The sequence below is a fragment of the Caretta caretta genome, chromosome 13, assembly GCF_965140235.1.
Source record: "Caretta caretta isolate rCarCar2 chromosome 13, rCarCar1.hap1, whole genome shotgun sequence".
Classification (NCBI taxonomy): domain Eukaryota; kingdom Metazoa; phylum Chordata; order Testudines; family Cheloniidae; genus Caretta; species Caretta caretta.
In genome coordinates, this window is record NC_134218.1 from 8,224,106 (window position 1) to 8,359,653 (window position 135,548).

General features: G+C 44.1%; 3 protein-coding genes across 4 annotated transcripts; all 3 read left to right on the top strand.

Moving 5' to 3' along the window:
* Positions 1 to 25,792: 25,792 nt before the first annotated feature.
* RBBP8NL (RBBP8 N-terminal like) lies at positions 25,793 to 50,790 on the top strand. Its single transcript, XM_075118545.1, has 13 exons — positions 25,793 to 25,936; positions 28,493 to 28,535; positions 29,957 to 30,052; positions 32,194 to 32,306; positions 34,072 to 34,144; positions 36,214 to 36,380; positions 37,195 to 37,277; positions 38,640 to 38,803; positions 40,364 to 41,216; positions 41,820 to 41,940; positions 44,082 to 44,143; positions 46,708 to 46,834; positions 50,511 to 50,790. Exons 1-13 carry the CDS (start codon positions 25,870 to 25,872, stop codon positions 50,639 to 50,641), a joined length of 2,100 nt encoding a protein of 699 aa, XP_074974646.1. The 5' UTR covers positions 25,793 to 25,869; the 3' UTR covers positions 50,642 to 50,790.
* Positions 50,791 to 69,897: 19,107 nt separating this feature from the next.
* On the top strand, positions 69,898 to 111,589 carry CABLES2 (Cdk5 and Abl enzyme substrate 2). 2 transcript variants are annotated; one of them, XM_075118702.1, is made up of 10 exons: positions 69,898 to 70,368; positions 92,382 to 92,453; positions 92,621 to 92,713; positions 95,498 to 95,575; positions 100,119 to 100,227; positions 100,967 to 101,132; positions 103,797 to 103,900; positions 105,691 to 105,797; positions 107,467 to 107,671; positions 108,162 to 111,589. In XM_075118702.1, the coding sequence occupies exons 1-10, from the start codon at positions 69,935 to 69,937 to the stop codon at positions 108,300 to 108,302; spliced, it is 1,509 nt and encodes a 502-aa protein (XP_074974803.1). In that variant the 5' UTR covers positions 69,898 to 69,934; the 3' UTR covers positions 108,303 to 111,589. The 2 variants fall into 2 exon arrangements, with proteins under 2 accessions (XP_074974803.1, XP_074974804.1); XM_075118703.1 differs by lacking the exon at positions 92,382 to 92,453.
* A 5,127-nt stretch (positions 111,590 to 116,716) lies between these two features.
* RPS21 (ribosomal protein S21) lies at positions 116,717 to 121,632 on the top strand. Its single transcript, XM_075118704.1, has 6 exons — positions 116,717 to 116,835; positions 117,716 to 117,812; positions 119,027 to 119,090; positions 120,144 to 120,215; positions 121,320 to 121,375; positions 121,567 to 121,632. Exons 2-6 carry the CDS (start codon positions 117,763 to 117,765, stop codon positions 121,574 to 121,576), a joined length of 252 nt encoding a protein of 83 aa, XP_074974805.1. The 5' UTR covers positions 116,717 to 116,835; positions 117,716 to 117,762; the 3' UTR covers positions 121,577 to 121,632.
* The last annotated feature ends 13,916 nt before the right edge of the window (positions 121,633 to 135,548 follow it).

Consider the following 135,548-nt stretch of genomic DNA (forward strand, 5'->3'; position numbering starts at 1 on the left):
TGCCATGGGAGAGCGAACACGATTTGGAGAGGGGAGTAGTGCTTCCCTTTGAACTTGGGCATCTAAGGGATTCCCTTCCGACACTCCTGGGGCGCTATTAAGTGGGTTCTGAGGAGGGATTTGAAGGAGAAGAGATGGGGCTTGATCCATGGGACGTCTGAGGCTCCTGTTCCAATAGCTTTGATTTTAAAATATCTGTTGTGTTCAGGCCTTTCGACCAGGATAGGAGCCAGTGTCTCCGGATTGGTTTGGTTGAATTTAAACAGATTTAGGTGCAGCAGTTCCTTCCCCTTGAGGGTCCCAGTTTCCATAATGAGGTGCAGCATAGCCTAGTAAATTTGAAATGTGGGAATTTTTTTTTTTTAATTCCCACTGACATGATGGACATTAAGGGCCCCTTCATGGCCATTAGGTTTATGATGTCAATAAAACTCCTGGAGCCCAGGCTGACATGGTCTTTGATGATTGATGGCCTATAGAAATGTTTCTTAAACCTCCATCGATAAGCCTATTAACAAGAAAAAACAGAGCGCACTAACAAGAAATGCAACAGGAAGGCTGGGAGTCTGACTTCAAACCATGAAACAAAGACATTTGGAATTCTACTCCTTCATCCTTAATTCTACATTGTCCCTAATGAAGCAGTGCAAGTGTGAACTGATTTAGACCAAATCCATATTTGTCATGTATTATTATTTGTATTGTGGTAGTGGCTAGGGACCACAGTCATGGACCAGTACCCCATTGTGCTAGGCGTTTTACAAACACAGAAGAAAAAGATGCCCCCCCCCAGTCCAAAGAGCTGACAATCTAAGTGTAAGACAAGAGACAACAGGTGGACAGGGGAGCACAAGGAACTCATGCAATAATATTGCCTAATACTTAAACAGAACCCAGAGGGATAAGATGGGCTGGAAAACTTAGCTCTTCTGTCAGTAACGACACCGTAAATCCAAAGTGATTCTATGGGAAACAATTACACCAGTGTGACTATCAGCAGCATTTAGCCTTGGGTGTTAGTTTAGGGGTGGGGGAGTTTCTATTTCATTTGACAGGTTTCAGAGTAGCAGCTGTGTTAGTCTGTATCCACAAAAAGAAAAGGAGGACTTGTGGCACCTTAGAGACTAACAAATTTATTTGAGCATAAGCTCGATGAAGTGAGCTGTAGCTCACGGAAGCTTGTGCTCAAATAAATTTGTTAGTCTCTAAGGTGCGACAAGTACTCCTGTTTCATTTGAGTTAGTCTGGAAATACTACCGTCATCCTGGATGCTACAGTCCTCTGTGTGCTCAGTGCATGATTATTCTCCCGTGCATTGTCTTTGTTTCTCATACCTCCTCATCCCACACTCCCATACAGCAACATTCTCTGTATTTCCAACAGCAGTTTGAAAGTCACATCAGCTGCTCTGTAGCTTTCCTGTGTGGAGGAAAGAAGGTAGATCTTGCACCCTGGCCACTCACAGATTAGAGGCACACAGTGAGTGCCATTAACATCTCATTGTATTTACCTTTCTAGTGGCAGTGCAGTATTTCCAATACTTGGAATGGGAAACAAACACCTACAAGATCCCTACCAAGCATTCTTACAACTACAATACCCACCTGCTGAAGTGAAGAAACAGATTGACAGGGCCAGAAGAGTACCCAGAAGTTACCTACTACAGGACAGGCCCAACAAAGAAAATAACAGAATGCCACTAGCCATCACCTTCAGCCCCCAACTAAAACCTCTCCAACGCATCATCAAGAATCTACAACCTATCCTGAAGGAGGAACCATCACTCTCACAGATCTTGGGAGACAGGCGAGTCCTTGCTTACAGACAGCTCCCCAACCTGAAGCAAATACTCACCAGCAACTACATACCACACAACAGAACCACTAACCCAGGAACCTATCCTTGCAACAAAGCCCGTTGCCAACTGTGTCCACATATCTATTCAGGGGACACCATCATAGGGCCTAAACACATCAGCCACACTATCAGAGGCTCGTTCACCTGCATATCTACCAATGTGATATATGCCATCATGTGTCAGCAATGCCCCTCTGCCATGTACATTGGTCAAACTGGACAGTCTCTACGTAAAAGACTAAATGGACACAAATCAGACGTCAAGAATTATAACATTCAGAAACCAGTCGGAGAACACTTCAATCTCTTTCATCACTCGATTACAAACCTAAAAGTGGCAATTCTTCAACAAAAAAACTTCAAAAACAGACTCCAAGGAGAGACTGCTGAATTGGAATTAATTTGCAAACTGGATACAATTAACTTAGGCTTGAATAAAGACTGGGAGTGGATGTGTCATTACACAAAGTAAAACTATTTCCCCATGTTTATTTCCCCCCCTACTGTTCCTCACACGTTCTTGTCAACTGCTGGAAATGGCCCACATGGACTATCACTACAAAGGGTCCCGTCCCGTCCCCCCCACCCCGCTCTCCTGTTAGTAATAGTTCACATTACCTGATCACTCTAGTTACAGTATATATGGTAACACCCATTGTTTCATGTTCTCTGTGTATATAAATCTCCCCACTGTATTTTCCACTGCATGCATCCGATGAAGTGAGCTGTAACTCATGAAAGCTTATGCTCAAATAAATTTGTTAGGCTCTAAGGTGCCACAAGTCCTCCTTTTCTTTTTACAGATACCACAGTGACTGTCACTTCTGTAGGCAGAAGAAGTCAAGATTTTAATAATGCCCACTATAACTGCCATCATGCTGCCAAGCTTAAGAGACTCGACCTTTAGTTGGTGATGGCTGTCTTGCAAACCTGTGCTCCTAAAGGTTACCCCATAGCAGTTCCCACTAGAGTACTGCACCAGTCCAAGTAAAGATCTTTCTTCAGTGCAGTTGCCATTATTTACATTATTGGATTCACCAGCCCGGCATATTTCATTGTATCAGTCAGTCAACCCCTAATTGACATATCCCTCAGCAAAATAAACTATCTGTAGGGAATGAGCAATGATTAAAAGAGCCAAAGATGCTTTGTAGCTGTTTGCTCTTTCGGAATGCTCCTGCGGAGCCCTGGATCAATAGTAATGATCCCTGAGTCACCTTGTTACGTATCCCTCTTGCACAAAGAGCAAGCGAAGAGTTCCCTCCACGTGGTGCAACAAACAGTCCCGACAGGTCCCCGAAGGACCACGGCTGATCGGGTGGCTTGTTTCCCCAGCCTGCTACTTACATAATACAGGTGTGCAACCATTTGCTTTGGAACAGCAGCGCCCAGTACAGCCTGACATTACACCAGTGAAGTGCAAAGTCGAGATATTGCATAAGGAATCAGTGGAGGCTGCCTGTGTGATTGATAAAGTGCCTTTAGGAACACTGCCATGAATAGTTCGCTCCAAATTGGACACTCTGAGCTAGCCAGATCCTCAGCTGGTGTAAATCAGTGTAGCAACATTGACATCAATGGACCTATGCCAGTTTATACCAGCTGAGGATCCTGCCTATGAGCTAGAGACTGAGATCCTGTGTGTATCTACAGAATAGGTGTGATATGGGCAACAGCAGTGTAACCTTCCCCACCCTGCTCCACCAAAATACCGCTATCCTATTTAGAGGAACCTACTTCGGGGGCAAGAGGGGAGTTTAATCTCCATGTCCACTTAGTCCTGGGCTTCTCTGAGCATTTGCCAGTTTGTACCCATTGTGGTGATGGCTTTTGTGGATGTTTGGTTTACTTAGACAAATGCTTTCACGCGCCTTTAGCTCCAAGGGTGCCGCTGTGTAACTGAAAGGCGATCTTTGCCATGTACTTTTAGATGCAGAAGAGTCTGCCAGCCTGCTGCAGAGGCAGTTACCACGTTGTGTTTCAGTTCAGATGCAGAATGTTATAGGGCGAGTCCCTGTTTGCGCTCTCTGTCATTCTCTCGCTGTGTCTCGCAGAGACTTTATAGTCATCCTTTCTTTCTTGGCTGTTCTCCTTAATCTGAAGTCAAAATCCTTTAGACTGTAAATACACGTTTTGCACATTTGCACTGTCCTAATGAGCAACCCTCCAAAAGCAAATCAGTCCTCCTGCAATGGAGAAATCTACTGTGAAGTAAACAGGAAATGGATCTTGGTTTTATGCTTGTAAGCAAGAGGTTATTTGTTATTTTTTACAGTGAGCTACTTGTTTTCCATACAGAGACGAAGACGAGATTTCTGCCTCAAAAGCCTGGTCTACGCTATTATTTGTTACAGAGCAGCCCACTCTGACGCTACCTACAGTACTGTATCATTGCTGCTAGCAACGGTGGAAGTTCTCGTGCAGATAGGGCTCCCCGATGTTTTGACTGCCATGCCATCAAAACCTTCTCTGGGAAGGGATAGGTGGGTAGGGTGGTTAAAAATATGGTCCTGTCTGTCTTCACTAGCATTCCCACTCTTGGAGGTATACCAAAGGCGGTGCAACCACAAGTGATTAGGAGAACATGGTTTAGTGGATTGTGCACTTGCTGGGGAGTCAGGAGACCGGTGTTGTAATCCGAGCTCTGCCAATGGCCTTGGGTGGGTCCTTTGCTTCTCTGTGCCTCAGTTTCCCCCATGCCTTTTGTCTGTCTTTTCTGTGTAGATTGTAAGCTCTCTGGTACAATGACTGTCTCTCTTAGCACAGTGGGCCCCCCATCACAACTGGGGCTGCGTGGCTCTATTGTAACAATAATAATTTTCCCCCAAAAATCCCTAATGTGCATAGAACGGTGGAGTCAGTGGCCTTTTAAGCAGCTTGTACCAACTGAACGTGAGTAGAAGGATTAAACAGGATGCTGTTGTGCTTTCTCTCTGAAACAGCTACCGTATGTAAAAAGAAGAAAAAAATCCCACCTTAACGGCAGATGCATTATTTCAGTGGGCCAGTTTGTTAACACGACTGAGTTCAGCCAAGAACACAAGTTGAACTATAATTAGGGGAAAACAATCAAATCTCTATCTGAGTTCATAACAAACTGGTCTTGCCACTTTTTTGTATTATAGCAGAACCTGTTTGACAGCTTTGATTAAGCGGTGCCGCCTTTCTGCTGCTGGGTTAAAGAAACGTAAACCAGTAGAGCAAGTTGGACCGAAAAGAAAAAATTATGGCTTATTGTCTGTGCAAGTTCACCCACACTGCTCCCGTCTATCTCCCGTGTACCAAATGACTGGCGATTGTCCACGACTTAACACAAGCGACTGCCGGAGGAGTTGAGAGAGAGAGAGGAGCAGTAACACAGCGTGAGTAACATTGTGCATGGAGTGACCTTTATCTATCCATGACATCCCGTGCAATGTCACAGAGCAAGCAGGGAAAGAGCTGACTAGTTTTGTGCCCACAATGGAGGAAGAATTGCGGAGGGAAAGCACTTATGCGCTCAGGAGTACTCAGTACCTTGTATCAGGTCCTGTTCAATCTTTAACTGAATGGAGCTGTGGAGCTGTTCAGGGATTCAGGGCTATAATCCAGAAGGGTTTTTTCCCTCCTTCCAGTTTTGGTAGGAGATCTAGAGAAAGTTGGATTTCTACTGCATCAGCTGGATTCATTGCCTGCTGCAAAGGGAGAGGGAGACAGCTTGGAAAAGCACATGAGCTAACCAAGCCAGCAGAGATCCACATTGAGTCGTAATTCCATTTCTCTGGTTTTTGGTCTTGGTTGTCCATGTTGGTCCTTTTGCTAAATCGAGCTCCAGCTGGTCAAAAATTAGGGGCAAGGAGAGGGAGATTTTCACACACAAAACTATGTTTGAAATTTTGGTGTGAAATGTCACTGGAATTTCAAATTCAGAACATGTCAATCAAATCTAAATCAAACTGAAATAAATGATCAGATTTGCCACAGGGTTAGGGATCTGAACAGGCTGCTACAACCTACACTAACAGGCTTGTTCTGAGATGCCAGTGTTTGGAAAACATGGGTCGGGACCTTTGGAGAAGCCCATGGCACTGGAACAACTGGGACAGGATGGGAAAAGTGTAAAAAACAAAAAACAAAAAACAAAGGGCAGTTGTTGTCTACTGGATTCTATGTTAAACAGCTGCAGTGGGCACTGAGTCATTGTCCACTCCATCCACAACTCCCCTGCTGTACCGCAGAGGTCTTTGAGGGGTGGGTGGACTTTAATAGCATGGGTGCTGCAATCACAATGAGGTGGCTCTCTGTAGGGCCAAGGTGGCAGCTTTCTTGGAATACTTTTGCTTTTGTGGCTTGAAGGGTCCAAGAAAACAAAACTTGCTCTCTCACCTTTCTGTTTCCTTTCTGTATAGCGCTAACAGCTCACAACATTGCACAGCCAGGAATTGTTACGGAAGTGTTTTAACACAGCAGGCAGTGTGGGCTAGTGGATGGGGCAATGGGTTGGGACTCACAAGGCCTAAATTCTTTTCACAGTTCTGACTGAATTTGGGCAAGTCGCTTTCCATGCTGTGTGCCTCAGTTTCCCCATCTGCAAAATGGGGGACAATGTTGTTTCTTTCCTTTGTAAAGAGCTTTGAGATCTAAGGATGAAGTGCTCTATGGAAGAGATAGACATTATTAAATGCAACATTTCCATTGCTCCATTTGCACTGTTTTAAATCCAACAAGTTTTACAGAAAGTATTTAGCTGATTCAAGTATTGCGCCAAACCAAACCATGAATGCACTTGATAACAAATAACTTAAAGCTGGATCATTGGGGTTTTCTTACCTGTCTCTCTTCCCCACCCTAAATCAATCGTCTCTTTGTTCCTGGATAGAAAGGCGTTTGCTCTCCTTTCCCCTACAGAGAACTGGACATCAGATTGATGTGGTTTCTTTCCCATGCTCACAATGCTGTGAGATTCCCACACCCGCAGCACATCCCAGTGTGGTATCTCCCTGCTGCCAGGTCCAGCACCCTCTGTGTGTCTGCTGGACAATGCTCATTGGGGCAGTAAAAACACTGGGCAGTTATATAGCACTTTAGAGCTTATAATTGCTTTGCAAATGCTAGGGTCCAAAACCTGGACTCCTGTGCACAGGGCAGTCAATGGGCTTTATGCAAATGCTTCTGTGGGGGTGCATGGATGGGATCTTCCCTTTCCTCATCCCCCACCCTCCCAGCAGGAAGAAGGAAGCCACCAGTGAAATTGCTGCTCTAGTGGAGGTGGTGTCCACTGTGCAGTTTTGCCCAGGTGGGCTAGACTCTCCCATAGCCTTCTCCCCTCCATTCTGTGTACTGGCAGGATTGAAGAAACCCTGCCAGTATTGTGGTGATATGTGCCCTAGAAGTGCCTATAAATAAAATAACTGTAGGCCATTCTACATCTGCAGAGGAGGAGACAGGCTTTATGGTACCATAAAATTACTCTTCACAATCCACCCTGTGCGGCAGGGTAAGCATTATTATCCCTAATACTCATCTGGAGAAACTCAGGCAGGCAAGTTAATTGATTTGCCCAAAGAAGCCAGTGTCAGAGCTGGGAGTAGAGTTCAGGGGTTCCTGCTCCCAGTCCTGTGCTCAGATTAATTCACACCCCTCTGTGTGCCCCACAGGCAATGTGTATTGAGGCTCCGGACATGGAGAGGCACTATTCATAAAAGATGTCGTTTTAACATTAAAAGCATATGTTATATTGAGCATTCATGGCAGGCAGGGAAGCCACAGTGCATAACTATGTTCATGCACATCAAGCCCTGGCAGGGATCCCTCTCAGAATGGCACCCTGTCAGGGTTCCCTCCCCACTCTAAACTCTGGGGTACAGATGTGGGGACCTGCATGAAAGACCCCCTAAGCTTAATTCTACCAGCTTAGGTTAAAAACTTCCCCAAGGCACAAATTCTTCCTTGTCCTTGGACGGTATCGATGCCACCACCAAGTGAGTTAGACAAAGATTCAGGAAAAGGACCACTTGGAGTTCCTGTTTCCCCAAAATATCCCCCCAAGCCCCTTCACCCCCTTTCCTGGGGAGGCCTGAGAATAATATACCAACCAAGTAGGTAAACAAGGTGAGCACAGACAGACCAATCAGGTTCTTAAAAACAGAACTTTATTATAAAGAAAAAAGAAGCACCTCTGTAAAATCAGAATGGAAGGTAATTTTACAGGGTAATAGATTTAAAACACAGAGGATTCCCCTCTCGGCAAAACCTTAAAGTTACAAAAAAACAGGAATAAACCTCCCTCTTAGCATAGGGAAAATTCACAAGCTAAAACAAAAGATAAGCTAACGCATTTCCTTGCTATTACTTACAATTTTTGTAATCTTGGATGCTTATTTCAGGTAGGGTTGTAGGAGGTGATTTTTCCTGCCCTCGTCCCTCTCTGTCCCAGCGAGAACAACAAAAGAAAACACAAAACAAAACCTCCCCCCACAGATTTGAAAGGATCTTCTTCCCTTATTGGTCCTTTTGGTCAGGTGCCAACCAGGTTATTTGAGCTTCTTAACCCCTTACAGGTCAAGAAGGGATTTTATGCTACCCTTAGCTGTATGTTTATGACACACCCCTTAATGCATGAGCTGCGCTCACTTGCCATGGCCGCAGTAAATGGAAGCCCACATAGATGGGTGGGAAAATACCTTAAGCAAACTAACAGGGCTTTATTCTGCCCTCCCTATGCCAGTGTAAATATCAGCAGTAAATCCACTGACATCAATGGAGTTCCACTGGGGTAAAACAGGTGTAAGTGAAGGGAGAATCTGGCCTATTAGTTTTGAAAATCTTGGCATTACTGAGATGCCTTGTTAATGGGAGCCCTAGAAGGTATTAAAATTCGTAGGCTGAGGACACCAAGGATTGAACTTTGGGGGACATCATAGAAATTGATGACTGCCCGTTATCTTCTGTGCAGTTGGCTAGAAGGGCACAAGCAGAGGACTCCTTCAGTGACTACCTGACTCAATAGTAGTGGCTCTTGCAAAGCTTTTCTTTCACACTTTTCAGAAGTCACAAATCCTTACATAAACCATCAGTTGCCATCCTTCCTAGGAGAGGAAATCAAAGAGCTGTGCTGGAGAAAGAATGAATGTGTTGGAGTTGGGGAAATCACTTTTTAAATGAATGTTGTAATAGTCAGACAATCTTTGTCATTTTCTTTAGCATAGGGATGTCTTTTCATCATTGGTAGGATATTAGATTCCCGCTTCTCAGCATCGTCTGTATTGTATTATCCACTCTGCTATTGTTAGGCTGGGTAGAGGTGTGGTGAATTTTTCATCAGAAATGCTATTTAATGCCTAGAAAGAGAAACAACTCAATTTCCAGCTTGGATCGTGTACAGAGGAGCTCAAACTGCCAACTGCAGGCCTGGATTCCAAAGCCCTGAAACTCTGAGGATGTTTGGCTGTGGGGTTTGCACTGGGGCACGTCATTACAATGTCCCAAAAGGAAACTAGCTAGCAGAGATAATCTGTTCCCAGGACCCATTCAAATCTCACTGCCCCAGGAGGAGCACTGGAGGAATTGGACCTCAGAGTGGTACATGTACGGTAAGGGCTGGTTGACTGTGGTGGGTAGAAGGTTCTCCCACACCTTCCATGGTGTCAGACACACTTCTTTCTCCCAGTTTGAGTTGAGATATTCATAGAATCGTAGGCCTGGAAGGCACCTCGAGAGGTCATCTAGTCCAGTCCCCTGCACTCATGGCAGGACTGAGTATTACCTAGACCATCCCTGACAGGTGTTTGTCTAACCTGCTCTTAAAAATCTCCAGTGATGGAGATTCCACAACCTCCCTAGGCAATTTATTCCGGTGCCTAACCACCGTGACAGGAAGTTTTTCTTAATGTCCAATCTAAACCACCCTTGCTGCAATTTAAGCCCATTGCTTCTTGTCCTACCCTCAGAAGTTAAGGAGAACAATTTTTCTCCCTCCTCCTTGTAACAACCTTAACAGTTCTGAAAACTGTTATCATGTCCCCTCTCAGTCTTCTCTTCTCCAGACTAAACAAACCCAGTTTTTTCAATCTTTCCTCATAGGTCATGTTTTCTAGATCTTTAATAATTTTTGCTGCTTTTCTCTGGACTTTCTCCAATTTCTCCACATCTTTCCTGAAATGTGGCACTCAGAACTGGACACAATACTCCAGCTGAGACCTAATCAATGTGGAGTCGAAAGGAAGAATTACGTGTCATGTCTTCTTTAAAACTCTCCTGCTAATACATCCCAGAATGATGTTTGCTTTTTTTGCAACGGTGTTACACTGTTGACTCATATTTAGCTTGTGATCCACTATGACCCCCCAAATCCTATTCTTGTATAGCAGCTTGTTTCCAGTCTGCAGTATCATCTAGCCATAGGATTGCATGGCTGTTTTTACCACACTGTCAATGACACAGCTAAGGCACCTATTCAGCAAGATATTTAAGCACATGCTGAACTGTAAGCATGTGAATTGTCCCTGTGATGTCCATGGGCATGTGCTAAAGTATCTTGTTGAATAGGGAATTTAATTTGCCTGGCGGACTGGGTCAGAACATGGGGGAAGAGAAAATTTGGACTCCTAAAGCCTTATTCAAACATGGCCTAATACAAATGTCTTCGCCTCCTAAAATTTGGTGAGAAAGGGAATGGGATGAACATGTTCTAACCAGTCAGCAAATATGCAGTGCATTAAGACAACTTCAGTTTAACATCTGACTAGATTAGCTTTGTAGTAGTAACTTCGGTTTGCAGGCTGGCTTACTGCTCCAAGAAATGCAAAATCAAGCCTTTTGTTTTCTAAACCAGAGAAGTGAGCCATCTTACCCACAAGAAGTAGAATCTCCAACTTGTTTAACAGTAGCTGTATGTGCCCCTGCAATGGACAGACAGTAAGGATACTTACTGTGTTTCAATCAAGCACTTTCAGAAACAGTCACTCATTCTCACTACACCCTGCCAAAAAGTATTCTTCTTCCCATCCAATTGAGAGGGAAACTGAGGCGCAGAGAGGTTCAGTGGCTTGCGCAAGATCACACAGTGAGTAAATAGCAGAGGTGGAAATAGAACTCAGACATCTTTACTCCCAGCCCCGTGTTTGACCCACTAGACTGTAGGCCCATGACAGTTCTTAATACCTCGCAGGATCAGGCCCTAAATTCTGCCATCACTCCTCACGAATGACCCGAAAGCTGCATTTAGAACAAAAAGCATTAATCAGAACACTGACTCCATTGTTTGCATTCGAAGAATCCTGTGAACGTGATGGAAGCATGAAAATACAAGAGCTTGCCCAACACTGGAGACTCGAGCAAATCTTACTATGAGTAACTGCTTGAGTGCCCTGGTATGTGTATTGTGTAGGTGCGCTCGGTGACAAGGCCTCTTTATGACCCTGTGGACCTGTTCTGCACTTCATGCTATCACATTCCATTAACCTGAAGGAACATGCAGCTAATAAACAGTCCCAAGGAGGTCTGAGAAAGGGAAGGTTTTTTGATGCAGAGCATCTCGGGCAGATCACAGCAATATATTACACAACCACCTGAGCGAGCAGCCCTGAGAGGCAGGGAGGTGGCCAGAGCAGGGATGAGATGGGGATGGTATTGAAGGAAACAGTATACTTTACCCAGGATAGCATTGACCTAGCCCTGCCTGACAGCAATGTACTGTGCCAGGCAGCAAGGCAGAGTACATGTGTGTGTTCATAAAAGAGAGAACGCTTTCCTAGCTAGTTATTCTCTGGATTTTGCTGACCAGTATAAATGCCTAGCTAAAGGGTTGCAGGGTTTTTGTGCTGAGTTTATTTAAATAATGAATAAGCCAATAGGGTGCTTTAAGTCGTCAAAGCTCTTTCCAAATATTGACTAACCATTTGCACTTGCAAGACGTAGAGGAGGCTTCTGTCGCTCTGGGAATGCTAGCCTAGATGCCATGGTGATGGGCAGTTCTGGTAGCTGTACCAATAAGAAGAAACGGATCGATCCAAGCATGCGGGGGGTGAAGGGGAGTGAGGTGCATTGGGCTGTTGCTTACCCTTTCTTCTGTGAGCAAGAATGATGGGGTATTTTTCCAGATTCTAACCTCTATCCCCCTTATGCAGTAGGAATATTACTTACCAAAATGGTTCTGTTTTGGGGCTTGTTGAGTGAATATGAAGCTATACTGAAGTGAAAAGGACTAGTCACTGGAAATGACAGTCGGATTTTATGGGGGCAGAATGTAATGACCCAAGATGGCACTGGACCAGGACTCTGGGGTTTATCACCCCTGCCGTTGTGAAAAGGGAAATATTTCCTGACCATAAAGACTTCAGCTCTAGCCAGTGTGGTGGGCTCTTTGTGAGGTGGCACGAAGGGGTTATAATCCAGCTGCAAATGCCCTCCTCCACTGGTGCATCTGCACTGCAGCCAGATCTTGCTCCTCTGCCCTCCTGCTGCTGGTGTAGAGGAGGTGTCGGGGGCAGAAGAGGGCTTCCACTGGTTAGGCTTCATTCCAGTGGCAGGCGATAAAGCTGCCTGGCAGCAGCTTTAAAATTCATCAAGACCGGCCCAAGAATGAGGAAGCTGCAGCTGGCTCCCTGACACCCCACACAGCCTCTTATCTAAAGGATGATACCTCTAGCAGCACAGCGCCCGGAGCTCTGGCTCCGTACTCACTCAGAATGTCACACACCAGATTACCAACCCTGCTTCCAGCAGCACCAGGTTCGTGATGAGAGATTTCCCAAATCAAGGCTCCCCTGGCTTGACCCTACTTAGCTCAAGAGCCAACAAGATCACAGAAGAAGGAGGTGTGGGAATAAGGATGGTGCTAGTGCTCTTTGAGAGACAACTCACAAATAATCCATTCCAGGTTTAATATCTGCAGGGCTTGGGGAACTTCAGATCTTTTTAGGCAGACAGAATGAATGTGTTCAATCCAGCTAGTCTCTCTTTGCCTTAACACCAAGACTTGGCTTAATTCTTGGCCCTAAGAAATCTGAGGCCTGGCACAAAGGTTGTTAAGAGTCAAGAAGAAGCCGACAGGCAACCTGCAAAGAGGAGCAAAGTCTGACTAATATTAACCTGTTAGTAGATGCTTTCTATCAATTCCGAGAAAAGAGTCGTTTTGTTGAAAACCAGGACATCCTTCCATTCATTTCCACCTGCCTGACAATAACAATGCCAGCTGCTGCTGACTACCTTTAGTGTGACCCTCCCTGTTTTTAAAAGACGCTTTAATCTGGATCTTTTCAGTAGGGAAAGCTAGCCAGGCAGCGCAAGGGAGTACCAAATATTTAGTTCTGCTTTGTAAGTCTGAAACACTGGAGCACACGCCATTCTTATAAATAATGTTGCAGACAAAAGCCAGTTCAATTAAGGACTTCATTATCTGCGTCGTGCCCAATGGGCAGAAATTTTTTCTGTTTATTTGCATGTTCACTACCCAGACTCAAGATGCACAAACCTGGCATTACTCAGCAGCAACAGAAGTTGCTAGTTTATAACAGCACAGATACAATTCATTCTTGTGACAAAAAGCTTTATTCTTCCTTAATTGTACAAGCCCAGGCATCGTTTGTGGAATAAGACATGTGGGGAGCAGAGTAAGAGCTGGAATGAGGAGGGAATTGCATTTTTGAGCCCTATGGAGATCATTGTTCCTAGCTGTGCTTGCCAAATTTGCAAGACACATTTTTAATGCCTGCCATTCAACCACCCACCTATCAGCTCTAAAGTGCCAACCAAGAATTTCAAAGTGCAAGTAACTTGGCTATCCACAATTCAATTAGCCACAGTGCATAAATTTTGTGGGCTAAAAGAGAGCTAAGCAAAATGAGGGCTAGGGCCAAATTGTCAAAGTAACATGCAAAAGTTTCCTCTTCCAAAATGTTCATGCACTCCTCCCCCCACATAAGCCCTATTTGCATTCATAACCTGGAATGCATATGTGGGATCAGGAATGCAAGAGTATTCTTGGTCTTCTAATAGCCAGGCATGGAAATACGGAGTTTAACTGGTGCACAAGTACTTTTGCCTGTATCTGGTTATGAACATGTGGCCTTTAGAAATGATATTTTAAAAGAGGCTGAAACAAACTTGGAACAGGCAAACCCTTCAGCGAGTATCAAACTCCTCCCTAGACCATGACAGCCATCTTGTCCAAAAACACAGGCCACTGCCACTTGAGCTGAAGGAGAATCTCCATTAGTTGTTAGCAGTGCGGGGTCTATGGCACTGAGCTGAGCCGTTCTATCCAAGAGAGGGCAGTGGAATATTCTTCTGCACCAAAAATTTAAAATCTCTCACTGATGACTGAATAGGGTTACCTTGATAAGACAATAGTGTGTATATTGCCTGATACTGTAATGTGCATTGTTATCAAACTTATTAAAAGTCTTTCCAGGTTATTTTCAACCTGATTTCCAAAACAGAGAGAGTTGGTTAAGAGGAGGGACTGTAGCTAAGGGTTAGAATATAGGTGTGTGAGTCAGGTATTCTGAATTCTGTTCCTGGCTCTGCTCTTGCCTCTCTCTGTGGCCTTGGTCTTGTCCCTTAATTTTTGTGCTCCTCAGTTTACCCCCCTGTAAAATGTGGGTAACAACAGTTCCCTACCAACTTCACAAAGGATTGAGGCCTAATTAATTAATGTTTGGAGGGTAGGTTGTTATCCCCAGATATAGAAGAACAAAGCTTAATATATTAATATTAAGCAGAGTAAGGCTAAGGCAGGCTCCCTGCCTACCCCAGCCCCATACCACTCCCGGAAGGGGCCAACACTCTCCTGAGGCCCCTGGGGAGGGGCAGGGGGCACGTGGCTCCGCGTGCTGCCCTTCTCTGCAAGCACCACCCCCGCAGCTCCCCCAGCCAATGGGAGCTGCAGGGGTGGTGCTTGCAGGCAAAAGCAGTGCGCAGCGGGAGACCACTGCCTCCCCCAACCCCAGGGCTGCACTGACCGCTTCTGGGAGCAGCGTAGGGAGTCTGCCTTAGCGGCAGTCACGCTGTACCACCAGAGATCGCGATCGACTGTGAGATCCTATAGGATCGACCAGTCAGTTGCGATCGACCGGTTGGTGACCACTGCAGTAGAGGCTCATGTATTTAGCTCCAAAGGTCCCAGGTTCGATCCTGCCCCGCCGATGACCGGGGTCTGTCGGTGTTACAAATGCTTTGGCTGTGATTTGGCATAAAAAGTCCGATCCTACAGCTCCATGACTATTTACCTGTGTAAAGCTGCGGGATTAGGCCCAAAGTGGGGCCTGTGATGAGGATACATGAGAAACTGCCCTGCACTGCTATATTGGAGCAGGGATAAGGTGAACCTATTGAACAATAAAGGGTCTTATCCCCCTCAGTGGCTGATCATGCCCAGGATGGGGGGAAGGGCTAGCATAGCAAGGGAAATATAGACTTGGACATTTTCCACAGTGGTCAAAGCAAACCATAGCAATTGACATGGGCAATCCCGAACACCAGGGTGCCTTTTTTTTTTTTATAATGGTTTCCATTGATGTATTATGGCAAAACAGATGTCACAGGATTGAAGTAAATCAGTGGACGTGCAGGCTGGGACTTGAAACCTCGGCTTTCTCTAGCGGGATTTGCTTTCGGTTTTCGCTTGCACTAAAATACTGAATCTAAAGAAATAGGAGCAGCGACTCTGCCAAAGCCTGCTGTTCCGGGCAGCCCCGCTGTAAACTAACCGTCTTGCCATTCAAGTTTCGCTTGTTTTGAAGCAATCATGATGATACACAGCAACCTCATTTTTATGTATTGATGACCTGGATCCAGCCACCGAAGCAGCGGTTTGTCTGCACGGGGGCTTTTAGCACTGGTGTAACTGCACTACCAATGCAGAGTCCTAGCGAAGAGTTTGCAAATGGACGCAAGTCTCGTTTTACGTGGGAGAGGTGAATCTGCAGACGGGAGTTGTACGGATGGAGCACCAAGGTGATGCTACACGGGTGCAAACAAACCCAGGGCCTGTTCTACACTGCTCCGCCCGGCCCCACCCCTCAAGCACCCATTCCCACCAACCCTCCAACCCACCAAGTCGGATGACAGCCCTGCTATATTGTGCCTGGTAGCATTTTGCACCACAAAGAATCCTGCTCCCAGGGTAGGCATCGGCAAGCCATATGCCTCTTCATATCGCAGCTGCTGAGTTCCTCTTTGCAACTTCCCTGGACCTTTGCAACGTCCCTGGGCCTTTGCAACACCAGCGTAGGAAAATAGCTTGTGGAGTGCAAACCAGGAGCACCATTTGCGGGCACTCTGCCGCCTTAAGTCTGTTGCAACAATAAATAGATAAATAAAATAAAATAAATAAATAAAATAAACACCCAGCAAAGCTGCAGAGGGTGCAGTGCATCAGAAAAGCAAAACAGTCTCACTCTGGACTACAAAGTATCCTGCTGGCCCTGGCCCTCCGTGACTGATCCTCCAGCCTCTCTCAGTACAAATCCAATTTAGAGCTCTAAAATTAGAGGAAGATCAGGTAGGGGGAGCCAAGAAATGAAAGTCTGACTAGCGAGAGTAGTTCCTGTCTAGGAATCATATGTCAGAAGGGCTCTGCATGCGTATTATGTAAATCTGTTCTGACACCGGAGAACTGCTGATGGTAAAGCCGCTGCATCCCACAGTGCGAAAGCCTCCAAGCCCTGCAAACTTCAAGTTCATTTGTGTTTTAAATACTTCAGCGTACTCAGCTATGCGCTTCCTTTTGAAAGCAAACACTGCTCAGGGTGGAGTTCTTGCCACTGGCACAATCTGCAACCTGAGCTTCATGGAAGTCCTGCCCTCCTGCAGATTCCGATAGGGTCCGGCTGCTCCCTCTGAATGAGACTGACACTGCCATTAAAATTAATGACAGGCTGGGAAAATCACCAGGGAACTGAAAACCACTCAGTGTTATGGTGTCAAAGGCAGCTGTCCAGAGGACGTCCACAAATGTGGTAATTGTTCATGACAGTGGGTAGTTAAGAGCAGAATTACCTGATTTACTTGAGCATGTGTAAGGTTTGTAGCTGCAAGCACAGGTCGGGGGGTGGGGAGGGAGCAACAGTTGGGCCCCTGTCTTTCAAAATTTGGTAAAAGATTAAAAGGCAAAGTGTGCATCTGTGTCAGGACTTGTGGAACTTGGTGAATATGAATGCTTTGAAGAGGTGGCTGTGCCTTTAAGTGGAGTACTGGTTGTAAGCTAGAGTCTACGGAAAAGTCCTATAGAATTGAACAGAAAGGGGGAACTTTCCTATTGGTCTATTGACCCATCCTGTAGAATTTATTAGCGAATAATATGTCTGCTATAGAATTCTATAGGATGGGTCAAAAACCAATAGAAATTATCTCATTCTCTGTTAGATTCTTCTATTAGAGCAATGTCTACAGAAACATACCAGCTTTCCCATTAGGGATGTGCTTGGAGATAGGAAGAAGTTAAGACAAGCAAATAAACACTAGGGACTTGAAAGTGATTCTACCCACTTACATCAGGGTTGAATTTGGCTCCAGGAGTTCAGAGGAAGAAGATGAGAAAACCATGTGGCTTCAAGAAGATCCTAACTCCTCTCTCCAGCCAGGAGTATGGGTGTAACTTTGAAGTGTCCCCCACACAAAGAAATATGTGTGTGACACAGAGAGAGGCTACATGGTGGTAGATCCTAGGAAAGGCTAAGGCAACCCCTGGAAGTGAAATCCTCACTCCATTGAAGTCAGTGGCAAAACTCCCATTGAGCTCATTGGTGCTAAGATTTCTCCCAGGTCTTGGTTACTCATGCTGAGCAGTGCTTACTCCTTCAGGAGGTCCCACTGAAGTGAATGCGGCTCCTCCCACCAGGGCCGCACAATGGGAGGACTTGCATCTTTCTTTCCTAGGAGGTAAATAAGGACCCAAAGCCAGGTTCCAGAGAACATTATTAAGCGCATGGGAAGTGAAGGTGCAGAGAGCAGCAGGCATGGCAGTGAAACATTGTTCCATGGATGCCCCTAAGATGGTGTTTTGGTTGCACTGTCGGGAAAGGCCAGATGGAAAACTCACCTGGTGAGCCAGAAAATTCACACTCTCTGATCTATCTAACATCATTGCGCTCCCACACTGCTACCGCATCCAGCCAGGCGCCTCTGCCTCGAGAGATGCTCCCTCAAGCGGCTCTAGCTTTTCTCGGGCGTAGCTTTTCTGAACCTGGCTGCAGTTATGGAGACAGCCTAGAGGTGTAAGGGCAGGGTTCCATCTTCGAAACAATGAGCTCGCTTCCAACACTGAGGATGTGTTTAGCAAGTGCCCCTGTCATTGTGAAATATGACCGGTTCCGCTTCGACAGCGCTTCAAAAGGCTTCCACTCCAGCACTATGTTGAAGGGTGGACTGGTATATATTAAAGTGACAGTTCTAAAGAAGGCTCGGGGCTACAAATGAAATCACTGTTTGGAGGAGTGAACCTAATACTCAGGTCCTCTGTGGTCTGGTCTTCATCAATTTCATCTCCCTCAATAAATTCTCCCGAACTGCAAAGCCAATGCATGGAGAAAATGAAGGAGCTTATGCAGGTGTCAAAGGAATGGGGAGTCTGTGGGGGAGAGGGGTTCTGGGCATGACATCACAGTCAGTCTACGGAGAAGGGAAAAGAAAGCAAAGCGGATGAGCTGAACAAGTAGGGATGCCTGTGTTTTCCAGGAGAGCCTGAAGGTGCTTAAGGACTTGTTCTTCAGAGCCTGCAGGCCAAATCCAACCACGGTGCAACAGCATCAGCTCCAGGTGTGACCCAGAGTCTCAGGCAAACTATGCTAGTCATTACAAAAAGCAGGCACTGGCTTGGATTCTTTAGAAGAAGGGAGTGGGGTGTACATGTAGCAACTGTTATCTTGGTCATCACCAGGGACCTTTGAGTTAACAGGAGGAGCCTTTACAACTTGAGCTAAAGGTCCAGATCCTAAAATGTATTTAGGCCCCTAACTCCCATTACAATCAATAGGAGTTAGGCACCTTGCAGATAGGGGCCTGAATCCCCAGCTGGGAACTGTAGCAGACTGGTATAACACATACTGGCCAGTGATCTAAGTACACTGATGTCTTTTGGGAGTCATGCAACATCTTCAACAGGTTAAAGAATAAGTTAGATGCATTCAAGTCAGCAGGGCTTGATGAAATTCACCATAGGGTACTTAAGGACCTAACTGAAGAAATCTCAGAGCCATTAGCAATTAGCCTTGGGAACTCATGAAGGGCAGGTTGGGTCCCAGAAGACCCGAGAAGGGCAAACATAGTACATAACTTTAAAAGGGGGAACAAAGTGGACCCGGGGAATTATAGACTAGTCAGCCTAACATCGATACCTGGAACAATACTGGAACAAATGATTAAACAATCAATTTGTAAACACCTAGAGGCTAATAGTACGAGCCAACATGGATTTGCAATGCTTAATTTGTGCCAGGACTTCTGGCACCTGTAGGCTTGGCAGTTCATAGCCCCAGCACCTCTGGGCTTGCTGCCTCAGTTATGAAAGTAAAAAAATTGCTTGAGCCCCGGGATCTAATTACTTGAGCTCCGGCACCACTTTCATTACAAATTAAGCATTGTGGATTTGTCAAGAACAAACCATGCCAAACCAAACCAATTTCCTTCTTTGACAAGGTTACTGGCCCAGTAGGTAGGTGCAAGCAGTAGATGTGATATATCTTGATTTTAGTAAGGCTTTTGACATAGTCCCACATGTCATTCACATAAGAATACTGGAGAAATGTCATCTAGATAAAATAACTATAAAGTGGGTACACAACCAGTTGAAAGACCTTACTCAAGGGGCAGTTATCAATAGTTCACTGTCAAACTAGAGGGACATAGTTAAATCCTGCAGGAGTTTGTCCTGAGTCTAGTACTAGTGACACACTTTAAGAAAGATGTGGACATATTGGAAAGAATCCAGAAGAGACTAAAACAAATACTAAAAAATTTAGAAACCCTGACCCATGAGGAAAGGGTAAAAAAAAACTGGGCATGTTTAGTCTTGAGAAAAGAAAACTGAGGGCGGGACCCGATAACAGTCTTCAAATATGTTAAGGGCTGTTATAAAGAGGACAGTGATCAATTGTTCTCCGTGTCCACTAGGACAAGAAGCAATGGGCTTAAACTGCATCAAGGGATATTTAAGTTAGATATTAGGACAAACTTTCTAACTGTAAAGATAGTTAAGCTCTTTGGAATTCACATCACTGAAGGTTTTTAAGAACCGGTTGGACAAGCACCTCTCAAGGATAGTCTAGGTATACCTGGCCCACCCTCAGCATGGGGGGCTGGATTAGATGACTCCTTGAGATCCCTTTCAGCCCTATATTTCTATTATTCTGCATCTATCTTTCATTTCCTACTTTAGTCATCATGGTAGATTTCTATAAAAGGGAAAATCAAAGAGTCCCTCATTGGGTTTGTTTAACACGAGATTACCACATTCCCAAAACCAAAATGATTTAACTGGGATTTGGGATTTTAACTGGCTGGGATGATTTAACTGGGATTTGGTCCTGCTTCGAGCAGGGGGTTGGACTAGATGACCTTCAGGGGTCCCTTCCAACCCTTATATTCTATGATTCTATGAAAATGGACATAGAGCTCTGATTGTGTCATGCATCATAAAGGGGAGGGCTCTTGAAGTAGAAATGGGATCATGGGGTAACTCTTCACATCTGAAGGCCTGGAATCAAGTCCCCATTCAGGTTACAAGTGCAAATGAGTGTGATGGTATCATTCCAGTCCCTAGTTGGCATGGATGCAGTCCTAGGATGCAGCCCGGGCCTCAGCTACATTGGCAGAGCTGTGGGGGGGTTGAGGGCAGATGGGAGAGTGTCCATCCGGTGGGCTGTTGTCCACACGCCACACAAACATGTGAAAGTGCAGCACACAGACCCAGATCAGTAAGACACATTCCTCAGGTTCCTGAAAGCACTTAACCCAGCCCACACGGGCGTCAGGGATAGCTGAATACCTGGTTGTTCATTATCACTCACTTCATTCTTCCCACATCCAAAGCTGACTTTACCATTTTAACATGAGGCATTGCCAGGCCTAAAATACTCCAGATCCCTGACTCTGTGCTCCATAAAGTTATCAGTCTGGTTCTAGGAACTTGATCTGTTTACAACCATATGGCTGTTGCCACATTTTCTTCCCCTTCCAAAATAATGGATCAAAACATTGATAGGTGGACCCATTGAAAGCACACTCGGAGAGCGGCTGGGACAAACCATTATTTCTCTTGGCACCACTCTTGATGCAGGAGTCCCATGCAACTCCCATTGTTTGCACAAGCAGTGATGTGTAGCAAACAAGCTGTCTTGTTGTACTTATAACCTCATGCTTCAGATGCAGTGGAAGCCGTGATGCTGCACAGATCTGTCTGCCAGGACCTGAGGAATGGGAAGGAACTGGAATTCACCTGGTCTTTCCCTACTCTGTCCCCAACAGCAAACGCTTCCTCAGCAGGATATTCCAGGCCTTGCCTGCACTGCAGTTAATCATTTTATAAATGAAATAATAATAATAAATAGCACTTAGCCCTTTAGCTCTTCAAAGCATTTTACAACCGAGAATTCATTATTCCAGTCCCGAGGAAGCAGGTAGGGATTAGTCACATTATCCCAATGCGGGGAATATATGGAGAGACTTTCCAAGGCTATCCTGTGACTCAGAAGAAGGGTTGGGTGTAGTGCTCAGGATAGAGTTTGGCAAATAATGGATTTTTCAGTCTCTGGAAAGTCTAAAAAATTGGGGGAAATTGTTTGGGGTCAAACTGAAAAGGAAAATTTTCAGCAAATCGAAAAAGTAAAAAAAATCATTTTGATTTTGAGCAGTGAACATGTTTTACAGTTTAAATAAAATGAAAGGAATTTTTTTTAAAAAAGTTGTTTTGACTCAGTTGAACGTTGTGTTTTGAAAAAGTCAAAAGGAAACATTTTGATTTTTTTCCCAGATATTTTGGGGGTGAGGCTGGGAGGCAGGTTTTTCATAATGGAAAATTCAGCAAAATAGTCACAAATTCTCAAACCATTTCTTTGTCACTGAATCTGCATTGTTTGCTGAAAGAAACGTTTCAGTTGCAAAAATTCGCCCAGTTCTTCTCAGGTGTCTTTGGCTACCACCCCTGCTCTCAGAGCGGCAGCCGTGTTAGTCTGTATCAGCAAAAAAAACCGAGGAGGACTTGTGGCACCTTAGAGACTAACAAATTTATTTGGACATAAGCTTATAACTTTTTAAAAAAAAATTCCTTTCATTTTATTTAAACTGTAAAACATGGTCATTGCTCAAAATCAAAATGATTTTTTTAATGATTTTAGCCCACGAAAGCTTATGCCCAAATAAATTTGTTAGTCTCTAAGGTACCACAAGGACTCCTGGGTTTTTTTTTCCACCCCTGCTCTGTTTCCTAGCCCATGCTGCTTTTCCACACAGGCAGCTCAGGAAGTTTTGCTCACACTTTAAAATGAAGGATCCAGTTCTGCCCTTGGACACACGGCTGTAACTTCTGCTGATATCATTTAATAGAGGCTTTAATGAGGTAATTCATGTTACACGTGCTCATTATTAAAACACGTTATTGAGGTTTAACTAGCTTCTAACACATCTGTTCCTAATTCTGTTTTGTGGTTATTAATTCCAAATAAATATGTTAGCTATGTGAGCTGCAAAACGCAGCAAGGTGTGTGTTTAGGCTGGCTCCACACACACCTTGGGTGTGTTGCACCCGCGAAGAGGGGCAGGCACACCTGGATAACTGGGCTTCAAGTGGTGGGTTATTTATTGCCTTTGGGAAGTGGTTGCAAATGCAAATGATCATTTTAAAGCATTTTCCCCAAAAACAGTGTGTTCCCTGCTGCTTATAGAGAAAGTGAGACATTTGGAAACTAGCATTCAAAGAGCTTAGGTATGCAGTTTAGTGTCTAATCCAGTGGTGGGCAACCTGTGGCCCGTCAGGGTAATCCGCTGGTGGGCTGCGAGACCGTTTGTTTACATTGACCATCCGCAGGCACGGCCACCCACAGCTCCCGGTGGCTGCTGTTCGCCATTCCCTGCCAATGGGAGCTGCGGGCAGCTGTGCCTCCGGACAGTCAATGTAAACAAACCATCTTGGGGCCCGCCAGCAGATTACCCTGACTGGCCGCATGCAGTCTGTGGGCCCGCAGGTTGCCCACCTCTGGTCTAATCTGTGGATACAATTACTGTGACCAACTATACATCTGATTGGTCAGTTGCACGTGCAGGTTCCCATTTTGCATGTGTCAACATGGTAAATGCATGCAAATTAAACATGTCATTTGTGCTCACAACTGCAGTCCTCATTTCTTGAAAATCAGGCCCTTTACAGACACCTTTTCAAACTCTCACTCCTATTTTGCATGCCCATGTTTTGCATATGTAGCTGTTTAGGGGACACACCTGTTTTATGAATGCAGACAACTGTACGTGCAAAACAGGTAGCTCTAATGTGTAGTCACTGATGAGATCAATTCGATGTGCGTGAAAAAAGTGGGTACAAAATACTGAAGGCTGCTAAAGAAAAATTATCACTTATAGTCTATTTTAATGTCTTTCTTTTCAGAAATATTGATGGATCTGTATTCTCTTTCACTCTCTAATATTTAATTTACTTTACGCTCTGTTAATGGCTGCATTCCTACTTGCTGTGTTCATTTTATTCTGCATGGGAATTAACATAGGTGTATCAAGACTCCACTGAGATTTTCAGCAAAGAGAATATGAACCTTTGTGGTAATCTGAATGCTCACACAACAAAAGCCTGTGTCATCTTTCCTTTCATAATGTTCATTTTCTCAGTTTCACAAATCATGGAGGATACTGAATAAATCCTTGGCTGCCTGGGAATTCTATAGTTGTTTTTAGGCGGCACATCATGGTCAGCCAAAACATCCCAGCTACAGCAGGGCTAGAATGTGACTCCTGCTTCAGCTAAAGGGGAATCTCCATTAGCTGCTAGATACACAGGTCTTACAACAAACTTAACTGATCAGTACTGATCCCATCCAGCAGAGGGAAGTGGTGCACATAACTACTGTATTTCAGTGCTCTATATTTTATACGCACTTGTGGGTTGGGTAATGGGAGAGAGTTTATGCCAACATAAATATCTTCAGTGATTAAATATTTGTCAACTTTAAAATTATTCTTATCTTAAAAGTTTTAACCAAATATAGTTGCCTGTAACTTCCAACGATTATGACCGCTGAGGCTAGAGTAAATAACATTTTTCTTCTGGGTTATTTGTTTATGTTGTGACCCTGACAACATCCGGTGTCTAATGAGTTTTACTTGCCCCTGTATATCAAGTCATTTTCCCCTCTCCCCATGGGTCTGTGACAGAGTAGGACAGCCAGGAAAGAGCTGGGCTACCGGCCTGTCACGTGATTCAGCAGGGATTTAAAGAAAGGGTATGTGCATTTTCTGGGGAGTTGTGCAAAGGGCAAGGCCTCTGGGCCCTTGCTGCCTGTTTGGGTCAGGAGAATAGCTTTGGTTTGGGTTATGTGGTGAGTCTGAGTTATGAACAGTGCCCCGAGGGAGGGGCCAGAAGGGGCCTGTCTACACTGCAATGAAACACCTGTGGCTGGCTCGTGTGAGCTGACTCTAGCTCGCAGGGTTCGGACGGGGAGAGTGTTATAAAATTGTAGTGTAGACATTTGGGCTTGGAGCCCAGGCTCTGGGACCCCGTAAGGAGAGAGGGTCAGCTCGCAATCTGTAAGGTATTTATCCTCCTGACACCCTGTAAGGCAGGGAAGGATTATCCCCATTTTACAGACAGGGACCTGAAGCACGGAGGGGTTCAGAGGCTGTGGCGGAGCAGAGAAATGAATCTTTGTCTCCCAGTTGCCAGGTTAGTGCTCCAACCAATGGACCGTCCTCCTCTTTAATGTGGGTGTAAAACCACAATTACTGAGGGGCAGGTGAAGAGGAAACTGCTTTTTAATTCATGTTTTTTAATTAACTAGAACTCAAGCTGATGCTGTCTCTACCTTCCAGGCTTGCTATCTGACCTGGGGCAGTTCACTTAGTCTCTCTGTGCCTGTCTGTAAAATGGGCTGATAACTCTTCGCTCCCTATCTTATCGGGGTGTTCGGAGGCTGAATTCATTAACGTCTCTCAGGCAGTTCCAAGATCCCCGCATGGAAGATGACATAGTAAAGCAAAGCAGCAGTTGTATTGACTGTCCATGTCTGCTTCACCCCGCAGGCAGGAGACAAGTGAGCGGGCAGCGTTTCAGATCCCTGCTGTGGGGCAGGTGGTGAGATAGGCTGCTATCGTTACTTTCTTCGGATTCTGGTTCTTCAATCAGCAGCAATATCATGGGCACGCTAAACATGGTACCCACATAAATGCATGCAGGGCCCATCACTCCTTTCCACAGACAGCTGCCTACCCTCTCTCAGCCAACTCACTTAGAGGACAACACAAATTGATCAGCTCTACCTGTAGAAAAAGGACCTGATTTTTAGCTGAGCCTTAAGTAGGTCTCCCTTTCCAAGCCATAACTTAGCTGTTACAAATAATTCCCAGTCCAGTTTTATGGCAGCAACTAATTGCGGTGGTAGAAGTCATGTCATTTCAGTGCTGAAAGTCCCCAGTTTGCAGATGCAGTCAGGTACAGGGACATTTTAATGTCCTCTAGAGCATCTGCGAGTGCAAGTTGTGGTGCAAAATTTGTGCCTGCCATTATTTGTACCCCCGAACTAACTGTGGGCACAAAAAGGGAACCCAGGCTTTGAAAATCTGACTCTGAATGTACTTGCTATTTTTTTTAATGGTTGAGCAAACGAGTTTGCTTTCTCCATTTGGATAGCTTAGATGCTTGTCATGTTTTTAAACCTTGGCAAAAACATGAAACATAAGATATTGATGGGACGCTACTAATTATCTTATTGTGTGGTTTTTGTTTTGGGCTAAGAACTGAACAATAAGAAAACCAACAACTTTGAATGGGAAGCAGAAGATTCACATACCCCCAAGGCATGTGGGAAGACCCTGATCATGGCCACAGAAAGTTTTGCAGACTTCTTGAATAAGCTCAAGGAAATCCATGAGAAAGAGGTCCTAGGTAAGAAGAAACTCGGGATCGTTGCTGTAGAGAGGCAAAAGTCAATTTCTTTTTTAAAGCTAAGAGTGAAAACCCTGCTGTTTAGCTCCAATTAACCTGAGCTGGGGAGGTGTGTCTGCCAATTAGAGAGCCTGGGAAAGGAACCCGCAGCTCAGCTGAAGTGTCATTTCTCGGGGTCAGTGGGAGGCACAGAGGCAGGATCAGATCATGGGCCTCTAGAAAACGAAGAGGCTGGTGGTGTGGGTGCCATGCCACTTGGTCTTCAGGAAGCTCTAGGGTTTCGATGTTTCCGGATGCAAATCTGAGCACCTTGGGGGTTTGATGCCAATATCTAAGCACTACTAAAATAGCCTGGATGACAAGGGTACCAGATGGAGCCCTGGGAGCCTTACAGAACATAAGGTTTAGTGTGGAAATCAGCAACACTTCATACCACAAAAAGAAACTCATGGCAACTGTTATTTTTATGCTGTCTGATTTCCCTGTCCGCTGGAGTCCTTTCAACATGGTATGATGCAATTATACTTCCCTCACCAGCCATTTGGGAGGTGAGAGGGGGGTGCTCAAAGCAGTGCAGAATGAATCTTTCCTAAAATACTCCCACCCAAGCAAAACACAGCACTGAGGATCCTACTCCTATTCCCCTCCTGCTTTGTGGTCTGTGTTGTCTGAATGTCCTATGTTGGAAGCACTAGATGTTATCAGCTGGGCCACCAAACTGGTCTAGGATAACAATAATAATAAGGGTAATAAATAAGGAGTTGGCAGGCGAGTGTAAATGGGAAGTAATTTACCTATTAGGACACTGATATCTGACTTCAGGTGAGGCAGTCATTGGACACTCATTTGAATAGTAAATGATCAAAGAGGAAGAGGAAAGAAGCAAAAATCCATCCTGAATATAGCTCAGAATTAGCAGGGGTGAGAAGTCTTTGTTACAGTAAAATTTAGAGTGAGGATGGATAGTTTGTTTCTTTAAAGCATTAACAACTTGTACATTATTAGAAGCCAGGCCACTAAGGAAAGAAAATGCATACTACTACTTCCCATTCTCCTGGTATAAAGCATTTCCAGCATCAACTTTCTGGATAAAACTGTTATATCAGGGTTCTGCAATCTTCGGCACATGGCCCATCAGGGTAATCTGCTGGCGGGCCGCGAGACATTTTGTTTACTTTGACTGTCCGCAGGCACAGCCCCCCGGAGCTCCCAGTGGCCACAGTTGGCCATTCCTGGCCAATGGGAGCTGCGGAAAGCTGATGGGCCGCATGCCGAAGGTTGTCAACCTATGTGTTATATTTTACACTATCCTGGGTTATAAATACAGTCTCACCCTCTGTAATTCTACACCCTGTGATGTTTTAAACCTCTCAACCTCTCCAGACTACTGTTGCCCTTTCAGGAGTCTGATTTGTCTTGCATACCTCCAAGTTTCACCTCACTTAAAAACTCCTTGCTTACAAAATCAGACATAAAAATACAAAAGTTTCACAGCATGCTATTACTGAAAAATTGCTTACTTCTCATTTTTACCATATAATTATAAAATAAAGCAATTGGAATATAAATATTGTACTTACATTTCAGCGTACAGTATATGGAGCACTATAAACAAGTTGTCTGTACTAAATTTTCGTTTGTACTGACTTCGCTAGTGCTATTTATGTAGCCTGTTGTAAAAAACTAGGCAAATATCTATATAAGTTGATGTACATCTGAAAGACGTCTGCGTACCTCCAGGGGTACGTGTACCCTTGGTTGAGAACCACTGTTTTAAAGGATACTCTTAAGCAACTCAGACCCCAAATTTAGATATTGTATAATTGTCTGCAGATCAATTGAGGGAAAGAATACTAGTTGGGCTATAAATATTGCCAACATGGTTTGCAACCAAAGCGTGCAGAAATTGTTCTAGCATGAGAACTAGAGCTGAGTGAACCATTGATTTTTTGGTTCAGCAGCCAAACAAAAAAATCGGTTCAGAGTGAAAAGCATCCAAAATGAAACGGAAAAAAGGAAAAAAGAAAATGAAACAAAATGATTTTTTTCCGATTTTCATTTGGTTTCATTTTGGAGTGTTTATTGCCCTGTTTTGTTTTGGTTTAATACATAAATATAGCTCAATTTCTAAAGGAAACATCTAAATGTTTTGTTTTGTTCGTAAACAATTTTTTTGGCCAAAACTATTTGCCAAATTCAACCCAGAATTCAGTGACCTGAAAAATGCAATTTTTTTTTTTTTACTCTGCACTGAAAATATTTTGCCCAGCTCTAGTGAGAATTAGGTTTTGTAACTAACTAGAAATAAAAGTAAAACTTACTAGACTGTTTTCATCGTCCCAGCAGAGGGGAATGCAAAAATAGTAAATGGTGAAAAGGAAATAAACTAACAACATGGGCAGGGAACCTTGTTTTTCAGAAATGAGATTTTTAAACTAACAGTTTCCTTTTAAGTTGCCATGGTCTGCTAAAAGTTATGATAGTACATTCTGTTTCTGAACTGTCACGTAATTTGCAATAAATACCCATCTCCTGAGCCTTCATTAATTATTCCAGGACTGCAAACAAAGCTAACAGAGCTGACAACAGAGAAGTGTCGGTGAGTAAAGCAAGTTTGGTTCTCTACTCCAGGCTGTGGTGGTAAAATTCTGTTGGAGGGATGGGGAAGGGCTGCACTATTTACTCATAACATTGAAGGCATCTGCCCTAGGCTGTTGGCACCCTTAACATCTGTTAAAAACCCACAAACTGAAACAAGAAGGCAAGACCGAAAGCAAACTCACTATCTTCTTTTAATTTAATCCGTAAAGCAATCAGCAGTGTCCTTACCCTGGAAAGGTCTTGAATCACCCACCTAGCAGGGGCAGTTCAGACTTACCAAGCTGTCCACTCAGAATTGATCAAGACTTTGTGGATACTGTGGGGCACATAAAGGTCCTCTTCTGAGCCTCCTGCCCTGGTGTGGCATAAGAGTTTAAATACTCTTTGCAACACATTCAATCAGATTAAGCCAGAGATATTCTTCTCCCACCCTACCCCAAGTCTGACATTTCCTAACTTTTGAGTGTGTGACTTTGTAACCTTAAGGTGCACGTATAGGTTTGGGTTGAGGGTACGGGGTTGGTGGTGTTGTAATGCAATATATATAGGCTGGGCTGTATTCGATTTTTTTAAATAATTTTGATGGATAATATCAAGGTTTACTTTAAGCATTTCTTTTATTTTTATCAATTTAAATTTTAAAGTTGTGAAGAATTATGGTTTTAAGCATTTTTTTCTGATTTGTACCAATTTAAATTTTCACAGTTGCAGGAAATTATGAGGGGAGTGTCAGGCAATAATGATTTTATGACCGTAGACGATATTCAAAAAACACAAATTGTCAACATCACATGCCAAAATATACAACGTCAATAGTCTTAAATAAAATTATAATATATTCTCAAGAGGCATTTTTTTACCTTGCCTATCTGTAAATTTTGATTATTGTCAATGGAAATATTTTTTCATTGGTTTGTGTGTACAGTGAAATTGACATTTATCAGCATTCACCAATAAAAATCTATTCCTTCCAAGCCTAAATATATGGAAGTGACTGACAAAGCAGTGGTATCCAAGACCTCTATCCTATTGAAGTTTTCATCATGTATCCCTGGGCTTTAAGTCAGATGCCATCCCCTGTTGTTAAGAGTCTGTCATCAGTGTCCTTCTGGTTCATCCATTTTTGAGCTCAGAGGAGTCTGTACCCTTTTGTGTTCCATCCTGTTTATCTAATGGGAATTGTTAACCTTCCACCAAATTGCTCTGGTGCCAGCATTTAATATATTTATATCCCCATCCATCCAATGCACTTACTGCTACACAAAGCAATAGTAGTTTAGTAATAGAAATAGTGTGTGTGGCATGACTGGGCTAGTGTATAAATCCTGCCTGCTGACAGTACATTGAGAAGAAAGCAGCAGATACTTGGGGCAAATCCAATGACCTTCTTGTTTTGTCCCATGCTCTCTCCTGAATTAGAGATGCACAGAGAATTGAAGAGCTGTTTGCTAAAAACCACCAGCTAAGGGAACAGCAGAAGGTCCTTAAAGAAAATGTAAAAGTGTTAGAAAACAGGTAAGAGGTGTTTGATTGATTGATTGATTGATTGGGAGACCTAATGCTGTTTTATGCCCAATAGTACACATGCCTACACAGAGCTTGCTTTTCAGTGTCTTTGCAATGAGTGGAATATAGCACAGAAACCTTTTTTTCTCACTAACTAGTGTTAGCAAATTGAGAACCCATCGGGCCAGACTCTGCTCTCAGTTACACCAGTGTAAATGCAGTAAATCCATTGAAATTAAGGGAGTTGTTGCATTTGCAGTGATGTGATTAACAGGCGTGCCGTGTGTAGTACACAGGAGGTAATTGTCCCACTCTTCTTGACATTGGTGAGACCTCAGCTGGACTACGCTGTCCAGCTTTGGGTGTCACATCTGACAAATTGGAGAGAATCTAGAGGAAAGCAACAAAAATGATAAAAGGGTTTAGAAAACCTGACTTATAGGGAAAGGTTAAAAAAAGGGGGCATGTTTAGTCTTGACTGAAGGGGGGCTTCAAATATGCTAAGGGCTGTTATAAGGACAACAGTGATCAATTGTTCTCCATGTCTGCTGAAGGTAGGCCAAGAAGTAATAAGTCACCATGACCAGATGGTATTCACCGAAGAGTTCTGAAGGAACTCAAATATGAAATTGCAGAACTATGTGTGGTATGTAGCCTATTGGTTAAATCAGCCTCTGTACCAGATCACTGGAAGATAGCTAATAAATCTGCGGTATGCCCACACTTTGACTACTGCGTGCAGTTCTGGTTGCCTCTCTCAAAAAAAGATATATTAGAACTGGACAAAAGTACAGAGAAGAGGAACAAAAATGACTAGGGGTATAGAACAATTTCCATATGAGGAGAGATTAAAAAGACAGGGACTCTTCAGGTTAGACAAGAGATGACTAGGGATATGATACAGGGATATGATAGAGGCCTATGAAATCATGAATGGTGTAGGAAAAGTGAATAAGGAAGTGTTATTTACCCCTTCATATAAAACACAAACCAGGGTCATCTAATGAAATTAATAGGCAGCAGATTTAAAACAAACATAAGGAAATACTTCTTCACACAATGCGCAGTCAACCTGTGGAACTCATTGCCAGGGAATGTTGTGAAGGTCAAAAGTATAACTGGGTTCACAAAAGAATTAAATAAGTTCATGGAGGCTATTAGCCAAGATGGTCAGGGAAGCAACCCGATACTATCAGTGTCCCTAAACCTCTGACTGCCAGGAGGTGGGACTGAGTGACAGGGGATGGATCACTCGATAATTCCCTGTTCTGTTCCCTCTGAAGCATCTGGCACCAGCCACTGACAGAAGACAGGATACTGGGCTAGATGGACCATTGCTCTGACCCAGTATGGCTGTTCTTATGTTCCTAAGTAATGGGCTTACTCTACAGCAAGGAGAAAAGGAGTACTTGTGGCACCTTAGAGACTAACCAATTTATTTGAGCATGAGCTTTCGTGAGCTACAGCTGATGAAGTGAGCTGTAGCTCACGAAAGCTCATGCTCAAATAAATTGGTTAGTCTCTAAGGTGCCACAAGTACTCCTTTTCTTTTTGCGAATACAGACTAACACGGCTGTTCCTCTGAAACCTCTACAGCAAGGGAGATTTAGGATAGATATTAGGGAAAACTTTTTAACTATAAGGGTAGTTAAGTGCTGGAATAGGCTTCCAAGGGAGGTTGTGGAATCCCCCTCACTGGTGGTTTATAAGAACAGGTTGGACAAACGCCTGTCAGAGTTGGTCTAGGTTTACTTGTTCCTGACTCAGCACAGGGGGATGGACTAGATGATCTTTTGAGGTCCTTTCAGCCCTATATTTCTATGATCCTATGTAACCCTGAGCAGAATCTGGGCCATGGAGTTTATCGAAACTTCTTTCACTTGTGTTACTATCAGCTTTGAAAATTCATATCTCCACCTGATTGCCATAGGGAAGAATTGTGTATCTCTACACGCTGTGTCCAAAAGCTCACTAAAGTAGAAGTGGATTTTTGCCCAGCATGTCACTGTCATGGTGTAATGAAAGCCAGATTTCGACCTTGTCCTGATGCTGTAGATCTGCCTCCCAAGTGCAGGTGGGGTTTGGTTTCATTTGCTTGTATAGCCATGTATGGATAACTTAGCTTCTTGGCTCTGGGGTTTTTTGTTAAGGTTGAGAGCAGGTCTCTGTGACAGATGCATGGTTGCCCAGGAGCTCGCCAAGAAGAAGCAGAATGAGTATGAGAACTCCCATTTCCAGAGTCTCCAGCACATCTTCATCCTCAGTAAGTATAGCGGCCAAATAGACCTTCAGCTTTGCCCTGCTGGCATTTTGCACTTTTGCACCTTAAGTGTCTGCTGATCATTCGGGCACAATCATATGTGCAATCCGGGGGCACATGTCCAATGGGCACATGTCGGGGGGTGCAGATCTGAACATCTGGGCCTAGGAAAATCAACATTTCCTATAAACACTAGAGATTTTACCCAAGAGATTGCAACACAGGACTTTGCTACAGCATGTGCATATGGGCCGGGCAACATCAGCCACTTATAAAAAGATCCATTTGGCAAGGTAGAAGCAACACTCTGGACAATACACAGGAAATATACAGCAGCAGCTCTGCACTGGTAAAGGAAAATCAAGGAACACGTACGATTAATCTTCTCCTGAGTCTTTGGCAGCACCTGAGCACTGCACAAACCAAGGGTATTTTTCTCTCTGTCTTTGACTATCCCTGGGGATTTTGGTATTTTGTTTTGCTTTGCCTTTGGAAGAAAGAGAACAGTGTCAGCAACTGTGTGTTTATTTCTTCATTATGAGTTTGATCTTCCTCGCACCCTGTACCTCAAGTGTCACTTTCACACAGAGATGTAAAAGCCAGGCACTGGTTGGTCATATATCTCCTTTGCACTGTAGCTGTCTGTCCCCTCTACCCTTCATTGCCACTTGGCTTGTAGCAATCAGAAGAAGCACTTTTCACCCTAAAGATCCCAGAGTTCTTTGGGAGAGGGAAAGGGAGTTGAGACTCCTTTGGAAATCTGGCTCTTAATGTCCTGGTAGACAAAGCAGGTCTCTGTTTTAAGTTCTCATCCCAAAGACCCACCCAGAGTAAACTCCGAGGAATTCCTTATCATACTTCACATACTTTCATACCCACGTTATACAGCAAGCACATGCCTTAACTACCATTGCAAAGAGGCAGGTACCTGTAGTTTACAGCGAAGGGTGCCATCAGTATGAGGGTCAGCTCCTGGGGGGTATCAGGTGCTCTGATGGAGAGGAGATGCTGTTTACTAATAGGGTTCAACCTGCATTTCCTAGTTACTGCCCGTTCCTGGAAGGATCATCTCCTGAAGATGATGCTTGCAGGAGAGACATTATAGAGCCAGACTCGCTGACGGATGCTCTAAGGCCATTCTCAGAGGGCATGCTGCCTTCAAGAGTTATGACTCCCAGCTGTGACATCAATGTGGATAATAATGTGTACCCGAAGGCAGACACCAGCATTTTAGTTTGTGTCTCTTGTAATGCTCCAGTAGGGAGAGACGGAGGGCAATGAACAGCCAGGTCTAGTACAGCAGGGAAGTTCATGTTGCTCGGTATTTAAGGTAGAAATTCCCACCTTTGCCACAGGGTGCTGGAATGCTCGCTATGCACATTTCTAATGGGGAGGAAAAAATCTGCAAGCGCTTGACCTTAAACAGCGTTTTGAAGAGGCCTTGTTGGAGGGATGCTGAGAACTTGCGCACTGGCCCTTTGGAGCCACTTCAGCTGCAGAGAGCCTGGCATTTCATCTCTGGAGGGGTTAAAATTTCGATGGCGGGTGGCAGGAGCGATTTCACCAACTGCCCTGCAGTCATGGCCGATCTGTGCCTTGTTGTAAAGCTGGCACCTCTATTTGGAATCCGTTGGGGTTTTTTAAATGCTCATCATAATCCTGCCCATCCAAGGCTGTCTCCGCAGGGCAGCATTCATCTCCCAGCATCTTGCCCAGCTAAATCCATGTCTGATCCCTAACCTGCTGCACTCACTGTCTCTCTCTGCAGCTAATGAAATGAACAGGCTGAAGGAGGAAAATAAAAACCTGAAGGAAGAACTGAAGAGGCTACGAAGCCTGGAGTAAGCTCTGTTCTGGGTTTCATTCATTGGGTGGTGTAGGGCTGGCCAGGTGGTTCCCCGGGGACCCTGGCACTCCCCTGATCACAGTTGAACCAGCCCAGCATGAGAACCTCCTGGCCAAAGAAGTGGAGATGCCTGTACAGTCTTCATCACTGTTTTTATTCCAACTTCCTAGTATGAGCTTCTGGTTCCTTCCCTCACCCATCAGTCCACCTGCATATAATAGAGGCCCCTTCATCTTCAGCCTCATTGGAACCAGGCAGGATTGGTGCTTGGCACTGGTGATGTCATGGAGTGAAATGGGGAGGGAGATCATGGAAAGTTCAGGGAGTTTCCTGACCCTGGCTCCCCTTTAGTCTGGTTCTTTGACTAAATAGCGATTGCCCCACTAGTGAATGGGAGAGAGAACCCCTACTCTGACTGCAAGTGTATGCTGAACCCCTTGTCTCTGAGACGTGAGGACTAAATGGCACTCGTTACACAAAGTGCACTTCTGTAACATACTAATTATGTGGGGTGAAATCCTGGCCCCACTGATGTGAAATGGGAGTTTTGTCATTGAGTTCAATGGGGGCAGGATTTAACTCTTCGTTTTTATTATCACCAGCTTCATCACCGTTCACGCACTGAGTAAATCTGTAGAGATACCTATCTAGATCTAACACCTCTTGGCAAAGCCATTGGGACATTGGGCAAAGGCAGAATGCTGATCCATTAACGTGGATCTGCAGGGAATGGATCACATTTCACATGGGAAAATGAACTGTGAGAAAGAGAATCAAGAGGGATTAGGAGGGGAGAGGATGTTTGCTATAAGTAGTAACCTAGCAGAGCACTTTGGTGAAACCCAAGTAACATGTCAGGTTAGCCAACATATACAAATCAGCTCATTCCTTAGGGGTTTAAAGTCCATAGAAATTATCACAAAGAGATCAGTAGAGAAACATTCTTGCTTTGGAACCCAAACGTTTCCTCAGTTTAACACAAATTCTCGTATCTAGCATCTCTCAAATGACTGCAGAGGTTTCTAGACCTGGAACTAGCTTGACTTACTGAACTAGAGCTGTGCAAAAGTTTGTTGCAAAACCTCCCTGCATTGGGGCCTTATATGGCTAAACTGAAACCCCTGCCAGAGTTACCAAGTTTGTCACAGAACTTTGAGAGCATACGGGCCAGTCGTTAGTCTGCATTGAATTCACACCAATGTCATGGCTTCCTGTGAAATTTTGCACAGCAGACTAAGAGGAAACTCAGCTGCTTCGACTGAGTTCTGCTTTGAGAAGGTGTCAGGGCTGCACAGGGGTTTTGGGGTGCCTAGGGCAAAATCTGAAACTGAGACACACACCCCCCACACCCTTCCAAAAACATTGCCATTGATATGAAAGAGTTGAAGAAGAGGGGAGGGGATGGAAGGACAGAGAAAGCCCAGGTGTGTGGGGTCACTGCCTTCCCTGTGCGGATGGGGAGACTGCCCTGTGTTCAGGCGGTGGCCACTCCTGGTCCCACCTCTCCCTGAGCTCCAGCACTGTTGTGAGTGGTGTCCCCAACACTTGACCCTGCTCCTACCACCAGACTCTTGGCCTGGTAGGTCTCCTCAAGCCCAGCATGATGAGGCTAATGGCGGTGACAGAGGAATCTGGGACTGGCCGGGGAGGGCAAGTTGATGGCAGGTGCCAAACTCGAGTGGCACTGCAACCCCGTGTGCCAAGTCACAATGACTCTCACTCAAATTTGGCCTGGCCACTCCTCCATCACTTCGGGAGCTCTCTCAAACAGACGGCCTGGGGCAAACTGCCCATTTTGCCCTCCGCTCTGGGTGGCCCAGGATGGTGTATTGGTTCAGAGCAAACCTTGGCGTCCAATTCAGTTGTGATGAGCTGAAACGGAAGAAGATGTTTCCGTGAGCACTCAGGAAGCCCCATCACCTTGTTTCCCAGGGCTCCTGAGTTGTTGCACATTCCGTTAAGACGAAACACCGGCGCTCAGAGCTCACACCAGGGCAGCCTTTAAACTTGTGGTTCCCATCTCATTTCTTTTTCCATTCATTTGTTTCCTTTTCACTGCAACAGTGACAGAACAAAGCACCAAAGAGCCCTCCCCAGAGAAAGCAGCTCCATCCCGGACTCACCATTGGCTTTACTCTCCCCAGTAAGCCGGAAACTCAGCACAGACAAAGCAACTAGCAGAGAAGCAGAAGAAGGGTATCATGAACAGCCTGGCCAACAGCTGGGAGAAGGTATATACTGCTGGCTCCAGTATAGGGGGTGTAGGGACCAATTACTGGGCTGCAGCAGTGAGTTATTCTGGCAAAGGATTCTGATTACATCAAATGGGAGCAAGAGCCGAAGTCATCAAAACCCCAGGATGGACATCAATCTAGAGCATAATATCTGGATTGCATGGAAATAATACATGAGCTGCAGTGCTTTAGAGGAAAATATTCCCCTGAGGTGATCCAGTGTCATCCATCACAGATGATGTGTGGGAAGTGCGAGTCTTTTCCCTTTATTCCTGGCAGCCTCCTTGCAGAGAGCCCCTAGGGCTCCATCTGGAATCAAAAGAGAGACAAAAGGCTTCCCTTTTCAGCATTGGCCTCCCTATTCACATGCCCACTGTTACACATGCCGCTGATTGTACTCCCTGCCCCGTACCGGGCACACTCCCATTAATGTGGAGGCAGCCTTTTGCACAGCAAACCAGGCCACTGATTTACACACACAAAGCACCTGTTCCTGCATTTGGTTCCTTACCCCTCCCCTGCCCCCATTGTCAATTGCACATGCAAAAGAGCCTACACATTCAGAGGCTGGCTTGAGTCTGACAGAAAATTTGGCTCCAAAGAGATAGAAATCTTCCTTAGGAAGCACTTGGTGCCCTGCCAGCTTTTTGTAGCTGCGATCTGCTGATTGATATCCAGGTTATCAGACTGGTTGACCAGACTTTTTAGGCTGCTGCATTACAGCACCACGTGCAGATGGAAAAACCGTAGAGCAGCCGCAACAGAACTCTGCACAGCTTTCGCAATGACTGGCTATTGCCTTTGTTTTCAGAGAAGTCTGCAGGACAAAGACGTTCTCTGGGCAGTAGGATGTCTTCAAGTGCTGTTCTCCAAGAAGCACATGCTCTGGAAATGGTAAGAGTTCCCTGCGGATATTTAGCACTGTCAGGCTGTCCTCGTCAAGTCGGGCATCATTCCCGTGGGGACCTGATGCTGGATAAGCTGTGAAAGGGATGGGACAAGGAATGAAATGGAGGCACATGGGGTGAAGTGACTTGCCAAGGTCATCACTGGCAGAACTGGAAAGAGAACAAATCTCCTATTGTGTCTCCTGCTGATAAAGTCAACATCCCAGCTTTGCTTTCACATTTATATTCCCTAGGAGCCTCAGAACTTGCCTAGCAGCAGTTGATCATTATGCTGTGACAGCATTCATTCCTCTTCAAATCACACTGACTCCCTTTTTAAATAGGTAGTTGGAGAAATCTCTTAGGACTGAACCATAGGGGTATTGCGCAGGCCCACATTTGGACACAGCCTTATCCTGTGGGATATTTTCAGAGAGATGGGGAATCCCTGCTACTGTCTGTTTTGAGCTTGTACCTTTCCTAACTTTCCACCCCTTTGAAACTGAAAGTGCATTTCAGCTGAGGGATCCAGAGTGGGATGGAGTGCCAGACGTCATGCCCCCATAGCTCAGGGGCCATAGCACTGGGTCTCATGGTGGGAACTCAGACACACACGTGCTTAATACTGGCACTGGATCCAGTGATCTGAACTCCATATAAATATGAAACAGCAAGTGAAGGGGGTTTTGGTGAGGCTGCAGGTGGGCTGTAAGAGTAGTTAATGAAGATAAACAGTAGAGGCTGGTGTCATCGGAAAGTGGGTAGGCAAAAATGTTGAGTAAGGGCTTATTCAGAGCCTTTTTACAACAGCAGAAAGATTATTCTGTACTGGCCGCAGAATAGGAGCCTCCCCTGGAAATAAGCCAGTGAAGCAAATGGACTCTGTAAACTCGTGCAAATAGGGTCTAATAGTTTGACCAAAGGACTGGGAAACTGACCGATCTTGGCTAAGCCACTGACTCTTGGCTTAACCTTAGACAAGTTACATGACTCTGTAAATCAATGTAGCTGGAAAATAAGGAATAAATTAGGACTTGCTGAAAAATATGATGCTGCATTGGATTGGAGCCTTCTTGGGGAAATACATGGCTGATTATTATTTAAAATGCCAACACCGTATTGAAGAAGCATTCAGCTGTTCACTGGAAACTTAGCAACTCATTTTTATCGCCCCTTGAATGTAAATGGGTATAAGACAAAATGTAGCCTCACTAACAAAGACCACTACTAAGCAGGGTTTTCTGCTGTCATTGTTCTCTAGTCAGCTAGGCTTCTTTCACCTGGGGATCATTTCTGAGAGCCCTTTAGACCAAGCTGAGCTTTAAGCCCAATAGCCCTGGACATGCAAACTTTTCTCCTCTGCCTTTAGACTTCCCAGAGGATAGCTAACCAGCTGCATGGAACCATCGCTTTGGTGAGACCTGGCTCCAGACCATGCCTCCCTGAAAAAATCTCTGCCAGGAGAGCAACGTCACCACCAGCAAGAAAAACCTCACTGTTCCTGGAGCGTGAGCGCAGCCCCAGCCGTGAGGCGTGAGTAGCATAGTCTCAGTACTGATATATCTCCAACATCATAGTCTCCTTGGGCCTGATCCAGAGCCCACTGAAATCAATGGAAGAATACTCATTGACTTCCAGGGCTTTGTATCAAGCAGCTATTGTGTTACTGGTGGGTTTTCTTTTTGCTTCTCTCTCTCCATCACAAGTCAGTTCTTCCAGCCAGAACATAAGCCCCACCATGGTCTTTGAACCAGGAAGATCCAATCCTCACAAATTTTGGAGCTTAGACTTGGATAAGACCTCCAAACCTCATAACTCCAGCAAACCAGGCTGGAAATCTCACAAGAACAGACTTTTTCTTGAGATTCCCACTATTTTCTGCAACTATCCCAGGCAGAAAACACCAAAAACCTGGTTCTTATGCTATGTTGTTGTTCTTCCATCAACCTTAACGAGTTTACTCCTGATCTACAGCAGGGCAAATGAGAGGAGAATCAGGCCCCTAGAAAACAGTCTGTCAGAGTATCTCTGACCTTCTGCAATTGGCCAGCACTGAGAATTGCAGAGATCTCCACATAAAGAAAAAAATGTTTGATATGAACACTGGGCAGAGATTCCCACTGCTCCTTATCTAATCCAACTGGCTTTTCTGTGGTGCTCATCACAGTAGCATCTGAGCGCCTCACTTCCCATTAACTTTAGTGGCAATTAGGGTTGAGTGAGACCTACAGACTCATTCAGAGACTATAAGTTCCCCCCAGCAAACGCCTCGCTTGGATGCGTTCTCTGTGAAGCCAGGCACCGCCAAATGCCGAGGAATGGTCACAAGCAGGGACTCGATTTATATAGGCAGGGTTTTCTGAACACAGTTTGCACAGCTCACCCATTGCTCAGGTTTCTTTAAATGTGGCTTGTAAAACTCTACAAGTGAGTATGTTGAAGGAAGGAGGAAAGACTCTATCAGCAATGTGAAACTGTCAGGTTTTGGCAGCCTAGAGCTCTATCTTCAACTGGACTGCATTTTCAGGCTCCACTTGCTCGTGTCTGTGTAACCCCCTGGTGTTAGAGGTCCCCCTTTGTCCATAGAGGCTCTGAGCCAGCTAGAGAGACCTGGCTTTTTAGCTCAAGCTGGAGCCACTTGTTTCTGGAGGTCCCTATTTCAATCCTTGGTGTGGCAGACAAGATGGTGGTCATCACACAAGCTTTAGTGCACAACTGATTGGCCCATCTACAGCCAGTAGGCGCACACCCATTTTTGCAGACATGCAGACAGCGTAGTTGTGCACCCAGCTACTTGCTTTGCACACCCAAATGCAGATTTTGCACAGATGTAATCACTATGTGGGTGACCTATTGTATGTGTGCAAAAGTGGGCATGCAAACTTTGCTCCAACGTATCATTTTCTGCTAGTGTAAACTGCCAGAGCTCCATTGATTTCAACAGAGCTATGCAAGTTTACATCAGCAGCGTATTTGGCCAATCAGTGGCAGCACATGGAAACCAGGTGCTAAAAACAGACACTGTGATAGTGAGGTGACCCACCTGGAAACTTGCCTTTGATGTGTTTGATGATTTTTGTTTGTTTCATTTAGTTGCTTAAGAACAAACAAACCAGATTCCCACAAAGCCACTTCGTCCTATGGAACTCTACAGCTGACCACCAGGCAGGAGCAGCTCTGCCTCCTTAACAAACATTTCTCTCTGCACCAGTTTGGACTCAGGAGTAACAGCGCTTCTGCAGATAGGGACAATAGTTTGCCAAGCCACTTGCTACAGGCCAGAGAGGCTGAAGACAGAACGAGGCTGCAGGAGGAATGGGAAGATCAGGCCGCCATTTTAGAACTCCCTGGAGCTGTGGTGTACGTGCGGGACCAGCATTTGGAGGGGAGGCTTCCATTTCTTAAGCACAGAGAGAGGCTCCAGTATCTCCTGGCACAAGAGCATCAGCAGGGATTCAGGGCCAGGACAGAAGGCGACCAAAATGCAACTCCAGTTCCAGCTGTTCCTGAGGAAAGGCCCCTTTCCCCGCAGCTGAGTGCGACCATGGGGTGCAAAGAAGAGAGGTCGTACCTGGAGAAACCTGGAGAAGGGAAAGTTGTTTGGATAAACAGGGACAATGTGGAGCAAAGGGAGGAGGCAGAGGCAGCAAGAGAATGTCTCCTGGACACACCTCTGGACCTGTCAGATTATGGCAGAAGGAATGAAAACCTGAAACCTGCCAGCTGGCACAAATCCTCCAAACAGCGTGAGGCTGACAGTCCAAGTCCAATCTGTCCAGAAAGCCCCACGCTTCAGACAGGCCAGAGCTCCAGCACGCTGCCAAGAGTAGAGCGTGAGAGCTCCCACCTAGCCTGCAGCCAGCTCCCTGTGGCCAAACCGCTGCAAATCGGCAATGAGACTGAGCAGTTCAGTGCCAAAGAGCAAGAGGCCCTTGCGGCACCTTTGGTGAGTACATCTTGCATTGGCATCCGTTTTTCCTCTGCAAGGAGGCTGTGGTCAGCAGTCAGCTTGCTGGGCTGATCGCAGTTTAAAATGGGCATCAGCATCATTGCTGAAAGTTCTGACCTGATGGCTCTTACTGTGGCCCAGAGCGTGTGAAACAGGTTGGTGGTGCCAGTCCTGTCCCTAGTGGACAGATTTTCACCTTGCAAAACGACAACCACAATGAGCACTGATCAGCATCCTTGCTCTCAGGCTCAGAGGAAACCCAGGACTGAATGGACCATGGCAAGTAACTACCCTCTAAGCCTCAGGGTTTTATTCCTCCGGGTTAGGATTAAGGTGCATCGAGAGACGGCCACTATCCCTGCTGAATCTGTGCGTAGGGGACATCAGGTTCTGTGGCAATGTCCCACAAATACACAGAAACCCCTATCTGATGCTGTCCAGGGGGAGATGTGCATCTTTGCAGTTATACTCATTGCCAGGCTGGAGTGGGGCACCAGTTTTTTTCACCACCTTAGGAGAAGGCAACATGTCTAGCAATAAAGGCATTGGCAGTTCTTCCCATCGGTTTGTAACTAATACAGCTATTGCCATGTGTTACAGGTCCCTTCTCCACAAGGACAACCCGCTGGCAAGCTACCATCATATGATCCTGCAACAGATTCAGAGATTAGGGTGAGAGTGTCTCCTAGGGCACAGAAGCGAGAACCAGGTGCTCAAACAGGTAAAAATCCCCAAGGAAAAGCAACATTTGAGAAGGCAGGAGCAGACAGTGTTTTGAGTCTGGTGTGCTGATCTCCTTAGCACTGGAAAGTCTATGGACAGGGCTTCCTAGACATGCATGCAATATGAGGCAATTGTTTTAAATTTTTTATTGTAAATTCCAAGAGGAAGACTTTCAAAGGCACAAAGGTCACCTGGGCACCAAACTCCCATGGCAGTCAGCGGAGTTGGATGCTTAACTCCCATTTATGCCTTAGAAAACCGCTCCTCAAGTCTACAATTTTCAGACCTGCATGTCTCAACGTGAGACTCCTCAATTCATATCTAGGTGCCTAAATGGAAGTGGCCTGATTGTCAAAGGTGTCGAATATCGGCAGCTCCATGACATAAAACAGAGAAGCCTCAGGACTGCTGTACTTTGTGTCAGTCATCAACAGACCCCCAAAGGCTGTTCCTGCAGCCAGGAATCACACCCAGCATGCACAGATGCCCTGGCTATGCTCCCTTTCCAATAGGCATGTCTCTATACCAGGGGCCAGAAGGGTAAGAGGCATAGGAGCCATGCAGTGGCTCAAAGTCATTCAAGGATTCCCCCATGAAGTGTGTTAGAGCTTTCAATTTTCCAGCGTCTTTGTGCTACCAGAACTGGGTCTATGATCTGGACCAGCAATGAAGATAAATAGCTGCTTATCAAATGGGGGAATGAATGCTTTGGGGAACATTGGGAATGGAATACAGAGCCTTCAGCTACAACTATACTCATCACAAAAATGGTGTGGGGGGGAAATCCTGTTTATATGAAATACTTTAGTAGGCACTGGGGATGGACCAGGTGAACTGTTTTTTTATTATTAATTATTATGATTTATTATTTTTTATTTTATTATTATTTTATTTGGGGAATACATTTAGTTTGAGCCTCTATTATGGTGTTTTTAAATAGTTTCCAGGCAGCTTGCAGGCATTTCACTCTTTTGACCTTTTAATTAACAATGTAATTAACAATTAATTAAATTGTGGCCCTTTGTTGCCAGCAGCCACTCTCCCCTCCAAAGAGCAGTAAGATGTACCTTAGAAGTTAGGGGTTAGGCACCAAGGGCAGTTTAGGTGCCCAACTCCTACTGGATTTCAGTGAGTAACCTTTATACCTCCATAAATCTGCCATTGTGAGTGCCGATTGGGTAACTGTGCTCCCAAACAACTAGATTTGGTCATTTGCATGTCCTGGTTAGCTGCAATCCCAGTAATTGTATGCATACATTAGGTGTGCATTTGGTGTATGCAATTACATGCCTGAATTTTGTAACATATGGCCCAATATACAATGGAATCCTTTTGCAGTGAAGTCAGTTTTGTTTTTTTTCACAGAACAGACTCACTACAGTGGAGATTTCATTGCAACCAGTTTTGCAGTTTGTCCATTGCAGGAATTGTTTTGAAACCATTTGGAACATCTGCTCTGGTTCATTCTGGCTCTGATCCTGCAGTCCGTACACAAGCAAAATTCTCATTGGCCCTGTCTAGCCTAGGAAGATAGGTTGTATTTAAAAATCACACAACTTCTCTTCCCAATCTAGACATGGCCATTGACTTCAGTGAGGGATTGCTACATAGATACAGCAGGGTGCAACTGATGGAAGTTTACTGTAAATTGTGTTCCCCACAGTCATTTCTTTTATATTGGTATTCTGAAAATCAGTCCCCCTATGCCACCAAACCACACACACTTGGGACTTGGGCCTCCTGCTAAAAACTCAGCAGCATGTACACTGTGGTGACTTTGCTTTAGAACCCAGTTTATAACTGGGTCAGACTTTTGCTTAGCTCAGCTCTGGGCCAGACTCACCAGTACGCTCCAGTTACTTGGTTCTACTCCAGCAATGCAAGGCAGCCATAAATCCAGCTTTCCTGGCCAGTATTTACGGCTGCTGTGTGGCACTGGGCAGCCGGAGAGTACTGGTGAGCTTGGCCCCTGGTCTCTGAGTTGTGCCAGCATTTCTTGCCTTTTCATTTTGAAATGTCATTCGTTTTGATGTCTCAGTGACCGGAGCTGTGACTATGGTTCTGTGTGATGTCTGTGAGGGGGCTAGGAGTTGTTACTGCCAAAGCCGATCAGTTAACCTTCCCCTTCTGTTTCCCTAGAGGAAGACGATGCAGAGTCTGTGAAGCAGGATTCTGATGAGCCCGACACATCGGACAGCGAGGTTCGCTTCCTTTGACTGACACATGCACCAAGAATCATAGAATATCAGGATTGGAAGGGACCTCAGGAGGTCATCTAGTCCAACCCCCTGCTCAAAGCAGGACCAATCCCCAATTTTTGCCCCAAATCCCTAAATGGCCCCATCAAGGATTGAACTCACAACCCTGGGTTTAGCAGGCCAATGCTCAAACCACTGAACTATCCCTCCCCCCAAGAGCAGTCCAAGTCTGGTTCCTCTTTAAAGCTGTGAATTTCAGTGGTGAAAGTTTGTGGGAGCTGGGCCCCTTTGAAGAGCACAGGCTACTCCTGTAAGGCAGAGAGATGCTACGGTTTCCAATAGAAAATGAGATGAAAAAGGCAACACAAATACTATTTCCCCAGGCTGGAGTGGGCTCAGGTGCCGTCTTTGGGTTGCAGAAAAGTTCTGCTTTTGCTTTCTCATGCAGTTTTTGCTGCACGATTAAGATAAAAGGAAGTCACACTCCTGCCGAGATGGCAGCTTGTCCTCCATCAGATGCTCAGATATCTCTCTCCCGTCCCATCCCCCCCTCACTCCCTGGTTCCCAGCCCATCAATAACTGGTGGAGATTCCATACCTGATGTCATTTCCTGTGCCCGGTTTTGTCTGAGGAAATCCCAGACATGCGGCACGACTCTTTATAGAGACAAAAGGCTTTCTCGCACCATAGGGGTATCCCTTGCCTTTAGCCTAGTTCGGTAACACTGGTAACATATTGACCTCATGAAGAAATACGGCATGTCCAAAGATAAGAGGAAGATGCTGTACTTTTCCGGGAATATCACATTATCACAACCTGGTGTTTCCCTGGCAGAGAGGTGGGTCTGTTTAGCAGGACCCCTGAATCCTGCCGTGGGATGGTCGCACCAGCAGTTACAACTCATTGCACAGGCACAGAACATCCAGATGGGAAACTTGGCTGCCTGATGAAGGTGCCAATGGAGGTGGGGGGGTGCTGAAGGATGAGTCAGTTAGGCCAAGATAAATACTAAAATAATAATAATATTGTAGTGCCAAGTTGCCCTAGTCGCAGACCAGGACCCCACTGTGCTAGGCACTGTACAAACATAGAACAAAAAGATAGCGTCTGCCCCAAAGAGCATAACATCTAAGTATAAGAGAAGAGACAACAGATAGATAGAGATGGATGGGGAGCACAAGGAAACCATGAGACAGTATTGGTCAGCATGGCAGGCAATGGTCTCCACACACCAACAGCAGGGAGGTAGGGTGACCAGGTGTCCAGTTTGTGACCGGAACACCCGGACAAAAAGGGACCCTGGCAGCTCCGGTCAGCACCGCCGTCCGGGCCGTTAAAAGTCCGGTTGGCGGTGCTGTGGAGCTAAGGCAGGTAAGTCCCTGCCTGTCCTGGCTCTGCGCTGCACCCCAGAAACAGCTAGCAGGTCTGGCTCCTAGGTGGGGGGGGCATGGGGCTCCGCATGCTTCCCCCACCCCGAGCACTGGCTCCACACTTCTATCGGCCAGGAACCACGGCCAATGGGAGCTGCGGGGGCGGAGCTTGCGGGCAAGAGCAGTGCACAGAGCTGCCTGCGGTGCCTCCGCTTAGGAGCCGGACCTGCTGCTGGTTGCTTCCAGGGCACAGCATGGAGTCAGGAGAAGCAGGAAGCCTGCCTTAGCCCCCTGCTGTGCCACTGACCGGGAGCCACCAGCGGTAAGCCAGCACCCAAACCCCAATCCCCAACCTCCTGCCCCAGTCCTGAGCCCCCCCCAAACCCAGAGCCCCCTCCTGCATCCCAAACCCCTCATCCCTGGCCCCAACCCAGAGCCTGCACCCCCAGCCAGAGCCCTCACCCCTCTCCTGCCCCCCAACCCTCTGCCCCAGCCCAGAGCCCCCTCCCGCACCCTGAACCGCTCATCCCCAGTCCCACCCGAGAGCCCGAACCCCCAGCCCAGAGCCCATACCCCCCCACCCCACACCCCTGCCTCAACCTGCAGCCCCCTCCCACATTCCAAATCCATCTGCTCCATCCCCCAGACTGGACCCCAAACACCTCATCCCCGGACCCACCCCAGGGCCTGCACCCCCAGACGGAGCCCTCACCCCCCTGCACCCCAACCCCCTAACCCAGAGAAAGTGAGTGAGGGTGGGGGAGAGCGAGCCACTGAGGGAGGGGGAATGTAGTGAGCAGGGGGCAGGGCCTCGGGGAAGAGGCGGGGCTAGGGTGTTCGGTTTTGTGCAATTAGAAAGTTGGCAACCCTACAGGGAGGGCTCAACTTGGCAAACATTAAAGGGGGCTGTTTTTCAAGGGTGAGTGCTCAGTACTTGCTGAAAGTCAGGCCCCTTTCTGGCACATTACGCTGATCATCCACTTTGGCAATCTTGGGTTTAATATTTGCAAAGTGCTTTGAGCTCCTTGGGTGACACTAGAGAAGGGCAAAGTCCTGGGATCATTGTGAGCATCAAATTCACAAACAATTGCAAGTTAGCACTGTGCTGTAGGGGATGGCAATGAATCCAAGAGCGACAGGATGGGTCATCAGGAGTCCGGTGAGCCAAACACTGACCGGTTTTCTGATTTGTCTAGGTGGCTGCCACTTATGAACATGAAACCCACCAAGAAGAACATGCAGAAGGAGAACATTTGTGCACAGAGGACAAGGGTGAGGTCTTGCAAAAGAAAAGGAAAAGAGGGCAGGGTCCAGGGACAAAAGGTACGCAGAAAGAGGGCCTGCTCGGAAGGACCTGCTAATAGAGCCCAGCTTGCATTGTCTGAAGCTAACTGATATGAATCTCCCTGCTACCTGAATCGCAGCCATGTCCCTCAACATTAGCAAGGGTCATGACCCTGTTTTGGATACTGGTGTGGTGAGAGGAGAGGGCTTGAGTAATTGATCTTGGAGGAACTGGAAGGTCATGATCTGTGAAGTTCCTGCGAAGCTTACAAGATTTGGAGTCCTGCTGGGCTCCTGCGGTTCTGCACTCTAGAGGAGGTCCTTCCAAGCCAAGGCAGAGGTGTAGTGAGTTAAATCTTGCACTGCCGCGCCTGGTGCTGTGGATACAGAGAGGACTTCCCACACCAGATTCCATGGTGATGGGTGGGAAATAAGAGTATGGACAGGGTTTTAGAACCTGCAAATGGGCATGAGAAAATATTTTTTTGAAAAAACATTTAATTGGTGATAGTACAAGGGAGAAAATGGGCATCTGGGAATGGAAACATTTTATTTTTCTTCCTTTTCTGTATGATTTTTCCCTTGGAAAATTCTTGAATGTCATGAGCAGCAAACAAACTTGTGGCACAGACCTCTCCAGTCTCTGGAGGTCTGGAACTGTGAGCGATGGAAATGTTAGTGGGGTGAGATATTGTTTGCAAATGCTGAGTGTCAGTAAATACAATGGAGCCAGACAATCAGAAGTCCCCTGTTGTTTAGCTACAACTAGCCAGTATGGGCCTGCTCCATAGGAATATAGGAATTGCCAGACTGGATCAGAGCCGAGGTCTATCTAGTCCAATATCCTGTGTCCAACTGTGGCCAGCACCAGATGTTTCAGAGAAATGTGCAAAAACCCCACAACAGTCAGATGTGGTATAATCAGCACCCATGAAGGACTCATCCTGATCCCTAGTAGTTACAGATTGGCTTAGCCCCTGAAACACGACATTTTTATCCTTTCCAAAACTCGCTGTTTGCATTAACCGTTATAACGCTGGGTATTCTTCTTGTCCATATAAACAGCCAATCCCTCTTTGACTCTTATGAGATGTTGTCCTCAATGACATCCTGTGGCAATGAGTTCCACAGTCTAGTTATGCACTGATCAGTTTTGACTTTGCTACCTTTCAATTTCATTGAATGTCCCCTTGTTCTTGCGTTATGAGACAGGGAGAACAGAAGCTCCTGCTCCCCCTTCTTGGGCTGTCACCTAAGCTTGAAAGGGGGCTTGTTTAACAAACAACATCCGCCCCCCACCCCAGCCTTTTGCCTTCTAGACCATTCATTCCTGTATATACTTTTATCATGTCACCTCCTACTCGTCTCCCTTCTAAGGTAACAATCCCAACCTTTTCAGTCTTACTTCGGAGGTGTTTTTCCTGGCCTCTGATCCTTCTCATTGCCCTTCTCTGAACCCATGTCAGCACTGCACGCAGTATCCAGATGCAGGTGTTCTCCTGATTTGTAGAATGGCATGATAATATTGTCCATCCTGTTCCTTTGTTCTGTGCTTTAACTTCTATGAGATTTGGATCAGGCCCCCATACAACTATTCCAATGACCCACACTTGATTAATTAGCATTTTAAGAGAAATACATAAGGGGCATGCAACCCTATTCCTTGACCCACCATGGGCCCGTTTGCTTCCCACTAAGTGAATTTCACACTACACAAATGTTTGCCCAAGGTGATACAGTTGGTTCCTTAAGATAAGACACGCTACACTGTACATTGGTAACTAGTGTATCTACAAACAGGGAAGCCCTTGCTAATGGTTAGCCAAGCCAGCTTGGGATAGGAGTGGCTGAGAGAGCACGTCTTAACACCTAAGCTAATAGGTGTAAACTGTAGTGTTTGTTTAGCCAATTCTAAGAACTGCTGATTGACAGACTAGGCGAAATACTCCACAAAGCGTTATTGACATTCGGAGAAAGCTTTCACACAACCGCTGTTGATCTTTAAGCGTGGCCGTAGAGGTCTCACCTTGCTAACAATGGAATGTGTTGTACCGGTATTTCCTACAGGTGAGTAAGCAGAAAATTATTATCAATAAGGGGAGGTCTATAGCAGCAGGCCTGCCAAGCCGTAAATACTGCTCCATCATAAATGGCTTGCTAGTAGCCCTCTTTGTGCAGTCAAAAAAGAAAGGCCGGCGTTGACCGATTGAAAAATGCATAGACAGCTGTCACCCGAGCTTAAAAGGAGGCTTGTATAACAAGCAACAGCCACCTCTCACCTCACCCCCTGGCCTTCCTGAGATACCTACAGAGGCAGCAAATGAAAACTTGCTCAAACAATAAAGGAGCTCCTCTTAAAAACAAACACCGGAGCCGAGCTTTGGAAGCTTGTCAAACCAAGGGCGGATGTGGAAATGGCACTGCCAGAGCTGCTGAGAATCTTAAAAGGCCTGATCCTGCAGCGTGGGATTGGGCAAAGTTGTACAGAGTTTGGAGACAGACAAGATCTCTGAGGGCTATCGGTCAGGGATTATTGATACACAATCATCTTCGCTGTATTTGAGCATTTCCTGGCATACATCCAGACACCAGCTGGTGCTAGGCTGTTTGCAGTGCTTTGTCCAGCCTTGCTGTCAGGGGTTCAGATTGCACAGCCAGGTGATACAAACACATTGGCAAAATTTTTGTAAAATCCGGTGCCAGATTTTCATTTGAAGGGTGCAATGTGACTGGCTGTACACTCTGCTGCATCTGAATTGACCACTTGTGCATGCAGATAGCTGACTTTCACATGTCGTCATGATAACTCTGAACACAAGTTCGGAGCACATTTTGGACATTCAGATTGTGAAAATCCAGCCCCTAATTTTCTCTTCACTCGTTTACTGATTCCTTTTAGCATCTGACTCACCATGGAAAATAAGGGCCACATTTACCAAGAGCCAAGACCCATTTGTACCTATTCAAAATGAACACTTACACACCTGGCTACATTTGTGTGCACACATCCAAGGAAAGCTTTGCACGTGCAAATGCCTCTTTGCACACAATTGCCCAGTCTGTGCAAACAACAAGTAGGCTTTGCACACAAATGCAGGGGCAGGCATCTCGCAGCTTTCTGTACACATGCTCTATGTCAACAATTAAATATAATACACTGCTGAGACTTCCAGCCTCTGCCCCTCACTTTTGCATGTGCAATGAATTATCTGCCCCAAAATGGACACAACCCAGTTTTTCATACACCAAACAATTTCTCATACACCAAATAATTAATTGCAGATCTGCCAGTCTGAAGCCAATGGGGGCTTGGCACATACAAAAGAGACGTACACACTATCGGTGGCGCACTCAAAAAGTGGATGTGCAAGACTGGATTGAGGCTGCCTGAAAAATCCGTCCCTAAAACTCATTCGATTAGTTGCACTTCTGTTTCAGAGTCGAGTTCTCTTTCTTCTTCCCATCCACTCTTGCTGCTGTTTTTCAGGTTCGCAAGCCCATGAGGGATATTGAAATCTCATTAAAATACCTGCGTTTGTGGATGTTTAAAACAAAACTGAAAACGGTTTCTATTCCTCTGTAGTTTGCTAAGCCTCATTTTGGTTTAAACAAATGATAGTTTGGGCCTAGAAATTGTTGACCATATCCCATTAATAGTGGTCTGAACAGTCCATTGCCATGTGGTTAACGCCTGTGGTCCTCTTCCTATTAACAGCATATAAGAAGTCAGTGAGAGGAAGAAGGAAAATCAAAGCTCCCCAAGCATCGGCTGATGCAGCAGAAATTACAAAGGAAATGGAGCACAACAGCCCTGCTTGCGGCAACAACATCTTTGAGGAGAACTAACTGAAAAGTGCAACAAGCAGTAATATCCCAGACCGTGTGGACTGCAGGAAGAGGCTTGGACAGGGAGCCAGAGAACCCAGTGTTTGAACCCCAGCTCTGATAGTGACTCCCTCCTGAGGTCCCTTCCAACCCTGATATTCTATGGTTCTATGTTGGGGATTGGTCCTGCTTTGAGCAGGGGGTTGGACTAGATGACCTCCTGAGGTCCCTTCCAACCCTGATATTCTATGGTTCTCTGTTGGGGATTGGTCCTGCTTTGAGCAGAGGGTTGGACTAGATGACCTCCTGAGGTCCCTTCCAACCTTGATAGTCTATGATTCTATGATTCTATGAACTTGGGCAAGTCTCATAACCGCTCTCCTTTGGTCTCTCCACCCATGAAATGGGGATAAAGACATTTTGTTAGCTCGTGGGGGACTTCGGGGGGGACTAATTCCCAACAATGTGGAAACCACTTTGAAGATCCTTATGAAGTTCTAAGTATTATTAATGGGCACAGAGCTGAGGTCCATGTATCATGGCAAAGGTGAACTCCATGGGAGCCTGAGCAACACAGCTGAGCTTCCACTAGTTTTACACAAGGCCTGCAGAACAAACAGCTCGGTGTTTTTCACACTCTCAGATGAGAGCAGAACCTCACTGGAAAACAAGAGCTGGTGATGCCTGTCCTTGATGGCACAGGGCTGGCACAGCTGGTGTTGTTAGAAACAGTCTCGCTGCTGGTGCCTCTGGGTCTGATTCTCGTCTCCAGCACACCAATTCCATGCTGGTGTCACTCCCACACTGAGTCGCTACCGGTTTACGGCCTGATGCTGCGCCTTGCTGGATCAGGCCCTTGTGCTGCTGTCTGCGAGAGGAGAATTAAGGCCTTAAATGCAGCGCTGCTGTGGAGTGCTGGAGTCAGGACAAGGAGCAGAGACTTTAGAGGACGCAATGTCATGGCATTTCATACAAGGAGAAGCACTTCAAGGGGGTAATTACAAAGACAAGCTAATGGTAACAGGGATATACATGTTAAACATCCCATTTGTGAGTTTCTGGCTGTAGGATAAAAGAAAGTGACAAGCAGAACACGTGTTGCACAATTAAATGTGCTCAGGCTCCCTTCTCCCCACATGTACAGCCTGCATTGATTAAATCGCTGCACAGGTTGACTATAATAGGCGGTTCTGTTGTTTGCATTGTACAAAGCTAGTGTTTTCCCTTTTCCAGTTCAATGCATGTGGCAGGAAAGCTGGCTGTGGAAGGGAGCAGAGGGAGGAATGATGGGGTGGGATGCACGTCAAAAAGAGAAGGGGGAGAGATCAGGATGGAAAGGGGAGAAGCTGCACATATGCTCTCCTGCAAAATGTACTAGATCCCTGGAAAGGTCAGGTCTATAAGTCAAAGCTGCAGCTTGCATGAGCAGCACTTACTCAGCAGGTCACACTGACTTTGGCAGCATCACTGGGGTCTTATTTTCTCCTGGAGAAACTGTTCATGAACAAGTTTTCCAATGTGTGAGGCATAAAGAGGTTTTCCTTCAGTGTCAGGCAAGCAGGTTCCTCTTCCCACCTAGTCGATGCTGAACAAGCATATTCATTTTGGCCATTATTGCAAGGAGGGACTCTGCCGTGCATAAGGTTGGAATTTCCCTGAGTCCCTCCTGGAGTGTGCAAGGACAGCAGCACTGAGCAGGAGTTTGTGCCACACTCAGGTCTTTGACTGGCTTCCTTTTGAGACACTACAGGAGCAATTAGCAGAGTTAGTTGCTTTACTTTGAACAGCAATTCTCGGGGTGGGGAAATTGAGTTGCTTCACTCTGGACCGTGCCCCTTCTGTCTTTGAAGACTGTGCATTGGCTTGAAGGTGTGGAAGCATCCCAAGAAGTAGCCTCAGAGCCTGAGAAGTGACAGAGGTTGTTCCCCTGCTCTCGCAGTTCCCAGGTCCTGCCCTATAGGGTGTTGGCCCTTGGGTCCTAATGCTGTATAAAGCCCATGTGTCCCTTATATGTTTAAAGAAAATGGAGGTGGGGGGAATCTGATTTGGGATTGTCTATATGGTTTAATGAAAGACACCTGTACGTTATCCTATGGAAAACTAGCTTAAGCAGCAACAATGGGGCTCTTGTTTCAGAGGGAGAGCGGAGCTGCCTGGATCAAGGGCAGAGGCGATGCTCAGTCTCTGGGCTGGGAGGGTTTAGTTCATATCACTCTGTGCCATACCCTGAGCTCTCAGCATGGATCTGGGGCTCATACGGCTGCCTGCCTTCTCCATAGCAGCAGGGTATATCAGCTAATAAAGCGGTAGTGAGATAAATGGCAGCCAAAGCTGACAAGGAAGAACAAACGCCCTGAGATGGACAATAATACCGACGGCACTGGGGGAGGAGAAACAGCAAAACATCCCGGGTGGATGGGGTGTGCCCAAGTTCTAGCACTGCGGCCCCAGGACCACCACCCCTGCACCTGGGGGGAATGCCCCGTCACATCCGCCCCGCTGGAGCTCAGGGCCCTGGCAAGGGTCCTGGGTGTTCTCTGGGTGGTGGAAAAACGCAGTCACTGCAGGTGGCCCACGTGACCAGATCCAACAAGTATGTGTAGGAGAAGGAAATAAGCCCCTGTAGCATTGCCAACAGTCCCTTATTATCTGGAATGCCCCTATTTTTTCATCTCTGTACAACAAGATCAGGAGTTGCTGATTAGTGATGCAAAAATCAGCAAGAAATACCCCTGTCAAACGTAGGTGAGTACCTCTTATTATTATTACTGTTGTTGTTAATAACAGTAATAATAATGATGATGATGATAATATTGGGAGGAGGAGTGGGAGGGGGGTGCTAAGAAAACAGCCCCTTATTTTTGAAATAGGTCAGCAGCCCTAGAGGAGGCTTGTCTTTTAGTCTGGCACTGCCACCTGGTGGGGAAAACCTGCTAGCACCTTTCAGAGGAACAGCCGTGTTAGTCTGTATTCGCAAAAAGAAAAGGAGTACTTGTGGCACCTTAGAGACTAACCAATTTATTTGAGCATGAGCTTTCGTGAGCTACAGCTCACTTCATCAGATGTTTACCGTGGAAACTGCAGCAGACTTTATATACACACAGAAATCATGAAACAATACCTCCTCCCACCCCACTGTCCTGCTGGTAATAGCTTATCTAAAGTGATCAACAGGTGGGCCATTTCCAGCACAAATCCAGGTTTTCTCACCCTCCACCCCCCCCACACAAATTCACTCTCCTGCTGGTGCTAGCCCATCCAAAGTGACAACTCTTTACATAATCAAGTCGGGCTATTTCCTGCATAGATCAAGGTTTTCTCACATCCCCCCCACCCCCATACACACACAAACTCACTCTTCTGCTGGTAATAGCTCATCTAAACTGACCATTCTCCAGGTTTAAATCCAAGTTAAACCAGAACATCGGGGGGGGGGGGGTAGGAAAAAACAAGAGGAAACAGGCTACCTTGCATAATGACTTAGCCACTCCCAGTCTCTATTTAAGCCTAAATTAATAGTATCCAATTTGCAAATGAATTCCAATTCAGCAGTTTCTCGCTGGAGTCTGGATTTGAAGTTTTTTTGTTTTAAGATAGCGACCTTCATGTCAGTGATTGCGTGACCAGAGAGATTGAAGTGTTCTCCGACTGGTTTATGAATGTTATAATTCTTGACATCTGATTTGTGTCCATTTATTCTTTTACGTAGAGACTGTCCAGTTTGACCAATGTACATGGCAGAGGGGCATTGCTGGCACATGATGGCATATATCACATCCACCAATGTGATATATGCCATCATGTGCCAGCAATGCCCCTCTGCCATGTACATTGGTCAAACTGGACAGTCTCTACGTAAAAGAATAAATGGACACAAATCAGATGTCAAGAATTATAACATTCATAAACCAGTCGGAGAACACTTCAATCTCTCTGGTCACGCAATCACTGACATGAAGGTCGCTATCTTAAAACAAAAAAACTTCAAATCCAGACTCCAGCGAGAAACTGCTGAATTGGAATTCATTTGCAAATTGGATACTATTAATTTAGGCTTAAATAGAGACTGGGAGTGGCTAAGTCATTATGCAAGGTAGCCTGTTTCCTCTTGTTTTTTCCTACCCCCCCCCCCGATGTTCTGGTTTAACTTGGATTTAAACCTGGAGAATGGTCAGTTTAGATGAGCTATTACCAGCAGAAGAGTGAGTTTGTGTGTGTATGGGGGTGGGGGGGATGTGAGAAAACCTTGATCTATGCAGGAAATAGCCCGACTTGATTATGTAAAGAGTTGTCACTTTGGATGGGCTAGCACCAGCAGGAGAGTGAATTTGTGTGGGGGGGGTGGAGGGTGAGAAAACCTGGATTTGTGCTGGAAATGGCCCACCTGTTGATCACTTTAGATAAGCTATTACCAGCAGGACAGTGGGGTGGGAGGAGGTATTGTTTCATGATTTCTGTGTGTATATAAAGTCTGCTGCAGTTTCCACGGTAAACATCTGATGAAGTGAGCTGTAGCTCACGAAAGCTCATGCTCAAATAAATTGGTTAGTCTCTAAGGTGCCACAAGTACTCCTTTTCTTTCTGCTAGCACCTAGTTTCATTAATTCTGAATGGTAGAAGTCTATACTCAAAAGTTAGGTCAACTCTGCTACGTTGCTCAGTGGCGTGAAAAATCCACACCTCTGAGTGATGTAATTAAGCCAGCCTAACCCCCCGTGTAGACAGCGCAAGGTCGACAGAAGAATTCTTCCATCAACCTAGCTACTGCCTCTTAGGGGAGAGGTGGTTTAACTACAGAGACAGGAGATCCCCTCCAGTTGCTGCAGTGAGTGGCTACACCGAAGTACTAGAATGACACAGCTGCAGCGTTTCTAGTGAAGACATAGCCGTAGATTGAATCAAGAGTACATTTAAGCCTAAATTTTCTAAAACAGGAGCCTGAAACTAGGCTCCTAAATCAATGGCCTGATTCTCAAAAGAGCTGAATATCCAACATCTTCTACTAAAGTCAAAGGCTCTATGGGTACACAGCATTTTGAAAATCAAACCACTTATTTAGGACCCTAATTATGGATTTAGGCACCTAATGGCAATCCTTTTTTCTTTTCTTTTTTTTTAAATTGCAGCCTTATTGAAGGGGTTAATAGCTAGGTGCCTATAGTGCACAAATCTGTCTATAAACAGGATAACTCATCATTCCAATTTTACGTTGAGCACAAATCGTGAACCAGCCTAACATCTAAGACATCGTTATTGTCAAGCATCTGGAGAACCATCAGAGGTTTAAGTGGTGCACAGACTTTGTGCTGGCCCTCTGACCAGGGGTGAATTTCTGTTCTATGGGTGTGAAATCCTGGTTCCACTGATGTCCATGGAAAAACTCCCATTGACTTAAATGAGGCCAGAATTTCACCATATGGCCTTGTCTGCATTAAGAAAAGAGGTATGTTTTTGCCCTACCTGAACTGTGGTAATTAATACGTGGTAGAATCTAGGGCCCTCCCTTAGGGTTTACCTCCACCCGCTGTCAGGTGTTAAAACTGCTACAGCCTTGTCCACACTAGGATATTAGCACGTAGTAGTTACCATGTGCTTAAACCCCCACCTTTTTTCATAGTGTGGAGGCTCTCTTCGTGTGTGTTTGCTGGAAGAAGACTATCATTGAGTTAAGGAAATGGGAGCCGATGTCATGCAGACGCTAATTTAATGTTCTCAGATAACCCTGGCTAATCCTGAGATAGCATGGTAAGAACCAGGGTAGATTATTTGCAAATCTTCCTCTTAAAGTGTCATATGCCTGAGGTTATATCATGTAAGGAAAACCAAACACATGTCCTAAACGGAGGCTGGGAAGAGTCACAGGACACAAAGCTCAGTCCCATATGTCCTGTGTGATAATGTGCCTCTGATGGAAATTTGGAATATGTAGCTCAGTTTGCAAATCAAAAGGAACTTTGGAGCAGTCCAGTGCTTAGTGTGCGGAAAGGTGAGTGTGGCCTGATAGGTAGCACACCGGGCTGTGAATCAGGAGATGTGATGGCTATGCCTGGTTCCATTATGTGATTTGGGGGAGTCACCTCTCTATGAGTCACCAATGAAATGGAGCTAATGGCACATACGTATCTTTGTGCTTTGAGGTCAATGGATGCAAAGTGCTAAGTATTGTTATAGGAGCACACTGTTAATGAAGGGCCTAATCCTGTGAGGGGCTGAAGTCAATGGAGCCATGCTGATTCATGACCGCTCAGGAGCTGGCCTCTTCATTGGGTAGCTACCAGAGTAAGACATCTGGGTCAGGTCTCTGCATGGAGGAATCTCCAAGTGGCATAGCCACGTCTGCCTCACCTGCTCCTGGCAATCCGGCATGGAGAAGTGGGAGGGAGAAGACGGAACATGGCAGGCAGGGACTATGGTTATCCCAGGTTGTAGGATGGTCCCTAGGAACTGCTATAGCTGGAGTGATTTAGAGCAGCTAAACTGGCCCCCAGCCAGCCCCAGGACTGGCCAAGCAGAAAGGTGACTGAGAACTACCTCTTCTAACTCCCCATCCTTGGTTCTGCATCAAGCGCAGCTCAGTTCAATCCAAGGATCGGGCCCTACTTTTTGAGGCTGTTTTAGGAAAGACACTGAGCTCTATTTCACTAACAAAATGAAGTCCTGACACCACGGGAGCACAGTCGCTTTTAAAACCTTTGCTGAGAAGTGGGCAGGAACTGCTGACATTTCTGTCAGTGCAAATTATGCAGCGTGTGGATTAGTGAAGATTACCAAATTCCCACCTTACGGAAGTATCAACAAGAAGCCCAGATGCCATGTAATCTTTCAATTAGGGATCTCAGCCCAGTTCCTTGCTGGTGCTTTTCCACCGCGCATTCAGCGACAGCTCAGCACAGTTGGCAGCCTGTGCGTAGCAGAGGCCCAGAACTGAAATCACCGGGCTTTGGCTTAAAGGGTTGTCAAGCAGAATTACCACTGAGGAACTTGCACCCTGATCACCTGTGCTATGGTATATTCTAGCTACAGCTAGGTCATCGCAGAAACTCTTGAGAGGGTTTTCTGACTGGTCGCCCTGCGAAGCCAAAGAAGCGCCTTTGTTCGCAGCAGATCTCAATCCTTTCAATAGCTCTGCTCCGAGACCAGGAACTGAATCGCTGCTTGTCAGCTACAGCACCCCACTAGGAGTGGGCATTGTGGAAATCAATATGCTTAGCTCCTCTGTTCAAAAGTGCTTCAGACATTCAGGTCATTAAACAGCAATAGATCCAAATAAGAGAGTAGCTTCCTCTGTCATCGGCACTGAGTGTGCTGTCGATTTCTCATTACCAGATGAAATTATAAGGACCCTGCCTGGGGAGGGGGCTGATGGGCAGAGGGGTAGAGGATGCAGAGGCAGGAGAGAGGGGAGATGAAGGAGAAGATTCTCACCCAGATACTAGTTGAGGGCCAAGCCTACACACTCTCACAGCACATTTTCTCAAGGATCTAGCTAGCATCCCACGCTCTTCAAAGCCGATGATGGGGGTAGTGTCAGGCAGTTGATGTCTGAGAGCTGCATCCAAAGGAGAGATGGGATGAAGGCACAGAATTCAGAAGCAGGTCCAGAGTACAGGCACCCTATTGTTTGGGGTTGCGCCGATGCAAGGTTTGGGTTCGGGCTCCTCTCTGATTCAACGAGAGCAAGCAGGATTGTGGAAGGGTCGCAGCGGTGCTTGTCTCCCATGTATGAGGATTTGTATCTTCTCTATACGCCCAGCATGATGAGAACAGAAACTAGGCCCAGTTTGGGGCCCAAACCTGCTCTCAGCTGCACCCCCATCGCACTATGTGGGGTTTCCAGGGCTGCTCTGGAGTTTGTCATCTTTATTTTCTGCACGTCTGGTTGCTGGTAGCAAAGAATCACCCTTCACCCACAAACTGTATCTATAAACAAAAGTTTGCCTTCCCCCTAACCAGGAACATCGCCATGGGCGCAGGCCTGGTCTCACAGCCCTCACTCCTGGGAGTGGTGCCAGTCACGCTGATGTGAGGCAGGGGGGTGGGATCAGGCCCTGGTGTTGCGAAGGGAGAGCATCCTGAGCACCTGTGCTTCCAGGGCTCTGTCGAAGGGGAGCCCTGCTGCATGCCTGGGCAAGGGAGTATAAGCGGACCCTTTCCCCCTGCATGGGCTATCAGTGCTTCTGGATGCTGGAGCCTGTGTGGTAGGGATGTGAGAAGAGGGCTGCAAATCCCCTTCCTGCGCAGTGAGTGGGTCGGGACAGCACTGGGGAGAGCCTTGATGTAGCAGTGGGAAGCTGGCAGTTCTAGGCTGAGACTCAGAGTCCAATTCCAGTTCCGGCCTAGCACTTGTGGCGGTGAAGCTCTGTGCTGCCCCTTACTTGGGCAGGATTGTGGGGCTGTAATAAGCCCCAAAGGAGGGGTCTGGCTGTATTAGGCATGGCGCAAGCTGACCTCTTTCAAAAGACGCATTAGGGAAAAAATGTACTTATGCATTGCTGCAAAGAAAGCCCACCAAACAGGGCCAGATTAACTCTCCTATGGGCCTGGGGCTATTAGATTTTGTAGTGCCCCTGTATGCAAGTCTTTTTTCCTAATTTAAAACAAAATTATCACAATTGTGGCATCGAGGCTATTAATGCTATACTAAACTTGCCTTTTAATTAACATAAAGCGGTTCTGTGGTAACATTTCAGTCTTAAAACATATAGAATACAGTTAAGTTAATTCAAAATAGCCCACTTCTTACCTTAGAACAGCTGTTATATGAGTTTCTTTCTGGGAGGGAGTTTGAGTGCAGGAGGGGGCTCCAGGCTGGGGTAGAGTGTTGGGGTGCAAGAGAGGGGTGCGGGCTCTGGGAGGGAGTTTGGATGCAGGAGGGAATTCTGACTTGGAACAAGGGGTTGGGGTGCAGGAGGGAGTGCGAGGTGCAGGCTCCAGCCTGGAGACGCTTACCACAGGCAGCTCCCGGCCGGCAGCACAGCAGGGCTCAGGCAGGCTGCCTGCCTTCCTGCCATATCCCCATGCTTCTCCTGGAAGCAGCCAGCTGCTGGTACATCTCTGCACGCTCCTGGAGGGAGGGGGACAGCGTGTCTCCGTGCGCTGCCTGCACCCACAAGTGCTGCCCCTGCCGGCCAATGGGAGCTGTGGGGATGGTGCTGGGGGCGGAGGCCTCCTCCCTCCGCCAGGGGCCACAGAGATGTACCAGCAGCCGGCCACTTCCGGGAGCAGCGTAGGGCCACGGCATGCAGGCAGCCTGCCTGAGCCCGGTTGCGCAGGGGCTTCCCTTAGCCCGGGGCCCTGGGCTGCAGCCCGTAAAGCCCCTGATTTAATCCAGCCCTGCCACCAAACTGGATGGAGACACGCTGAGAGCCAAAAAATTTAATGAAAGATGGAATTCATTTCTTAATATAAAGTAGCTGCCCTGATACATGCCTACACTTCCTTGGCAAGGGAAGCATGTAAAAGTCCTGCCAATGATAACAAACTCCTAATTTTTTTTTCCACTGACAGCAGAATGTCATCACATAACGAACCTTTGTTTTACTGTATTCTTCTTTTACTGTCTTTTCTGTTGGCTTTTTGTCCAGAGTCTGACTTGTTTCAACAGGATTTTTCAGCTGATGTCCTGGTACCTCCATCCTTTTGGGAAGCCTGGCAGGGACACAGTATTTCAGAAAGCCCCAGTAACCCATAACCGTAAAACCAAAAGATAGATGTGCGAGGTTTGAGCAAACTGCTTCTCTGAGCACATTCCTCAAGTAAAATAAACCTTTATATGCTGCAATCCATCTAACTGCATAAAACTAGCTACAATCCTCAGAGATACGTGTTCCTGCCCTGCATTAGCTTTGAAAACATGAATAATTGTTGAAATCCATTAATTTTTGTAATTATGCCCCTCAGCCTCTCATTAACTTACTGGTAATTCTTGACAGCCAAACTATGCATACTGATTTGGCAGCATTAGTGATGCTGTAGACCTGATATTGGAAATGTTCTCCTATAAGAAGGCAATGTGAGACTACACCAGGAACTGGTGATGACAAAATGTCATCACGATGAGATTTTCCGCATAGGGACCCAATCCTGCTCATCTTGACTGAAGTTAATGAGACTATTTGAATGCGTAAAGAGAAAAAGATTTAGTCCTATGGGGCCAATCCAATTCCTGTTGGAGTCTATGGCAGTCTTTTGTTAACTTGAATGGGAGTTGTTTTACGACATGCACATATCTACAAGACCAAATAGTCTGCAAGTTAAATAAAACCATTTTTTCAGCTAAATTTATATTGAAGACAGGAAGGTCCTTTTTTTAAAAAAAAACAAAAAACATCCATTGAAATTGCACCTGCAGTTTTTTGTTTGTAAGCTTGGCCTATGCATATCAGGTATTGTGGCAGAGTATGTGTCGGTCGCTGGGAAGCTCTTGTTTTGCATAGCTATTTGGAACCAGACTCAGAATAAGCAGAGCTCTATCTTGCAGGTACTTTTAGCTCTGAGTGATCAAGGAATACCGCACCTTATAGGCTGGCTGCCCAATCCATATGTCCTGCCCTATTTTGCATGTGCAAATCTAAATTTTAGCATGCACAGAATGAGCAGGAAAAAAATCTGCACCCACAGTTTTGAGGGCCAGGTTCAGGGGTCTTTGAAAATTCTCCCCTAAAGATCCTACATACTGACAATGGAGCAGTGAAGTAATACAGAAGCTGTCCCGCTGAAGGACGAGGACTTCTAGCAGGTTGACAGCTCTTGTTTATTTAGCTTGGCTAAATTATAGCTCTGACACCATCAATAAGGAAATTCTAATATAATGGTTGGAATCATGAACTGGTTTTCCGAAAGGAACTGGTTCACGTCTTAACCAGTTGGTTTCTACTAGATAAGGATCTGGATCTGAAATTCCATAAACTGTAAGAGTGTTATAGATCTGTCCTTAGGGTCTCGTTATATTCCATTATAAATAGCAAGGACTGTCTCCTTTATTACCTGTTGTGAAAATCCAGATTCCAATAACAGACTGTTGCAATTTTTTGCTTGTTGATCCTCAAGCACTCATATATATTGGATCATACTTACAGTGTGCAACTCTGCTGTCAGCTTGCATGTCCTGGAAACACATATCAAACACCTTTATTCTATTACTGCCCATCAGCTTCTTGTCCAACTCGGCAGTAAAGGGACATTTTCAGGTTGTCTCTAGACCCAAAATGTAGGTGTTGTAGAATGCAAAGATTTTACAAATCTTGACAATTGATAGACATTTCTATCTTAAAACAACAACAAAATTAAACCCTACACAAAGGTTTCTCTGGAGTATATTTGTAATTCAAACATTCCAGTGCTACATTCAAGTGTGGAAACCAGGAAGTTAAGCTGACTAGAAGCAGAGTGAAACTAGCTCAAATGTTTTCCTTATTGTGTGAGCTGAATGAAATGCAGAAAGTAAAGAAGCATAAACAGTGAAAGGCAAATTAGATTCTTAATCTTTTTTTCAATATTCTAAGATGTCATTAGTTACCTGGCTACAGCATGTTGGGGATGTTTTGTTTAACCTCTTTAAAGATAAAATCTTTAAAAACATTAAACTTGAAGAAATTACTGCACACACAAAGAAATTTTCAGTAACACAGGATTTTCACAAATATCCATTCCCTTATCCTCTTCTTTTAACACATGCCTTTTTTCATCATGCTGATCACCGATTCCTCCATAAAGAGGAACTTTCTCATTTAAATTGGGTCTGATTCAGTCAGTAATGCCTGCAAATAATAAGAATGCAGCCTCATTCACTGGTTCACTGCAGGTGCAATTCATCCTGTGCAGAGGGCTGGCATGCAATCTATGCAATGTTTAAATGCCACTTAAGTATTAAGGATTTCAGTGGGATGTAAGTGATACCTAGGCCTTGTGCAGGAGCTCTGCTCAGGGTGAATTTCACCCTGTGCGCACAAAGTATGTACTTGCACATACAAACAAGTACCTGCAGAAAAAGTCAAATTTGCAGTATCCAATTGCTGGTTCTACGTGTGCAGCTGCACATTTGGCTGGGATGGTTTGCATGTGTGGGCACATATAGTATATTATTAGCAAAAATTTGGGGGCAAGATTTTCAGCAGTGACTAGTGATTTTGAATGCCTTGCTTTTGGGGTGCCCAATTGCAAAGGGGTTTGTACTCGAGAGGGCAGGTGCTCAGCACTTTTGGAAAATCAGCCCCCTTGAAGGTGTCTATTGAGTACCCAGATGTCAAGACACCCAGCCTCACTAGTCACTCTTGACAATCTCATCTTGGGTGTCTAGTTTTCAAAAATGTAGCCAGGTCCAAGTTTTCAAAAGGGCTCCTCCCCATCTTTAACTCTGTGGCTGCAGTTCTGTGTGCACAAATCGAGTGCGCCCCCCCCCCCCCCCCCGAAGACACAATTCATGTGTGCATGCAGATCAAGCAGTTGTCTGCCTCCCTGAGCTGCATGGCACAAAGGCTGCTTCCAGGCACAAGGCCTGTATTTTTCAGACACAGACGCATTATGTATACTAATCTACATGTGCAAATGTAGAGGCTGGTTTTGAAATTTTGGTTCATGAATTCAAAATGTTGATCATATTATGAGGCTTTTTTAGCTAACCCAAGAAGTGTAATGCGCAACTGTAATGAGCCATGAGAACAACTCACCCCTCACCAGACTTCCCAGTGCCCAGCTTTTGAGTGGAGAAGCAAACCTTCACCCTGCTCCTTAGCCAACACCCCCAGCATCTCCAGCTCTCCTAGCAGATCAACTAGCATTTTTAGTCTTCAGCTCCTGCCTGTCACTGGGATTTCTCAGCTGCTGGGTGAGCAGAAGACAGATCTGCCAGGCAGACTCCTTCCAGCCCTGTAAGAGGTTCTCTGTCTCCTGCCATTTCTTGCTCCCTGTCCATGTCACCCCACAGAGCTGTGGGGAGAAGATACGGGGATTGGAAGCAGAGAATCCCTGTGCTGCCAGAAGGGCAGCTCCATTGTCCCACACAGTGATGCACCTGGGAGGGAAGATGAGGCAGCCCCTGCTGTGAAGAGGAGGCTGGCACTGAGTGAGGATGGGAACAGCAGCCTGTCAAGATGCTGAAGGTGAACAAGGAGAATTGGTGGACTGAAAGGGGCTGGATCAGTGATCTGCTGGAGAGGAGGAAAGATGGGGCAGGGCTGGAAGTGAGATATATTATGATGTAATCGATGGATTGTGGGGGGATAATTGATGGTAGCATGGATTTGGGTAGATTTGGGAAGGTGATTAGTTAGTGAGTTACTCTGATGTGGTCCTTGACCTGGGGGGTCATCATATCAGGCTTCTTGAGGCAACCTACACTGGTCTTCCCCACGCACCCCTGGGCACCCTGATTTCTTCTCTCCCTCAGTGCTTTTCTGACTTCCCCATCCCTGCCCTGATTGTGTCCTGCTCTTTACCAAGCGGGCCAATGTCTATGCTGAACACTGAATATCTATTCTGAATGCTGATTTTTTTGCTACTTATTCAGAAGACAAATTTTACAAGATCGCCCCAAGAAAGTTACTGGTCTGTTAGTAACAATCCATATTGCAGTTCCTGTGCCATGCGGTTAAATAAAGGTTTTAATTCATTCAGTCACAAATCCTCACGTAAGTGCCACATACATTTTGCATGAAGTGAGCACATAACCCTCCCTGGTGGAGAGTTATATGATTAAATCAGTCAGCTCAGCCTTTTTTAAACACTTACTGTTGCAGTGAAAGCTTGAATCTTTTCCAAGGCATATCGCAACTGGCACTGTGGTCCACTCCGTAACATTTTCCCCTGAGGCTGGCCTGTCGTTATGCTTCTAACTGGAAACTAGCAGTGACCGAAAAGCATAAAAAAATACCTGCATTGATGAATGCATCTCAGTTAGGGTTCTGGGGGAAATGTCCGTTCTGCTCCGGTAGGTGTCAAGAGGGAACACAACTCCCAAGTGAAAGTGACTGTAGTCAGACAAGATAACGGGAACATCACTTCAGGTCATGTGATTAATGCACCAGTGAAAGCTGAAAGCTGCCAATCAGTCATGGCTGGCTCAAAGGTTTTGGATATAAGAGTAAGTGCCAGGGAGATGGATTAGTGGGCAAAGTGCAAAAGAGGCATTTTAAGATGCATTTTAAAAATGGCACTTTACATCTATGCTCTTGTAAATATAAATCAGCCAGCCCTAGTGTTCATCATAGAGACTCTGTGGCACTTAAGAGTCAAATGTGCCTGAAGTCAGAACTGGAGCATACTGCTCAACAACATAGTCTGTTGGGCTTTTTGCCATAACAGTATCTTGTACTTAAGTAATATTGTACTGATAGGTTAAATTGAAACTGGGGTGTCCCTTCCCAAGTCCACTGAAACTGGGGTGTCCCTTCCCCTTTCCAAGTCCACTGTGACTCCTTGTTTGGGGGATGGAAGTAGGGAGGCCAAGGAAGGGAAGACTGACATGGGGTGGATCCAGTTATCCTCATTTGTGTAAATGCCTTCACTGCTGATGGAATGCCCCTGTGTTCTAGTAACAACCTGAATGAAACATGAGGACATACATGCTCCATTCATCCACATTGAAGGAGCATACTTGTTGGATGGATCAGGAAAGCTCTCTGGCATTAAAGCATTAACAGCATTGGCATTCAAACTCTTTAATTGGGCTTTGAAGATAGCAACCCATCAAGGTAACTGTGGAAGTTCATTTCTCTCTGTGTTATTGTTTCAGTCTTTCGGTTGACTCCGTGGGACTGGTTACATTGTACAGCTGTTTTTGCCAACAGAAGACAAGAAAAATTATTTCCATTTTAATTCACATCTTAGGCTCTGGAGTACGGCAGAGAAAGGCTAGCTGAGTCTCTGTGCCCATTCATCCCTTGGCTTCATTGATGAGACTGACAACAAGGGAGCTTGAAATTATTTTTAACCCAAATTATGTTTTTGGTATCTTTCCTGATAAAGTGATGCTGCCAAATGATTTAGGCCAAAACCTGACCTACACTGACTGTCATAAATAATAGGGAGTTTTCTCTTGATTCTCTGATTTTTTTTATAACACCGTATTAGTGATTTTTTTTGCAATGGCTTTTTTTTAAAAATAGATGTTTTGTGCCTTGTGTTTCCTTTGTTATTATTAAATGCTATTAATTTTATAACACAAATGTTTTATTTAGGACAGTATGCAAAAAATAGAGTTTATGAAAGATCTACGATAATAATAATATTTAGTGTTTATATAGTGGTTTATGGGCCATATAAAAAAAATCTGCCTTTAATCTTGTGCCCATAGTTTAGCATCTACAAATCATGTAGTTAGACATCGATTTGATTGCAGGTGCACAGTTGCAGGCATGGTATTAAAAGTTGGTGTGAAGCCTCTTTAAAAATGTGGCCCTGTTTGGTATTATTGGAAAATGAAATTCAACATTCCAAGGCCTTGATCCTGTGAATACTTATGTACCTGCTTAATTTTAAGCATCTGAGTAATTCCACTGACCTTAATGGAACAACTGGCATGCTGCATTTGTGGTATTAGGGCCTAAGTCTTCACCCTTTTAAGTCTCCCAGTGAGTCTTCTCAACATGTAACCCATACTCCACTGCGTTACTCTTTGCTGCCCCCCAAGCGGCTGGAACACATAGAGGTTTATGAGTCTGCTACAGCTTTCATGCAAGCAGAGGTGAGTCTTTCAGCTAAAGCAGTAACACTGCGTGCTTTTAGATCCAGTGGTCCTAGGTTCAACTGCCGGACAAGTCCCCAAAATGTTATCCTTCTGCCAGGTGATATAGCAGTAAGAAGGGCCATGTTCAGTGCTGTCTAGGGGCTCTGATTAAAACAAAAAATGAGACCCTGCCTGAAACCTTATCCACTCCCAAGTTAAAGGAACTAATAACCTAACACACAAACACACCCCAGTCACCTTTACAGGTGTTTCTACCCCACTTACAAGCACTCAGAAATCCTTAGGAATGTGGACCCCAAATGTTGTTTATTTGGGGAAACACAAGAACCACATAAAGAAAAGGAGTACTTGTGACACCTTAGAGACTAACCAATTTATTTGAGCATGAGCTTTCGTGAGCTACAGCTCACTTCATCGGATGCATACCGTGGAAACTGCAGCAGACATTATATACACACAGAGATCATGAAACAATACCTCCTCCCACCCCACTGTCCTGCTGGTAATAGCTTATCTAAAGTGATCATCAAGTTGGGCCATTTCCAGCACAAATCCAGGTTTTCTCACCCTCCACTCCCCCACATACAAACTCACTCTCCTGCTGGTAATAGCCCATCCAAAGTGACAACTCTCTTCACAATGTGCATGATAATCAAGGTGGGCCATTTCCTGCACAAATCCAGGTTCTCTCACCCCCTCACCCCCCTCCAAAAACCACACACACAAACTCACTATCCTGCTGGTAATAGCTCATCCAAAGTGACCACTCTCCCTACAATGTGCATGATAATCAAGGTGGGCCATTTCCAGCACAAATCCAGGTTTTCTCACCCCCCACCCCCATACACACACAAACTCACTCTCCTGCTGGTAATAGCTCATCCAAAGTGACCACTCTCCCTACAATGTGCATGGTAATCAAGGTGGGCCATGTCCAGCACAAATCCAGGCTTTCTCACCCCCCCCCTTTTTTTTTTCCTGGGGACACACACACACACACACAAACTCACTCTCCTGCTGGCAATAGCTCATCCAAACTGACCACTCTCCAAGTTTAAATCCAAGTTTAACCAGAACGTCTGGGGGGGGGGGGTAGGAAAAAACAAGGGGAAACAGGCTACCTTGCATAATGACTTAGCCACTCCCAGTCTCTATTTAAGCCTAAATTAATAGTATCCAATTTGCAAATGAATTCCAATTCAGCAGTTTCTCGCTGGAGTCTGGATTTGAAGTTTTTTTGTTTTAAGATAGCGACCTTCATGTCTGTGATTGCGTGACCAGAGAGATTGAAGTGTTCTCCGACTGGTTTATGAATGTTATAATTCTTGACATCTGATTTGTGTCCATTTATTCTTTTACGTAGAGACTGTCCAGTTTGACCAATGTAAATGGCAGAGGGGTATTGCTGGCACATGATGGCATATATCACATTGGTGGATGTGCAGGTGAACGAGCCTCTGATAGTGTGGCTGATGTTATTAGGCCCTGTGATGGTGTCCCCTGAATAGATATGTGGGCACAGTTGGCAACGGGCTTTGTTGCAAGGATAAGTTCCTGGGTTAGTGGTTCTGTTGTGTGGTATGTGGTTGTTGGTGAGTATTTGCTTCAGGTTGCGGGGCTGTCTGTAGGCAAGGACTGGCCTGTCTCCCAAGATTTGTGAGAGTGTTGGGTCATCCTTTAGGATAGGTTGTAGATCCTTAATAATGCATTGGAGGGGTTTTAGTTGGGGGCTGAAGGTGACGGCTAGTGGCGTTCTGTTATTTTCTTTGTTAGGCCTGTCCTGTAGTAGGTGACTTCTGGGAACTCTTCTGGCTCTATCAATCTGTTTCTTCACTTCCGCAGGTGGGTATTGTAGTTGTAAGAAAGCTTGACAGAGATCTTGTAGGTGTTTGTCTCTGTCTGAGGGGTTGGAGCAAATGCGATTGTATCGCAGAGCTTGGCTGTAGACGATGGATCGTGTGGTGTGGTCAGGGTGAAAGCTGGAGGCATGTAGGTAGGAATAGCGGTCAGTAGGTTTCCGGTATAGGGTGGTGTTTATGTGACCATTGTTTATTAGCACTGTAGTGTCCAGGAAGTGGATCTCTTGTGTGGACTGGACCAGGCTGAGGTTGATGGTGGGATGGAAGTTGTTGAAATCATGGTGGAATTCCTCAAGGGCTTCTTTTCCATGGGTCCAGATGATGAAGATGTCATCAATATAGCGCAAGTAGAGTAGGGGCTTTAGGGGACGAGAGCTGAGGAAGCGTTGTTCTAAATCAGCCATAAAAATGTTGGCATACTGTGGGGCCATGCGGGTACCCATAGTTACAGATACACAGATTCCCAGGCCAGAAGGGACCATTGTGACTATCTAGTCTGACCTCCTGTATAACACCGGCAATATAACTCCCCAAAAATAATTCGTAGACATCTTGTAAAAACAAAAGCAGCCAACCTTCCTTGATTTTAAAATGTCCAGTGATGGAGAAAACATGTCAAACAAAATAACCAAACCCCCTTGAACGCAACTGGAGGCTGTAAAACCCTCTGAGCAGAGACTGCATTTGTTTCTGCATTTGTTTCTGTCACCTGCCCTCAGTGCTGAAAGTGTTCTGGAAAAAGTGTGTGTATAGTGTGGGGGGAGGTGGGCTATAATAGACTGGGAGCAGCAGCTTTGGTGAAACTGAGTTTAAAGTTCACTCCTTCGCAAACCAGCTTGATTTTTTTTATTTATTTTTATTTATTTTAAACCAGGTCTCTGACCCCTTGAAACCTCCCCCCCCCCCCCATTTAAGCACCACCTACAGTTCTGAGCACATCAAGGGATCTAGCTAATAAATAAATAAATAACATACGAAAAATACTGCTACTTTCAAAGCACAGCAGGCATGTTAATGCATTAGCCCTTCAACTCCCTGCTTGGGGGGCAGATTAGAATCACGGTTCCATGCGTGAGCGGGAGAAGCTCAGATACAGGGAGGGTAGGTGACTTGCAAAAGGACCCACAGCCAGCCCTAGTTACAGCCGGTCATAGAATATCAGGGTTGGAAGGGACCTCAGGAGGTCATCTAGTCCAACCCCCTGCTCAAAGCAGGACCAATCCCCGATTTTAGCCCCTGATCCCTAAATGGCCCCCTTAAGGATTGAGCTCACAACCCTGGGTTGAGCAGGCCAATGCTCAACACTGAGCTATCCCTCCCCAACATCTGCACGACACATCCCTCTGGCTCCTCATGGAGATGGTGCCCTTTGTGTGTCTGGCCCCAGGGGGCAGGTGCTTTCTGTGCTCCCCCCCAGGGGTGTGTCTCCTTGTAGCTCCATCCCCAGGGGGTGGGACCCCTTGGACCCCCCGGGGAGGGTCTCTTTGTCTCCCATACTTGGGGAGTGTTTCCTTGTGCCCCCGCCCCTAGGACCGCTGTCCCTTGTGACTCCCCTCGGCTCCCCCTTTATGCGCCCTGGCCTATCGCCGGCTTTAGGACCCAGTAGAGCCCGCAGGGCCAGTGGGGCGGGATCGACAATGGGAACTGGGGGACAGGCTGAGCCAATGAGCGCACGCCGCGGCCCGTTCCTCATTTGCATGCCGGCGCGAAGCGGCCAATGGGGGCGGCGGCTGGCTGAGGCGGCCGCGCAGCCAGCGGCGGAGGAAGAGGATGGCGGCGGCCGCGGCGTGCGGGTCCCCCGCCAGCCGCCCGTCCCGGGAGCAGCCCCCGCCGCGGAAGCGGGGCGACTCCCGGCGCAGGCAGGCCGCGCTCTACTTCCTCAACAACATCTCCCTCGACGGGCGGCCCCCCGGCCTGGCCCCGCACAAGCCGCCGCCGCCCCCCTCGGCCCCGGCCGGGGAGGAGGCGGCGGCGGAGCCGGCCGGAGCCCTCACCCGGCTCCTTCCCGCCCCGCTGCCTCCTAGCGGGGCCAAGGGCGAGGCGGAGCCGGCGGGGCTGCCCCCGTTCCTGCCCCAGCTGCTCCTGGGCGGCCAGCTCGGGCCCCTGCCCCCCACGCCGCCCGCTGGCCCCCCGGGGCTGCTCAGCCCCACGCAGCTCGTCCCAGGAGGCGGCGGCGGATTCACGCTGGAGGTGCAGCGGCAAAGGTGAGCGCCCGGCGGGGGGGGGGGGGGTCCCGGACTCCTGGGTCCCTCCCCCAGGGGGGGAGGTGGCCGTGTCCCCGCCGCGCTCGCCTGCCCTGGACGGAGGGTCGGAGCAGGCGGGACCCCACCCCGCCCCCCGGGTCTCTGGGCTGAGACCGCGCAGGGGACACTTCATCCCCCCGAAGGAGAATGTGGGGTGAGCCCCTAGCACCATCCCCCAGCCCGGCGCTCACCCCTGGCCAAGGCACGGGCCTGGGAGAGTCCCGTCCCGAAGGGGGGCTTAGCTGAGACCCTGTTCCCCGGACCCTCCCCACCCCGCGAACTAATCTCCAGCCTAAGAGCAAGCAGGAGGCATGTCAGTGCTATGGAAATCACGGGGTGAGAGGGGGCTGAGAGCCAGCCTGGGAAGGTTGGGAGCACCTCCCGGGGGTGGGGGGGAGAGATGGGAGAAGGGGGTGCGCCAAAGGTCTGGCGCCTTCCTATGTCGGTACCCGAATAGCTCCTAGATTGTATCCCTCTCTCTTTTGTTGAGGTTCGTTAGGAGAAAGCTCTTAGCTGAGTGGCTTGTCTTCATAAAAGCGACAGGAAGTGTGTTGGGGAGTTTGGTTCTGTTCAAGACTACTGATCCCTTTGTCCTCATGCTTATTGGTATGGGAGTGGGAGCCTGTTTCCCTTTTTCTCTCCCGCTCCATCAGAGCCAGCCAGTGAACTTTGGGGGGTTCCTCATCAGCCTGAGATCTAGGAGGTCCTTTTGACATCTGTCTTCCTTAAGGCTGGGCACAAACCAGCTGGTCTGTGTTTCTGTTTCTGTACTCTTAACTGACTTGATATGTTGATACTAGCAGGCATGCTCCTTGCAGAAAAGCTTTTTTCTTCCTTTGAGCCTTACAAAAGTCTGTAAGTGGCTAATGCTTAGTTATTTGATAGCACAGTGATACAGATGCAATGGGTGGTCAGGCTCTTAAAAAGCATTTTTGCGGGGTAAGGGGTTGTTTTGCAACATATTTCAATCAGAAAACAAGCAGTTAGAGTTTAAAGTAATGCAAATCCTGTATTATATGTTTTTAGTGATCATAGGTTTTCAACTGTTCAGAAACATGTTTTTTCCCCCTCAGATCATGCTGATACAATTAATTAGGCACAACTTTGTGCCAGTGAATGTGTCCTATATAGAGCTATAATTTGCTCCCCTTAATCTCAGTTCTTTGTACCTTGTTTTAATTGTCTATTTCTTGTTTACACTATTATTTAATGAGCAATATTAATCAATGGCTGGTATGCTATAGGTGCCCTTGGGTGAACTTCAGAGATGGGTACATTGTGTTTCAGTGAAGAAATATGACTGGACTGTGTTTAGGAGAACTCTTACTGTTCTGAAATTTGGATTATCTAATTATTGATGATCTAATTAATGATTATTCTAGTCATCTTGCTCACACAAATAGCCATACAGTGTTAACTGTCCCACTTAGTCTACAGAGTGGCGGAAACAATAGTACAAAGAGATATGAGCCCCTTAGTCATGGTCAGTGGTTTGCTAACTTCAGAAGTTGATTGCAGTGCTTAAATAGGAATGTTGTTACTCAAGCTGTAATGCCAGACAGCTTCTCTGATGCATCTGACCAATGTACTTGTTCAGTGCAGCTGAAAGTAATGGATAAGTCCTATGATCCATAGGACAGTGTTACCAGGACACATGAAGGCTCCAGCATCAATGAAGATGACTACACAAGTCCTTTTATGATGAGTGACCCATGTCAGTTGTCCTGTCCTGTCCTTTCTTTACTCCTCCACTCCCACTTTCCTATCTCCTCTGCCCCCAATAAAGTAGTGACAGGTCCTGTCTCAGTTCCCTTAGGAAGAGGGAGAGAAGGCCCAACTGTCATGTTTGGCTTTTTACACACTGCAGATTACTGTACAAAATATTGTTATTGCATAAGATCTAAAGAAACAATGTTCCTCCGCAACATCTTCCTGCACAACATACCTGTATACCATGTGTTGTCCACGAAGTCTTTATATGCAGGACCAGGCTGCCCTCTCCATGTTAGCTCTCTAGAAACAACAGTGTTGATCAACAGTATTTTTCTTGCAGGTGCACATTAATAACAAGCAGTTCTTCATTTTTCAAGGAAGATACAAGTAACAGGAGGTGTTCTGGTTGTGTGCACTTCCTTTTGACTTTTAAAATCATAATTAAATCTCTTGAGAGAAATTTCCACCTGGCTCTCTGCTTGTATAAGCACTAACGTGCCCCTGCACTTTGTAGGTATAGACACCTATGTACCTGTAGGTGTCTTGCATGCTACAGACCCAGAAGCAAAATTGTGTGCATGAAGTTTTGCATATGTACGCCAATGGAGGCAGAAGAAATACAACTGGATATGTAAATTAACTGTTCGGTGACTCCTCCCCTTCATGTGCCAAGTTAATTATAAGGAACTAACACAATGTGTATTACACAAACAGCCATGTGACCTTATAGTATGTAAACATTCCTGTCCTTATCACATCTCCCTCCTCTTGTCTGAGGTCATTTCTCCCTATTCAGTATCTAATTCAGATGGTAATCTTCTTAGTTCAGTGACTGGTCACGTTGTTTGTCTGTACGGCACCATGCACATCTACGGTGCTGTACTAAATAACTAGGTTTAGCCTTGGGTCTTGAGAAGTAGTCCGTGCGTCTGCAAAGAATGAAAATTTCTGCTGTATATTTTCAGTGGAACAGGTTTCTATTATCCACATAGAATGGGTTTTTTTATTCCATCATATGCACCAGCCACTGTATAATATGGAACAGAAATATTTCACAATAGTTGCATGTTTTTTCTAGCATCCCAATCTTCTGCAAAACAATGGGGAAAACAATTGTGGTCATTTTAGTGGGACTCTGGAATTTAAATAGTAGATATTCTGTGTAACACATTACATAATCAGTTTTTGCTATATGGTGGTGCTCACTCAAATGGATTAAACTATTTATGTCATGTAAATAAGCTCCAAATCGATGTATTCATAACACATCCAATGCCCCTGTAATATTGTGGCACAGCTGTTGATTCCATGGCACTGTCACCCATATAATTACAGAGAACATTCTAAATGTATTTGTACAGTGTTGCTAACTAGAATGTGGCTTCACTCAAGAACTTGTTAATGTTTGATGCTATTGGGAAGAGCCAAGGTAAGAACATATGAATGGCCATACTGGGTCAGACCAAAGGTCCATCTAGCCCAATATCCTGTCTTCCAACAGTGGCCAATGCCAGGTGCTTCAGAGGGAATTAACAGAATAGGTAATCCTCACGTGATCCATCCCCTGCTGCACATTCCCAGCTTCTGGCAAACAGAAGATAGCTGACATGTCTGATCAGTATAGACTGGGGCAAATCATGATTAAACTCTACTAGATGAAGGGTTTAATGAATATTGGCTAACATTATGCTGAACACAGTTTGCTCAGGTCCTAGCTGACTGGTCAGTGATATGATGCTCAGTTACTCACAGTTGCTGTACAGTGGTCTAGTAAAGACAAGCCGGTAGGGTGGAAAGTTCCAACACATACCCCTTATTAATATTTAGCCTGACAGAATATGCTAATAGAGCTTTCTTTCTTGAGCTGCTTTATAGATCTCAATACCCAATTTTAAAATGCTGCTGTCTATACATGGTACATTTAAAAGAAAGACTGAAGGTTGAAAGCCTTTGTCTTTTGTGCATGTGGTCTGGTAGAATATCTAAAATTACAAACACGCTTTTTCACCACCTTCCTTTTTCTGTTGGTCATCCCTCCTCCCTCTCTGTTTCTCCGTCTTACTCTGTTCTTTTGTTCTTTCAAAGAATAAGGCTAACGAGAGGGTGGAGGGAGGAGGTGAATAGAGCAGCATTTCCAGATCTTACTGAATTTCTGCAGCTGGGCCTCAAATTGACAGTTTGCCGTGGAAGCAAATAACTGAGGGCTCTGAAAATAGCCAAGTTATGAAAGCGTGAAGAATGGGAGCAAAAACTATACATGACATTATTTATTATGCACTTGTGAGGTTTTGGTATGGCACCAATGTAGGGAATAACAGTGAAATATATCTGCTGTGCATTTTGTTTAGCCTGCAAACAAATATCTGGCCAGATTAAAGCCTCAGCAGTCACAATTCCATTTCACATTCTGCATGCAGTCACTTTCTTTCCCAAATTAAGCTGTCTTTGTCTTAGCAATTGGGGGAACTGTTCAAAATGCTGATGTGCGGTGTGTGATTGCTGATAAATGAGAAATGTCTTGATAGAAATCAATTTATCTTTATAGGTGGGTGATATCAATATATGATTTATAGTTAAGGCTGACACGTTTTTCTAAATAGCTGCTATTAATTGTGTGTCATATTGATAGTCACCATAAAATTAATTCAGTATGTAAAACGGCAGAAATATCCCACCAAGCATCTGTATCTGTGACTGTTGATGTCGTGTTTTGCAGCACCATCATTCGTATTGAAGAAACGTTTTATCTTTAAGCCATTTCTGCAAACATACATGTTTGATCCATATGGATAGGGCAACATGTTGTTAAAATATCTTTTGAAAAATGTTTCAAATGAGGTCATTACTGAGACCCAAGCAGATATTAAAATCATAACATAGGCTGCTTTCTATGCCATTTAGTTTTAATTTTGTAAGACTTCAAATGTATTTTGATAGTGCACTGAGCACACACAGTACTTTACAAGAAGCAGAAGATTTAATAACTTTATTAAGATGTTAAAATTTAAAAAATGGTACAGAGTTTAAGCGTAGAAGTTTCTGGTTATGAGGGAATAAGGTACAGATTATCAAGGGGTGCAAAGTTTGGTTTAGGATCGGGTGGCGTAAGGAATACATAATCTGCAATATCCCCGATTGGGGGTAAAAGGTTAACGGGTCAAAGTACAGACATTGAGATATGGGGATATGTTGTTCATAGAATGGCTATGTTCAGGTGTGGAGTATAGTGAGTGGGTATGATGGTGAGGATGGGTTTACCCTCATTTGGTGCGATTTAATGTTCAGTGAGTTTATGGTTCCAAACAAAGGACAAAGTCCCCAGCTTTTGCAGAGCTTACCATCTGCCGGCACAAGTACAGTAGTGGCATGTGCGTTGTATAGCTGAAATGAATAAATTCACAATTTACACTTTGTTTGTCTAAATGTTAGCCAGGCATTAGCCCAGTCCCCGTTTAGCAAGTACCATTTTCACGCACATAACTTGTGCCTGCCTTCTTTGCAGCAGCAAACAAATTGCGGGTATAAAGATTAATGTTTGCATGGCTAGTGTCCGTTGTACCCACCAATCATCCTAATATTCATGTTCACAATTCGCCAAACAAAACAACAAAAACCCACTGTGTAACATATGTCTATAAAAGAGAAGCTAGCCTGCAGAAAAAAATATGCCTTGACGTGCTCTGCACTCTGGCCAAAGAGTCCTTCTGCAAAATTTCCATTGTGACTGACCTATGAGATCATTTGATATCTTCTAAAGGGGACCAACAGCTTTTAAAAATATATTTTAAGATCCCAATCACAGGAAATCTATGTGTAGACTTAATTATACTTGCAATTGTTCTTATCTGCATGCAGTTGCTGTAATTTTTCAAAGCAATTAATTGCTTGTGAAAATGTCATTGACAGGTGCATTAGAATCAAGTATATGCTAGTAAAGACACAGCCGTGCCTTTTATATCATTTTTACCCCACGTGCAAGTTACAGGCAGGGCATCACCCCTGTTCTGGAGAAACCACTGCTAGAAGTGAAACCAATAGAAGTGAAATCCTTGCCCTTTTCTGAGACAGTAAAAAATGAACCCTGCCAATTGATATGTACTCATGAGCAATATTAATCTAAACACTTTATAACTTACAACAAAAAATGGGGGTGTTTTCATCCCAATTTCTCCGCAAAAATATCCTAGCAAATTCTGTAGCAAGGTCTCATGTGACTAGGACTTCATTATTTTCACGGTAGTCTGCTATAAATATACTTGTTGAAATACCATAAATTATAATTGTCCAATATATATGTAGTGATGCAGTATTCGTGGGGAGGTTAACAACTTACTTGAGAACTTACAGCATTCAGTGATTTTCAGTGTTCTTCCCCCATCCCTACTCAGCAAACTAGTGAGGTTTTTACTGCATTGTGTTTTAAAATGTATCCTCTAGCTTTGAAATCTGTTTGGGATCTCAGTTTATTTTTTAAAACAAAATCTATTCAATTCACCTTTAAAAGAATATCTTTCCCCAAGAAACCTGAGGTAGTGAACTAGTGTCTTCCTGGTATGCAACAGTTGTACCGTTTCTGAGAACTGTGAGTGTGTGTGTGTGTGTGATGAGTCAATGTTTAGACTGTCAGATGCTTTTTACCAAAACAAGTTTTAGAGCAGGAGTCTCTCTTCTCAATAACTGCAGATAAGTGGACTGTTCAAACTTAAGACTGCTAAGCTGTTTGAACTGATGGCCATTCCAGCTTGTCTATATTTGAATTGCATGCCCCAGTGCTGCTGTATACTGTTGACATAGGATATGGGAAGTTATTGCGGGTGATCATAAAACCAGTCCATGTGAAGTGTTAGCTTAATAACACTGGGATGTGTATTTCCATTTGTTGCAAGCTATTCACTAATAGGGGGATGAGGCAGGTAGTGCAGGTTATTTACCACCAGTTCAGAGAGCTCCTTCAAATTACAAATATGAATTGGCTCTCTGACCTTTTTTGCAATAAGAGCATCAGCTAGCCAGTATCTTTTCTGTAGCTCTGTAAACTTCCCCTGAATAAATGGTTTTATTGTTTGGTTAGCTGGAATAAAACTTCAGCATCTACCCTGTATATCTTTCCCAAATAGTTAAAGCTGTGAAACTGTCAAGCTAAACATGCCTGGAGATGCCTGTGATCCTTCATAGAAATATTTTGGCTCTGTGGTTTATTCAGAGTTTAAAAATGCTTTGTCCTCAGTCACATAAGCAAACATAATGAAATTTAGATTGTGTAACAAACGTGGAGTATTTCTGATAAAGCAGGTAACTACGTACTGATTGCCTTGAGCTAAAAACATTCTGGCATTCTTCAAATGTAGAGCTCTTAAACTCCTACATAGCTAGTCTTTGGCTTCTAGCTATTGAGTTTATGGTCTATTGTAAACTGCTATTACAGTTTTACCGTCAGAAAGCAGATGTTAAATTGAAGGTCTTTAATTGTTATCTTGTAAACAAAGTAATTATATTAGAGGGACACTCATCCCCCAAATCCGTGCCCTTAAATTATAGGGTGCGCCCAGAAGTGGATTAAGATTTATTATGGCCCTAGGCACAAAAAAACACTCTGGGGGACCCGGGGGGCCAGAACCGGAGGGGTTAGGGGGGCCATGCCTCCCCACACTTTTTAAAAGGTAGGGGGTCATCCCCCCCCACTCTTTAACATGGGCGTAGTAGCATCGGGCAGAGCAGCAGCGACACGGGCGTAGTTTGTGGGGGGGGGGCCAAGGGGCGTTGCCCCCACAAACGGCAAGCCTTGGGCTAGAGGTGACAGGAGAAGCAGTACCACACATGGTTGTTGCCTCGGGTACAAAGCCCAGGTGGTAGCGGGGGTAGTCTTGGAGGTGGGTGCAAGCACTGAGTGAGCCTGGGGAGAGTGCAGTAGCCACTGAGGCTGGGCCAGGAGCAATAGGAGCTGCACTGGAGGAGCCCTCCCTGCCCGGCTCCTCGCAGCCAGTGAACCTCCCAGCTGGGGCAGGGCCTCCTCTACCCGCAGAGCGTGTCTGCAGGCCTGAAGGGCGGGGCAGGAAGCGGGACTGGATCCCTCGCCCTTTAGTCCCAACAGCATCAGCATGCCCCGGGGAGTGGGGACACAGGCTGGGGGCTGCTCTCGGGCACCCTGCCCCCCATCTAGGGCAGGCAGAGGATCTGGGGCTCTATACAGTGGGCTGGGCTCCCTCAGGCATCACTACCTGACTCCGGTTTCCAGCCTGGCCAGAGGCAGGGCTGCAGTTCTGGCACCGGTGCGCCCCCTTTCTTCCTCCCCCCTCCCCTTTTACCCAGGGTCCAGTGCTCCTGTGCGGGCTCCCAAATTGGCCAGGGCCCATGCGTTAGTGAGCCACTGGGGGCGCTGGTAACAATCCCTATATTTAGGTTGCCTAACTCTTTTCATTATAAAAGATTCTGGTAATCTTTTCCTGAGAAGTTTTAACACAGTCGTTGTTTTCAGCAGGCCTTCAAAATCCAGCAGGGGTTAGAGAAGTGCTTTTTCTTTGTCCTGTTAAATTCCATTCAGGTTTGGGTGAGAGGTAAATTTGTGTTTTAAAACAACACTTGAGTGGCGTGTGTTCCTCTAGAAAGCTTTAACAACAAGCCAAGGTGATAACTGAGCTTAACATTCTGAGGCCTGGCTCGCACTGCTGCCAAAGCAGTAGCGCACGTTTCATTGGAAGCTGCTGGCACAGTAGTGGGCGAAGAGTTGGGCTGGATGCACCCCTCCTCAGACCCAGCACATGATCACAGCAGCCCATTTCCACCTCTGAGAAAGCAACATTCTCCAGCTGCTAGTGGACATGGATAGTCCTGTGGCTTAAGTGGTAGAAGTCTCTGGACTTGTCTTCACTATTATGGGAGTAAGTCAACCTACGTTACCCTACTCTAGCTACGTGAATAAGGTAGTTGGAGTCGATGTAGCTTAGGTCGACTTAGTGCAGTGAAGACACCAGGGTGCGTCGACAGGAGATGCTCTCCAGTCGATTTCCCCTATTCCTCTTGGAGAGCTGGAGTACCAGGGTCGACCAGAGAGAGAGCTCTGCTGTCGATTTACTGGGTCTTCACTAGACCCACTAAATTGAGCCCTGCTGCAGCAGTGTCCATCTCCCCGTAGTGAAGATCAACCCTCAGTTGCAGGATTCAGAGTTCAAATGCTGCTTATGCTGTATGATGGGAAGATTGTTACAATTGTATATAACCTTGTTTTTAATCATTTTCCTTCATTTAAAAAAAAAAAAAAACTCTAGGAAATTGCATTCAGAACAAGCTAAAAAAATATTTAGGTTGAAAAGAAGGTCAAGTATTTGAAAGTTGGGGAAATGTCAGAAGTACAGTTGCCATGCAACCATAATCCTAAATAACATCCTTTTAACATAGTTTTTTAATGCGACACATACATCAAGCACTGTTCTCAACGTGTCCCACGCTGAGGCCATAAATTGTTTTTTGTTTTTTTTAAGTTTTATTTCTAAATGTAATCTGTATTTTGCATCTTGAGTGACCCAAATAATGTGACAATATGTGTCCTATGCTTTGTGTATGGACAGACCTACATAGATGCCAGTGTGGGGTGCAGTGGGGTTTGGAGAGAAGGTTCTAACATTGTCTTTCATCCAGTGCTGTTCAGAGGAATCAGTGCAATCTAAATAGCTTTGGAAATCTCATTTTTGCAATTGCACCGGTGCAAGAACAATTTTTGCAAGGGCACCAATACCCAGTGTTAGCCTGAGGAAATACTGGCTCCCAGCAATCTTTCTAGGTGCTAGCAGGTAAAAGGTGGCATCTGGACTTGAGTTTGAAAAGAAAGCGTTGGTGGTGAGGCTAGAACCTTGTGTTTGTGTGGGTCTAGAGCAGCATTTCTCAAACTGGAGTATGTGGAACCCTTGAGGTCCCCGAGGGGACTCCAGGGGGTCTGCAAGCCCCGCTGATCAACTCCTCCCCCTTCCTCTATCTCCTGGAGGCTACTGAAGCCAAACTGGGAGATTTTAGGCACTAAAAGTCTGGCAGTGCAGCGGGGCTAAGGCAGGCTTCCTGTCTGCCCTGGCTTCGTGCTGCTCTCGGAAGTGGCTGGCATGTCTTTGTGGCCCCTAGGGGTGGGCCAGAGCTTTTCCGTGCACTGCCCCTGCCCTGACTCCGCAGCTCCCATTGGCTAGGAACTGCGGCCAATGGGAGCTGTGGGGGCAGTTCTTATGCGCTGAGGCAGCACGCAGAGACTCCCTCCTCCTCCCCCCACCTAGGAGCCGCTGCCAGAGAGATGTGCCAGTCGCTTTTGGGAGCTGCCCGAGGTAGGTGCTGCCTGGCCAGAGCCTGCACCTGAGCCCAGAGCCCACACCCAAACTCCCTCCCAGAGCCCGCACTCCCTCCTGCAAACCTCTGCTCCAGCCTGGTGAAAGTGAGTGAGGGTGGGGGAGAGCAAGCAACTGAGGGAGGGGGAGATGGAATGAGCGGGGGGGGTAGGAAGAGGTGGGGTGGGTCGGGTCCTTGGCAGAAGAGGTAGAGTGGGGGTGGGGCTTGGGGGTTCACAAAAAATTTAAAATCAAAATGGGGGTCCTTGGGTTGTTAAAGTTTGAGAGCTGCTGGTCTAGAGCAGGGGTGGGTAAACTTTTTGGCCTGAGGGCCACATCGGGGTGCAAAACTGTATTGAGGGCCGGGTAGGGAGGGCTGTGCCTCCCCAAACAGCCTGGTCCCCGCCCCCTATCCACTCCCTCCCGCTTCCTGCCCCCTGACTGCCCCCCTCAGAACCCCTGACCCATCCAACCCCCCATGCTCCTTGTCCCCTACCGCCCCTCGGGACCCCACCCCCTATCCACACCCCTGACAGGCCCCCCAGGACTTCCACGACTATCCAACCTCCCCTGTCCCCTGACCCCCCCCCCCAGAACCTCTGCCCCATCCAACCTCCCCCTGCTCCCTATCCCCTCACTGCCCCAACCCCTATCCACACCCACGCCCCCTAGGACCCCACCCCCTATCCAACCCCCCCTGACAGGCCCCCCGGGACTCCCATGCCTATCCGAACCTCCTCTCAGGGGCCGGGTGGGATGGTCCTGCGGGCCGTAGTTTGCCCACCTCTGGTCTAGAGGGTAGGGGATATTGGTTTGATGGAAAGGTGGTGGGGTTGTGTATTAAACAACTAGAATGAAATCTCTTTACAAATGTGTTGCCTACAAGCGCCTTTCTCAGTCAAATGCTTGGAGATGCTGCAGTTCTACTGTATTGGGTGCTTTTGTTTTAATGAGATGTGAATGAGCAACCATTTATTCTACCAGCGGAGTGCAAGTTGGCTTTCACAGTAGTGTATTCATGTGAATTGTCTCTAGTAACCAAAACAAATATCCATTCTGGCAAATATGCATTTCACTAAAAAATGTTTTCTTTGTATTTCATTTACTGTCACTGCCACCTGACCACAAGGCTTTCCCCTTATAACTGACTTGCTGCTGCTTGTTTTGGCCTCATTCCTATGTCTTCAACACAGACTGAATGGATTGTACTGTAGAGGAAGAGTCAATCTGAGAATTTTCAGGTTTCAGAGTAGCAGCCTTGTTAGTCTGTATCCGCAAAAAGAAAAGGAGGACTTGTGGCACCTTAGAGATTAACAAATTCATTTGAGCATCCGATGAAGTGAGCTGGAGCCCACGAAAGCTTATGCTCAAATAAATTTGTTAGTCTCTAAGGTGCCACAAGTACTCCTTTTCTTTTTGAGAATTTTCAGTTATGCATATATATATATATAGAAATTGGCAGAAACGGGAAAGGAAAGGCAGAAAAAGCACACAGCATTCTAATGGAGTTTTAGTGATAAGTTATATCTCTCCCAGCATGTGATGGTGGCTCTCTGAGGAATAGTTGGAATTCTCAGAACACTAGGCATGCTTTAGAGGACTGTAGACAGCCATTTTGGTGGTTTTGTTACAACAGATGGCTTTCATAATACTTACTTGCAAAGCATTATTTAATCCTTGAATTGTCTACACACTCAGCACCAAAACTGCATGATATATGAAATGCAGTGAACTTTGAGCATGTTGTTATTTCTAAGCATTAGGCCTTATGTAGTTGTGAAATGTGGTCCTGGTGTTCGCTGTAACTTTTTTTCTTGTATTTGGAGCAAATGATTGTCTGAGCTTTAGGGCTGGTCTACACTACGGGGCGGGATCGATCTAAATTACGCAACTTCAGCTATGTGAATAATTGAAGGTAAGCAGAAAAGACATGTGGTGAAGAGAGAAGTTTGACTATTTAAATACATCGCTGTCTGTGTGAACCAATTTATATCATTCATACAATTTTAAAGGTTGCCTGTGAAGGCTGTTATCAGTCTCGTAATAATAGAGGTTGAGATACACATGGTTGGTCTAGTTCTCAGTGTTGTACATCCAATTTGAATGGCGTATGATGCAAATATTGAGCTGTAAACAGTTAGTGAAACTTGACTTAAAGTGAATGTCAATATGGTCACTAAAATTGATTTCTTCACTATGTTGTTGTGTGCAGAATTTAAAACTGGGCGTTCCATTGGATACATGACTTGAGCTTGCAGTTACCATAGTTAGCTGTACAAATTGTGCTTGGTTACCAAAGTGATTTGGCCAATCTAAATAGACAGACAGAATTGAGCAATCATAGGCACAAACAACTAGGTCAATTTTTTGTCCGTGAATGCATAATGATGGTAATTTCACACCTTAATATCGTGATAATCCTGCCTTAGGTTCTGTCAAACAGTTGAAAGGTAATCGAGATAGGGAGAGTGTGCGTTTAAATCCTTTCGCTGTATCACTGAAGAACTCAGAAGGAAAGTAATTTTCTGAACTGAAGTAAGGGTATCCTCGTAGTAGAGTCCATGACTGTAGAAGTTGCCATCTGATGGTTCACCAGACGCCAAGTTTGTTGAACTTCCTGTTGTAATGCAAACCATCTCTTTGATAAAGCATTTGGTGATTGATGAAACTTTGCTAAATTATTATAGTTGATGGATATTATAATCTAGATAATACGTAGTCCTGCCATGAGTGCAGGGGACTGGATTAGATGACCTCTTGAGGGCCCTTCCAGTCCTACAATCCTATGAAGTTCTATTTGGACTTTCTCCTGTCTGTTATGGATGGTTTAAAAATGTCAAACATTAATTTGTCACAAGTTAAGCTTCCACGGTGATGGAAGCAAGAACAAACTAATAATTTGCTTTCCTTTTATGGCAGTTAATTTGTAGTGTTATCTAAGAAGCTGAATTCTTGTGTGGAATATGTGTTTAAATGTAGATTAATTCTGACCAGATAATAAGTAAATTAGCCACAAATGGGTTTTCGGAATACAAATTCGTTAGAGCATCCTTAAAAAGGGTCTGGCATGTTAGAGAGGTGATGAAATATTGGCTGCATTAGCATTTAATATTCTTCTAGGATAGTGGATGAGCCCCCTCTGCCTTTATCCTTTGAACAGTGTCTCTCCAATACATGGCATGATAAACTAAAAGCTAATGTCACGCTGAACATGGGAGGAAGTCAAGAACCTGGTGCAGTTCAGATTCTAGAAACTGTATGATCATGGAGCTGCAGCATCTCAAATTACTGCCATTCCACTGGTCTCTACCAATGATATGCCCTTCACAACAGTAGTAACTCAAGAGAACTTGCTCCATCAGCACATCCTTAGCAAAGAGTTTATAAAAGATACCCTAACCGGTATATAACTGTACGGTAACGCTAAGAAGTGACTTCTAAAATAGTTGAACTACACATTGGCTTCTGACTATAACACTCTTAAATGAAGTTAACTGTTTCTCTGTACTAGACATGTTTTTGAAGGGCTATGTGGGGACCCTTTTTTTAAAAGTGAGGGGTAGCTTCAGCCTATTGAATCTGGAAAATTGTTGGTAGCTGGTCTTGGCTGATACTGAACTACTGTTGAAGCCTTATTTTTCCTGAAGTTAGACATTTATATCCAATGTATAATATGCCATTAAATTTCATGGGCTAAGTCTTCATTATATATGTGGATTTCTATGTCCTAGAAAATCTATATGTTCATTTTAATGATTCACTTGTCAGAACTTTTTATAGTAATAACCATGAGTTAAATATAGCATCTCACAGCACTAATTAATACATTTACCCATTCGCCCTCATTCTCTTCCCCAATTTACCCCTCAAAAATAGCTGTCAGATTATATGGTCCGTGTCATTGCTGTGTTGACAAGACCCTAACAGCACATGCCAAACTGGAATTGTTAGTTGTGGCGCGCGCGTGTGTGTATATATAGATAATAAAAATAGCATATCTCCTACAACCAGTTCAGTCCCTCTTACCCTTTATTATTCATTTTAACACTAGTTTCTAATCCAGTTTTCTACTTTGTACAGAAATTTATAGTCCATTCCTTTGTGCTAATTTGATGCATCATCTTTGATGATTAAAGTGAAAAGTCTACTGCTCTTCAAGGAGGAACAATGTTGAACAAAGCAATTAATATCTAGGCAATGTGCCAGAAAGCTTTTCCTCCTAAGTTAATTGCCTTCCAACTGCTTTTCGTGGCATTTTATAACGGCCCCTATTTACTGTGCGCCCACCAGCTCTGTCTGAAAGGATGGATCCTGCACTGCTGTGGTCACTCTTATGAACACACCATGGCTGGTGATGCAGTATATCATGAGCACCCAATATGAACAGAAATCAGAGATACCTGGCCTGTGCAGGGCCATTAATCACATCCTGTTATGAAGGACTGTGACTCTTGTCAGTGTGCATAAAATAGTGGGTGGCTTTGTGGCAATAGGATTCCCTAACTGCAGCGGGGCGGTAGATGGCACATATATCCCAATTCTTCCCTCCCCCCACTATAGTATCGGACTTGTGCTTTCCCCTTTTCTTTCTTGCTCTCTTCCCCTCCCCACAGGAGAAGCTCCATGAAACTAGCAAGGATCCTGTTTCATGCCTAAATTCTAGTAGTGCTAGGGAACTCATTGTACTAGCTGCTGTACAAATTGTTTCACTTTGCTACTGCTGTGGGAAACACCATATATCAGGAGAGGTGCAAGCATAAATCTCCCCCTGAAATTCTCATGAGCCCGTGCTGAACATGAGAGCATATAACCTTTTCCCCAGTAAATATATTGTAACCTTTTTTAACAAGATAAAGCAGACTTCTCACACGCTTTCAGAAAAAGAATAAACACAACATTGGTATAAAACAAAAGATACAGCAGTAAAAAGCAGTATGAGAAGAGACAAGGAACTATTTAGATAACATCACCAACAATAAAAAAAGGAGGACTTGTGGCACCTTAGACTAACAAATTTGAGCATAAGCTTTTGTGAGCTACAGCTCACTTCATTGGATGCAGTGAGCTGTAGCTCACGAAAGCTTATGCTCAAATAAATTTGTTAGTTTCTAAGGTGCCACAAGTCCTCCTTTTCTTTTTGCGGATACAGACTAACAGGGCTGCTGCTCTGAAACCTGTCATCACCAACAATGCTGAAGCAGCTGCTAAAAAAGGTGGTAGTAAATCAACTCAGCGGGGTTCTAACTGGCAAGTTTACTCCAGCCAGAGGACCTGTTCAGGAAAAATGAGAACAGCTGTGATGGACAGAGCACTTCTAAGAAGTGCTAACCAGCACTACAGGAAGCTATTGGTGATTTTGACAAAGAAATTGAACACCCAGAACTAGACCATCTTGCATCACAAACAAAGAAATAAAAGATGCAGTAAAAAAATTTTAAAGCAGAAGGTGAGGATCAAGTCACTGGGGAAGTGACAACCATTGATAAAATCACTGAATTTTTCAACAAAGTGTGGAATCAAGAAGAGGCTCAAGAACAATGGAAAATGGCTGTATATTCAAAATACCGAAGCAAGGTGACCTAGATGACTTCAGTATCTGGCAAGATATTGTACTCCCTTTCAATGACAGGCAAAGGCTTCTGCAGAATAAAGGACGCAGTTGAGGCAAAGCTAAGGGAAGAGCAGGCTGGATTTCCACCCAGAAAAGATCATGTCTTAACCACATTTTCACCCTAAGAATAATCATTGAAGGAGAGCATCAAGTGGCAAAACGCACTCCTCATAAACGTCATAGATTTTTTTTAAAGAACGACGAGGACTACTTGTGGCACGTACTTATTCTTTCTGCTGATACAGACTAACGTGGATACCACTCTGAAATCTGTCATCATAGATTTTTAAGAAAGGATTTGACAGCCTCCATTGCCGTTCACTCTGACACATCTGTATTATCGTATGGCAATAGAAATAATTATCATCATCAAGCCTGCATATCAAGGTGCAGCATACACAGTTAAAGTGAACACAGACTTGAGGGAATAGTTTAACATGGACACTGATGTCAAACAAGGAACCTCTCCTGTTTGGCTTTGCTATTGACTTCATTATGAGAACAAGTGTAGATGGATCCAACGTGGCCATGGTTTAACAGAATCTAAATCTTTTAGTATACTTCTGCTGATATAAAACCCTTCTAAGTGACACTTGAACTAACATGCAAACAAAGACTGAAGGCTGAACAGCATTGCAAGAAACATGGGGTTAATAATCGGTTACAAAAAAACAAATCCAATGAGATCCCCAACAACTCCCAACTCAATTGAGACATTACATTGGAAGGCAAAGGAATACAGGAAGTGAATCAGTTCACATATCTTGGCAGTAATATGCAAGCCAATGGAGATACCGGGAAGGAAATAATGTCATGAATTGTCAAGATGACAGCTGCATTCACCAGCTTAAACATGATTTGGTCATCAAAAATCTACAGCTTAAAGAACAAACTGTGACTCTTCAACGTAAATACACGCATTCTTACAATGGAAGGAGATGTGTTCCTGCTACTTTAAGAATAAAAACTGAAGAGAGTTGGGTTTCCACCTTTTGATCTGTCCTTAACTAGCTTCTTTTCACACCCCCACTGACCTCTTCCCTCCTTGCTCAGGTGAGTTGGGTGTAGATTTGAGGCAGTAATTGTCTGCAGTGACTAACCCAGTCCTTGATCTTGCACTTAGAACAGTGGTAGGCATTCCATCTCTTCCTCCACCTCAGTACTCAGGTTGTATTGTTTGTGGTTCAGAGTATGGGGTGGGATCTTCCTATGCTGTAGTGTTTCTCTGTGTATACTGGTTCAGATATCTCTTCCTGACCTTCTCAACTTCAAGAAACTGCAACTGTGGAAAGTAAAGCTTTGTGATATTCAAGAATGGGTAATATTCCTGACACCTCTTCAGTGTGCAGGCAAAGCACATCATCAAGTTCCTGAGCTTGGGAGGGACAGAGGAAGGTATTAATGCAAACACCTCTTTCATTTCTTGTCAAAATGCAATCTTTTAAAGTAGATCACCTAGACACGTGCTCTCTCCATTCCTAACATTGAGTCAAATGGACTGAGATTGATTATTTTATTTAGGAAAAAATAAACTTCAGTTGTGTAAGCTTCCCCTGGCCCTAAAATGAGGTTCCTCTTGCTTTAATTTTCACATTTAATGTGTCGAGCAGCAAATCTGAGCTCAGAGCAAGCCCAGCAAACTGAAGTATGGGCTAAGGGCAGAAGCCAGAGTTTTGGAAGACTGAACCAAGCAAATCTGACTAGAAATTCTTATTGTAGTGTCTGGGTTTTTGCTCCTAGTGCAGAAGCAGGCTGTCAGCAGATTTGATTTCCTGTGAATTATATGGTCCAATTTCAGACAGTGAGTGTGAGGCCCTTCTCCTTTCAAATACATCTAAACATCAGTGGACTTGGCCAGTTTTCCCCAGAGCAGTATGCTTCACTATCGTAATGCTTCCTGTTATCCTGCACAGGCTCTGAAAATGCACCTTCCAAGGTGGGCTGGCTGCTTCCAAACAGGTGGTTTTCCTCTTCTGGCTGGAGTTGGGCATGGCAAGTGGGACTAGCATTTGCTCCCCAGCCACCACTTGGACATGAATGCAAGTAGACAATCCAAAAGTGAGCCCAAGACCTTTTTGCTCGGCCCTAGCGTAACTAGTGATGGAGATTACGTCTCACTAAGCATCCAAATAAATAGGTTTTGGAGACACTGAGACTTGCTGATTCTAACCAACATCTATTGATGTTTTAAAAAATAATACAGAGGACTTAATGGTACCCTCCTAAACATGCTGAATATATCACACACACCAAAACCTTGAATCTTTCCATAAAGTTCAGAGCAATAAGTACAGGTGCTCTCTCCAGGAAGCAGATATTCTCGCTGTACTTCATAATCCTAGAGAGTTAATTTTACAGACCTTCCTGGAATAAAGAACAAGCTCTTTCCTTCCTGGTGCCCGCCTTTTAAGTGGGCTTCATGCAGCCAAGCAAGGAGAACTTGTATTTGCATATCCCTGTGGTACTCTACACTTTCACCAAGGTGGCTTTGGCCATAGATTCCTACAGGTGGGGATTGTGTCTTCCTTTATTAGTTGACTAAACCAACACCCTTTTATGCAACTATTTCCCCACCACCACCACACATGCACCTGCATGTGCGCACACACACAGATAGAATCCGCAATCTACATCTGTGCGAGTTTTGTTAGACATGGAGAAAACCAAATTAATGGGGGACGGGGCTAGTCGTGTTTCATCACATCCTGATGGGCTTGATGCTGTAGACCCAAGGAGTTTTCAAACTGCATTACACTGTTACCCCCTTCTGACATTAAAAATTATTACATGACCCCACAAGGGTGGACTGAAGCCTGAGCCTGCCCCAGGTGGGGGGCCTGTAACCTGAGCCCTGCCACCCAAGGCTGAAGCCTTTGGGCTTTGTCCCTGGGCAGTGGGGCTCAGGCGTCAGTTTCAGCCCAGGGCCGCAGTAAGTCTAATGCCAGCGCTGGCAACCCATTAAAATGGGGTCGCAACCCACTTTGGGGTTCTGACCCACAGTTTGAGTACCGCTGCTGTAGACCGTACAACGTGAATCCTGTGACGTTTCCTAAACTTAGGTCGGGGCAGAATTCCAGATCTGAGAATGTTGCATCATGTGTAATGGCCTTCTCAGAACACCAGGAATTGTTTGATTTATGTGGACACCTGTCTATCTTGGATGATGTTGCATGCTGAAATACCACTGCAGTAGCCATGTTTGTGGCTGCGATGGCTCCAAAATAACCATGAGTAGGATTGAAACTACTTTAAAAAGAGTTATACAAAGAAATGTTTTAAAACTGCAATTTTGGCAGAGGACCTTGGGGCTACAGGTGATCCATTCCCTGTGGATGTACCAAGTTTCTAGCCATTTGACTGACTAGAAAGACCGTTTCTAACATTGATTAACTCACGCATGAGAAGATTTAACATTCTTTCCATTCTTGTATACAAGGAGCGACTCAAATTTTTCAGCTGAGTGCTTGCTTGAGCTTTGCTCTTTCCAGAGAACACCTTAATTTCTCTTAGTGAAATTGTTCGAGATGTCAGATTTGCTTTCTAGTGAAAATGCCAAGTTCTGTATTGGAGAATGTCGTTACATATTTCCTTAAGCCATAATTAGTTGTTAATCACATTTGCTTTTGATGCCCTTTACTGCCAAGGGAAAAAAATGCATACAGTAATGTAGTTTTGTCTTGGGTCTCTTGATGCTCTCTTACAAAAAGTAGATACGAATGGTAAATCATGATTATTATTTTTTTAACTGGGTTTCAGCAATGTATGAAGGCATTTAGTTTTCTAATAATTTGGACAAAGTGGATGGATTCATTTTATAGTGAAGTGCAAACTACTAATTGGAATTCTTACTACAGAAAATAAATAGTCTAATTTTCAAATCTTTATCCAGGGTATCTTAATATGTAGGCAGAGCTATTCCTGGAGACTTTCTCTTTGTACAGTTATTAAAAGTGACTTTTTTTTTTACTTTAACTTTAGTAGGAAAAACTGGTAAGGATTTAACATAGAAATGCAGATATTCTCATCATAAAGAGTCTTTGCTTACCATGCAAATTGCAGATCTTGCATTTGCAGGAAAAGCACTGTATAGTTGCAGCTTTTACATGATGATTATTTACTACTTTAAAGTGTGACTGGACTAACATTTTTATCAACAGCTCTGACAGTATCTTTAAAGAAATTGAGAAAAGTAACTACAAGGGTGGGGAGGAGGAAATCAAAATTTGTCATCTTAATCTTTTTATAATTATCTAAAATTACATTTTTACTTCCAAAGTTAAGTGCCTAAAGTTAGACACCTAAAGCCATATTTGGATGTATAAATGGGAATCTCAAGTATGAGTAAGGAGGTTATATTACTTCTGTCTTTGGCACTGGGTCCGATGGCTACTGGAATACCATGTCCAGTTCTGGTGTCCACAGTTCAAGACGGATGTTGAAAAATTGGAGAGATTTCAGAGAAGAGCCACAAGAACGATGAAAGGATTGGAAAAAGCCCTTTATAGTAATAGATTCAAGTAGCTAAACATATTCATCTTAGCAAACTGAAGGCTTAAAGGTGACTTTATTACAATCAGTAAATACCTAGATAGGGAACAAAAAATTGATGATGGGTTCTTCAGTCTAGCAGACAGATTCAATGGCTAGATAGAGTGCAAGATTCAATGGAAGATAGAGTGCACATTTTTAAGCGAGGGTAATTAATCATTGGAACAATTTACCCAGGGCTGTGATGACATCTCTATGACTGGCAATTTTAAAATCAAGATTGGATGTCTTTCTAAAACATATGCTGTAGTTTTTAATTTGGGGAAGTCCTTTGGCCTGTTGTACAGGAGGTCAGACTAGATGACCACGGTAGTCCCTTCTGGCCTTATCTATACATCTGTTCAGGCACCCAAATAATAATGCAGGCTGACGTAGTTTTTTTTTGTTTTGTGGGGTTTTTTGGGGTTTTTCCTGTCTTTCAATTTTGACCTTTAGTCTTTTTTTTTTCTGGTTTATTTACCAACGTGTGTAGCTGCTTATTTTTTAAGTGCTTGATGGAATTCCTAAAAGTAGACTAACTGAAAATACTTAGTCAGTAAGAGCCAGCTGTGCAAGAGAATATTTAGCTTCTGTATGTCCAATTACAGAATTAGTCTTGATAGAAGAAAACCAGTTGCTGTTTCTCATAGTTCTTAACGTAAACACTGCTGTCATTTTGTTTCCCCTGGGATGTAGGGATATTTGCTTATACTTTAAAGAAACTCCGTTGTCTTTCAGTCTTTAAAATCTTACCAAACTTTTTTTAAACCAGTGTCCCCTTACTTGTCTAGTACAGTCTCTAAACTGGCTTCTCTTGATATAATTAATCCAGTTCTGACCGTGCATATTACAGAATTAACAGACACCTTCTCAAGAAGAACAGAAGGAAAAACTCAAATATCTGTGTACATGGGGTGTTTATGGCTACTAAGACAGAGGGAGAAGATGTAGAATATTAATAGTTACAGTGAAGTACTATTACTTGGAGGTGGCTTCTTAATGCCATTTGGGTCTGAACACATCATTCTTATGGAGTATATAGCTTCAAAATCTTTGATCACGTTTTCATTTTCGCTGGTTAATGAATGATCTAAGCGTTTGACAATAGGAATCTATTCCTCTGGGCAAGGTCCATTTTCCCCATGTTAATGTGATACACCATTAACATTACACCATCTCAGTTTCTTGTGGATTTTTTTCCCCCATGTTTCCATTTTAGAATTTTACATGGGCATGAAGTACCCCAAGCTTCCTCTTTAATAGCCCTTTCTATAGTTTTCTTAAAGTACTTCTGTTGCTTTTATTGAGCCAGACCTGTTGTTTAAGAAGGCTTTTTAGTTTATCTAAACTCATATCACAGGGAAAGTAACTAGTCCTATTTGCTGAATTGAGGAAAAGCACACAAGCTATGAGATAAATTTTATTTTCCCCCTCCCACCCCAGGTAAGGGATTTTCCCACACCTCTCATTGGGTCTTTTAAACTTTGTATTGCAAAGATTCCGGAAGAGTGGTAACTTGCAGGCAGGCTTTTCTGTTCTACAGAATATATTAAGTATTTTGATTAGTCAAATGACACCTTTGTTAAGAGAACCAACTTGTTAAAAAGATGAACCCCTTACTCAGTATAAACTGGTTGCTTTGGGAACTGTACGTTTCTTGGCCTCTTCAGAAGTTTAAAGATGCTGAGGTTTGAATATTTCAGCTATCTTTTGTGAGAAGTACAATATCTTAAGACTTCATAGCTCTCTGTTGCAGTTTCCTATCTCAAAGGCCATGAACTAATATTGTTCACTCTTCATGGTGTTGTACATTTTTACAGAAGGCGTTTTATCTCCCAGCGCTGCTCTCTAGAATTTTTAGAAGACATAGTGGAATGTGCCAGTGTACGAAGGTACTTTTTCAAAAGCAGCATTAATCTTAACTCGTTGCATGCAAGTCCTCTCCTCCCTCCACCCTCCTCAAAGCTGAATATCTGAGGTCCTGCATGCTAGTGCCGCCATCTGATCATAACATCTACATCTTTGTTTTAGATCACTTTATAACTCTTTTTAATTGCAGAACCAAGCACACGTCTGGATCTCCAAGACACAAAAGCTTGAAGAAGATGCACTTCATCAAGAATATGAGACAATATGATACAAAGAATAGCAGGTAATGTTTTATATTCACTTGGGGTCTGACTCTGACACCCTTATTTGCATGAAGTAGGACTTAACTCATGTGAGTAGTCTTTCTGAGTTCAGCTGGGCTATATATGTGAATAAGCACCAGTTTACATGAGTAAAGTTGGCAGATTTGGGTCACAAATAATTACAGCTTAACACACAGGAATGTTGGAGTCGAGGAAATAGGCTGGTTTATCCAAAGATTTGATTCTTGGACACTGCAGTATCATCTAAAATATACTGGACGGGGGAATAAGATTTTTATAAAATTTTATATACATCTATTTCTAAGTGTAAAATGTACCCGTACAAGTTTGACTGCTAAGATATGTGAGGGTAAAAGCCAACATGGACCCTCAGATAGTTGAGCAATGTGACACTTGGGGATTGTTTGGGTCGGAAAAGAACTTAGTGACTTCAGCTCTTGAAGTGGAGAGAATGAATGCAAAAAAAAATCTGATCGTTCTTATTTGTGAAATTTGAGTAAACTCAACGGTTCTATTTACTTCTATTTAATAGATTTAATACTAGACTGTAGTCCTTAGCTCCAGCTAATTAGAGAGGCTGTATGCTCCAGGGGGTAGGGAATGGAATGGAAGTCTGGAGACCTGAGTTGTGCTCCTGGCTGTTTCATCAGTTTGTTGTATGAGCTTGTGCAAGTCACGTAACCTCTCTGTGTCTGAGGTTCCTGGGCAGTAAAATGAAGATGATAATCTGTACCCACTTCTTGTAAAGCTCTATGAGAACTGGGGGGTGGAAAAGTGATTTATGTAGGAGCCAAGTATCCCCTATCAATAGAACCATAGAAATGTAGAGTTGGAAGGGACCTCAAGAGGTCATCTAGTCCAGCCCCCTGCACAGAGGCAGGACCAAGTATACCTATACCAACCCTTACAAATGTTTTGTCCAACCCTCATCTTAAAAACCTCTCATGACAGGGATTCCACAACCTCCCTTGGAAGCCTATTTCTGTGCTTAACTATCCTTAGAGTTAGAAAAAAAATTCTAATATCTAATCTAAATCTCCCTTGCTGCAAATTAAGCCATTTTACTTCTTGTCATACCTTTAGGGGACATAAAGGACAATTTATCATCGTCCTCTTTATAACAGATCTTAACACATTGAAAGGCTGTGGTTAAGTCCCCCATCAGCCATCTTTTCTCAAAACTAAACATACCAGTTTTTTAGGTCAGCTTTTCTCTAAACCTTTTGAGCATTTTTGTTGTTCTCCTATGGACTCTCTTCAGTTTGTCCCCATCTTTCTTCCAGTGTGGTGCCCAAACTGGACACCGTACTCCTGCTGAGGCCTCACCAGTGCCAAACAGAGTGGGAAAAATATCCACCTGTGTAGTACATACAACACTCCTGTTAATACACTCCAGAATATTAGTCCTTCATACAAGTGCATCACACTGTTTACTCATTCCGTTTGTGATCCACTATACCTCCCTGATCCTTTTTAGCAGCACTTCCACCTAGCCATTTATTTCCCACTTTGTATCTATACATTTGATTATTTTTTCCTTCCTAAGTGTAGTATTCTTTATTTAATTCTGTTGATTTTGTACCAATTCTCTAATTTGTCAAGGCCATCCTGAATTCTATTCTTGTCCTCCAAAGTGCTTACAGCCTCATCCAGTGCTATGTCATCCATTCATTTTATAAGCATACCCTCCACTCCATTATCCAAATCATTCATGAAAATATCGAATATTACCGGGCCCAAGACAGACCCCTGCAGGACCCCACTATGTACATCCCACCAGTTCAACAGTGAACCATTGATAACGACTCTTTGAGTATGGTCTTTTAACCAGTCATGCACCCACTTTATAGTTATTTCATCTAGACCACATTTCCCTAATTGACTTAAGAGCATGTCATGTGGTACTGCGGGCCTTATTAAAATCAAGAGATATCTCACATACTGCTTTCCTCCCTTCCACTAGGCCAGTAACCCAGTCAAAAGAGGAAATTAGGTTGGTTTGGCATGATTTGTTCTCAACAAATCCATGTTGGCTATTACTTAATTAATGTTTAATGGCTGACGGGGGTGGGAGGAAGGCCTGTTGTGTGATGCTTTATGTGAGGATGGATTGTTTCCTGACAACAGCAGGTGCTCAGCATAGGTTCTGAAGTATAGGCTTGCTACCACTACCTCAGCATGCATGACTACAAATATTGTTTACAAAATTATCTTCCTATTTTAAAAGTCCGTGTACAGTGGCTGACTCATGCTGCTAAACACTCTGAGCAGCTGCAAGATGGGAACAGGTATCAGGGGGTAGCCGTGTTAGTCTGTATCCACAAAAACAACAAAGTGTCTGGTGGCACCTTAAAGACCATAACAGATTTATTTGAGCATAAGCTTTCGTGGGTAAAAACCCCACTTCTTCAGATGCAACATCTGAAGAAGTAGGGTGTGTACCCATGGAAGCTTATGCTCAAATAAATCTGTTAGTCTTTAAGGTGCCACCGGACTCCTTGTTGTTTTTGCAAGATGGGAGTCACTCTTGGCTCTCCTGAGAACTTTACACACCTTGATCCTGTGGGGCCTCAGCCTTATATGAATGCCCTCTGGTTTTGTGTTGCTTTCTTTAGTATAAACTCCACAACCATCCTAGGTTCTTTAGAGAAGCCATTTAAGAAAAATCTTTGTATGTGCACACTTCATAGGAAACTACAGGGTTGCTAGCAAGGCTGATGTTTTATAGCTGCAGAAAACTTTTGTTTCAGTTCTCACTTTAATCTTTTCTTGTCTGCTTTCAGGATAGTATTAATCTGTGCTAAACGAACCTTATGTGTGGCTTTTTCTATCCTGCCATATGGGGAGAGCTTACGAATCAGGTGAGTCTCTACTTTTAACTTGACATATCTGCACTGCTCTGAAGTGTCCAGTCAGTTACCATATACAACAGCCTAATTTATTAAATGAGGTAGCCTCATAAGTGAATGTAGCTGTAATGTACCATAGCCCATTTTAGTATGCATTTTCTTTTATTTCAGGGTATATTTTAAATGTGCTTATCAGACTTAAGGCATGCACAAAATAGCAGTGCACTCATTGAGTAGTAAAATATAAAAATCAAATTGATTCAATGTCAATTAAAATATTCAACCAGGCTTCCCATAGAGAGTCAGTAAAATTCCCCCCACCCCCTTCATCAGCCAAAAGCCCATGCATGGTAGTCAAGTGTAAAAGTATAATTAGGCAAACCAAAAGGAATTTGAAGAGCAACTAGCGAAAGACACACAAAGTAACAGCAAAAGTTTTCAGTACATCAGAAGCAGGAAGCCTGCCAAGCAATCACTGGGGCCACTGGATGATCAAGCTGCTAAAGGAGCACTCAAGTAAGACAAGACTGTTGCAGAAAAGCCAAATGAATTCTTTGTGTCAATCTTCACTGCAGAGAATGTGAGGGAGACTCCCACACTTGAGCCATTCTTTTTAGGTGACAGATCTCAGGAGCTGTCCCAGACTGAGGTATCAGTAGAGGAGGTCTTGGAATAAATTGATATATTAAACAGTAATAATTCACCAGGACCAGAATGTATTCACCAAGAGTTTTGAAGGAATTCAGATACGAAATTGCAGAACTACTTGTGTTTTTTAAAAGGGTCAAAACGCAATCGTAGCAATTACAGGCTGGTGAGCCAAACTTCAGTATCGGGCAAACTGGTTGAAATTAAAGAACCGAATTATCAGACACAGAGATGAACATGATGTGTTGGGGAAGAGTCAGCACTGGTTTTGTATAGGGAAATCATGCCTCGCCAATCTATTAGAATTATTTGAGGGTGTCAACAGACAATCCAGTGGATATAGTGTACATGGACTTTCAGAAAGCCTTTGACAAGGTCCCTCACCAAAGGCTCTCGAGCAAAGTAAGAAGTTATGGGATAAGGGGGAGTGTCCTCTCATGGATCAGTAACTGGTTAAAAGATAGGAAACAAAGGTTAGGAATAAACTGTCAGTTTTCACAGTGGAGAGGTAACTAGCAGAGTCCCCCAAGGATTTATACAGGGACTAGTGCTGTTCAACATATTCATAAATGATCTGGAAAAAGTAGTAAACCGAGAGATAGCAAAGTTTATAGGTGATAAAAAAAGTATTCAAGATAGGTAAGTCCAAAGCTGACTGCAAAGAGTTACAAAGGGATCTCACAAAACTGGGTGACGGGGCAACAAAATGGCAGATTAAATTCAGTGCTGATAAATCTAAAGTAGTGCACATTGGAAAACATAATCACACCTATGCATACAAAATGATGGGGTCTAAATTAGCTGCTACCACTCAAGAAAGATCTTGAGTCATCATGTATAGTTCTCTGAAAACATCCGCTCAGTGTGTAGCAGCAGTCCAAAAACCAAACAATGTAAGGACCCATTAGAAAAGGGACAGATAAGACAGAAACAATCAAACTGCCACTATATAGATCCATTGCACACCCACATGGCTAATACTACATGGAGTTCCGTTTGTCCCATCTCAAAAAAGATATATTAGAACTGGAAAAAAGTACAGAGAAGGGCAACAAAATGATTAGGGGTATGGAACTGCTTCCATGTGAGGAGAGATTAAAAAGACTGAGACCATTCAGCTGGGGAAAGAGACAAATTCTCAATGGTATCAGATGACAGAACAAGGAGTAATGGTCTCAAGCTGCAGTGGGGGAGGTTTAGATTGGATATTAGGAAAAACTTTTTCACTAAGAGGGTGGTGAAACACTGGAATGCGTTACCTAGGGAGGTGGTAGAATCTCCTTCCTTAGAGGTTTTTAAGGTCAGGCTTGACAAAGCCCTGGCTGGGATGATTTAACTGGGAATTGGTCCTGCTTCAAGCAGGGGGTTGGACTAGATGACCTTCTGGGGTCCCTTCCAACCCTTATATTCTATGATTCTATGAAATAAGGGGGGGGGGGGGAGAGATAGAGGTCAGTGAAATCAAGAATGGTGTGGAGAAAGTGAATAAGAAAGTGTTATTTACCCCTTCACATAATACCTCAACAAGGGTCACACAGTGAAATTAATAGGCAGCAGGTTTAAAACAAACAGAAGGAAATATTTCTTCACAGAACACACAGTCAACCTGTGGAATTCGTTGCCAGGGAATGTTCTGAAGGCCAGAAGTATAGCTGGGTTCAAAAAATAATTAGATAAGTTCATAGAGAAAAGATCCATCAATGGCTATTAGCCAAGATGGTCAGGAATGCAACCCTGTACTATGGGTGTTCCTAGACTTCTGACTGCTAGAAGCTGGAACTGGATGACAGGATAAAAAATAAGTTGCCCTGTTCTGTTCATTCCTTCTGAAGCATGTCACCAGGCTCTGTTTGAAGACAGGATACTGGGCTAGATGGACCATTGGTCTGACCCAGTATGGCCATTCTTATGTTCTTATGAAGTGTATGCTTTGGAATTTAAAAGGGAAATGGGGCCCTGTTCCTGGAGACACTTACACACATGCTTAACTTCATGTATGTGAAACCATTCTATGATGAGACTACTCATGTGTGCAGGGTTAGCAAGTGCCTAAATGTTTGCAATATCAAGGCCTAAGACATCTTGCTTGCCGCAAAAACCTGACATTATGAATAAGGGTGGTGGTGTTAGGACAGAAACTTTTTTTTTTCCCCCAAGGTAACCAGTTATGCTACACTTTTAGGGGTTTTACACAATATTTGAATCTTTTTATTCAAAACAAAAAGTCAAACTACCTCTCCTTCCACCTTTTGCTGCCACTCTAATAGTAATAGTAAAAGATTGAAGCCAGGAGTCTTGAGTTTACTTTTCTTGGCCAAAAAAAAAAAAATAATCGGGAAAGATGGAGTGCACTAGGTATTTGTCACCAATTGTGCTTTTGTTTGGGCTTTCAGTGGGGGTTTTTTTTTTTAATGGTTTTTTCCTTTATATAATGTGATAAGAGCATTTGCTACCACCTTGGCCAGCTATCACCAAAAGCAAAAACTTGAGTTGGGAAGTTTCAGTCCTTTATTAAGTTAAAGGAAATGGAAACTTGCCAGTCCTGATAAGAGAAACTGGATAACTCCATTGGGTTGGTCATCCTGGCCTGCCTTATTGCACTGTTTGCAGTTGGTTCTCTTCGAAGGTTTGCGGTAGTGCTCAGTGCTCTATTAGCTTTTTTTTTTTTAAATATTTTGGTCATACTGTTCATTATTTTGCCCTTAGAGCTGATGTACCACTAGATGTAAAGGCAGCTGCTATCTTTCCTGACTCGTTTTCAGGGATTTGTAACTCAGCCATAAAAATTAATACTTCAAGATGCTCTTTTTTTTTAAAAAAGATATTAAGCCCTGAAAATAACATTAAATGCTGAATGCCACTGTGACTTTGCCTACTGCCAAGAACTGAAAACTATCCATTTATGGCAAACTATATGCAATGTATTTTGGAAATGTAATAATGTGTTCAAAATGTACACAATACAGTTGCAAATACTCACATGAGGAATAATAAGTGATGAGAACTAGAGGAAAATCCATGTAGGAATCTCTTGTGAACTTTGAGTTAGCTCTGTGGACATTTGACATACACAGTCTACAGAAAGTATTGTATTTACTTTTAATCCACCTTTTGCTAAAACAATTGTGTTGTCACTTGTGTCCTGTGCATAAGTTATGGAAGAAGGAAACGGATGTTTAGTGGTGGAAATTGTATTGTATGCAAACATACTTTCTACAAAAATAGGCAATGGGAAACGTTTCTCTCACTTGATGGGAAAGCAGCAAGGTCACTTGAAAGAGTTGGATTCTATAGCTGGCTACTAGCGTACCACTTCTTTCAGCTTTTCTTTGTCAGACGATGATGGTTTGACCAAAATACAGTAACTTTTTTTTTTTTTTAGACTGTAATAGGTGGTAATGTAGAATATTGTTATTAAAGTAGAGTTCTGCTAGAAATCTCTATTTACGGTCAGTGTGTTCTTTATGAATGTGGGCTCAAGTCAGTAAACTGCAACTGAAAAGTAAGCTGATAGTGGAGGGAAATTAGTAATGTAAAACATATTTGCTGCTTGGGTTTGCTACCCAAAACTTGTACATTTGTTAGTGCAGTATGGGTTGTACACTTGTGAAGAAAGATTACATATGGCTCAGTTTAAATGATAGTAAGCATAATAATACTGAGTTGAATTAAAAATAACCAGTTTCTGTCCTGTTAGATTGTTCTCTAGTTATGTGAATCTCTTACATTTTGAGTAGGGTATTTAAAAATTAATGCTTGCTTGAAAGGGGGAATGGGAAGACAGAGTGGAATTTTTTCCAGTGGTGGTAAAGTCGGTGCTATGGCATGTCTAGTGTTTACTGTAGAGGAAATTAGACTTGTAATGCAGTTTCTTGTAGTACACTTCAGTATCCGTCTTCATTTACAGTGATCTAAAAATGGAAGGGCAGAAACAGCGACATCCTTCTGGTGGTGTTTCAGTCTCTTCAGAGATGGTTCTTGGATTGGAAGGAGTGGAGCTTGGAGCTGATGGCAAGGTAAGGAAATATTTTTTTGTTGTAGAGCCCACCATGCTAATGAATGGAGCTGCGGGTGGAATAGAGAATTGAGGATTGGTGGGTCTCAAAGTGGTGTTCCCTGCTCTGTCACTATATGACCATGAGGCGTAGACATTAAGTGGCCTGCCTTACTTGTCCATCCCACCAGAGGTGCTGAAGCTTAATTATTGTGTATAAAGCACTTTGAGATCCTTTTCATAAGAGGTGTCCCGGGAGGTGGAGAAGAGCTACCTTCCCCGTGTGGCACTGATGGGCCACAAGCGTCATGCTGGGTCTGGTGAGACTGGTGGGGAGGCCCCTGTGCAGTTCATTCTCCCCAGTGACAGAGAAGATGTCTTCTCCTAGGGTTCCCAGAGCAGTGTACTGATGCTGCTGCTTTGATGCAGATATGGGCCCAGCCTCAGATTAGAATATTCATGTTCAGTTATTTGGCATGCTGCCAAAATTCAGCTGACTGTGCAAGTGTTGGAAGAGAAATAGTGACTCTTCAACAGTTTATATTTGTGCCAAACCTAAATGAAATTTAATGGGACAAAGAAATAACACTTTTCTGGCCCCTGGCTTTCTCCCTGTTGAATTTCCCAAGGCCTGCTGCAAACAATGGAAGCTACTCAAAAACAGTTCCAAGCATTTTTTTTAGAATGGAAAGTGTTAGCCTAAATATAGAGGTAATTCACAGCCTCTCCTATAATTACTAACACATGTTGTCTTTATTTAGGTTGTGTCCTATGCAAAGTTCTTGTATCCAACCAATGCCCTTGTTGGCCGCAAAATTGATAATCATGGTGCTGTTCCTCCATGTCGATTCGGTGCTTCACGGAGTCTTATAGGGTCAAGACATAAAACTGTAACAGCTAAAACAATACCATCAGGAACAGAAATAGGTAAAAACTCCATATGGCTTTGCACTGCTTGCATGCAAGGAGAACTGCAAAACCCTTTTTCCTTGTAAGATGCTATAAAATGGCAGGAATACATTTGCCTGGAACAAGGCTAGATTACAATAGGAACTGAAAGCTGTCAGCAAAAAGCACTTTTAGGAAGGATTTGATAAAGTTGAGAATTCTTCAGGAGGCCATTCCCTAAAGCTGTGGCCAAAGACCAGTGAAAGGATCAAATGAGTAGACTAGAGATAGCTAAGCAAAAAGGAGTGAAAAGCTCAGGGGAGATAAAGGGCTGCACAACAGAACAGCACTGATCTTTGGAATTGCTATTTTATTACCTGTTTCTGAGTAATCAGTTTAGTTACATTTCCTATCAGGAGAGACAACACTAGGCTTTGTAAAAGATAGGTTTCTTCCCCCCCGCCCCCTCAACTCTTTTGAAGAATTACTTGAACACTTGGAACACATGGAAATGTAAGAAAGAACTCTCCCTGCCCTTCCAGTATTGTGACAAGGTCTAACCTAAAGGAACACTGATAAGTGATTTTCTTAAATTCAGACTAAATACCATAGACTTCATGTGTCCAACTGACTGCCCAAAAGATTTTATTTTTTAAGAGTATAAACAAGTTCATTTTGTCTCTGCCATCTGTGAGGAGGTGCTTTTGCAATTTTGACATGTGCCAGTTTTGGTCGTGCCGGAGGTAGGGAGGGGAATAAACTTCTGCACGCTTACAGAATAAGAGATCTAGTCACAGTTTTGCTCAAAATAGAGAAACAAATTACCAGAGTATCAGATTCCCTAAAGTAGCAGCATTTAAATTATTCAACGCTGATATTTAAGTGACATCTTACTTGCAGAAGATGTTTCCAGTGTCCCTTTCTCAGCAATTAAACAAACACCCCAACCCACCAGCTCTTGCTGTTTCAAACCAGAAACCAATATACCTTACAGTGCTTCAGTGGTAAAAAGGCAACTGTGTAAAAGTGACACAGCTAATTCAACAGATCTGCTACCTGTACGTGCTTTACAAAACACATGTGGTGTTCTTGTTCATACTGGAGAGTCAATACATCTTTCTGAAAGTGAGTTGGGTTCTGTTGTGCCTCATGCATGAGTGATTCTAAGTGCGGAATCTTTTATCGTGTGGTAATGCATGAGCTGACAAGAACTCAGCTGAACTTTCAGATCCAGATTTAAGGCTGCATGACTGGCTATTGAAGTGTTCATCTTTCTGCTTGCTAAAAGAGCACATTTGGAACCATGGAAAGATATAAATATGGAATGATATGGATATCATTTTTAGTCATTTTTCAGATTATAATCACACTTGAAAGCAATGTTCTAATGGGAGAACATAAAATAGACTTTTGTATCTCTGGCCAACATATGTAACCACTTTACTCTCACCTGCCACTAAACTAGAATCTCCAATGCTGTGCCATTTCTGGCATCCTTACGCAACACCCATAAATAACATTTTTTATAAAAGGAACTTTCTTTCAGGCCTTTACCTCTGCTGCTTGAATGTTCCAGGTAGAAGGAACCTGCTGTGTTGCTAATGTACCTGAGGTGTTCTCGGACAGTCTGCTGACTTCAGTGGAGCATAAGTAGCATGACAATAGAACACCAGGTGCAACAGAATGCCAGTAGGCAAAAATAACTGCATCCTTTTAACTCAGCAGTGTAAGGACTAATGATGAAAACATCCAGCTGACTCCTCTACCCCACACAACTGTTTACCTTCTTTCTAAATGTAGAGATGGAGCCAGATTCTTTCCTGTGCTCCAGCCCCTTTATGCCACTCTGGAAGTGGCCTTTGCAGAATAATCCTGGTGTAACATGTTCCTAGATAGTGCAGAGTTCTTTTTCTCTTCTGTTTCTACCATGCCTCTGCCCTAGCATAAGTAGGAAGGAAAGGGTGTGGCCAGAGTATTGTGCACTCCAGCTATGCTCATCTGGTGTAATAGCCACTAAGAGGTTGTTACAAGACAGTACAACAAAAAGCAACTCCAAGACTGCGCTAAATGCCAGGTCCCTGGTTAAAGCCAGAATATGGGAGGTGCAAAAAGAGATCCTGATCCCACTGAAATCTTTGACTTGGACAGTTGGTGATAAGGTTGTCTTCTCACTCCTCATTCTTCTCACTAGAACCCTTGTAATATCTATGGACTGAGTATTTTTCGATTCAGATCATGAGGTATCGTAATGTTTATAAACAATGTGTGAGTGCCTCATCCTCCTTTTCAGTCTGCATTATGGATGAGTTCTTGGTTCATGGTAGATCCTATATGCTTTTTCACAGCTGTATGCCACATACAATGCATTACTTTTAAGCAGCAAAAAAAAAAATTGCAAACCTATTAAAAAAAAAAGAAAAGCACTTGCCTTTTGTCTCCTGTTGTCACCGCCTTACAAGTACTGTCTTTGTGGTCAGAATATTATGTACTGTAGTGTCTCCTGGAGCATGAGTAGGTGACCTGCAGCTTTTGAGTTTGCAGACCCAAGAATTTGGGGCATTGAATAGTGTAGTTAAATGAATTTTCTCCTCCCATTTGCAGATTGCCTCTAATCTTAAGAAATGCATCAGGAATCTTTCTTTAAAGCTAATTTTTTTGTTTATCTTACAACTCATTTTGTATTTACTTCTCCCATTCTTCCAGTAAACGAAGTTGGTGAGTCGTCCGAGTATAATCCAAATCTCCTGGATGATCCTCAGTGGCCCTGTGGGAAACACAAGCGTGTCCTCATCTTTGCATCTTACATGGTAAAATTGGTATATTTTAACTGAGCAGCTGTTAGGCTCTCTGTGCATACGTACTCAGCGCATGGATGCTCAGTGTCAGTAAAGGACTACCTTGGATAAAATATGCCCTGTTTGAGTACCTATTGGGAAAGCTATAAATAGGCATAGTTGTGCATTGAACTTGAGCACTACTGAGTTAGAGAGCAGTGCCAAACACTACATTGGTAATAGATTACCAGAGAGCGCTAAGGATCTTCTGTCCTCAGGAAGATTAAACTTCTGTTTGAGATTGGATCGTGATGACCCAGTTAAGCATAGACTCTATTGCAGTGAATATGCAAGGAATGTATGTTCAGTCGTGCATAAATTAGTTAATTTATTCCTAAACAATATTATGGACAAAGGCACATTTTAAAGATGTTACAGCAAAAGCTTGTCTATTAGAACTGTGTGGGAATGACTGGATATCAGTCATTTAGAACATTTTGTCTGTTACCTATAACCGTTGATCAGTAGCAGCTACAAAAAGTTAATTTTATGAGCCTCTGGGATTAGTTTACGCGCAGCTACTTTGCTTAACACATTAAAGCAATTAGTCTTCCTGACCATTTGTTCCAGGAGTGAACTCTATTTTATTAAATTAGAAGGCACTCTTAGAGCATGGAAATCTTGCAAAACAATGGACGCTAGTTATGTAGAGAGAAACAGCATAAAGGTCAAAGAGTAGATCCAACAACAAAAGGGAGAACTGATTTCAGGATTTTTGATGTCTGTTCCCAGGAACGCTGTCCGCTGGAGCTGTAGGATTCTCTGCCACTTCCCTCAAGAGAAACTGACTCAAAGCAACAAGACAGTAGTTGGGTCATTTGGGAGCTATGGTCTACTCCACGTCTTAGAATTAGGATTTCTTCATTTTGCCACACTTTGGCTCCTTTATTTTTTTCAAAGCATCGTAGTGAGATTGGGATTACTACAACTTTCCCTTGACATGGCCTTATTTCAACTGGTTGTCTAGCAGTTACTCTGCTCCACTAACTTTATGTGCATCACATGTAATGCTGATGTTTGTAACGGCAGGTTACCACTCTTAAGGCCAGAAGGCTTACTTTACCCTGCACAGACTTCATTCTCTGGCACCTCTTTGTCATGAGACCACATAGCCCTGCTCACATATATTTATTGACCCTGAATGCTTTGGGGAAGAAGTGAACTCTTTCCTCTCTCATTATATAGGCCATGAAATAATACTTGGCTCTTAAATACACAAGCTTTACAATGCTCTGAAGAGGTGGACAGACTAATAGCAGATGAATGGCGTTGTGGCCTGTAACAGGCATCTACAACAGTGTCTAACATTCCATACTGGTCACTGGCATGACTCTATCGTGATAGTTTAGTGGGGAATTTCTCATGATGAGCGGTGTCACTGACAGTTGAGTTCCAGCTTCACAGGAGTGTCCCCACGCTGCCCTCTGTTTGTTGAAGGTAAAGCATTGGGTAGCTAATGAAGCCTGTATGTCAGGCTCTGAGAAGCTTATACTAGAAAGGGAGTCTGATCTACTGGGCAAGTCGCTGACCCTCCCAGTTTCAGTTTGAGTCTGTAAAATGGGGATAATTCTGTCTTGCAAATTGCTGAGGTTTTTTTAATATTGTGTAAGCACTGGGTGTGGACTATACGAGTGCAAAATATTATTAAAGACGTGTCTGTCTTGCCTTTGTATCAAACAGAGGGTATGCTTGAAGGGCACCTATAATGCATTGTTGAAGGTGAAACCACAAATGTTATAGAAAATTTGCCTCTTGTGTTTCAGACCACAGTAATAGAATATGTGAAACCCTCAGACCTTAAAAAGGACATGAATGAAACTTTTAAAGAGAAGTTTCCTCACATCAAGCTAACACTGAGCAAAATTAGAAGGTAAGAAACAAGCACTTTAGAACAGAAAGGGGAGAGTGAATGGCCTTTAAGCCTCTTGTACAAGCTGCTTCCTCTAACACTTGTATGGAATTAAGTATTAATTCTATTAATAGTGTATATGATTAAATACTGATGATCTCTTATTACAAGTTAAGCTGGCTGTGGGATGGCAGCCGTTACAAAAATACTTAAGATGCTGGGAATAGTCCTCATATAATTCAACCTAAAAGTAGTTATTTTCAGACAAATACTGCTTCCTTGTTAACTTAGTACTAATATAACGTTAGCAAATTACAACTGACTCAGCAATCCTTCTGCGAACTGTGGATCAAAACATAAGTGGACTTCAGAGCCTACAATGTGCTCCACCTTTTCTATAAGCAGTCTGTGCCTCCATCTGGGACCACATGGCTATCTGTTTCTATTTGAGTAGCAAGAAACTATCCTGTTTTGCATTGTTGTAGAAAACTGCAGAACGAAGAAAAAATCTAGGCAACTTCACCTTTCTGTGCCACAATATGGCAATTATCTTTAAAGAGAACTAGTGATATGTTATAGTAGCTTTTAGTGAAATAGTGATAAGAAATACAGATATTCAAAATATAATTTCAGATATTTTTAGAAATACCCTATGAACACATTAACTTCTGTCTTCAGGGAGGGGTACTGTAGCCCCTCTTTATAGGGGTGTAGTTTTGATGATACAGTGCTGTACTTCCCAGTGGGAAGACTGTCTTCTGTAAATAGCAAATTTAGGCCCTGACTCTGCAAACCCTTATGCGCTTTAATCCTATTCACTTCAGTGGGACTATGCATTAGCATCAATTTCGATAGGAGTCCCGTGAATGGCGGATTGGCAGGATTGAGCCCTATGGAAATTCAGACACCACTTAAAATTGCTGAAAATCAGTTTAGTAACTTTTAACAGAGTTTTCAGTTAACTAAAAAAATTTGGAACTGAATTTTATTGGGACTTGAATTCTTATTTTCTCTGCCCTAATCTGTTTCATGAAGCTGTCAAGGTGGCAATTTCCTGTTTGGCTATTAATTCTTATATTTACCCACTGAATATTTTCTTAGGGACTTAATTTTCTTAGTACAACCACTGCAGCTCTTTACAATCAGAGATATTACATCAGTTTTTATTTAATATATAGTGTCTTGGATGTGGAGAACTACAGATGAGGATGTTAAATTTGAAAAATCTAGTATTGTATTTGCATGCAGACACCCTGCCCTGAAGCCCTGTTCCCCTCTTCTCCTCAGTAGCTCCTACTCCCTATTTTTGCATGTTTAGAGAGAAATCTTTCACAGATACAGCATGACCAATAGCACCACAAGCTTGCCACACTGCCCTGCTAATTTGCCTTAAAACTGATATAGAGGGACCATCTCCATGAGACAGGGAGGTTGTCTCCTTGGCCTCTGAAAGTGCCAGTTAATGCCAGCAATCAAGGGGGTCGTTTCTGCATTGTGCAGGCCTGTCCACTGTCCAAACAGCCTACAGATGGTAACAACATTGTTGAGAACTAGTCTGGATTAGATATGAACAGATTCATAAATTCAGGGCTCCAGTCCCTTTACCAATCCTTGATTCCTTCACGCTGCAGAGTTTCTAATGTCTTTTAGAAACCATTTCATGTGATAAAGGTATTTTGTCCCTACACAGCTTAAAGAGAGAGATGCGGAACCTGAGTGAAGAGTGCAATCTAGAGCCAGTTACTGTGTCAATGGCATATGTTTACTTCGAGAAGCTTGTTCTCCAAGGCAAGCTCAACAAACAGAACCGCAAACTGTGTGCTGGTGCTTGTGTGCTTCTTGCAGCCAAGATCAGCAGTGATCTCAGGAAACATGAAGTTAAACACCTTCTTGATGTAAGTATAGTTTGAATTATTTCATACACTGTCATAAATAAGCTCTGCCTTTTTAATAAGATTGTGGTCTTGTATTTTAACAGCTAAGACCAAGACTTTTTCAAAAATGAGTATCCAAATTTAGGCTCCCATCCTAAAATCAGGCACCTGTTTTGGGCGGGGAAAGGCTTGTCTTTATTTGATCTCCAAACAGCACCTGTAAAGCTTATGGACTTGTCCCTTTCAGCATGCAAAAACCTGTGTGTTTGCATAAACTGGGTAATTTGGTTCCCAGTTACCAGAGTTGAACCCATAAATTGGTCTGTTTCTAGTTTTGGAAGCCAACTGCATATTTGATTCTGTATGTATGTACAGCTCAGACCATAACATGATTACTTTTCTTTCTTATGCTGGTATGATCTGTGACAATCTAGTGGCTATCCTGCTGATCCGATTTTCTCCTTTTCTCTTTTCCCCCTCCCCACTCCCCTCTCAAAAAATGCCATTGCAGAAACTAGAAGAAAGATTCAGATTCAACAGACGAGATCTCATTGGATTTGAATTTACCGTGCTTGTAGCTTTGGAGCTGGTCCTCTATCTTCCTGAAAACCAAGTTTTACCTCATTATAGGCGTCTCACACAGCAAGCCTAACCAAAGCTACATTCCAGCTGCTCACCAGTGGCTCTGGGGATTAACAGCATTACTGAACACTTCGCTCCTGAATTTGACACTTGCCACTGACCTTTTCTATGTCACAGTGTGCATCAGATCATGCCTACAGCTAGTTTGAAGACTGCAGCATGATTTTTAAACAGTCAAGATGTACATTAACGATACAGGTACCAAATCTGTATCAGGAGATGGTACAGAAAGGGTTGTCTTGAACTTTATTTTCCTTTGGACATTAAAGCACAAATGATTCACAAACTAGCTGCCTTTGTGGCTGCTGGTTATTCTGTATTTTCCTTTTCAGTTTTACTAGGAAATGGTCAGTTCTTCCCTACAATGGATGCTACACTATTATTCTCTTAGATTGTTTCAACCTTTATTTTCTTCCTTGAAACTAAAGGGAGCATCATTTCCATTCAAAAAAATCATAAACTTCAAATAGAATATCTGAGAATTTTCTTGCATTTTTACATTAATAAAATGCATACTTTATTTTTTTAAAGATGTGCCTAAAACTGACTGGTCTGGTACCAGTACTTTTTACGTTACTTATGTTGCATAATAGTGAATCCTGAATTTAAATAGCAATGTATCCTTTACCTGCATTTGCCTTGCATATAGTGAAAACAATTCCAGTATATCTGCACTAATATTACAGAGGGGATTTGTACTATAGATCTATAGGTAGCAAGTTGAAACTATTCTAGTTCAACTTCTTTAACTATTAATACCTGAATAAAGGTTTTATTTTAAAAAAGGAAAGGAAGATTGTGTTCGGAAATCTATCGTGACATATCACACTTGTTGAACACATTAGCTGCAGCAAAGCAGCTTGTAGTCCATTGTTCAATTGGAGATAAGAAATTGACTTACATGTGAGAGAATCACCGTATTATCATTTATAATTTTGATTTGTTTACTATAGTCTGAAACTAAGCACCTTTTTAAACATGACCATGTCTATCATGAGTGATCTTTCTCTGCTTTGTACACAAGTGTTTCAGCCAGTACTGTTATCGCTTCCAAACTAAGCCAATGAAACAAAGTATGTCCAGTTGTTAAATTGCTACTTTTTACTCAGTTCTTCCAAGCATTGTGCCACTGTGATGGCCCTCATGAAACTGGCATTTGTTGCACGTTTGATCAGCCATTTAGTTAGAGGTTAATGTTCAGCAGCACTCTGATGTTTATGCAAAGGTTAAATAACTTCTTCCACTGTTGCCCAGACATTTGGTTTAAACAGTTCTGAAACATGTTGTACCTTTAGTAATACAGTTAGTCGCTCTTGGGTTTTTTTCTAAGCAATATTATGATACAAATAAGTGTTTGTGTGTGTTTGCAAGGGACAAAAATAATACAAAATTTCTTTGTTTGTGACTAACTTAGATACTAAACCTCTTCCTGAGGTAAAAAGGCTACCTGGTCTCTGATACATGGAGTACTGTAAATTTCAACTCCTTGTGTGTTTGTTGTGGCCACTAAATAAGAACAAACATAAAACTGGCGTCTTGCTATTCAACTACATTTTATCTATGGCCAGTTTGACTTCAGTGAAATTGAAGCAAACTTAGTAGAGCCTTTCTCTTAAGCAGCACTTGAAAGGGATTTTATACATCTAAATGCAGTAATACCACTCAAGTCCTAAACCTAGTAGCTTCTATTTAACAACAACTTTAGTGCAAGTAAATATGCACCTTCTGGTCAATGCGCAGGACATGAATTTTATAACGCTGCTTCTCTGTAAAGTTTAACATGCATGATGATTTATTAATCTGGGAGAATTTTACAAACTTTTAAAATTGGAAGATAGCGAACATCCAACTTGCCAGTGGAATTTATTTTCCAGAAGAGAGGTTAGAAAATTCAGTTATTTGCTAATGTTCTATACTGAATAATTAGTGCCGGTTTTATAAGTTCTAATTTACTAAAGTATTAGATGAACACTTGTGGTTTGCCAACTTAGCTTCTTTTTTTTTTTAGAAATAACACAGTGCACTCAATTAATAATGGTCCACTATCTGCTACAGATTTCTCCAAATCAGGCAATACCTTTTCTTTATCTAAGTATGGACAAATTTAATATGGAACTTTATTTTTTTGGGAAGTGGTAAATGTAAAACTTCACAGGGTATTTGTCCAAAAAAATGTAATATCATTTGTCATGTTACTGTAATTATGTCTAAAAATGTAGTGCTCCCAGACAACTTGTGCTCCTGTTTTTAATTATAGGAGTTAAATTGCTTTAAACTAATATGTAACAGAGAAAAGATGCTCTGACTGAAATGTAAACATTAAAGTCTAATCCTGCAATCCTTCCTCAGACATTGGATTGGAATGGAAGCTGTGCCTGAATAAGGATGCAGGTTGTTGCGTCAGTGTGTAAATGGGCAAGCTGGTTTTATTCTACCAGTAAAATGACACCTTTCTAAGATAGAGCATGTATTCTTCAGAGCCGTGTTTTAAGGCTTTACCGTAATAGGTGCTCATTTTAAACCTCTGCATGTGCACATCCAAAGCTCTGAGCGCTAAAGTCCTAGATATTATGGCTCAAAATTGTATCATGGGAATGGTCTATTATATACAGTGTTCACTGTGTAAATTCCTATAAGAAATAGAAGAAAACTCTTCTGTAACACTATAGAAATCTTGTTTCAAGTCTGAAGATGGGTTATTGATCCCAAATAGTCATTTTAACCAACCATCTACAACTTGTATGTTGGGTACCTTTTTCTGTGACTTATCTGTACAGAAATAGTGATCCTCTTGGCAAAGGCAGTGACGTACATACGTGTGTGTGTGTGTAATGTTTTATAGGAGTTAGCATTCTCTTCCCTAAATTGGCTTAGAGTTCTATTCCGTTAAGCCTTATTGTGATATATTTATCTGGTTATAGGAAAGCTGCCACTGTGTGGTAGAAAATATTACTGCAACATTATCAATGTCTAAACCAAAATGGGACCCAACATAACATTCTAAGAGAGATGTTGCACTTTTTCATGCAAAAACAAAACATTTTTTCCTTTAAAGAGAAATGCTGGTCTCTTACATATGGGGGTATGGTTTAATTATGTATCACATGTAAATATGGTGCTGCTTAGATTCAGCACAACAAAAAGATTCTTGATAGGAGCCTGTACATTTTATGTAAGCTGTTATAGTTTTGTGTCTTGGTAAATTAAATTAAAGTCTCTTGTTTGTAATTTGTCTAATATCTTTTGATGAAATTGTGGGATTGAGAAGCTGTGAAATAAAATTTGTTTTGATACATATTTTGTAACCGGTCAAGTTTGACATATTTTGGCTTGTGTCTGGAAAATATTCCTTTAAGAACACTCTAGCCGTAAGAGCCTTTCCTTTGCCGCCTCCTAAATACCTGGCAGAAAGAGACAATCCAAGTCAGTTTGCAAAAAAAACTATTCAGGATAGTTTCATGTATGACACTTGCCCCTGAATCCTTATCCCATGTCTGTGGGTTTTCAATAATGCCCTATTTAAAAAAAAAAAAAAAAAAATACTGTGTGAAAGGACCACACAAACTGGAGAAGCTGACTAAACATACATGGAAACTACTGCTGTCTAATTAATTTAGTCTTTCAGTTACAGCAATCCTAGGAAAATTTCACACTGAAATGTGATTATATGGCAGGCTTCATTTAATACATCTTTTAGCTCTAGGACAAATTCATTTAACAAGGCAGATACTTACTACCTCATAGACTTTAAGGCCACAGGGCCCCATCATGATCATCTAGTCCAGGGGTTCTCAACCTTTTTCTTTCTGAGGCCCTCCCAACATCCTGTAAAAACTCCACGGCCCCCTTGTTCTACAACAACTATTTTCTGCATATAAAAGCCAGAGCCAGTGTTGGAGGGTCGCAAGCAGGGCAACTGCCTAGGGCCCATGGCACAGTGGGTGCCACGTTGCTAAGTTGCTCAAGTTTCAGCTTCAGCCTTGGGTGGCAATGCTCAGGGCCCTGGGCTTCAGCTTTCTGCCCTGGGTCCCCTCCCCGCAAATCTAATGTAGGCCCTGCTTAGCGGACCCCCTGAAACCTGCTCGCGGCCCCACAGGGTGCCCTGGACGCCTAGTTGAGAATCACAGATCTAGTCTGACCTGCTCATTGCAGGCCACAGAACCTTGCCCACCCACTCCTGTAATAGATCCATAATCTCTGGCTGAGTTACTGAAGTCCTCAAATTGTGATTTAAAGACTTTGTTACAGAGAATCCACCATTTACACTCATTTCAACCTGCAACTGACCCAAAAAGGAAGGCAAAAAAACCCTGGGTCTCTGCCAATCTGACCCTGGAAAAAATTCCTTCCTGATCCCAAACAGTGTGATCAGTTAGCCCCTGAGCATGTGGACAAGACCCAGCAGCCAGACACCTGGGAAAGAATTCTCTGTAGTAACGCAGTCCTCCATATCTAGTGTCCGATCACTGGTCATTGGAGATATGTCACCTGAAAGTACAAACTGGGAGGACTCCACGCAGAACAGAACACAGCGGTGCCACAAAAAGAAAAGGAGTACTTGTGGCACCTTAGAGACTGCCAGTGGTGCCCCAGCTCACTTTGAGAACAGACGTGCTTGTGAGACAGAGAAGCGACAAAGGAGGAAAGAAAGGGCACGAGTTCAGCCAACAACTGTCTCTTACACCTGTCACTTCTGTGGGAAAATCTGCAAGGCATGAATTGGGCTCCTCAGACACTTAAAAAACCCACCAATGAACCCCCTCAGCAAACATCCTCCTCGCATGGCGTGATTGCCAAAGACCTGCTATTGCACGCAGTCTCATCGTACCATCTTCTCCATAAACTTATCAAGCTCAGTCTTGAAGCCAGTTGAGTTTTCTACCCCCACTACTCTCCCTGGAAAGTTGTTCCAGTCTCCTGTCCATGCCCCTACTATTTAAAGTAAGGACTGCTGTTTCTGTGTCTCTCCCCCCGGTCCCCAAAACTGAACTGCGTCCTAAACTACTGCTTGCTCACTTTCACGTGTATATGGCATCTGCAGAGCAACATACTGTAGATGCAGTTGTATGTCCATAAGGCAAGAATTTCAAGCCCTCCTCTGTGACATTGTGGATATCATCCAATTCACCTTTGAATCTGTATTTGGGGCACTGTGTTGTGTTTGGTTTGGATGTTCTCACCCCAGTCGCATGAAGGGGAATTTTTGATTTTCCACTTGTGCATTGAGTAGCCACATCTTCCAGGGTTTGTTTGGATGCAGTTGAAAGTGGTCCAAAGTTTGCATAGCAGGTCGAAACCAGGAGGGCGGCTTTTTGGGTCAGTAATAATGTGCTTGCTTGGAATGGTAAGTGGGGTCCAGACACTTTGCCATTCCCCGGCCAGATCCAGAGACATCAAATGGTCATGTGTGGTCTATAATGGTTTTTGCTATTGCTGTTTGAATCAACTTTTACCATGTCTGGCAGCCTCAAATACTGCTTTTGTCCCATGCAGCAAATGAATAAGTTAAATAAAAGGCAGCCATAATTATATACCCACTATAGATAACGTAGAATGTTAATTTAGTTCCACAGACATGGCCTCTGAATTCGAGCCAGTGGCAAGCTGATCGCCAATTGCTAAAACAAGAAACAATCCACAGATGGCTCCAAAGTGAAGTTCTAAATCTAATCAATTCAAACTAGACACTTGTTTCAATGCCTTACTTTTAATAACAGCTGTTAGGGGATTTATTCCTTTACCTACTTACTTCCCTGGTCCTTCTCGCATGAACAGATAGCAACAATACCCGAAGTCCAAAGGTGCAAATAATTTGATGTTTATTAAGGTAAACTTCCAGCAAGCATGATTCCAGTTTCCTTCCTTAGTATCCCCCTTCCCAGCTCTGACACCACAGAGCCTTACCTGTGTCCCTGTTCCTATTCCCCACCCCTTACTTCCTGATTAACTTCAGACTATCTAGTAAAACCTGAGTTCTGCTTAGCTATACCTTAACCTATCATTTTACTAAAATTTAACTAACCAATCCTAACATATTGTAACATGATTATTTAACCAATTATATCCCACCACCTTAATTAGTTTACACCCAGCAAAATTAATTATGCAGCAAACAAAAATAATCTCAGAACCAGACAGAGATTCATACAAACAATAGGGAAATGGGGACTACAATAACAGAACAACACAAAAATGAGGATTTCACATCCCAGCTATGAATAAGTAAGTTCTTGCCAGACAGAATGCTATTAAACTAAGTTTTCTTTTAATTTTCTAGACACTTCCCTTTCTCTGGAGGTGATAGGCATTATCAGGACAGGATTGTATTCCTAACAGCCCAATAGCACCTTATTTCAATGTGACTAGTTTGGAATGTGAGGATGTGACCATACGCTTCCCAGCTTATGGCTGCCTCTGCTGCTTAGCCAAAGATCTTAGCCTAAGAACAGGGCCTCAGACTGTCACAGTAAGAAAAGGCCCTTACGCTGGCAGACAGTGATTTTAATTCTTTCTTTTATACCTCTATAACTAGCTAAGATAAGAATACACCTAAATTCTTAAAGTATAGGCCTTTACAAACAGGCCTGAATATCTATATCCTAACAGCAGCTCACATTTTAAAAGAATTAATCCTAAAGTGTCAGGAATTGAGATTTCTGTACTGCAGCCTTCTCTAGGATCACAGCCCAATCCACCAAAGTAAGTAATCACCAGCATCCAGACATGCTTCAGCCCAACAGAGGAGGAGGCATACAAGGCAGTTTCCTTTAGACTTCTGATGCATCCATTACTATTTGCAGAGTGCAGCAGTTGTTCCAAGCTACCCTTTTCCTTTATCCCATATGGATTTTTGCCTTGATTAAAGCTAGTTACAGTAGCTAATGCTCTCTGAAAAACATAAGTGTGGGAATTGGACAGACAGAACAAGCCTCAGAACATCTACCCCTTCGTTTTAATTGTTCTTGTTTCTTATCCACTGAAGTAAAGGCCAAAAGCTAAGGCATTCATGCTGTCCAGCAAGAAAGCTGAGACATTCTTGTCATTCATATAAATGTGCAGCACTCAAGTACTTTCATCCATACCGATGCATCTCAAAGCACTTTACAAAGTATGTTTTACAGATGTAAAGGAAATGAGGGGCAGAAGGTTTAGATTTCCCAAGATCATACCTCAAGTTACTGATGGAAATGGGATTAAAACAAGTGTGCACAAGTCCCAGTCCTGTTCTATTGGCCCTGGACCATGCAGCCAGGCACATGTCCAACTAAGGCCTTCCCCCCACTCTTATTTTCCATTGCTACAGTGACACAGTTTTTAGCTTAGTTAAAAGGCTGTCCCACTATCAAGCAGCTCCCACTAAGATACTGTTTCCCATATGAAAAGGGGTGGGGGAGAGTTAGGTAAGGGCAAGCAATCACTAATGTATCGTTGGAGTCAGAGGGGTGCTCAGCCCTCACAATTCCCATTGATTTCCTACTGCTAATTTTCAAGATCATTTCCAGGCTTTCTCCCAATCACTAGGGAGGGAGAAGGGGGAGCAGTGGCAGGAGCTCTCCCATTCAAGCTGGAGTAAATGTCGTCCTAATACAGGGCCTTGAACTATGTTGGCTGTAGACAAACAACGGCAGTTCTGTTCTAGGACAGCAGTTCTCAAACCGTGACGCAGGACCCCAAAGTGGGTCACCACCCCCATTTGAATGGGGTCATCAGGGCTGGCTCAGACTTTCTGGGGCCCAGGGCCGAAGCCCCAGCCCCACTGCCTGGGCCAAAGCCCACTGCCTGGGGCTGAAGCCCTTGGGCTCAGGCTTGCCCCGCGGCCTGGGGTCGTGTAGCGACGTTCGCTGTTGGCAGGGGGCTGCCGCGCCACGGCGTGGGAGAGCTGCCGTGCTAGGGTGAGAACCTGAGGCCGAGGAGCGGAAGACCCGACCCGCCAGGGCCATGGCAGGAGCTCAGGGAAGGAGCCAGTTCAACCTGGGGTTCATGTTTCCACAGCACTGGGACGGGCCTTACTCAGAACCTGTTGGCTTTTAGCTCGTGCTGTAGAGGCTCATGCACTAGGCTCCCGAGGTCCCTGGTTCGATCCCGCCCGCCGACAACCGGGGTCTGTCGGGCATTTCAGCGGGGAAGTCTCAGAACCGGACAGTGCCGCTCTGGGGGCGGGTTATTATTTGGGGGTGGGGGGGGGTTGTTATGTTGGGATTTCCCGCCAATCGGAAATCCCCTTCCCCGCCCAGCTCTGTTGATATTGGGGGGGGCTGTTCCTGCCACCTACGGCTCGAGGCTACCCGCCCCTGGTCTCGGCAGCTCAGGTCTCAGCTCTGTTCAGATTTATTAACCCTCCCCCCCGGTAGCGGGGGCGGGTGGATTCCGCCGGCGGGCTGGAGCGGCCGCCAGCTAACGGCGCCTCGCGCTCCCCGCCGGGCCCCGCGTCCCGCCACTGACGTCAAGGACGCTGCCCCGGAAGCGCTCGCGTCTTTCCCCGTCTGTGTGTTGTCGCTTCCGGGCGGTGGGTCCCGCCCTTTCCGGTCTGGGCTGGCGGCGAGGTAGGAGGCCAGGGGCGGCCGGGCTGGCGGGGCTGCAGGCCGCGGGGGCTGTGGAGATACCGGTGGGCGGCGGCGGCGGGTTCCCTGCCCGTCTTCTGGCCCGGGGGTGAGGCGGGGCGGCCCCGGCCCGGGGTCGGTTCTCCCGTCTTGTCCCACGTCCGGGCCGGCCGTCAGCGGAGAAAGCCCCGGTTCGTCTCCCTTGTGCCGGGGGAGGGGGCTTGTCTTCCCGTCCCGAGCCCAGCCACGTGGGGCGGCCCGGCTTTGCCTGCCCCCCGGCCCCGTGCGGCGCTGAGGTGCCTGGGGCCGGGTTTGGGCCCGTTGGTCCCAGGTTGGAGTTGGGGATTTAATGGCTCCAGCCCCAGTGACATCAGAGAATCCGCCCCCGTGCATGAGGCTGAGGGGTTGGGACCGCGCAGATCACCGAGCTCAGGGCGAAGCGCACGAGGGTTGAGGGCGAAGCATTTGTCGTGGGGCCCTGGTCGTTAGCGCAGGCAAATACGCCTGCTTGTCTCTGGGGAAACGCTGCAAAACCTTCCCTTTTGAAAAGGCCTTTCCACCAGAAGAATCACACAACACTGACGTGCCCACAAAATCCATCCCCACAAAAACTAGCAAAATGCTCAAAAAGCAGACTTGACCGCAAGCGGAGTGGTATGTGTTGCAAAAAGGGAGAAAGAGACTCCATTAAGGTCACAAGGGGCTTTGTTATTGCCATTGACCTTATGAGGCAGGCATACCGATACTACAGGATAAAATGTAAGATGGATAGACCGAGGTGTGCTTAGGCTGAGCTGGAGAGCTCTTAGTAGGCTAGGCTGTTAGAACATGTATGTGAGTACTTGATTGGTAGGGTATGATCCTGTGATTTATGTCCCCTTAGGTATCTCCTCTTGCACATCCCTGTGTGGTAGCATATAGAAAAATAAGATGCAGAACGACGCTGGGGAATTTGTGGACCTGTATGTGCCTCGTAAATGGTGAGTGCCTTTCCTTGGTGCTGTTGTATAGGGACATGGGTCTTTCTAGGCTGACTCAGATGGTCAGTCTTGTGCAGCCTCCTGGATCCAACAGTGTCAGTATCCCCATAATAAACCTCACTGGTATATGATGCTGTGTGAGGATCAGTTTATGCCCTGAAGCGTGAAACTTGCTAACCAAAGCACCAGTTCACTATATTGTACGAAGGGGTTAATTTAGTTGAATGACTGCTTTCTCTTAGATTCCAAAGCCAGAAAGGACCATTGTGATCATATAATCTGACCTGGGTAACACAGGCCATAAAACTTCTCCAAAATAATTCCTTTATTGAACTAGAGAATATCTTGACTTAAAACTTGTCACTGATGGAGATTTCACCACGACAATTGATAGTGTTCCAGTGGTTAGTTACCTTCACTGTTTAAGAGAAAAGAACTTAACTTTCACAAAAGCACATAGGCATTAGCAAGTGACCAGATTGGTGTTGTCATTTTGTTCTGACCTTCTTCAAGGGGGAGCAAAAACTTATAAAATTAACTGCTCATTTGTGAGTATGTGTTTATTTCCTACAGTAGTGGTTTCCTGAGCTCCTTCTGGGTTCTTAAGAGTTTTTACCATGAATTCATTATTACTCACTGTATCTGGATTCCACAATGTTTAGTCTAAAAGTCACAGTTTTAGGATTAAGATAGGCAAAGAATTAAACAGAAGTACTGGGAAGTTTTTTTAATAAGAAATTCAGATAAACCTGGATGCTATTGGAAGGGCTAGTTGATTCTATTCCATCACCACCACTGCTGTGTTACTAAATAAGTAGCATTCCTCTCAGACATCATAGGCAGCTACATTTCAGTTTCTTATAGTTGCTTTCCAGAGCAGGTATGAATACATATTTCCAGTGTGAGAGTTATCTTCATTTACATGCAGTGAACATAGTGTTAAATACATTCTAAAAATAATGAAATAGGCCAACATTATGATTATTTACTGCCCTAGCTAAGTGCAATACTGCCAAATAAGAGCCAGGTTTAAATCCAGTGTCAGGCCTATTTTTAACTGTATGATCTTTGAGCTGTCTGATGCCTTGACTATCACCATCAAACTGCTCGCCCAGCTGCACCCATACCGTGGATAGGCCTTTAATAGGCTTTGAGTAGTATAAAACCCTCCTGGTATGCTTCTTATTTTAACTTCATATTACCTCTTTCCTCAGCTCTGCTAGCAACCGAATAATCGGTGCGAAGGACCATGCTTCCATTCAAATGAATATTTCTGAGGTAAGATAACTCGTGACAGATGTAGATCTAATTAGAGAGTTTTAACTATTTGTGAAATTTAGAGCCTTCAGTTTCACTAACATTTATGAAGTGCTCAGTGTGATTGTTGTATTATATCTCCAAGTACGTCTAATACCATCTCAAGAGCATTGGATGTAATTTATCTTGGCAGCTTGTTTTGGCAAATCTGCCTCTGTTGTGCTTTGTACAGGATTTGTCATTTTTTAATATTCATGGGGGAAATGTGGCTTAGTAGTTAAAGTATGGGACTGATAATTGGAAGTCTTGCAATTTTGTCTCTGCAATTGCTTACTGTGTGGATTTGGGCAAATTACTTTATTTTTACATCACCATAATATGAACATTTTTAAGTGATTTTATTTCCCATTAAATGTTGAGGAAAATTCTCTTGTTTACCATATTTCATTATTCAAGGATTGGGGATCAGCAGAAATGAAAAACAAATCCTTGTGCTATTTTAAGGGTCTCTGCAGGGTTTAATCTTACACTGCTCAACATTCTCTTTCTGGAAAGCTTCCCTACAACTTGAAAAAGTGAGATCATTTGTGTCCTTTTTCTTGTGCATTTATCTGGCTGCAGAACAAGACTGATTCTTCCAAATTTGATATGGTACTAAATCCAGAGAAGCCCGCTTGTCAATAAGGCAGCTAAATCCACAAACTTACTTTTAAATTGGACATGTACTTGTGTCCTAAAAGAGACTTTGACTTTATCTTCTATCCAGGCCTTTGTTAATACACCAGTTTGTTACTGGTTATTGTATTCCTGTTATGTTGTCTGATCCTAAATCCATCAGACTCTATGGACCTTTTATGTAAGTGGAGGAACTAACCTCTCATTTTTAATGTGGACATTTGGTTCAGGTTTTGTGATTCATGACATTCTGACCATTGGATCCATTTCTCTGCAAACAATTTACCTTTTGACACCTCTTGTTTGCAAACTTGATCTTTTTTAGAGGGTAAAGCATTACAAGAATTGTGTCTCTACCATCATGTCTACTTAATCAAAATGATCTAATTATAATTGTAGGTTGACAAGGTCACAGGCAGAGTCAATGGCCAGTTCAAAACTTATGCCATTTGTGGAGCAATTCGTAGGATGGTAAGAATATTTTCTTGAAAATTAGGAAATGTGTTTACTCCATCTTAGATTGGTTGGACTGTTTATCCCCATGTGATGCATGTTTGGCCTTTGTGAAAAGTTTGTGATCTCAGTCCAACTCTAAGTTGATTAGTGTGTCTATCACAAAAACCATACCTCTCATCTGGAACACTATTTGGCAGACTCAGTAAAAGGAACGAAGACAGTGGACCCCATCCAACTTCTTTTTAAATGGAAAAAAACCTCTTGACTTTAATGGGAGTTTGTACAGGGCCAGTCCATCATAGAAACACTGCTATTCTTTATCCACAAGTTGTTCTTCCTCCAGAAGATATCTGAGGCACACTGTCGGGGGAATGTAAGGATGTTAGTATTGTTGCTTCCTGTGCTACTCACTGGATAGAGGATTTCTGTTTCTAAAGTTCTCAGTCCAGTACCTTTCATGAGACCTTAATCAGTTTTAAATGTAAAACAAAAACCTAGCTTGTATTCATTCTGTTTAGGTTTGAGAGGTGAATTTCACAAACAAATTCCATTACCGAATCAACTTCTCCACTTATTTGTTCTGATATTTTTTTCTGGTTAAAACATGTATAATTAAATTGTCCAATAATCTGTACTAATGAAATCAGTAAAATAAATAGTTGAAGGTTTTTTGTTTTTTTTTGTGGCAACCAGTGTACCAAGTGACCAATTTCTAGAGCAGTGTTGGATCTGTGGTGTTCGTAAGCAACACAAAAATCCAGCTTTTAAGATTTCTTTAAACCAACACAGTCTGAGGCTTTTTCTGCACTTTTATCAGGATGCTGTGTGTTTGTAATAACAAGATATATCACTGAGCATCAAGTGACATAATGTATGACGTTAAAAACACTTTCTGGTACTGCAAGATGGCCAAAAAGTTGATGAATATTTTGAATACTTTTGGAAAAGCTGATTCGCACAAATAGCATTCCATCAACAGATTTATACATCTTGAAACCTTTGATGCTTCCAGAAATGTTGTTAAGTAGCTGAGAACCTCACGTCTCTCGTTTTACATTTAAAAATGAGAAACCAGGGATTATAGACTGTGTTTCAGAACTCCATTTTTTTCTATTTAAGGGTGAATCTGATGATTCTATTCTGCGTCTGGCAAAAAATGATGGGATTGTTTCCAAGTAAGTATGTTTATCTCATCTTTGCAAAGGTTATCAATGTGATTTCCTTTCCAGGTTCTGAAGTTCTAGGTCTTGATGAAAACGTGTATTCTGGATTTACAGGCTATTTATGAAGTTTCACAAAAATATTTATTAAAGCTGCTTAAACAGATTATGATTTTGTAACAATTTTGTTTGGTTTTCTTTTCCAGGAATTTCTAACTGAAGAGGCTCTCTGATATGGAACATTTTGTTGTAAAATAAACAGCTTAAACGTATTTGATGTGCAGTGTTTTATTTTAGTGCAGAACTGTAAATGCCAGTGGGTTTTTTAAAGTTGCCTAAAATATCTTCAAATGTTTGTGCAGGAAAGTTACAGAACTGACTAATTCTGAGGACCTAGAGATGAAACCTTTTAATAACCCAATATAGAGAACTGTGCCTCATTTGAAAATTCGGGTCTGCATTTTTGTTAACTTAAAACTTTCTCATCCAAATTTAGTATATGTTGCAAATTTAGCTCATGGTATTACCCTTGCTTTAACTTTCTACAACATAGATCAAGAGTTGAATGTTTTGCAGGTATAGCAGTCTGAAAACACTTAGAAATTGTTTGATTCTGCCTGTGCCATCAAAATGTGTTTCAGAAGGAAAGCTTATGTAGGATATGCCCTTGTGGGTTAATTTGACTGAGACTATTAAAGTCTAGGCTCAGCTTTCTTCTGCTAATATTGGTGCCGTATGTGTTTCTGCCACTGATGTGCTCATACTCTTGGCTCTTCTGTTGAAAGCTTATCGTGTGTCCTTATAGGAAATGCTTACATTTTCTTAACATGCTTTACCCATATTAATTTCTCTGTAAGAGACAAAATATTTAGGAAAACTTCACTTTTCATATGACCTCAGATGTTAAAAAGTAGGGCATTATGCTGTCTGAGAAACTCATTTAAAATATCTAAACAATATTTTAATACATAGCATACAGGTCCTTTAATGGCCTATTAATTTTTTTACCTGCTGACATGTTATTTTTAGCTATCTCACTAACAGAGCCCATAGGGAGTGCAGCCAGTTGGAATGAGAATACACATGCTGACACTGCCTCTGTTATCTGTCAGTTCCCTGTCTCTGGCTAATATCCACCACATAGCACTTTTGACCTGAAGCTCACAGCTGTTCTTGCCTTTAGGTTTTGAAAGAATGGTTTCCAAGTTTTATTTATCATACCTCAGGTGTTTTATTTCAATGGCAAATGGCTGGCAAGCATGCAAACTCAATACTCAGTTGATGAAATTGGCTGGCTGAGGTTCAGACTGTACAGATATCTGATGGCTATAGAAGCAGACTTCGCAGTTTGGGTCCAAGATAGAGGGGTAGGGTATTAGGCTACAGCAAAACCCTACTTCCAGTCTAGTTTCTAATGTTATTCTGCAAATCTGAAATCATAGAAGTACAGCAAAACTGCTTTATACACGAAGATAAATGCAGTCTTACAAGATAGCCATGGTTCTCAGGTGTCTGAAGTTGCTCCAGCCTCATGTACCTTAATGCACTGCACTTTTTAAAGATTAGATACAACTTTACTTTCTCCTATTGATCCAGATAATCTTAATTTATAAGATCTGGGGGGTAAGGGCTTAGTATGGTATTTATCTGTGAGGTGCTATTGCCACAAAGGATGGTAAAGAAATGAAATACCAAACAGAAAGTAAATCCACCTAGATTCTGGCCCTGCTCACTAGTATCTGTAATGCTAGTATCAAAATAGTAGCCAATACTTCCGTCGGTGTTCCTAAAAAAGCAAGTTTCATACCCTGCCTTGTATAACATGAGCCCTCACGGTGAATAAACGGCATCAGTTTCTCAACCCCGGGAAGGGGGGGGGGGGGAATTATGAAAAGCAATCAAGGAGTTGTGAGGCATTGAAAATTTGATTACATCTTAAAGAAAAGAAAATCTTGCTCCCCCATTACTTGCACACCCTTCCCCTTCAGGATCCATATTCAGTCTGTCCTATGAAACATACAGATGAAATTAGATCATTTATCGTTGAAACCTTTTAAATGTAAGGGGTTCTTGCAAAATGCTGACTTCAAATGAGGGGTCATCAACCTGGCAAGTTTGAGAAATACTGAATTATACCAAGATAGATGGTTACTACAAAAGTAGCCACTGAAAGGAATGAAGAATATGGATAAATTAGGAAGGGGGAGGGATAATGGGGATTAAAAGTGGCCTACTTCCTTTCAAATACCACATGTCTAAAATCTCGAGCTAGAGTGCTGGAAACAGGGTTAGAAGGTGAATTGGGCCAAGGAATCCATGTGGGGCTTGGGAAATTTGATAGGTGCCAGCTGAAGAATATCCACCTAAAGTGAATATCAAATGTACTGAAAAATCTGATCTCTGGACTCTGGTTTACTTTGGCTATAGCCCCATAGGAAGCTGTAAGCACGAAAGCTGGTGTAGCAGTTGAATAGCTCTTTACCATCAAGGCTTGTTCCAAGCAACAAGGAAAAAAAATTTAACTTGCAGAAGGGGATCAGAAAGAAATAGCTCTGCCATCATTTGCAGATGTGCTCTTATATTACTGAGTGGAAGGTTTAAAACCCCATGGACAAAATTTCTCTCAACTTTCAATCTGGTGTTGCATAACAGTAATCCTATTACTATAGGTCAGTTACAACAGTGAGAAGTGTTATACAGGAGTTGTTTGCCATCCATTCTCTGATGGTTGATATTGCTATAATTTCCGGGTGTTGTCATATTTGGCATTATAGGTGTTTTTATATCCATTGTTTCCCATCTTCTACCAGTGCAGTGTGTGTAAGGGGAGACGACATCTTCATTATTATTTCAGGTTCCATTAAGGCTCCTGCTGTGCTGAGTGTATTTCCAGAAATTAAGGTGGAACACATCCAGATCCTACGTGGGTCACCTTCTGTTTTGTGCATTTCCCAGCATAGTTAGATTTTGATGTATTTTTTATAGCGTGTGGGATTTTTTAAGTGTTTCCTTTAGACTTGCGCCCTTTGTGCTTCAGAATGTTGATTCTGCACATCATGCCATTCAAAACTGTTTGTTTGCCGTTTTCCCAGGTTTTATAAGCAGCTCTCTGGGGGTGTTCTGCTGTTTACATTTAGTATCTAGCTGTATATTGAGACTGCTTGTGTGTTTGTAGATTGCTGAGGATTCATGTGGGTGTGGGAAACTGAAGCCTAGGACTCTTCTCAGGCAATCTAGAGAAAGGAACTTGTCTCGTTATTTTGTTTGTAAAGGATTGTCTACATTGGCAGAATATACATGATATCTTGCTGCTCATCTGTATTTTTTAGAAAGCCTGAATTGGCATGGGGGGGGGGGGATTGTGAGGGATACTTTTTTTACTTGTATTTATAGTAGCAGTCAGAGACTCCAGTTGAACTCGTACTAAGGAAGGTAAAGCAGATTGTTTCGTTACAGGACCCAGTGATATACTGTATATTCAATATGACCTTTGAACTCACTACAATGTGATAAGATCCCCAGAATATGCTATTGCATGGATGTATTAAAGCATACAGCACGAACCTTGAGCTCTGGAAGCACCCTTAGAATGGTTAGAAATTGCTCAAATAGGCTTTCATCTTACATATTTTTTTAAGATACTCAAGCAGACCAATTTCAGAAATCACTCTTCAGAAAGATAATTACGGTCTCTGAAGCAAAGATTTAGTCTTGGCCCATCCCAGTCTTCATTAACAACTTTCTTTTGAACCTAATAAGAGCGAGATGAATTTTAATCCACTGAGAATCTCTCATGTTTACAGAGACCCCCCCCCCAAGAAAATGAACTGGGCACATAAAAGCCCATGACAGACTTGAGGTCTCCTATAAGTAATCTTTTTAAAGCAGATAAAAATTAATATTTTAATTAATCTGTACAATCCCAGAAATGTCACTCTGTGTGTCACTTAGAAGCCTAAAATGTTCGTACAGCCAGTGCGAAGCAATGGAAGCAGCTACAAGCATGTTCAGAATATCACCATGTTGATTCATTGCTGGGTTTCATGGTCTGTTACTGTCCAATTTTTAAGTTCTTAGTCATTTTAACTTTACAAATTACAGCTGTATGGTGTGCAACTACAGTAAGTCATGTATCTGTGCCATGCCAAGAGTCCTAGACTATTGTGATATCATAGGTAACTCAGCCAATCGCCCCAACTCTGCAGATTATTTGCATGCAACAATTTCATTGGTTTTATAAGGGCAATTGCACAAATGGTGGAATGCTTGGCCCAACTGCCACCTGCACAAAGCTCCCAGCACAACCCCCCTAGACACAAAGCAACACAATCGGCATGCACACTCCCAGCCCCTCACTATAGCACACACCCCTCATTTGCAACCTGCACAGCTCTCCCAGTGCAACAGAACCCAGAAACAGCACAGCTAGCACGCACAGTAACCCCAAGCACACAGCCCCTCATGACACCACACACCCCTCATTTGCCATCAACACAAGTCTTCCAGGATTGTTATTGTCCCCTTGAAGTAGGGTTGCCAATCCTCCAGGATTGTCCTGGAGTCTCCAGGAATTAAAGCTTAATCTTTAATTAAAGATTGTCGTGGGATGAACCTCCAGGAATACATGCAACCAAAATTGGCAACTCTACCTTGAAACCTGAGTCAGTGCAAAGTGATGGAAACAGCTACAAGCATGGCCGAGAGCCCTTTTTGTTGAGAATATCACCAACTTCAGTCATTGCTGGGCCCTCGGGGAACCAGACTGAGTCCAAAGGTTCTGTGGCGGTTGGAATGTGATGGCTGACTAGAGGTGAGAATTTGCAGCTAGGTGGGGTAACGAGGTGGCTTGGCCCCGACGGGGGGCAGCTCTGTGCATAAACTTTGGGGAACATGAACAACAACAAGGTTGCTCACTGCAACAGACTAATGGAAACAAGTCCCATTGCCTGCTTCTTTATACACATGGCTCTGTGAATTGTACATGTGAGACAGCATGGGCTCTCCGCTATCTGTGTATCAATTAATTGAAATGCGTGCTTTCAGAATGGCCCTTCCCTCTCAATATCTGAAATTACTAAAACTGAAAACTCTTAACATTTATTCTCCACTACTTATGCTGTTTGCTGGTTTCCGTAGGTGCATTTCCTCAGCTCCCATGATGAAATCAGACAAATCATTTTCACTTTTGTTTCTAATCCGAACCAGAAAGTGAAACTTAAAACACTAGAACAACTCTGTAACTACAGCAGAGAGATGTTTAAATCCAAACCCCATTCGCTAACTATCTTTTCGTTTGGGGATGACGTTAGTTAGTATCGAGTTCTGTAAAATTTTATTCTGCCGAACCATAATATGGGGCCTTAAGTACTTGACAGCATCCCTTTAGAGAGACATCTTAAGGCACTTTCTAGTATCAGTAACAGAGTAAAATGCCTTCTGTTGTCTTGTGACAAGAATAGTTCAGATCCCACAGAGCCATGAAAGGGAATGAACTGTACTTGTACTGTACAAGATGATCAGTGTTGCCCTTACATGGTTACATTGCACCAAGTTGTGAAATTCTTTGCTGTTACTTACAAGGACTTGGCAGTGGCATCCTAAAGACATCTGCGTTAACCGAGGCTACTTCAGTATCTGTGGCCAGAATGTTTCTGCCTTGGCAGAGGCTAGCCGCTCACGTTTTAATGCACCTCGTTCCTTGCGAGGAGCTTGTTACTCTCCCAGTATGCAACGGTGTGATTTGTGTGAAAGAGCTGCTGGCAGGATCATGGCCATAAATGTCCTCTGGTCAGAGGCACAGATTCAGGAGGATACTGCAGCTTTAGTGGCCGCAGCTGAGGTAGGGTTGGGGGACGAAGGCGTAGAAAGGGATACAACTCTGGGGTATGGAGCAGAGGTGCAGAATATGGCAGTTCTGCTGGCGTTTCTGGCCCAGCTGAAAGCAGGACACAGCAGGAATCTCAGGAGGGAGGCTGTGTCTGGGACACTTCCAACAGTCTCAGGACGTTGGGATAGTTCAGTGAAGCTTCTGAGTGCACGTTGAGGCCCACAGCTACAGTGGCAATGGGAGTCGTTGACTACCTAGGTAGGTATTTGGACCAAACCATTGAGCTTGGCCTGGCAGTGTTTTTCGTTTTTCTTTCTGCCAGCTGGGAAAGCTGCCTGTTCCATGTGTGTAATTCTCAGCAGGGTTAATCCCAGGGCACTAAGGGGAGAACATTCCCAGTTCATGTGCATCCTTCGCATCTGGGTGGCAAGTTAAGGGATTCAGGATTCAGTGAATCCACTAGTGATGGAAACAGCTTGCCTTTTAGCATCCCAGGGAGAACAAGCGACCCACTTACATGTAGGACTAATCAGCCAAGAGTAAACAATGGCAAACCAATTACACACCCGTTTCCTGCTAGGAAGTAAACTATTGTTTAATAGCAGGCAGGAGTTCCCCCTGCCTAAATCCCCAAGCGGAACTATAAGCGCTGAGCTGAATAAGAGGGCTATTATCAAGATCAACGGGAGGTTTTTAGACAAATTGCAAAGAAATGGCAGTTTTTAATCACTCTGGCATCCGATGATTGTGGCTATTAGGAAATCAAGCAAATGTGAAGAGACTGAATTATAACTGAATATTGACAGGTTTCAGAGTAACAGCCGTGTTAGTCTGTATTCGCAAAAAGAACAGGAGGACTTGTGGCACCTTAGAGACTAACCAATTTATTTGAGCATGAGCTTTCGTGAGCTACAGTGAGCTGTAGCTCACGAAAGCTCATGCTCAAATAAATTGGTTAGTCTCTAAGGTGCCACAAGTCCTCCTTTTCTTTTAACTGAATATTGTTTTCCAGGACACACGGTAGCACTCTAGTCTTTCTGGACATTTTGTTCTGACGTCTTATTTATTTGGCTTCAAGTTTAAAGGAACTTTTCTGCTTCTTCCATGATAATTTGGAGGCCTGAGTTTGGGATTGTGAATAGTGATTGTGCTCTCTGTATGTTTGTAGCTGGATATCCAGGGTATAGGTATATTGCTGGTGGAGGCTAGGGGGAGGAAGAAGGGTTTTTCATAGGCTTTGTCTACACTAGCCTTTTTTGCAAATCCCCCACTAGTGGTGGCAACATCTGGGAGCTCTAATGTAGACAGGACTCCGCTGATTTTTGCCCTCTAACCCTGCTCAAGAGGTGTATGCGACATGGTGATAAAAATACCAGTTGCCACCTGTGCCTTGTCTACACTAGCACTTCTGCCGCTGCTCGCTAGCACTTGTGGGAGATTCTAATAATAATATTACCGGTCTCTCATCTCGTGCTTTTCATCAGTAGAACTTAAAGGGATTTACAAAGGAGGTCAATATCATTATCTCCATTTGTAAAATGAGGAAACTGAAGCACGGATGCAGTGACGTGCCCAAGGTCACCCAGCAAGCTAGTAGCAGAGTCAGGACTAGAAGCCAGGTCTCCTGAGTCCACTGCTTCCCCTTTTAAGACAAGTTTTAGGGAAAATGCTGATGTAGACTAGGTCTAAGAATGCAGGGTGTAGATCTGAGACTGTCATCTGAGTAGAGAGAAAAGTGGGTTACAACCCACTGGAGGATTTTTTTAAAAAGTCTCACTTTTCATTTTGCAATCTTGGTGTGTTGATCAGAAGCTCAGAGCTGAAATGTGCCAGATTCTGTGAAACAGTGGCTGCTCCTGGTATGAGGGCCTGATCCTACACTCATTGAACTCAATGGGAGTCTTTCCACCAGTTGCAACGGGCATTGGATCAAGTCCTAGAAGAGGAACCCTGGTTTTGTTTCATCTCCCAAACCTTATCAGTAGGGGAAACTGTTACGCTGATGTCGTTTATCTAGATATAATACTAGGGCTGCACTAACAGGTACTTTCAGGATTGCTTTTGCCATATCTGTACTGGCTGTAAAGTTTTATCTTTTCTGTGAAATACAGCAAACAAGGTTTCAGTGTTTTGAAAACAAAAACTAAAACTTGATCTTCGCACAACCTCCATTAGAAAATATGGCGGTTGGCACACTCAGTGAGCAGCGACGAGTCTATTGCCACTCAAACGGCGTGGAGCAAAAACAGTGAGAATCTGGAGGCTTTGCATAAAATCTGTTAATATTTGGCACAGCTCTTCGCTTGTGGAGATTGACAACCCTGACTCTTTCTTGAGCTGGGAAATGTGATATTTTATGCTGCGAGAAGAGGGATTTGTGTCTTTATCGTTTAATAAAAAGACCTTTTAAAAATAAATCCAGCCGCGCCCTTGCGAGTTGCAGCAAATCATTCTCCTCCTCCTCTCTGCTTCCTTCACAGTCTTCCCCAGCTCACACCTGGAGAAGGGCAAGCAAAGGTGGTGCATTAGTTCTCTAGGAGGCTGATACACATGACTCCATTCTGACTAATGGGTCCCAAGCACATGACTAACTCCCTGAGCATTTGTAGGAGAATAGGCTCGTTTGTGCTGGATTACTCAGCCCTGCCCAGAAGCCAGATCTGACTGTACAGCCCCAGAGATCCTTTGTGCTGATGAACAGACCGTAAAAAAGCTGACACTGCAGTTATCTTCACTGTCTTCCGATGGGTCATTTCCCCTCTCACCTTGTTGTACTTGCTCTCCAAAATGTTAGAAATCTACCATCATAAGAGCAGGAGAAGCCCCTTGCTTTGAATTGTTTCTACCTGGGCCACCCCAAGAATCTGAAATCAACATGCTCCCCTCCTGATTGTGAGCAAAGGGAAGCCTAACCCAGCATGTGCCGAGTGATGCCTCCAGCCTGAGGCAGCTAGGGTAGTGGCCTGCTGAGATCTTGGAAGCAAGGCTGCAGAGGGAGTTCTCATACCTTGGGGGAAGCATCTTGGGACTGGGGTGGGTTTGGATGGATGAGCCAGTCCCCTGTCCATTTCATGTGGGGATTAATTCCCCACCCCCAACACAAAAGGACGGTGAGTTGAAATTTGGTTCGCTAGCCTCGACTTGGCTCACAGTGTAGGGAATGACCTGCAATGGAGGGAGCTGGAATAGCATCCCCCCAGTTAGGTCATCTGCTCTCTAATTTCTGTGCAAACAGTACAGGCATGTGTATGTTAAGTACAAAAACCCTTAATATTTTCTGTCTGGTCTTGGTGAAAGGTATGAATGGCAATAATTGAATATATTCCCCAAAGATGCACCTAGCACAGAGTCCTGGTCAGTAATGGAGAGGGTGATTCACTTTCCAGTAGCAGCTTTGCCCCTTTGGAGTTTCCAGTTCTTCTCTCCCGAAATGTGCTCAGCTTTGCATTATTCATCTTGGCCACCGAGTGGTCCTAGAGAACTGTCGGGTGCTGGAGAGGTGTGCTTGTGTGTGTCCGTGATGTCTTGGCAGTCACCACAACCTGATCTTGGCTATGGCAGGGCCTGGCTTATCCTGATTTAGGCTGTGTTGCTGGGCGCCATTGTTGCAGGGTTTTGATTCCTGTCCGCAGAGACCGGTGCGCTACTTTCCCAATAGTTGGTATGAGCAACAAGCCCTACCTCAAAGGGTTAATTCTCAGTTCTGAACGGTCGGTTGGAAGTAATTTGCAATGTTCCATCACTATCATGTCTCAGTACACACAGACAATGCAACTGGAAACCTTTAATTTAAAGCAGTGCTGATAAACCGATACGTAGAACTCTTTTTGTACATGCTAATGTGTAATCTTCAAACAGTATCACTTAACTGAATGCATTTTGTTTGTTCCATTGTCCAGCCTTCATCTAGTTTGATGGCTGACTTCTTTAAAAGGTGCTGTCACTTTCTGCTGATTAAAGAGCTGTTCCTTGGCATGCTGGCCCTTTAAATAAATCTCACCGCCATCCTGAAGAGGCAGGGAACTGAACTGGCCTGGCCAGTTTAGGGCCTGGACACTTCATTGTGACTCCCTGTGCTGAAGTTTCCCGTTCTGTAAAATCGGTGTGATATTTGTCTCCTTTGAAAAGCACTTTGAGATCTGTGGTCAGAAAGTTCTATATAAGAGTGATCTGTTGTTGTTTAGATTCTTACCTGGACAAGAAATGGATTGATAAAAACAAAATCTGGGATGAATCTGATTCTTCTGTAACTGTCATGAAGTCAGCAGAGTTTCACCAGCTATGGTGAGAGGCTGAGGGAGCTGGGATTGTTTAGCCTGCAGAAGAGAAGAATGAGGGGGGATTTGATAGCTGCTTTCAACTACCTGAAAGGGGGTTCCAAAGAGGATGGCTCTAGACTGTTCTCAATGGTATCAGATGACAGAACGAGGAGTAATGGTCTCAAGCTGCAGTGGGGGAGGTTTAGATTGGATATTAGGAAAAACTTTTTCACTAAGAGGGTGGTGAAACACTGGAATGCGTTACCTAGGGAGGTGGTAGAATCTCCTTCCTTAGAGGTTTTTAAGGTCAGGCTTGACAAAGCCCTGGCTGGGATGATTTAACTGGGAATTGGTCTTGCTTCGAGCAGGGGGTTGGACTAGATGACCTTCTGGGGTCCCTTCCAACCCTTATATTCTATGATTCTATGATTCTATGGCCAGGGTCCTGAGTCATTTATTTAGCCATTTATATTCTGTTCCTTTGTATTGACTGAATGGTAAATAATTATATGCCCATCAGGATGTTTCTGGTGATTACACTATCTTTGAACTGCTGGACACACGCGTAAAGTAATCTGGGTGGTTTTTTCCCTTCTAGCCGAGATTTTTTTTTGCTTGCTGAGATGGGATAGGCAATGAAAGAGAAACTAATGGTGTATATAAGGTCATATCAGAATTAATTGTGCTGGAAGGAGCAACTAGGGTGACTAGACAGCAAATGTGAAAGACTGGGCCAGGAGTAGGGGGTAATAGGAGCCTATATAAGAAAAAGACACAAAAATCGGGACGGTCCTTATAAAATTGGGACATCTGGTCACCCTAGGAGCAATCCATTGAAATTGACAGGGCCTGTGTTTCTGTGGTCAATTTACAATTCACACAGCTGGAGGAAGTGCCTCTGATATTTTGAAAATCCAATGTGGAATTAATTGTACTAATGGGGAATATGCACTTGCTCTATTTTCAATTCTTTTATTTCTTTGTTGATATTAAAATAGCTGGAACCCATGCTGGAAATCTGTGACTGACAACTAACCAAGCCCAGAGGAAAGGACTTGATATGATGTAACCTTGAGTATCTAGAGCCCCCAGTGGTGGCTACCTGGAGTGATTGCCTACACTGGTGCTGCTACCATGGCTAAAGTGGCATTCTTGCTCATGATGGCAGTGGGGGAGAAGGCTAATGTCTTATTCTTTCCTTGGTCCTACCTACCAGTAGCCCCTGCTAGGGAGTTATCAGCCCCTCTCAATTCAGTGGCGTTTTAAACATAAATTAACAAGATAACATTAGACCCATCTCCACATGTTTACAAAACACTGTACCAAAGCCACCCCATACACTATCCAGAAGCAAACAAAGCTGGGAACAGCCAGACCAACCCAAGTGAAATTCCAGCAAAGGGGGTGGTAACTGATTCCAACTGGAGATAAAATCTTTATCAGAGAACCTCATAAATCCCCCCGGATTTAAACAGTGTCACGCAGCATTCATTTCTGCATCAGATGTAGCTTCAGAGCCCTTCAGGCAAGCACAGCTGCTTGTTTGGATCAACGGCTTCCATTCCATTCCCAACAATTCAGGTTTGCAAAAAACAGCATTTCCTGCATCGTTTGGCCGGGTGCTGACTCCAAGCTTTGCCACTGCCTTTGTAAACAGTCGTGGGACATGTTGTACTGACAGACGCCCTAGCTACTGCTTGGCAGCATTTGGAGGAGGAAACAATCAGTTTAATGAATAAAACAAAATGAATCAGATAAGGGAGCTGGCTAGAAAAATGGTGTTCTTTCCCCCAAGAAAAATTTTGATTTTTTTTTTTTTTACTGAAAAATCGAAGATCAAAATACATCAGCTGGAAACCACTGCTGTGGTGCCTCATGCTCCCATTCTCTATAGGGTGGGCTTATGGGTCAGACTACATCTCCCATGATGCATCATGGTCTCCCTCTCTGAGGGGAAGTAGTGTGTCATCCTGAGTCCCACATCCTACGGGCACCATGGGAGATGAAGTTCAGCTGCAGAGCCCAGTCCCTAGAAGAGAATGGAGATATGAGGCAACTGAACTACGACTCCCATGAGGCTCCACAAAGGCATGTACGAAAGGCAATATTTCTAGTTTAGGCTAAACTCTTACGTTTCATGGACAAATGTTAGTCAAGAACCCGATTTTCTGTCAAAAAACCTGTGAGGGATGGGAAGGGCCAATTAAAGGACTTAGTCCATCTTCCCCCACCCTCTTCCCTTGGCCACTGCAGGATGGTTCTGCTCCCCACCATCTCTCTTCTTGTGCATTGTCCAGTACACATTTACATGGCCAAAGCAAAGTCGCTTCCATCATTTAGTTTGGGAGGCTAATTCTGCACACAGAGATCGCCTTGTTATGAAGCTTTCCCTGATATTCAAGCAAAATCTTCGGCTTAAAGTTTTCGTCCCATGACTCTGTTACCCTTGTGTTAATCCCCTAAACAATTCCTCTACCTCCATGGTGTTTCCACTGTTTGAAAAGAAGGCAAACATAGTAGCCAGCTTCTCTCAGCCAGGTGAAAGGAAAATGAATCTTCGTGGTTCTTGTATTGTGGTCAGCCATCTGTTCCAGCAGCCTGATGTCTAGGCCAGGACATAGGGATGCCTGTGTGGGGACACTAAGCAACAGGTAGTGTGTCAGGTTGCAAACTAGAGAGGCAGGGAGAATCACAACATGTGCCATTGTCCAGCAGCCACAAGGAAGAACCTGCTTTGCATTTACTGAAGCTGAGTTTTGTCTCCTCTTTTCCCTTAGAGATACTGCTGTTCCCAGCCCAACATCTGGAGCAGGATGAGACCCTCTAAATCCTGACTTTCAGATGACCCCATAGAACAAGGACCAGTTGATGGAATGACCCCATAAAATATGGCATTGGGAAAACACCATGTTGCAGGCTGCTGGGATAATTGCACAGAGCAGGATGCTGGGATTAACTCTGTAGGACATGACATTCTGGAGGAGCCCATAAAATGAGACCTTCTCCCCCACAGAGAGGCTCAAACCTAATCCTCCAATGTGATGTCAAGGCAGACGGCTCCTTTGGCACCAGGCTACTAAGAGGCGTTCGCCCCGTGACCACCATGGCTACCCTAATTATGACACCCATTCCCAACTTTCAGAAGTGTATGAGACTATGTCGCTGGCTTCCTCGCTGCCTTCCTTGCTGCGGGAACCGGTTTGCAATAGCTGTGGCTGCTCTGCACAGGCATGCAGCTTGCACTTTTTAAGACTGATTTGGAGAAGGGCCGTAAACAGCGACCCCTATTATACAGCTCCATGCTAACAGGAATGCTGCAGCACCAGCCAACTGTGCTATTGAAGAGTGGAAGGGTCCCGGGTTTCAGGGTAGGGAGGGGTTGATGGGAACTGTGATGAAAGGGAAAGAATTATTGACCTGGGGGGCAGGAGGGTGTTTAATGTTGTAAAAAGTCATTGCTCTTTGAAAGGAAGAAGCAGACAAAAATGTGCTCAGTGCTGAGATCGGGGTGAGTGGTGGGTCAGATAGCAACCCTCCTCACCAGGCTGGCCTGCGCTGCTTACATAAACACGGAGCCTGCGATCTTCCTTTCAAGTGGTCCCAGAGTCGTGTAATACAAAGTCCGCTGTGATATGCTGAGCTTCCTACCCGGTATCAAAACACACTGTGGGAAGAGAAGAAGAGGGTGTGTGCTATGGCTGGATATAGCCCTTTTTGCAGCCAGAAAGGGGCAGGAGCATAATAGTACACAAGAGAGGTGAGATGTGAAGAGATGTGGCCCAGTAGATGGGTAGAGGCCGGAGGCCTAATCCCCCTTGTGCTGCTGACTTGCTGCATGTCCTTGGACAAGTCAATTAACCAATTTGTGCCTCGGTTTCTCTATCTGTGACTTGAGGGATGATGCTCCACTTCTGTAGAAGTAGAAAAGCAGCAAAGATGGAAACATGCTTGCAGGCTAGTTTCTGGAGTGGAGGGGGAGGGGCGGTGATCTGTAGCACTGGAAACAGCTGTAGGCTAAATTTCCAAGGAAGGTTATGCTGGGATCTAAGAGAGGAATTGTTGCCTGCTGAAAGAGAGCCTGCCTATTGTGGGGAGTCCCTGG

Excerpts from the sequence above, each read along its gene's own strand:
- RBBP8NL (XM_075118545.1), top strand. The coding sequence starts at position 25,870 with ATGGCCACAGAAAGTTTTGCAGACTTCTTGAATAAGCTCAAGGAAATC. Across the intron at positions 34,145-36,213 it reads AAGAGGCTACGAAGCCTGGA|TGACAGAACAAAGCACCAAA; the intron begins GTAAGCTCTGTT and ends TCACTGCAACAG. Across the intron at positions 41,941-44,081 it reads AGAACCAGGTGCTCAAACAG|AGGAAGACGATGCAGAGTCT; the intron begins GTAAAAATCCCC and ends CTGTTTCCCTAG.
- CABLES2 (XM_075118702.1), top strand. The coding sequence starts at position 69,935 with ATGGCGGCGGCCGCGGCGTGCGGGTCCCCCGCCAGCCGCCCGTCCCGG. Across the intron at positions 103,901-105,690 it reads TCATCTTTGCATCTTACATG|ACCACAGTAATAGAATATGT; the intron begins GTAAAATTGGTA and ends CTTGTGTTTCAG. Across the intron at positions 105,798-107,466 it reads ACACTGAGCAAAATTAGAAG|CTTAAAGAGAGAGATGCGGA; the intron begins GTAAGAAACAAG and ends GTCCCTACACAG.
- RPS21 (XM_075118704.1), top strand. The coding sequence starts at position 117,763 with ATGCAGAACGACGCTGGGGAATTTGTGGACCTGTATGTGCCTCGTAAA. Across the intron at positions 117,813-119,026 it reads CTGTATGTGCCTCGTAAATG|CTCTGCTAGCAACCGAATAA; the intron begins GTGAGTGCCTTT and ends CTCTTTCCTCAG. Across the intron at positions 119,091-120,143 it reads TTCAAATGAATATTTCTGAG|GTTGACAAGGTCACAGGCAG; the intron begins GTAAGATAACTC and ends TTATAATTGTAG.